Source organism: Eulemur rufifrons, chromosome 28 (assembly GCF_041146395.1).
Source record: "Eulemur rufifrons isolate Redbay chromosome 28, OSU_ERuf_1, whole genome shotgun sequence".
NCBI lineage: Eukaryota > Metazoa > Chordata > Mammalia > Primates > Lemuridae > Eulemur > Eulemur rufifrons.
The window spans coordinates 13405506-13549684 of NC_091010.1; the positions used below are offsets into that span (position 1 = coordinate 13405506).

Here is a 144179-nt window from a genome sequence, read left to right on the forward strand (position 1 = left end):
TTGGTCATGTCCAATAGGTCTTTTAGGTGCTGTTCATTTTTCTGCTCCTCAGACTGGGGAATTTCAATTGCTATGTCTTCAAGCTCATCGATTCTTTCTTTTCTGCCTGCTCAAATCTGCTGCTGAACCCATCTAGTGAGATTTCTATTTCAGCTATTGTACTTTTTAGCTCAAAAATTTCTATTTGATCCTTTAAAAAAATAGTTCCTATCTCTTTATTGATATTTCCTACTTGTTCATAGATTATTCTGATTTCCTCTGGTTTTTGTCAATGGTTTCCTTCAGCTTTTTGAGAATATTTAAGACAGTTAAAATATTTGTTTAGGGAGTCATTGAACTTTCTCAGGGATGGTTTCTGTTAATTTCTTCTCCCCCTCCCCACTTGTGATTCTTGTCTAATAGTTGTTTCAGTGGAGGACTAATTCCTGAAGTGTGTTACTTTGCCATCTTTCACACCACCACCTGAAATTGGGTGCTTTTGTGAGTACTGTGTTTACAGAATTAGAAAGCAGTTTCTAGAGAGAACTTCAAGTATCAGGTTTTCCAAAGACATAGCTCAGCTCTGGCTTCTGCACAAAGTGGTACAGTTGGAGAAGATTTTGAGAGGCTTCCAGACTCAGGTTAACTTTGAACCCTTACCAGTTCCCCTCCCCCTGGGCTCTCTGTGAGGATCTCACCACCAGTGTAAGATTTTTCTAATCATACCCAAGATAATGGCCAAAATATTATATGTCCTAAGAAGGAAAGACTGTAAGGCCTTAACAGGCATTATCTTTCTAGCATTTAAGAGAGGGAATCAGTACATTCTATGCCAGTTCTTTGGCTCTCAGAGAGTCATGAAGCCCATAATGACCAGGGTAGACTCTGATGCCTGAGAACTCGAACATTCTTGGCTTCTGCAAAGGTCTGCTTAACTCCAGCCTAAGAACGTCCCAGGAGCGTTATTACTATCAACACAGCCATCTGTTTAGATAACACTAGGAATGTCTTACAGCCCTGCAGTTGGTCCTGCAGACAAAAACTAAAGCTGGTGTGTTGGAAACTAAGAACATCTCTGGCACTTCCAGAGAGTGGGAAGTAGTCAACTGACAGTCACCTCTCTTTCTCCTTCAGCACTTACGGATCAAACTCACTTTGGTCATCTAACTCCTTAGCACTTAATGTTAAAGAAAGGTTTTATAAATGCAAGCCAGTAACTACCCACGGGTAAAGTTTTAGTGTATCAGCTTCCAGAGCCTTCATGTTTCCTGCTTTGCCATCTTGGCTTGATATCATGTTCTCTATCTGGAAATCTTACGATTAAACTAACTCTGTGCTTAATGTTCTCACAGTAAAGCATCAAGTTAAGAAAGTGCTCCCAAGTTCAGATCCAGCTCAGTGGGACTCTGAATTGCTTAAGTTCTTTTGTGTCATGAAACTTTTAATTTTAATGCCATTTTATTGTGGTGGGTCCACACCTATTATCTAAGGTAGACCTCTGATATCTGTGAAAACTAATTATAAAACTTAAAAAAAAAGACACCTGCATAAAAAAATTATTAAAGGGCTTTGTTGATTGGTATACAATACACAAAGATGTAATTTGTATGACAATGACAATAGCAGAAAAGTGGGGGTAGGTAACAGGGCTACTACATAGCAGCTTTTGTAGACTAGTGAAATTAGGTTGGTATTCATATAAACTGGATTGTCTAAGATGTTAATTGTAATCCCCAGGGAAACCACTAAGAAAATAACCTCAAAAAGTAGAATAAAAAAAATTGTCAAGGGAATTAAAATGGTGATAATTGTCATGAATCTCCTTTAATCTGGAATAATTCATGAGATTGTTTTTTGACATTAGTATAAGCACATTGTAGAATATCCATCAACTTGTGGTTTGCTTCATGCTTTCTCATATTAATGTTGTTACTTAGCAGGAATAGAACGAGTGGATGTTTTATCCTTCTCAGTGCATATCTAGAATCACGATTCCAGATTTCCCAATATTAGTGATATTAATTTTGATTAATAGTGTTCAATAGGTTTCTCAATTGCAAAATTACTGTTTTTCCCTTTTGTAATAAATAATTTGTGGAGAGATACTTTGAGACTATATAAATATCATTTTCCCCATTAAACATTCATTCTAGTATCAGTGGAGATTTTATAACTTTATTCCTCCCTTATTTATTAATTTATGAGACAGAGTCTTGCTCTGTTGCCTGAGCTAGAGTGCCGTGACGTCAGCCTAGCTCACAGCAACCTCAAACTCCTGGGCTCAAGTGATCCTCCTGCTTCAGCCACCTGAGTAGCTGGCAATGCAGGCCCATGCCACCACACCTGGCTAATTTTTAAAATTTTGGTATAGACAGGATCTCGCTATATTGTTTGAGACAGGCTGGTCTCGAACTCCTGGCCTTAGCTGATCCTCCTACCTCAGACTCCCAAAATTCTGGGGTTACAGGTGTGAGCCACTGCGCCCAGCCTAACATCATTCTTAATAATGAAAGACTAAAAGTCTTCCCCCTAAGATCAGGAACAAGACAAGATGCCCACTATTGCTATTTCTATTCATCATTATAGTAGAGGTTCAAGCATGGGTAATTAGGTGAGAAAATAAAAGACAACCCTATTGGAAAGGAAGTAAAAGTATATCTCTATTTACAGATGACATGACCTTATATACAGGAAGCCCAGAAGAATCTACATGCACAAGAAATGCCTATTGGAGCTAACAAATGAGTTCAGCAAGGTTGCAGGATACACAATATAAAAACAGTTGTATTTTTTTTCTTTTGATCCACTATATTTATGTACGCTAGGAAAGAATTAAAAAAAAAATCCCTGCCTCCCATCACATATAAAAATTAACTCAAAGTGGATCAAATATCTTTCCTAACATAAGAGCTAAACTATAAAACTCTTAGAAGAAAACACAGGGATATATCTGCTTGACTCTGGATTAGGCAACGGTTCTTACATATAACATCTAAACTAAAGCACAGCAACCAAAGGAAAAATAAGATGGATTTAATCAAAATTGAAAAGGACACTAAGCTGGGCATGGTGTCGTGTGCCTGTAATTCCAGCACTTGGGAGGCTGAGGCAGGAGGATCACTTGAGCCTGGGAGTTGGAGGTTGCAGTGAGCTGTGATCACACCACTGCACTCCACTCTGGGCGACAGAGTGGGACCCTGTCTCCCTCCCCAACACCCCCAAAAAAGTTTTGTGAAAAAAATCATTAAAAAAATCTTTTGCACAATATCCACAGATGGAGTTTTCTCCATGTGCCATGCTTTGATGATCTTAACGATTAGCAGGGTTTAAGAAAGCCTGTCAGGGATGTTTGGGAATATGGAATTTACTTGGTTGTGGGTTCAGATATCAGGCTTTTTTGTAAAAAGAAGTAAATCACCAATCCTAGTAGCTGAGCTGCCAAAAACACTGCAAAAGACCAAAAACCACCACAAAAAAACATGCTTCTCCTTTTCCCCTCCTCAAACCCAATCAGGATAATTAGAATACACTGCAGTGTAAGAGCTCATAAGGCAACAGTTTCAATAACCCAATATTTAGCCAAAGGCCACGACTAAGACTTTATATCCTACCTTCCACGTGATCTGAATCCATTGTTCTACCCACTATTATTCCAAACATTCTGAAACTTGATTTTGTATTGGCCCCACCCCCCAAACACTTTTTAGTACTCCACCCAGAGTGCAGACAGACACCCCCATGCTCAGGAAGGGCTCACTGTGTCCCCGGGCCAGGGGGTTTGTTTGTCTGACTGACTGGATGCTCAAAAGCATAGAGAGGCAGAGCTGTGACAAAACACACAAACAGATCAAATGAAAGTTAGGCTTCAAATTTGGCAGGTAAGTAACTTGTGGCATCAGCTGTAGAATCCGGTTGTGATTACAGTTAGTATTCTGTCTTAAATAGCTGTTACATTTTGTGGCTAAATTATTCCAAACAAAACTTCCTTTCATTAAAAAGGGCACTAAAAATTACTTCAGTGTATCAGCTTTAAGCATTAGAGCCTCTTCCCCCCAAACAGCCATTGATATTGTTTAATAAAATAAAATGCAAAAGAATTCAGGAATAAAATTTAGGCAGTTTACAACACAGTGGAAGGAAATGGTACATAGGTGGTTGTTACAAAAATTTCAGAAACCCAATGTCACTTACTAAAAGACAAACCGCCAAATATAAAAACACAGAAAAGAAACATTAGTTTTGGAAAAGGTAGGCTTTTAATAACTGCTTTTATCACCAGGTTAAGTCATGCAGTTACAAAGTAGTTAGAAATTTCTGAAAGGGTACTATAGTTAAAAAAAAAAAACAAAAAAACAAGCTCATTCTTACGTGTATATATAATCTAGCACTTCATTGGGACACTACTGTTCAAAAGGCCTTGGCCAAAAAGCCCCCAAACAGAACATTCAACCCAAGGTTGTGTTCAGCCCCATGTTAATACAGCTGGGCGCAGAATGCAAAGCCTCTAGAAGGAGGGATGCAAGGTCAGGTGAGAAGGGGCCACTGGCAACACTCAGAGCCAGCCAGACTCCAAACTGGGAGCCCAAGTGTTTTTTTTTTTTTCCCTAGGACATTCTACTTAAATTATTGTTCAATTAGTCAACACAATAGATCTTCAAAAGAGAACAATCAATTAACATGATAAGGAGGTTACTGCATTCTTTGGACTATGTGTCATAATTATAAGTTAGCAAATTCTGACAGTCTTAACAAAAATAGCCTCCATCACTTGCAGGTATGAAGATAACTTAATTCTTCATAGGGCTTTTTGTTTTTGTTGGATGACAATACATGACTGACAACTATAAATGATAGTGTTTTATGATATAAAAATACTAGTTTTTTCATTTATTATGTTTATAGGCATTCACTGCTTGAGTCAAGGTTAGACTTGTTAAGTGATTAAAGGCAATCTTATTACAGCAGCATGTACTTATTTTATTCTAGAAGAATAAAATGCATAAACAGAAACAGCTTTTATTTTTGTTTGCAATCTATAAAAATGAGTTATTTTGCTGATGTAAAATACCAATAACTCACTCGAGGACCATGCCAAATTCTGAAAATGCCTCACACCTACTTCTTAAATGTGTTACAGTTACAGCATGTCCCAGACTTGTCCAGAGCAAAAGAATCGACTGCTCTTGACCATGCCTTCCCTGGCGACAGCACTGCATTGGGAAAAGCCAGAGTGAAAATTTTTAAAGGCAAAACACCTAAAATGGCTCCCTGTAGGTGCTATCTACTTTCACACTTATCAGATCGTACATGATCCCCTACCCTTAATTTCTTTCTTCTAAGGGACTGATTTGGTTTGACCTGTTGAGAATGGTGTCCATTATCTAATGAGTCAGGAGAGAAAGGGATTTTTGTGGTTACATGTAAACTTGTGATAGGTCTGCAGAAGTTACAGGGGAAGAGGGAAGTGAGAAGTCAGCCACCATCCACCTATGTGAAGGTCACACCAGCTTCATTGTACACTCTGAAGACTTTCTCAATGGCATTGACATAGGCAGCTGTTCTCAGGTCCAATCCCAGATTATACTTCATGGCTGTGCGCATAATTTGCTGAAACGAAAGATAAAGTGTAGTGAAGACCACCCCAACTCAAGTAGCTGGGCCATGACCACAAAAGGCCCAGACTGGCCTGGTACAAATTACCCTGTCATCATTTCAGGGCAGGACATAGGCAGCCAAAGCCAAACTACTTTGGCAGTAGAACAATCTCTAGGCAGGAAGGACTAATTCTCTGGAATTAACAAAAATAATTATAGTCTAGGTGGCAGTAAGAAATCACCCTTTAGACATCCTGTTATCTGGAACAAGTTCATTTGATATACTTTATGATTGTTTAAAAGAACTAACAATGGGCCAGGCACTGTAGCTCATGCCTGTAATCCTAGCACTTTGGGAGGCTGAAGCAGGATTGCTTGAGGCTAAGAATTTGAGACCAGCCTGAGCAAGAGTGAGACCCCCTTTCTATTAAAAATAGAAAAAATTAGCCAGGTGTGATGGCAAGTGCTTGTAGTCCCAGCTACTAGGGAGGCCGAGGCAGGAGGATCGCCTGAGCCAGGAGTTTGAGGTTGCAGTGAGCTACAATGATGCCACTGCACTGTAGCCCAGGGAAGAGTGAGACCTTATGTCCAAAAAACAAAAAAACAAAAAAAAAAAAAAAAAAAAAAAAGAAAGAAAGAAAAAAGGACTAACAATGGGATGAGGAAACTAGAATTACACAGCAGTGATGGCTACACAGTATACAGCCTAGTGATCACTGAAGGCTGCGGAACTGTATACTTTAAAAGGATGAATTTATAGCATATCAATTATCTCAATAAAAAATTAACAAAACCATCACTAAGAAGCATCACCTTCTTTATCAATATCTGTTTTATGCTATTTCAACTTAAATCCAAGTGGACAAAATCTGAACTCAAGAAGAAATTGGGAAAAATGGTCTGAAACTGTGTTTAAGACTTTAAACTAGCGGCTGGGCATGGTGGCTCACGCCTGTAATCCTAGCACTCTGGGAGGCCAAGGTGGGAGGATCGTTTGAGCTCAGGCGTTCGAGACCAGCCTGAGCAAAAGGGAGATCCTGTCTCTACTAAAAAAAATAGAAAGGAATTAGCTGGACATCTAAAATATGTAGAGAAAAAATTAGCCGGGCATGGTGGCACATGCCTGTAGTCCCAGCTACTCGGGAGGCTGAGGCAGGAGGATCGCTTGAGCCCAGGAGTTTGAGGTTGCTGTGAGCTAGGCTGATGCCACGGCACTGTAGCCCGGGCAACAGAGTGAGACTCTGTCTAAAAAAAAACCAAACAAACAAACAAAAAAAACAAACCAAAAAAGACTTTAAACTAGGGATTGGGAGTCAAAATAACTTTGACTTATAGCCTCCTACAGCTATACTCTAGTGGGGCACTGAGCTGTAATACAGTTCCGCTGACTACTCCATACCTGGCTAACTGCCAAACATCATTCCCTCCTAACTTGGCATTATTATTTATTTCCAAAACCTGATAAACATATTTGAAGACTCTGAGAAAACTGCTGATCATTTGCGACTGACAAGGCATGTGTTTTGCTACACACAAATGACCATTTCACAGATTCCTATTTTCTATCAGCACACAGAGTTTGGCAGCTGAGATAACACAGGTGAGTTGTATTTCATGTGACTTCCAGAAACAAACAGCATCTGCACACGTACCCTGGCAGAACGCTCCATTGTGTACGCCAAGCCAGAGTGGACGATGTCTTTCTCAGAGGCACCCTATTAGGAAAAAGAACACGAGTTTAACAAAACCACACAAAGACATGCTGTGTCACTGCGTAAGATTACAAAGGGTTCTTAAGTCAATAAACAACCAGACAGAAGTGTTTTATCTTTCGGTAAAGATATATGTAATTTCTGAACAGTATCAAGATACAGCATGTTCATATTTATTGAAATAGCTGCACTTTAACCACAATTTAATTTTATTTGACAAAAAACAAATACTCACAAAATAATACTATGGTAAAACAATGAACATAGAAAAGTACGGACCAAGAAACACGAGGGCAAGTAGTGAGATTAGCACCCTTCACTGGTCTGAGATACAGACGTGCTGAAGCAACATGGTACCTTGTCCACATCATAGTTCAGTCCCTGTGAACAGGGACACCAGCCAGGGGAATCTAGTTAAATACAATAGTGGCTCTCGGGCAGAATCTTGCCTGCATGTTCGGTAGTACCACTAACTTTTAAAGCTACATGATCTTAGCAGCTCTTTGATTCTATTGATGAGGAAACTGAGGATGAGAGGCTGGCCAAGGTTACAGACAGCTACTCTTAGAGATGGGATATAACCCAGGGCTTGGCTTCCAACACCAAGTAAGCTTATCTCTTTCCTACGCTAATTACCTTCATCTAATTTGTTTCTTGGAATGCTTTCTAAAATGTGAAGGACGGTTAACTATCACTAGCACTCCTAATAATGTGACATACAGAGCTACAAAACACATATCCTGAAATGTCAAATAAAAACTTAAAGTGAGTCGCCAATAAAAGTTATCTGCAGTGAACATTATTCAATTCATACTGTGTTCATTTAAGAAAGTCTATTTCTATAACATTTATACTAATCAAGAAACATTTGAAAGCCGGGCGTGGTGGCATGTGTCTGTAACCCTAGCTACCCTGGAGGCTGAGGTGGGGGGATTAGGAAGAGGAAACAAACTTGTTTTGCAGGCAGAATACTGAGGTTTCTTTCATTTATTCATTTACCAAATATTTATTGAGTACATACTACACTCTTCCAGGTACTGGGGACACTGCAGAAAGCAAAATTAAAACTCTGTTCTCATAGCGTTTATACTCTAGTATGAGGAGAGCGCACATACATGGACTTAAACCATGAGGCTATGTAGATCACCGAAGTTTTGAATCAGGACAGAGAGTGGTTCAGAGACCGAGGCCTTCCAGTGGTAAGAGGATGGACAGTTGAAAAGGTACCAGCAAAGCAACGAGAAGAAATGGCCAGTGAGGTAGGAAGAAAACCAGGATAATGTGGTATCCTGGAAGCTAAGAAGAAAAATATTTTAAGAGGGGAGTGACCAATTGTGATAAGAGCTGCTGACAGGTCAAATAAGAGGAGGACTGAAAAATGACCCTTGGATGTGGCATGCTGATGTCACTGGCTATCTTGACAAGAATGGTTTTGGTGGAGCAGGTTCAAGTAGAGAAAAACTGGAGACAGAGTATAATATACAACAACTCTTTCAAGGTGGTTTGCTGCAAGGGAAACAGAAATGGCAATAACCGGAAGGGGAAGTGGGATTAAGATTTGTATTTAAAAAAAACGGTATCTGGTACACTGAGAGGAATGACTCAGTAGAGGGACAACTGATGGTGCAGGAGAGAGGGGAAGACTTGCTAGCAGTGTATGAGCAAAGGTGAGGACCAGCCAGCCCATGCTCAGAGCTGGGCTTAGATGCAAGCACAAGGAGCCTATCTACAACAAGAGCACAGATAACACAGGCCAGGGTGTGGATACCAGGGGCTGGGGAGAGGTGAAAGTTCTCCGACTGCTTCAATTTTCTCTGTGAATAAATACCAGGGTTGTGAGCTGGTGTGCAGGGGAGGAGAAAATATCACCCAGGATGGGGAGAGAACGAATGGAACATGGAAAAGCAGTATGACTGTTGGGCAGTGGGAGCCCACTTGAGGCTAATGGTCAGAATGTGAGCTGTCAGCAGGGCCTCTGGCTACAGGGGCACAGGCATGGAGGAGGCAGAGAGCTGGGATCTACTCAGGGTTTAGGTGTGAACAAGGGGTCTGATGAAGCACAACAAGACCAGGGAATGGCTGTCATGATGGCGCATGGAAATTAAGTTACATAAGGAGAGAAGTGAGGGCATTAGGGGGGATGGGGACAGGGTCAATCATGTAGGGCCAAAGCAGGGCAGGATAGGCGGGAACTAGAGGGAGAGAGCTGGAAAACACTGGTTTTTCAGTTAACACTTATAAGACTCCTTGTAATAAGTAACTCTGTAAGAGGTGAGGAATAGCACGGAAGCCTAAAATTAGAAGCACTGAAAGCATTTAAAAGTTGAGAGACCTTATCTTTTAAAAAGGATAAAAAGTTATTCACAGCTATCTTCCTCACTAGCTGCCTGTCCTGTTTCTGTGCTCCCTCGAGGCTCCCTGAGTGAGGGCCATGTTCCCAGCACACGCTGGGCAGGGGGGCGACCCCAGGGAGGGCAAGCGGCCCTCTCTCTACTGGTGGCAGCGGCAAGCCCTTCCAGTGCACTGCACACCACCTGTGACAGAAGGGAAGTACATACACAACTCTGGCACACAGATGGGACTTTCAGAGAAAGCCACATGGCAGCAGTGACACCTGCGCAGGTAGGAGGCCAGAGCATTCCAGAAAGAAGGACCAGAACTAACAGAGAGGCTCTGGGAAAGAGGAAAGTTTACTGAGGGCAACAGTTAACATCCAGACTGGCTTAGACCACGTTTTCTCCTTCAAACCAAAACATTTAACTTTTTACCATGTTACAATAATATAAAATTATTTTCATGGCTGAATATTTCATAAGAAGATCTAACTTAGCCATTTCTCTGTCATCGGACTATTAAATCAAACCTAACATAAAACTGACTGCAAATAGTTCCAATGACATCATCAGGCATGGAGTCATTCCTCTGCTTTTGAATTATTTTCTTAGGACAAATTCCCAGAGGGAAGATTATCATAGCACCAAAGGGCAGGAACACTTTAATAACTTCAAATATTTCAAAGAGCTATGCCAATCTGCATTGTCATCAAAACAAAGGTACACTGTTTTACCACATACCATATTTACCCATTAATTGTTTTTGTTAGTTCAATACATAAAATGCCCTTTCTAATCTGTTTTCTTTAACTCTCTTGTGTCCATATAATAATTTCAAATTTTCATACAGTAATTTCATAATGCTTACTTTTCAATTATTTCCATTTCTTTGAAGCTTACAAGAATTCAAATACATAATAATCCTTCATGATTACATCAGAATCACTGTTAAAACATTTGTATTGCAAAAAGTACCAAAAGCAGAACTATTATTTATTTTGTATTTGTTATCAGTCACTAGGATTCTTACCACATTTAAAAAAAACGCAATGACACGGGAAGGTACGAAACACACAAGCATCACACAATTATGGTCACGCTGATCACCATTCCTCAACTCAACTCAATCTACCTGGCTCTGTTTGCAGGAAAGAACAGGAAGCTTGTGTAGGGCACAACTCTGGGGTCACCACACTCACCGATATCCTGTCTTGGAACTCTGCTGTGGGTACAATGGGAATAGTTCCACCGTGCTTTCCAAATTTTCTTTCCAAACTCTCTTGAACGGACACTATAAAAAAAAGTAGAACCAAAAGTAGTCTCAAACTATATCCACAACGCAAAAACACGGAGTTTGGGAAATCTTCAACACTAATGATATAAAAGAGTTAATCATTTAAAACTCAGTTAAAAAGGAATAAAACACTTTGCCAATTTTCTATATAAATGTGAATTTAGGTCATTGCTCTGTTTCCATAACACCCATTACCAGGGTTTTTCCTTGGCTCCATTAAAAAGAAAACGCTGAGAGAAAAAGAAATGGAAATAGATGGAACATTTCACCCAGATTTCCAGAGCTGGCTGAGTACGGACGCTCAGCTGGAGGTCTTGGTTTTATTTCAGCTTGATGAGAGATTCTACTATGAACTGTGGAGCTTACTCTAGTCACAGAAAAATAAGTATTCTCATCAGCAGACTCAAAAAATTCTTGACACTAGATAGGCCTTTGCCAAGGGCAACCAGAGACAGGAATGGATGAGTATCACATTGGAATTCATGTTTTAAAATCACACTTTTTACAATAGTACTATCTTGTAGATTATGTTCTGGGAACATTACATCACAGAATAAAAATCCAAATATATTTGAGAGTTAATACACTGAGTATCTGCAAAGAAACTGTATATTTCTGGTCTAAGCCTCATGAGACAATATAATAAATTTTCTGTTCTGAGACTCAATTCTCTAGGATTACCAAAGGGACAAGTTCTCTTAAGTATAGCTTTTTCCAGCCTTTTAGCTGGCCCAAAATATTAGTTTTACAGAATAAAATTATTGGCACTCACTCAGCAAGTGGTAATTAGAATCCCTTTCATATTTGAAGGTCAAACGGCCATAGCTGACATGATTTAGATTCTTCAGCCACTCAAAGTAAGATACTGTCACTCCTCCGGCATTCAAGTAGAGATCCTACACACAAAAATGTCACAAGAAGATACCAAAGAAATTAGAAGATGACGGTTTTGGTAAAACCTTAAAATGAACCTAAGTACTCAATTTCAATATCAAGGTATTGAAATTATACTTTAAACTTCCCAAATACAGAATTTCACACTTAATTTAACAGAACCCCTACCCAATCCACCTAAGGATTTTTCCATTTAGGAAAAAATAAATCATTTATTTGGCTTATTAATCAAGTATATGATCAACTTTGGTTAGAGCCTCTTCTTCACCAAAAGTTCTCAGACTAAATTGCTTGCCCACCAGCCACTGGACTGGACTGACTATAGGGCATCTAACCAGGTTAGCATTCCCTCTCCCTCTATCCTAGGGCAGCCTATTTTAGTTACATTAAACATCTTAAGGGCTTTTGGCAAAGTACGGCGGGTGGGGGCGGGGTCTTCAAAATGCATTCTGAGCCCACACTAACTTCCAATAACCTTCTGATGTAGACTCACGCGTACTTGCTGAAAAACCTGAGAACACGTTCCTCATATTAGCTTTCTGAGTGAAACAGGAAGGGACACTTGAAGTGCACAAGGTTAGGAACCATAAAGAAAATCTTACGAGCTTAAGTTAGAATAGTATTTCTAAGCATAATATATATACTTATATAACCAAGCTCTTAAGACTAAAATACATACTTAAGAAAGAGCCTGAAGTTGGAATAAATGCTCATGTCAAAGTGAAAAGTGACAGGTTTATTACACTAACCATGCTTCTACTATATTTTCTTAAAAGCAAAAAGCAAAATAAAGATGAAGAATTCACTACAGCTTGGGAGACTAATTTCTCTCTTCTCTCAATTCTTTGCAAAACACAATCATGATTCCAAGTACATGTAAAACCCGACAAATGTAGATGACTTACTGGAATAACCATGATGTTCCTCTCCAGGAAGATCTTATCAGCTTCTGGAGTTGTTGGCCCATTGGCACCTTCAGCAATGATCTGCAAGAGAGTCAGAAACACAGAAATGCCAACAACACTGTCAAATTCCCTACTGAGGGCAAGAGACATGTGCATATGAACAGGGGGCTGTGGGGAGAGGCATAATTTCAGTTAAAATGAAATTAATAAAAGTTATTTTGCTCTACAAAGTATATAAAACTACCTTTCACCTTTCTATTTCCCTAGTTTTCTTAACTACTTTTTGGAAGTTTGGTTTAAGAGGAAACCCATGGTAATAGTTGCACAACTTTGTGACTATACTAAAAGCCATGATACTGTACTCACTGTAAATGAACGAACTATATGGTATGTAAATTATATGGCAATAAAACTATTAAAAAAAAAAAAAGAAAGAAACTCAATCAGACTTTCCTATGACCCTCTTAATGTCATTCCACATTGACAATGTTGATTTCAATTTCTAAAATGCTTTCACCTTGGCTTTCACTCTGGGTGCATTGGATCTGGTCAACTGCTTCTCGCTGGCAGCAGGGATGAGTATGTCGCAGTCAGCTTCCAAGATGCTTCCTTCATAGGGCTTTGCCTTGGGGAAGCCCATAATGGATCCATGTTGCTGTAATTGATTTTTCAATCAGAATTAATGGCTACACCAGAATCTAAATGTTTACATTTATTGCCTATGACACAAAAATTTATTAAGAGCTCTATGAGTTACACTTAAAAAAAAAAAAAGCAATGAAAATAGATTTAAATAAAACTTATTTCAACTTTATAAGACAACGGTGGTCAAACTGTTCAGATATTAGATTAACATACCAATTTGAAGTCTTCCAGTTCCTTTGGGTCAATACCATCTGGATTCCATATACTCCCCTCAGATTCACCAACAGCAATACATTTAGCACCAAAACGATGTAAATATCTCATAGAGTGCAGGCCCACGTTACCAAATCCCTGTGAAGAACAATTACCCATGACACAAAAGTTAAAATCCTGGTACAAATTTTAAGAGTCATACTTTGACCAGTGTAAATCCACATTCTGTTAGTTTAGAAGCAATTATCAAAATCTTTTTGCCAAAAGAAAATGTACTTATTGGCTTCTCTTCAACAATAAAATTCTATGTTTAAGAATGTGGGCTGGGCACGGTGGCTCATGCCTATAATCTAGCACTCTGGGAGGCCAAGATGGGAGGATCAGTTGAGGCCAGGAGTTCGACGCCAGCCTGGGCAACAGAGAGACCCCATCTCTACAAAAAATTAGCCAGGTGAAGTGGTGCATGCTTGTAGTCCTAGCTATTTGGGAGGCTGAGGTGGGAGGATCCCTTGAGCCCAGGAGTTCAAGGCTACAGTGAGGTATGACCGCGCCACTGCACTCCAGCCTGGGTGACAGAGCGAGACCTTGTTGTCTCAAAATACAGAAAGAAAGAAACGGGTCAACTTAATTTCAATCCCCTTAAGTAAAATACATGTTAGCACATCAAACAACTTTGGGTCAATGTGCAAACCTTTCATCCACAATAGTTTTAGAAAATTACGTTAAGAGACCTCCTCTTTTGGATACAATTTCAAGTTTAAATATTGATCAAAAGAAGTTAGTTGGTGATTGTTTTGTGTGTACTTGAGAGATATTTATTTCAGTTCTAGTCACGTGAATCATACCAATGTTCAAAAAACAGAGGATGTATTACTTGGAAAACAACCACTCTAAAATGAAAGAGATTCAAAATAATTGAATTTTAAAATTGCAGATCTAAAAACATTTAAAAACTTACTTAATATGTATCAGTTATTAAGAAAATAATTTTTTTCTTACCTGAACAACAAATGTTTTATCTCCAAACCCTGGCGTCATTCCTAAAATGCTCATGTAAGAAGCTTCATTGATGAAGTTTTCAATCCCATGGAAAACACCACGGCCAGTAGCAGAGATGCGTCCATGGATACCTCCTTGACTGATAGGTTTACCAGTAACACAGGCATGTGCATTAATGTCCTGTAAGAGGAAGTTATAATTTAAAGAATGAAAAGTCACGTCCATTCTATGATTAACCAATGTAATGAATTAAAGTCAAAGCACATTCTCATTTAACTAAAAATATGCTCATTAGGAGGATGTGTGTGTGAATGTGTGTGAGTGTGTGTGTTCAAGGTATACTTTCACCAATAGAGATAAGACTCACCTTTTCAACTTTCTGTTCCTAGATAATATACAATAAAGTAGACTATATTCTCCAATGGCAGAAACAGAGTTTAGGAATTTAGCATTAAGTAAATAAAAATAACAATATCACATAAGTAGAGACAGTTCATCTTAAAGCTATTATTCTTTCAACAAATATTTAAGCCCTACTAAGTCAGAGTACACATCCCCCTTATAAAGTATCTTGAAATCTATCAAAAGATGTCACCAAAACAGAGCCCGAAGACCGGAGAAAGCATTACAATTTTCTTGGATGAGAGGACTCAATGATGTATTCTTCCGCCAGACAAATCTAGAAATTCAATAAAATGCCACTTTTTAAAAGGAGCTTTTAAAGATGATATTCATGTTCATGTAAATGAGTAGATTAACAAAAGTATTTAAGAAATTAAAAAAGAAAGGTACGTGTGGGCAAGACAAGAGTTCCATGCTTGTGTGTGAGCAGAGCACCTTCAGCGGCAGCAGTCGGCTCTGCAAAGTGGAGATGGGAGTTAACAGTCCTCACCACCTGGCCTTCTGTCCTCTTTGAATTGAGGATATGCACATATTCTTGTTCAGAAACAAGTATAATTAGAAAAACAAAGAACAGTGCTTGGGAGGGCTTCCCTTCCAGGGCACCAGATATGCTATAAACATGGCAACCAGAACACTGCAGAATAGACAATCCACCCATGGAACAGGAGAAACTAGATAGTCTTATTATATAGAGTGAATCAGTATAATATGATTAATATAAAATGAAAATCAATACAAAATTTTAAATCAGTGGCAAAAGAATGAACTATTCAATAAATGCACTGGAGCCATTTGCTACCTGTGTGATCGAGATCCAGTGCCTTACCTCATGCCACAGCCCTAACCCCCAGCATACCCCTATGTTCCTGCTAGGCGAGTTAAAAAGTCCCCTAGTCTTTATCTGCATTGTTTACACATTTTTACAGAGAGAAGTAAAAGTATATTACTTGTATAATTACCAACAGAAAAAAATGAAAGCAAGTAAAAAAAAAAAAAACAGTCTAGTAAAGTGATTTACCGAATTAGTAGTTTTCCCACAGTTTGCTTTCATGAATAATTAACACTTATAAATACAGAATTGCAAATCTAGTGCCAAATGCTTTTAGACAACGAGAATGCAAATGCTGGAGCTGAAGGAAATACTGTCTGAGGTCAGGCCTGGTGCCAACTGCCAGGCGCCCCAGCAGACCTAATGGTTCTGGAAGCCCAGGGGAAAACACTCTCCCACGGACACCACACTTCTAGGTGGGGCCAAAGGCAGCCACATGGTTTCAGTTCACATCTAGATAGGAGTAACAAAAACTACAGCCTCCTTACCTTAGGCCTTGATTTTGGATTTTCCTGTGACTTAAAGAAGGAAAACCTTTTACTAGTCCAAGGTTTTAGCTGGCAGTGCCTCACAAAACTTTCTTTTGCTGCCACCATTGAGAATGAACTATGAATACTAATATACTGCCTACTAATTTGCACTATTTAATCTAGTGTCTTGCTTAAAACGAACAAGAGACCATACCCAGAGCTTATTTAACATGAAAAAGCAACAGATTCTAAAAGTGTCCTTTCTGGGAATGGCAGTCAAAACCACAATTCTTTGAAGTGTTGATGCTCCCATTTTATTTCAGGGGAGTTGTATAATTTACCTGTGTAACACTTACAAATGTTTATTTTTTGGTGCTTACTAAGTACAGGTTGTATATTGCTCTAAGTGCATTAGATTATTATCCATCTAATCCTCACAACAGTCTCACAGAGTACGTACTATCATCATCATTATTTTACATAAGAGGAGCTCAAGGCACAGAGAGGCCGAGGGCCCAGGGCTGGAATCCATGGCTGCCCAGGCTCCCACCACAGCCAGACCTCACCTCTGGAGACAGCTCACCTCTACCTTCCTCCTCTTTCCCAAGGCCGTCTTTCCACCAGGGCCCTTAAGAGAAAAAGTCCCCCAGCCTTTATTCCCTCTGGGGACTTTGCTAAATCTACCATCCTGCATCTCTTTTGCATTGTCTATCCCTTGCACCAATGAATCTGCCACCCACAGCCAATAAACACTTTAAAGGACAACAAAAACCTTTTTCTTCAGGCAATGGCCACCTCTCAAGCTGTCTTCTTTGTTTGTCTTGAGTGCCATTTTTCTTAGTTAGAGGCCCCACTTCCCTCTTCACAACCCTCTTCCCTCTGGGCCCCTGGAATAGTTTCCTGCCCTCAACAATCCCATTTTCTGCCACACACAGAGCAAGGCTTAAAACACACACTCAGCTATGTCACACACCTGCTTATAACAAGCTCTTTATTGTTTTCCCTCTGTTTTCAGGACAAAAACCTTATGGTCACTTACCAGGCAGTAACTTGGCCTGGTCCTCCTTCTACTGGCCTTTCTTACCCCCTCTCCTGCCTGAATTCCGACTCTGGCCACAACAGGTGTCCCTTAGCCTCCTGAGGTCACGTTACTTCAGAACTTTCACCCAGGTGCTTCCTTCTGACCCAAATATCTGCCACTACTCCTTCCCCTAGTCCATGTCCACTCATCCCTCAGAGCACAGACCTGAAGTTTTACTTTGCCTAGGAGGCCTTTTCTGATCTTCACCTTGAAAGGCTTGGATGGACCCATTATTCTTTTTCATAGCTTCAAAACAACTTCTAGCATTTATCCCAATTGTAGCAAACACCTTGCTTACACTTGGCCTTGAATGTTGTTTCCAACTCCATTTCTCTTCCTACTCCTTAAATGTTTCTGTTCTTCAAGGTCCATCTCTCTCAGGGATGGGAGTTATTTTTTCCTCCTATGTTCTGTTTGGTGGCACTATCTCTGCTCATTCCCCAGACTCAGTTCTTCCTGGTTCTCTCGGACTCAACCTGGTACCTTTCCTTGATCCCACACATCCCACCCAATCTTGCCAAGTCTTTCTTTGTCCTGTCCCTCACAGGTGCCAATGCCCTGCCCCAGTCCTCTGGCTTCTGGGCACTGACACTATAGAAGGGATTCTCTCCCAGAGCCAGTACAGCTGGACACTGCTACCAGCCTATTCTTCCTGAGCAAAGGCAGCAAAGGCTCTCCACTGACTACCAGGTAAAACACAAACACTTACCTCTTCACTCTCATCTTCTGTCACCTTTATGAATATGCTTTACCTTTGGACAATCCGAACTCTGCTGTTTCTCTTCCTCTTATCCCTCGAATCTCCAGATGTTTGAATTCTACCCATTTTCAAGGTCTAGCCCAAATATCTCTTCTAGCAAGCCTTCTTTCAGAAACCACACTATCCACACTGTTTCCATAACCTAATTTGCATATATGTTTTAGCTCCTCTTTAAATGAAAGTTCTTTGTGGGAAAGGTCATAACTGAAGGCTTCTTGATCTACCTTCTAGCATCTCAGCAGAGTGTGCTTCCCTGGCTACTGAGGGTCCCACCCCAGTGCCCAGTATAGAACAGCATATAAGTAAAATCTCCATCTACTTACATCATTGTTCATTACATTTACAATTTAAGAATAGAGAAATCTATGTAAAATAATATGCACAACAAGATTACGATTAAAAGGGAGAAGGAGGCCGGGCGCGGTGGCTCACGCCTGTAATCCTAGCACTCTGGGAGGCCGAGGTGGGCGGATCGTTTGAGCTCAGAAGTTCGAGACCAGCCTGAGCAAGAGCGAGACCCCATCTCTACTAAAAATAGAAAGAAATTATATGGACAGCTAAAAATATATATAGAAAAAAAATTAGCCGGGCATGGTGGTGCATGCCTGTAGTCCCAGCTACTCGGGAGGCTGAGACAGGAGGATCCCTTGAGCTCAGGAGTTTGAGGTTGCTGTGAGCTAGGCTAACGCCACGGCACTCACTCTAGCCTGGGCAACAGAGTAAGACTCTGTCTCAAAAAAAAAAAAAAAAAAAAAAAAAAAAAAAAGGGAGAAGGAAAAAAACCCAGTGATTCTCAACTTCTCATATAATCAGCTGAATTACTATTTTTCACAGACAGCAAATGCAGTAGCTTGGAGCACCCAGTGGATACTCACATAGTGCCCTATGGTGCTGGCATAGGTGTCAGCGATCCAGGACATCTCCCGCTCGCCTGTGCTCATGTCCGGGGCAGGCACGTCAATGCCAGGACCTGGGGACACAGAGAAAGAGTAGTGCAGTGGTTTTTTTTTTTGTTTGTTTGTTTTCTATAAGTACTTCTTTATTCAAACCATGATAAAACTACAATATACTTTTTGCCTATCAGTTGAAACACTAGTATTATCATCTTTCTACCTAATTTAATAACAGCCAGTTTGTATTAAGTGTTTACAATGCACTGGACACTCCGCTAAAAACTTAACACGTATTACCTTGTTTAACTACTACAACAACTGTGAAAGACAGGGGTTATTATCATTACTGTCATGTTTCAGGTGAGGAAACTGAGGCTTCAGAAAGATTCCTTAAGAGCAATGAGGACATTTTTGTTTCTTTGTGTCTCTAGCATCTTTCCTAGTGCTTCTCACAGCCTGAAACTTAATAAAGATTCGTTGAATGGATAAAAGGAATAATTAAACCTTACCAGTTGTTATTTTGGCCCTGGACCTTACATCCAAAATAGGTTTTCAAAATCCAGTATGAAAACAGACACCATACTTTAGGAACAAACCAATTTTCCCAGACCATTTTAGGAGAGAAATAGATGATGAAAAGGTAAAACGACACAAGCATCTTGGGAGAAAACTGTAAGACGATCAACTCTTCTCAAACACAAAAATCCTAGTAATTCTTTATAATAACAAAGTCACCATGGCTAGAAAACTTTAGATCTCATTTAGGCAACTAATCAAAGTCATAAAAATACTCATTAAATGTTTCACTACTGAACTTAGAAACACACGTTACATGGTCATCTCTCCCAGTGGCATTTACTTGCTCTATGTGTGGAAGTTAGCTATGCACAACAAGCATAAGCCATCCCCATAGGACTTCTCAGTGTGTTACCAGAGGATAATCAGGTGAACCTCTCTTGACCTTCGTTCCCTGAACTATAATCAGAGATAACAGTGCCATCTTGCCCCACATAAGCAGGATTATCACGGTTAGGGATATACATCTATGAGATAGTACGGTAACACACTGCTTACTGGGTGTAAGCCTTCCTCACCAAGTAGAAAGAGATGGGAGAACATTGCTGAAGCCATTGTGTTAAGCACCATAGTTTTGTTTGTGGAAGAATGATGGTTTGACCTATTATTCAACATTTAGCATATATAAAGTTTTAGGCCTTGGCTTTCATTTCCTCAGATCACAGCAAATTAAAAAGTTTAAGGATAACAAGAAGTTAGCTCACAGGCAGCTACAGATACCACTGATGACACTAATACTGATGGCCACTGTGAGATCTCTGATAAAAATGTGTTAAATGATGCTCTCTCATATCTGTAAAGGCACAAAAATACCATTCTAAAAAACAGTAAAAATAAAAACCATCTAAGTATCTAGTATGTCAATTAAATGAAATGTAGTACGCCTACACAAAGAAGTACTAAACAACCATTAAAAAGGATGATTTATATCTATGTAAGTGACCTGGAATCATCACCAAAGCATACATGTGGAAAAAGGCAGGTTTCATACAGCATGTATAATACATTCCTATTTCCATAAAATTCTTTTTCTTTCTTCTCCTATTTCCTTCCCCTCTCTACTTTCGTGTGTGTGAGTGTGTGTGTGTGTGTGTGTGTGTGTGTATGTAGTATGCAAAGGTTTGGAAAGTTATGTACAAAAACTTACTCATTGTGTTCTCTTTGAATTTCAGCCTCATTTATAATTTTCTATGTTATCTCAATTGTATAATACAAACTTATTATCTTCATAAAAAGAAAAACATAACTTTATAAATAGTTAAAATATTAAGTACCCACAGAAAATAATTAAAGTCCTTTCTAAGAGCTATTCCCATTCCCAAGTTCTTCCTATAATTTTTACTTTTCAGCCAACTGAATAGGTACATTTTTACATTTTTCTACAAGTCAGGGGCCTGGGTCCTAGCAAATGTACTTCTTTGAACAAGTAGTGTTGTCACAGGGCTGGCATAAGGCAACTTTGAGATGCTCAAGGGTCATTTTTTACACCCACATCCTGGCCCAATCTGTAACTTTCCTACGCCTTAGCACTCTTTCCCCTGGCCACCTTGTAAATCTCATGAGGTCCAACCTACCCACAGCTACCCTCACCCCGCACAGCACCTACTTGGAAGGGTTAAGGCCATAATCTATCCTCCTCCACTGGCAAAGGGCTCTGCGGCTCCTGTTTGCTCCCTCTCTCTGCCTTCAGAGAGACATACCTCGGCCAGAGCCAGTGCAACTCTGTTTAACCACATTCCTTCTCTCCCACGGTACAAATGACAACTTGAGCCTGAATCCTTCTAGAGGTATCTACAAAAGTACTGGTTGTTTTTAACCACATTAACAGTTAAATAAGTTGGTGCCTCAAAGAACAATTTCAGCTGGAGAAGGGCTTTGGCAAGTGGCAAGTCTGAGGGACAGAGCTGGTAAATCAGACATGTAGAAGAATGATCAGCTGCTTCACAAACATCAGTCTAGACACGCTAAAGACGAGACAGTTTCCTTACCCAAAACAAAGCACAAAGTATTAAGTTTAGGCTTATGAGTTTTCTACTCCATATAAAACCAATGTACAGGGATGCACAGATAACAAGTAATTCCTGAATAACAGATAATTTCTCAAACATACAGAGAACAGGTCTGGGACAGAAGTCCATCCGTTTAAAACAAGCAACTGCTCTAACAGAGCATGAGCACAGGGAGAGAGCTGAAAGGGTAACTGTGTGCCTGGAGACACAGCGGATGAGGAGTAGAGACATCAGGGACCTGCTGGAGCACTTCACAATTTACAAAGGTGGTACCTAAACTCACACAAGGGAATTAACACCAACCTTTCACAAGCTTTTCCAAAAAAGAGATGAGGAAGGAACACCTCCTACCTCGTTCTATGACGTCAGTATTACCGTGACAGTGAGACTGGACAGATTCAACACAATCCCTATAGAACTAACCTGACTTCTGCACCACAAAGCTTTGCACCTAGCAGGTAGGCAAAGGGAGTTTTTCTTCACTCCTGGGCAAGCCTTGAATTGTTTATCTGTTACCCATTGACTTCCGTTTCCACAGAGAGTTTCAGATTGAGGCTCAGACCTGAGTCTGAGCCCCGGCCATGTCACATTGTGAGTTTACGATCATTTTCTCCATTTCTGCAGAAAAAGGAGCTGAGATTTTGATAGAAATTGTGTTGAGTCTGTAGATCAATTTGTGGAGTACTGACATCTTAATCATATTAAGTCTTTCAATCCTGAATATGGGCTGTCTTTCCATTTATTTAGGTCTCTTTGATTTCTTTCAATGTGTTTTGTAGCAGTCAGTGTAAAAAGCCCTAACAATAAAGTATTTTATTCCTTCTGATGCTATTGTAAGGGATATTGGTCTATAGTTTTCTTGTGATGCCTCTGTCCAGTCTTGGTATCAAGGGTAATAATTACCTCATAGAATGAGTTGGGAGGTATAATTTAGGTGAAATTCAGTGTGTTTGGGAAAAGATCCTATAAGAAATAGTAGGAGTCTCAGGAATTCTCCAGAAAAGATCACATTAACCTCCCTGCCTGTCCCACTGCTTTAAAGAGACAGCTATGACCATTTAAACCTCCAGCTCCAAAAGGCATCAGATTTCTTACTGCTTTAGGAACTATAGAACTGCTATTTTAAAAACTGCTTTCACATATTTAAAAAATGTTTTAAATTCAGATACTATTTAATTCTAAAAGTATGGCCTTGGTCTTTCTAGATGTCTCAGTAGATAATGTAAATGCTGCTATACTGACTAAAACTCTCACAATGTCTATACAAGGAGAAGGGGGAGAAGAGATCTCTCCCTGGTGGCCACACTACACACTGAGAATCTGAACCTTTCTATTAGAAATGTGTCATACACAGGCCCCAGTATGCTCACCAGGTCTATCACAGAACCTAATTTCTCAAAGTAAAGGGGCAACTCTGTTCAGGCACATATAGATAAAAGCAGGAATTTAAGCTAATCACTTTTTAGGTGTTCCCACTTCATACAAAAATCTATTCATACATGACAATACATACCAATAAAACCCTTCTTTGCTAGCTCCATGGTGAACCTCCTTGTGATCCTCTCTAATTCACTGTCCTATAAAGAAAAACAAAAACAAAAACAAAAGCAACAATGAAAAAAATTTTGATATAAAAATTACTTGGAGATTACAGTTGGCATTATATTTTCTATTTACAGGACATTTTCATATATCTTCTCATGTAATCTTTAGAACGACTCACATAAATTAGGCATTTCCTTATTATAAAGATGTGAAAACAAGGAATCAGAAATTAGGTAAAAAAAAAAACAAGATAGTAAAATGAGGGCTTAAATCCCAGTTCCTCTTTGTATTAATTCCCCACTTAAAAAAATTGAATCTTGGCTGGGTGCGGTGGGTCTCGCCTGTAATCCTAGCACTCTGGAAGGCCAAGGTGGGTGGATCGTTTGAGTTCAGGAGTTCGAGACTAGCCTGAACAAGAGTGATACTCCCTCTCTACTAAGAATAGAAAGAAATTATCTGGACAACTAAAATTATATATAGAAAAAATTAGGGGGTGTGATGCCATTTCTGAAGGAGTATGATGGTGTTTCTGTCCTCGGGCTGATCCTAGACACCTCCAAATAAAATCAATTCAAATTAAAAAAAAAAAAAAAGAAAAAATTAGCTGGGCGTGGTGGCGCATGCCTGTAGTCCCAGCTACTTGGGAGGCTGAAGCAGGAGGATCACTTGAGCCCAGGTGTTTGAGGTTGCTGTGAGCTAGGCTGACGCTATGGCACTGTCTCAAAAATAAATAAATAAAAATAAATTGAATTTTAATTAACACTAACTGGAAAACGATGTAATTGTATTAATATGGACCCTATCAGCCTCCCCTATGATATTTCCATTTAAATGGTAAAAAAAAATTTTTTCTGAGACAGTCTCATTCTGTTGCCCTGGGTAGAGCACAATGGTGTCATCATGGCTCACAGCAACCTCAAACTCCTGGGCCCAACTCATCCTCCTGTCTCAGCCTCCCAAGTAGCTGGGACCATAGGCTTACACCACGACACCCAGCTAATGTTTCTATTTTTAGTAGAGAAGGGGTCTCATTCTTGTTCAGGCTGGTCTTGAATGCCTGAGCTCAAGTGATCCTCCCTCCTTGGCCTCCCAGAGTGCTAGGATTACAGGTGTGAGCCACCACACCCGGCTTTAATCACCTTTTGACCAAGTAAAAAAATGAAAAAAAACATTGACATTAAGTAGGTGACCTTTTATATGGCAAAACACTCAATGAGTTAATTATTTACTTGTATTCCATTCCAGCTGAAAAGTAACTGGGACCATTAATCTCACTGGTATGGGGGATACACAGAAGTCTAGCAATTTCAAGTCCTTTGTAAACGCACAAATAGCACTGTGATACTTACAGTATAGTTCTTGGGATTGATCTTAACACCAGCTTTAGCGCCCCCAAATGGCACATCTGAAAGGAAAGTTGTTATTCCACATAAAAGTAAAAAAAAAAAAAAAAGCAGCAGAAAGTATCACGCAATATTAAGAAAATGTGTGATGCTTGAAGCTTGAATTTCAGAAAATTCAGAAATAAACCCACACTGATCTCTTCTAAAATGTACTTTAAATAAAACTTTCTTCAACAGAAATTATAAGGCTAGCAAGTTATAATGTATATTTAATCAGTGCTCTTAAAAAAAATCAGTGCTCTTTACTACTCTAAAAGATAATGCCCCATTTACTTTCCTTCTATTATGTTTTGGTATTATTTATAGAATATGGAAAATGATTTAGAATAAAGATCTACACTCAAAAGAAAATCCAGTTAGCTCCTATAAAAAAATACCCCACTTAAGAAAAGACCAAATCTTAATTAAGACTAATTGAAAAACGATGTAAAGTCTTCAAGAGCACAACTTTTAAAAAATTCAGTCTGATGAGGTCTATTTCTAAAGCATCTTAAAAAGTAACCTTGTGTGTAAACATATTTCCCCAAAGAGTTATTAGGTAGCAAAAAAAGGTGATCACTTACCAACCACTGCACACTTATATGTCATCAGGGAAGCCAAAGCTTTTACTTCATCTACACTCACATCATTGCTGTAACGGATACCTGGGAGTTTTTTTAAAAAAGGGAGTCAAGGGAGAAAGAAGAGGATATTAGTTAGAACAAACTTCAGTAGGTTTCAAAACTAAACAAAACTGTAAATTGAAAATGTCCACTTTTTACATTTTACACCCAGGCTATTTCCAAGAACACTAGAAGTTAACGTGTCAGAACACTATAAAAAGTCAATATAAAAAGCTAAAAGGAAAAGCTGCTAATAACAGCAACTATGATTTCACAAGACAAAAATTACACAGGAATGAATGTTTTTTATGCTTTCCAGAAGGCAACTCACTCCTTTTCCTTTTTGGTTTGGGTGACTTGGTAGCAGGGAGTTCAAGAATTCTGTGTTCTGATAATAGATAAACACGGGCAATGCATAGTCACCAAGTTTGAAATGCCAGATGTCTAAATAGAGGTTTTGGCTCCAAATGTGCACACCCAAAGAGATCCTTACCTGATACTCTCCTCACCTACTGCCAGCCTTTTTCAACCGGAAGATGACAAAGCCATTTCCCCGTCCTGGGGATAAGCAATTCCCTTCACCATTTCTGAAAGGAAGGGAGGTGGCCAAGCAGACAGGCAACTCTGAGTCCTAATGACCCTGTATCTAGAAGCCATTAGGTGTTTGGTGGAAGGGACACAGGAAGTGAGGATACCCACTGCTTTGGCTTTGGGGGTCATGGTCAATCACCCTTCCAAGTGTTGCAGGATTAAGCCACCTTTCTCCACTGCTTTTCAGTCTGAAGAAGGAAGGTCTGAGTGGGGTGACGTCTGACTGCACGCTGCGTGGGCTCTCTGGGTTTGTGTGTGACGGACACCCACATGAAGTTGCAGCTTTTTTTCTGCTCCCCATCCTTCAACAGATTCAGCTCCCCTAGAGGGGCTGGGTACAATCTTCACTGAGAGTCACAGCTTAAATAATGAGAGCCCCAAAGACATCTCTTCTAAACAAGAATTCTGGGAATAAAAGATTTTCCAGATAGAAAATATATAACATCTCATGAACATGCAGTTTGAGAAAACTTCCCTAGTCAATTTTATTTTATTTGAGACAGGGTCTCGCTTTGTCATCAGAGCTGGAGTGCAGTGGTGCAACCATAGTTCACTGCAACCTCCAACTCCTGGGTTCAAGTGATCCTCCTGCCTCAGCCTCCCGAGTAAGTGGGACTATAGGTGTGCACCACCACGCGTGCCTAATAATTTTATTTTGTAGAGACAGGGTCTCGCTATGTTGCTCAGGCTGGTCTCAAACTCCTGGCCTTAAGTGTTTCTCCTGCCTTGGCCTACCAAAGTGCTGAGATTACAGGTATGAGCCCCATGCCCAGACCCTAGTCAATTTTAAAAGCTGTCTTTTTATACGTTTCAGAAAACATCAACTGTTAATGATATGTTTTAAGAGAATTTTATTTGTATATATGATGCAAATTCTGAGCTGGGCACGGTGGCGTACACCTATAGTCCCAGTTACTCAGGAGGCTGAGGTAGGAGGATCACTTGAGCCCAGAAGTTCTGAGGCCAGTTTGGGCAATATAGCAAGACACTTATCTTTAAAAAGATAAATAAAAATGAATTTTAAAAAGCCAATTCTGAAGCTGAACATATTTCTTTGGTCTATTTGAAAAATAAAATGATTAGATTTAGAAGAACGAGCTCTTAGAATTGTATTGTGCATATAACTAGTTCTCAAATTATTTGTGAAATAAATGTACTCATTATTAAAATTTTAGAATGTGAAATGACAGGTAATTTTTCTAGCATATAGCAGATATCTCTATAGCTTACTCCCCCATTTTGTTCAGGTCTCTGCTAAAAACTTACTTCATTCTGAGGAGCTCTCTCCAACTTCTCTTTCTCTCTCTCTCTATTTAATCTATTTATTTATTTAGAGACAGGGTCTCACTCTGTCACCCAGGCTGGAGTGCGGTGGTGCAATCACAGCTCACTACAGCCTCAAGAGATTCTCCTGCCTCAGCCTCCCAAAGTGCTGGGATTACAGGCTGACCACCCTATTTAAAAGAGCACCTATTCCTTACCACCACTCTCTAGCCCCTCTTACCCTATTTGTTTCTTTGTAACATTTATTATTACCTTACACATGTGTTTACTAACTTGGTTTCCCCACCTGGCAAGTTAGCACTATGACAGATCTGTTTTATTCACTGCTTTAATTCCTGGTTCCTAACACAGAAAATGGCATGTATTATACACTCAAATACATGCTGAATGAATATACGAACATTCTTAACTCTTTTTTTTTTTTTTTTGAAGACAGAGTCTCGCTTTGTTGCCCAGGCTAGAGTGAGTGCCGTGGCGTCAGCCTAGCTCACAGCAACCTCAGACTCCTCGGCTTAAGCGATCCTACTGCCTCAGCCTCCCGAGTAGCTGGGACTACAGGCATGCGCCACTATGCCCGGCTAATTTTTTCTATATAGATTTTTAGTTGTCCATATAATGTCTTTCTATTTTTAGTAGAGACGGGGTCTCACTCTTGCTCAGGCTGGTCTCGAACTCCTGACCTCGAGCGATCCACCCGCCTCGGCCTCCCAGAGTGTTAGGATTACAGGCGTGAGCCACCGCGCCCGGCCCATTCTTAACTCTTAAAATTTAATGGAAAAAAAAAAAAAAAGACAAAAAAGCCAAGGCCACAAAAATTTTGACATACATTTAAGTTTTAAGCTATTTACCATAAGCATCTACAAATACCATGAAAACACTAAAAAGTACTAAAAAGTTAAAGTATCAGGTCTTAAAAAGTACCCCAGAAAAAAAAAATCAAAATAAAATTTGTGGGGGGTGGAAATAATGGGGAGATGATGGTCAAAGCGTACAAAGCCTCAAGTGGACAGGAGGAATAAGGTATTTTTTTTGATACAAAGTACAGCATGGTGAATATAGTAAATGATAATGTATTGTACATTTCAGAATTCTAGGAGTAAATTTTAAACATTCTTACCACAAAAAATGGTAAGTCTTTGAAGCGATAGGCATGTTAATTAGCTTGATCTAAAAAAAAAAAAATAGCTTGATTTAATTATGCCACATTGTACTAATAGGTCATAAAATTATTCTGTACCCCATAAACATACACAACTATAATTTGTCAATTTACAATTAAAAAAATGAAAATTAAAAAGAAATAAAATTTGTAAGTACTATTAATAGGAAACATTCATGTCTTTAAAGCAAAAATTTGTTTAAAAACTAAAATGTGATTTTCAAATTATTAAAAACACTACTGAGGGCCGGGCGTGGTGCCTCATGCCTGTAATCCTAGCACTCTGGGAGGCCGAGGTGGGCGGATCGTTTGAGCTCAGAAGTTCGAGACCAGCCTGAGCAAGAGCGAGACCTCGTCTCTACTAAAAATACAAAGAAATTATTATGGACAGCTAAAAATATATATAGAAAAAATTAGCCAGGCATGGTGGTGCATGCCTGTAGTCCCAGCTACTCGGGAGGCTGAGGCAGGAGGATCGCTTGAGCTTAGGAGTTTGAGGTTGCTGTGAGCTAGGCTGACGCCACGGCACTCTAGCCCGGGCAACAGAGCAAGACTCTGTTTCAAAAAAAAAAACCACTACTAAGTAATACAGCAGGTGGGGCGCCGTGTCCAGGTGACCCAGCCTTCAGCATCTGCTTACCTGGAGGGGCGCTAACACTGCTCTCTGAGGCTTGGTGTCAGGACTTGCGCGAGACATGGCATGTGGGGCATCTGACACAGTGCCCTGCAAGCGGTCAATACTCACGTCTCAACTATTACCACTGCTGTAACATGTATTACACTGTAGCAGCACATAACAAAGCAATTTATTCAACAAAAAAGTCTAAACTGACAGGCATTTGAACAAATTTTAACAAACCTTGGTTTCATTACTTCTCAAGATAAATTCATAGGAGATATAAAACAATGTATTAATTAAGAATTAGTTTTTCTCCTTCTATACATTAATAGCTTTTTCATTGACAATTTTAGGAACCTGTGGAAGTAGTCACTATGTTATTTTAATTTTCCTTGCTTTCTTAAATGGGGGGAAAAGTTACTTTCCCTTATCTCAGAAACTTAAAAAATATTTATAATGTAATGTATTTCGTAGGAAACTAAAAACTGGACCAGTAATATTCATAAATCAAATAGTAAAAGCATTGAAATGGCAAGCCTAATAATCTAGACACAGATGCTAATTAGAAACCAGACCCCTCCTTCTACAAAACAGTATAAACAATATGTCCACTTTATTACAAAAGTCCTGGAATGATATGAGTCAGAAACTTTGCATGTATGATAAAAAACAACTTTCCACTGGATGGAACCCAGGAATTCTTGTTTGTAAAGTGAAATTTTCTTTCTCAGCCACACCCGTTTAGAGAGCACAACTGCCAGACACTGAAGAGTAGTTCTACTGATTACTTTTCATACCACAGGCATTATGTGCAGGTTATGGACCAATGAAGAACTTTCAGAGAACCGAGGCAAAGGAGGAGCTATAAGGAAAGGAGCAGAGCCTTAGCGGAATAGGCCCTGGAACAGATGAAGGTAGGCAGGAGACAGAAGTTAATGCAGGTGGTATTGCCTGGGCTAAAGAAGAAACATGTTTTTATTTTAACTTTCTAATTAATCAATGACACATACATGTTTTTAATTCTGGAAATTGGCAGGTATACTATTACAGGGATACTTAAACTGTTAATCTGAAAAACAAAAATCTCAAAAGTGCACCCATAAACAAACTACTCTGTAGCAATGTTTAAGACACAACAAACTCCAGTAAGACAAGAGATACCTACACTTACGGAAAACCAGTTGCTCTTTCTCCACTGGGAATGGGAACCAAAGATAACTACTAAAAATAAACTGTCACCTAAAAATTTTTAACCACATGGATATAAGAGATCTCAGTAAGAATATGACTAGAAAGAAAGAACGAACGAACGAACGAACTTCTTCATTCAGTGGATTTGGAGAAATTAGCACAATTGGAATATGTGAAGGACCAAATAACGCAACATATAGATCAAAGTTCTGAAAGAAGGGGAAAACCTAGCATTTCTGAATGCCTACTATATTTCAAACATACTCAATTCAAAGTTGTTCAATAAGGCAAAATATTAGGTAATATACACATACATACAAGAAAATCAGAAAATCTTAGAATATTTTAAACCAAAATGAAGCAAGAAAGATCTTATTTACAGTCTGAATATTGTCACTTTTTATAAAACCAAGCCTTTCTTCCTTTTCTATGGGATAGAACATGTGGCTGAGAACACTAAAGGTGAGCAGGACCAACAGGGATAGAATGGGGTGGGGGTGAGACACAAGACAAACTAGAAGGATTAACATTTTATTCTGGAAATGGAAGAAAGTACATTATGATATTTTTGTATCTTAAAGTCTTAAAGCACTATGTTTTAGCCTCTAATGATACTGACATTACTAGTGCTTGAAAAGAGATCATCTGCGTCTGTGGTTGACAGTGCTAGCAGATTATCACTCCAACAAGAATGGAGGTGATGCTTTTAAGAAAGAGCAGGAGTCCAGGGCCGGCTAAGCTACAAAGCAAACGGGTTGGTTACACAGGCGTGGACCACAGAACTGAGGCCACTGGAAACAGGGCCTAAAAAACCAAGGACCACATTCTGACCTGCTGACAAAGTAATCTATGCATCCAGTTCACCAGAGGAAACTAAAGAAACACCACCTGTGACAATGTTTATTATTTATCAATCTCAGTAAAGTTGGGGGAAGGGCTAGGGATAGAATGAAGCACATACTATAATGGGAACTTTGAAATCATGCCTTCAATTCTCAACAGAAACTGGCTATATAGTTACTTTGAGTTAAACAGTATCTAGATGTTTCCAAAGAACATTCATGAAATGCATACATCTGCAAACCATACACAGCAAAACACTGCTCTGCTTTTAACTCAATTACCAGATATTCCTTAGCACATTCAAGAGTCTGAACGGAAGAAGTTTTTCTAGAAATAAAAACCCAAAGCAAAAACTAGCTGAAGTTGCTATAGTGATGGAGAAAACAAACCAGCTCATTACTTTAAATAAGATTCAGTGAAAACCACAACTGACTAGCTTGAATTTTTCTTCCTTTGGCTAGCTGACTCAAAACCAAACATACACACAAACGCCTCAGCCACTGAGTCATCACTGTTTTTTATAATTAATCATTAACTAAACATTTATAAAAATCCAAATGGTTTTTAAAATTACTTGAATCTGGATCTCTTAATAGGGTTTGATTTATTCATCAGAAATCCAATGTCCAGCTGTATTCTCCTACTTTTCCGTAACTATTTATTCAATAACCAAGAGTTCTAACACAAGCACAGAACCCCCAGAAAAGCAAGAAGGCCTTAGAACAACTCTTAAAATTCATGCACTAACACTCTTGTCACCTACTCACCAGAACCTATTTTCTCATTTAATATACTTTCCTAACTCACAATAATGTACTGTAACTTAACTCACAATGAGGAGAGGAAGGAAAGAAGCAGGGAGGAGTTAGTCATGACTACCAATCAGCAAGTAAAGACCATGTGAAACACTGTAAGTCTCAGCTACAAACTCAGACCTTTACCATGGGGACGGAGCATTGTATATAGGAGCTAAGAAAAACCATACTCTTTAATTGCTTTAGATAACATCAATGTACTGTTCTGTGTAAGAAGGCAGGGAAATATCACTTTTAGATTTTTGAGTCAAGAGTCTTGCTGTCTCCCAGGCTAGAGTGCAGCGCTGTCATCATAGCTTACAGCAACCCCAAACTCCTGGGCTTAAGCGATCCTCCCGCCTCAGCCTCCCACAGTGCTAGGATTATGGGCATGAGCCTCGTCAGGCTCACTTCAGATTTTTAACCCATTATCTAAATCTTTTATTTTAACCATTTTGAAGGGACAAACTTAAGCTTTCTGGGAAGCAAATGTTTAGCTGATATTGGAAAAATATTTCATTCCTTCTTTTCATTAAAATTTTAAAATTATATAACATATATATATTTACATCAGTATTTACTTATTCATTGATTGACTGATTGACAGGGTCTTGCTCTGTCACCCAGGCTGGAGTGTAGTGCTCACTGCAGCCTCAAATTCCTGAGCTCAAGCCATCCTCCTGCCTCAGCCTAGATAGCTGGGACTACACTACAGGTGCATGCCATGCCCAGCTAATTGAAAAAAATTTTTTTGTAGAGAATGGGTCTTGCTTATGTTGCCCAGGCTGGTCTCAAACTCCTGTCCTCAAGCTATCCTCCTGCCTTGGCCTCCCAAAGTGCTGGGACTACACTATGCCTAGCCTGTTTTCATTAAAATTTAAATATAGAAAAAGCTGAAGACTCCCTTTGACTACCACTTGTGACCCTAGCCTTCTCTTCAGGGGTGCCCATTCTTAGCAATTTAAATGTATATCCCTCAAAAATCATTTTCCCTGCATTTATATCCATACATATCTAGAAAACATATAGCTTTGTTTTCTGAAATATTTAACTTACTGCCCAATGGAGGGAAGATTATACATTAAAAGAGGAATCTTGCTAATTTTTTAATAGATTCCTTATGCTGATCATGATTAACAGCAAACTTAGCCACAACTTCATAATAAAAAGGTCTTAGATTGATGGTAGTTAAACCGGTGAATATAAAGTTGCATAACATTTAGCAAAAGTGGTAATGTTATAAAAAGGTTCAAGGGAGTAAAGGCTTGAAACCTCAGATATATGGTTTCATATAAATCATTTACAAGTCTAGGTGACATTTGAGATGGGTCTTAGAGAGGAAGAGGAGTTACAGGGAGGCAGGAGGAAAGCCATGGGCAGGCACCACAGGCCCAGGGACCATACTAGGTAAGGGCATGATGGAGAAAAACACATGCCTGTATTTCCATCTTCCTAAGGATCATTCTTAAACCAGATTTTTATTTTCAAAATCCAATGCTTTTTCCTATTTACCCTTTTCTACCAGTCTCTCAGGCTATAAATTCTGTAGTTATCTCTGACTCAACTCTCCTTCATCCTATATATCTTACCTGTTGGGGAATACCGTACTGTCCTTTCCTCTTCATTTTCTCTGCTATTACCTGTCACTTCATTCTCAGTTCTACTGCTGCCTAGCTTTCTGTGTCCTCCCACGTTTATCAGGATATCCAATAAACCTAAAAGGAAAACTTTCTTCTTATACACTTGACACCAAATGTGTGGGTTTTCCGCACTAAGCAATTCTCCAATCCTCTTGGACATCAGCTGTGTGTCCTACAATATAACTCAATTCTGACACTAACTACCCAGAATTAGCACAGACCCCACAGCTTAAGGTTGCAGTCTCACAAGACTGTTCCCCACTTCAGATGCCAGTTGCCAAGTATTGGATGCCCAGGGCACCTATACTTCTGTTCAACTTGGCTATAAACCAGGGGTTCCCCCAACCCCCTCCTCATATTCAATAATCTGCTATAACGGCTCACAGAAGTCAGGGAAACACTTTACTTATGTAAAGGATACAAATGAACAGCCAGACTAAGAGGTCCACAGGGTGGTGTCTGCAAGGTCCCCAGTGCAGGAGCTTCTGTCCCTGAGGAGTTGGGAGAACACCACCCTCCCCACATATAGATGCATTCACCAACCTGGAAGCTCTCTGAACCCCTCTTCCTCCAACCAACATTTAGGGTTTTTATGGAGGTTCCTTTAAAAAGTCATGACTGTTTGTTGACTGAACTCAATCTTTAGTCCCTTTCCAACCCCCAGAGGTTGGAGAGTAGGGCTGAAAATTCCAAATTTCTAACCATGGCTATCTTTCTGGCGACCAGTCCCCATCTTGAAGCTATCCAGGAGCCCACCAAGAGTAGCCTAGTTAGAACAAAAGATACTCCTATTACCCAGGAAATTCCAAGGAACTTAGGAGCTCTTTGTTGGGAACGAGGCACAGAGACCAAATATTAATATATTTATTATGTCACAAATCTTTATTTCTCATTATTTACAAACACACGGTCTGTCCTGACCCCTCACATATAGTTCCACCTCCTGCCTCCGGCTGAAATCACGCCCTCTTCTCTTTATCTAAAATGGCCTCTCCTTGATCCAACACCTATCCAGCTTCCCCTACTTTCAGATGAAGACTGTTTCTCCCTAGTTGAACTCTATTGCAGTAACACATGGTTTAGTGTTTTTTCAATTGTCATTTATTGACTAGTTCCCAGAAAGGAAAATGTAGAAATAGAATACTGAGCTAAAACCAAAATGAGAAAAACAGAAAGACAGCACAGAAAAGATTTTGAAATTTGCTCTATTTGGGGGAAATCAATGAAAACATATTCCAAGGGTGGGGGGAAGAACAGGCTAACTATCAGAAATCTCTATGAACTAAGGAGTGTTCCTTAATTAAGCATAAAGTTCAGAGATCTTGCCTGCAGGGAAAAAAAGCCCCACATAATGGAAAATTTGATTTATTTAGAATGTAGGCTACAATTTATAACGAACACAGTCCTTATTCAGTAAATCCCCAATATGGGTACTATCACCCTTGATTATTCCTTTGCTCTTTCTCTCTTGGCAAAAGAAATTTAAAAAAAAAAAAAAAAAAAAAAGAGTTCACGTAAATCCTACTAAGGCCCAATAGGTAGAAAATGCTTTTTGAAAGTCCTATGTTGACATATTTATGACAATGATGAATGAAAAAAAGGAGCCATACTGTTGACAACCTTTATAATTTTCAGTTGTGTCATCTTTCACATTTTCCTCTAGCCTATAAGCAATTCCGAAAAATTAGGTCTGACTTTCTTTAAGAATAATCAAGAGAAATAATAGCAACTCATGGTAAACAAAGAATTTTCCTAGTTTTTAATGAAGAGACATTTAGAAGAAAGCCATTTCAAAATTATTCAGTTGAAAACCCTTAAAGATAAATGACACCTTGGTAGAAAAATGAGTTGTTCTGGCTAGTGCATTAATATGTTAAACACCAAAGGTCTTTAAGCCTCTTTTAATGGAAAACTGTCTTCAAAATGTTATTTCAGGCCGGGCGCGGTGGCTCACGCCTGTAATCCTAGCACTCTGGGAGGCCGAGGTGGGCGGATCGTTTGAGCTCAGGAGTTCGAGACCAGCCTGAGCAAGAGCGAGACCCCACCTCTACTAAAAATAGAAAGAAATTATATGGACAGCTAAAAATATATATAGAAAAAATTAGCCGGGCATGGTGGCGCATGCCTGTAGTCCCAGCTACTCGGGAGGCTGAGACAGGAGGATCGCTTGAGCTCAGGAGTTTGAGGTTGCTGTGAGCTAGGCTGACGCCACGGCACTCACTCTAGCCTGGGCAACAGAGTGAGACTCTGTCTCAAAAAAAAAAAAAAAAAAAAAAATGTTATTTCATTTCCTTAGCAATTAGAATACACCTCTAAAGATATCATCTATGATGAGTTTTATATGCAAAGTGATTTGAATGCATTATTTCCCAGGAAGAAGGTAGGTCTTCCAATAGCTTTTAGCAAATTTCAAAGGTATCACTATCCAAAGTACTAGGAATCATTGTGCTGATGGCATGGCATGGTTCTCAATCAGCACTTACCCCAAGATCCAATTTGTAACATTTTATGTGAATAAATTCCAGACAATACTGATTAAAGTGAGTGCTGGAATCAGATGATCGCAGTCTGAACCCCAACTCCACTATGTACTAGTCCTGTCACCACGCTAAAGGACACTTCACTCTTCAGCCTTAGTAGCCACATTTGGAAACTAGGGACAAGAGTGTATTTTATGACACATATAAGCAATGATATATGAAAAGTTCTTAGCAAAACATCTGGCACACACATAGAGCTCAATAAATGTTAGCTATTGGCCAGGCTTGGTGGCTCACGCCTGCGATCCTAGCACTCTGGGAGGCCAAGGCACAAGGATCACTTGAGGCCAGGAGTTTGAGACAAGCCTGACCAACATAGTGAGATCCCATCTCTACAAAAAATAGAAAAATTAGCTGGGGTGTGCTTGTAGTCCCAGCTGTCTTCCTGCACATGGGGTTTTACTGCCAAAGCAAACGTGCTAAATGGATTCACCCACACAACTGAAAGACGGAATAACAATCTGATGTATAGATCTCCATTATCATAGGTCTTCATTCTATAGCAAACTTGGTGGGGGAAAAATAGGCATTTGGCCTGGGGCAGCTGAGGCAGGAAGATGGCTTGTATCCAGGAGTTTGAGGTTGCAGTGAACTATGATGAAGCAACTGTACTCTAGCCTGGGCAACAGAGCGAGACTCTGTCTCCTAAAAAAAGAGGACAACTGGGTGGGGGGCAGGCTGGAAGAGAAAGTAAATTGACTCCTACATCAATGGATTGCTATCATCAATCCGTACTTCCCCCCACCAAACTGACTTTTAAAACTTCCTTCTAAAAAGGTAGGCTGGTCTCAATCAGAACCATGGCCAGTAAAATAATGAGAATTTACTCAGAGATAGTTAATAGGAACAACCTCTGATAATATTTTCCAACACACCAGAACCTTTGGACAAGTCTTCTCAAATAAGTTGCTTATTCAGACTATTCCCCTTTGCTAGAAATATTTTTAAGGCCTCACTTAAACTTCCCTTCAGACCCTCCACGTGCTCTTCCAAACCCTTAACAAAGGCAAATCTAACGGTCTTGGTTAAATACGGTATTTAGGAAAAGCGAAGCACAAAAACAGTATGTATTATTAAATATTTACTCTGAATAAAGTACGTATCAGCCACCTGCAGGTCTTAAAACCACCTGTTTCCCTTACAGAGATTGTAACAAGATAGTTGCTTTGCCTCAATCTTGAGAATTTTATTTTAGAAAATTCAGGTATAAGGTCACTTTTGTGGAAAGATTAAAATATAGAAAGCTGAGGGTGGGGAAAAGGATGGAGAAGGGCAGATGAGGTTTCTTTTGTGAAGAAAACTATGAGAGGCGACAGTTTAGTGGGGTAGGGGGAGAAGAGTGTACTAAAACATATTTAAGAGATTAAAAGAAAAGACCTCAAAAGTTCATAGAGATTACTCAAGGCATATTTTATCCCAGTCATCTAATATATTCTGTATTTCTAAGACCAGAGCGGGACCAAGAAGGTTAACAATTTCCTTGTAAGTTAAAAAAGCTTTAAATGTTTAAGTAGAGAAAAAAACCCACTGAAAATAAGTCCCTCTAGGGTGCACATTCTCTGCAATCAGACAAGGGTGATAAATGGGTAGGAAGATCTTGGGGTGTCTTGCAAGCAGAGCATGGATGTCTACAGTAGCCAAATTCTGCTGATCGTCTGTTTAGTATGCTGTTTATTATCTTAAACACACTTAAAATATTTTTAAGGGCTTTCACAGCTACATAATCCTCCCCAATCTACAAAGCCTTTCAAATTCCTAAGGATAATACATTTATCACTTCACAGAGGCCAATTTTCTTTCTTGTTTTTTTTTTTTTTTTTTTGAGACAGAGTCTCATTTTGTTGCCCAGGCTAGAGTGAGTGCCGTGACGTCAGCTTAGCTCACAGCAACCTCAAACTCCTGGGCTTAAGCGATCCTACTGCCTCAGCCTCCCGAGTAGCTGGGACTACAGGCATTCGCCACTATGCCCGGCTAATTTTTCTATATATATTTTTAGTTGTCCATATAATTTCTTTCTATTTTTAGTAGAGACGGGGTCTCGCTCTTGCTCAGGCTGGTCACGAACTCCTGACCTTGAGCGATCCACCCGCCTCAGCCTCCCAGAGTGCTAGGATTACAGGTGTGAGCCACCGCGCCCGGCCTCTTTCTTGTTTTATCATCTCACAATGCTTGCTACAGTTTACTAGTTACAATTCAGTTTCTCTGTGTTTATATGCTGGGAGTTAATGCTTTCAGTAGCATGCCTTCTGGTAAATGGGATAAACAGAAGAGAAAATTGTATCTTACACTCCAGTACAAGCAAGTGCTACAGTAACAGTGCTTTGGTATGGCTGATGCTATTTGTTGCTAGGTTCGATATTTTGGCACTAAAACTGCGGTGGCAACAACAGAAAGAGGACTGACAAACTATGGTAAACTTGAGTTGCTGTAGTGAGTCTGCGGAGCTGTGACTTACAAAGATAGGAAAGAGCTGAGCATCTGAAGAACAGAAGAATATGAAGAACTTTAAAGAGACCATATCAGATCCTGCAGAAAACCAAATAGATAGGTTTATTTATACATCTTTTAAGGGACTGGAAACGCTGCCAACAAGACAGTAAAATAAACTTGATGTCCATTTTAAGTAAACAATGCAACATCCTTGTTTGCTTATCTTGGGAGTCTGAACTTGTATTCCTGGTTTAAAGAACAAGGCAGCGCAGGAGATTGACAGTGTGTATATTTTATATGATTTCGGGGCTGGAAAGGAAATTAGAGGTCAAAGCGGTTCAAACATTGGTTTTAGCAGAGGAAACCAGAGAGCTAGAGGATAATTAAGCTCCAAAGGTAAGTCCTAGAAATAGGTGGGGTCAATGCAAATTTAGTAAATCATTAAACCCTTGGAAGCAACCTTTGTTCCTCTGCCGGGAACACCAGCAGAGCTCAAGTTTTTCTGGTCTAGAGAGAATTCTAAAAATTATCCTTTGAAGTCAGCTGGCATACTAGAAAGAGATCAGGACCGGGTTTAGGGAGACAAAGGGTCTAGCCCAACATCCTCTGTGCTTATCAGCCAATCCACCTCCAGCAAGATTCCTCACCTCCCTCGGTCCTTTATTCTACATTTTTTTGTTTGTTTTACAGTAGGAAAAAATGGTTTTGTCCTTTCTATTTTAGATTGCTTTTAAGTACCTTTAAAGAGGTGCTGTGAGATGCATTGGGGGGAAAAATTAAAAGCTTTTCTTTGCTTGAAGAAAGCAATCTGACTACAGAAGCCAAATTTACAGACATTCAAAAATTTAAACTACAGGATAACTCGGTGACTACCAAACTATCTGATTCAACTCCTTTCTTAAGTACTTTGTGTTTCCCGAAGCTCAAATCTGGTGCTAGCCAGGACCAGTACACACCCCCGGGGCTATTTCATTCCATTGGCTGGCAGGCCCTTCGGCAGCCTACACCCTTAGGATTTACTGTCAGGACGCCGGGTGTTTGTCAGATGTTACACTGCTCGTGTTTTTTTGTTTTTTGCACAAAACAGAATGCAAAAATAACTTAATTTAAAAGATTAACGTGTAATTAGTAAATTCCTTTGGTTAATAAAACTGCCTAAATTTCAATCCCAGAAGGCAAGTCATTTTCTCTATTCCTATATCATCTGTCACTGTTGTAACACAAGTAAAAAAAACCAGAAAATCTATTTCATACTTTGCATTCGGGGGAGAATCACAGAAGCCCACGAAAACTCGCAAAGCAGAATCAGACGGGCCGGTCATTCCCTTTCCTCGAAGTGCATTTCGGAAGGACACAGACACTGGCACCGAAAAAGGAGACCCGTGCAGTGTCCACTCTGCACACAATATCAACACATGCAGAGGCCCGGGATGATGCTCGCGGGGGAAGGGGGTAGGCCAACTGCAGGGCGGTTTTAAGGCGGAAAAAATCACTGTTCACAGAGCCTGCCACACCCGAGGCGGGGTGACCCGGCGGGGAGCGTGGGAGGGGGACACAGCCAGCCGCTGGGCCGGGCTAGAGCAGCGGCCCCGCACCGAAGGCGGCGGAGGGGCAGGGCGGACAGGACGCACAGCTGGTGCTCACCTCCTTTGCAGGGCGTGCGGTGCTGGCTGTGCTGGGCCCGGTAGCCCTCGATGACCTCCCAGGAGCCGTCGTCGCGCCGGATGGGGAAGGAGAGGCTCAGCACATGGTTGCAGGGCTTGATGATCCGCAGGATGCCGCGCACCCGGTTCCGCTTCTGTTCCTCGCTCTCTCGGGTCCTCAGGTCCTCCACCAGCTTGTCCTCCACGATGCTGGCGCCGCGGTCGAAGAAGCCCTCCACCATCTTGAAGAAGTTAGGGTCGTCCTCGCGGTCGCCCACCGCATCGCTGTAGTGGCGCCGGGAGGCCGGCGCGAGCCCCGGCTGCGGGGCGGCGGCGGGCTGCCCGCGGGCCCGGCCCAGCAGAGCGGCCGAGTCGGCGGCCGCCAAGCCCAGGACGGCCGGGCCGGCCCGGGACAGCAGCAGCGCTTCGCCCAGGTAGCGGTACATGGCGGCGGGCGGAGGCGAGGTGCGTGCGGGCCGCAGAAGACGCGCGCTCGGAGTCCCCGCGACGGAGGGAGGAAGGGCCCAGCGCGGGCTGCCCTTTTAAGCCGCAGCTTCCTGCCTGCCTGGCTATCCCCTCCCCTCGGGCGCTCGTCGCCTAACGGGGAGGGCGGACTTTGGGGGCCGCGCGCCGCCCAGGGCGCCGGGCCTCCGCCTCCGCCGCGGCCTCGCCCGGCCTCCCTGGCTGCGGCGCGTGCCGGCGGGTCGTCGGGGGCGCGCAGGCGCGGGCCTGCCCAGCGCGCATGCTCGCGCGGCCGTGGGGGGTGGGGAGGGGCGGGCTGCGGGGCTCAGGGTCTGCGGGAAGCCCGCCCTCTGCCTTCTGCTGGGCTCTCAGGTCTGTGAGCGACCCAGGTCGCCCAGGGCCCGGGGCGGGGGGCCTGGGCCTCTGGGGGGCGCTGAGAGGCCGAGTCTTGGGGAGCTGGGCGAGGGTGAGGCCGGGCGGTCTGGCCGAGGGCCCGGGCGAGTGAGTCACGGGCGCCCCTCCTTTCCGGCCGCGCGCGCGCGGTAGGGGCGGCCCACCAGGGCCTGGCCTCCGGCCGGGGCCGGGCTGCTCGGGGCCGGTCGCGGGGCGCCGGGACGTGGGCAGGAAGGCGAGACCAGGCGGCAGAGGTCGAAGGCCGGGCTAAGGGTTTGGCTTCATCCGCTGAGATTGAGGAGAGATTAGTGACATCCGGCGTGGGACTTTTGAGTGGCCTGCAGAAACTGGAAAGGACAAAGCCAGGGGGCTGGGGAATCTACTGTTGGGGAAAACTCGGCACTTGTCTTCGAGGCTGCATCAGAATAACGTTACCCACTCGCTTTTACCACTCAAGTTTTAAGTTTGTCCCAGTCAGCTAGTCAGCAATGTTGAGATAAAATAGTTGTGCAGATCATTGTTATATCACTCTACAGTTTACTGACTGTGGTTCTTTTTCGGAAATAGATACCAAAGTGGTCTAAAAATAAGACAAGGAAACTATAGAAATGCAATAATGCCCCAGGAAATTCCTTCTCAGGAATATTTGTATTCGTTAAATGACCCAGTATATGACTTACAAACTTTATGCTCTACGAGGGTCAAATTAGGTACTTATACATACTTGATGGCAAATGCTAGAGTTACACACTCCTGTGGATAAATTAGGTACTTGTAAAAGTCTAGTGACTGTCATTAAGTCAAGCCACTAGATGCCACCAGCGTTTGAGATCCCAGTGTACTTTGGTGGTTTTAAAACGACACGTTTTTGACCTGTAAAACTGTACTTCACTTTATCTATATTAGAATATGGAAGAGAAAGTTCTTAATTCTCAAAGTATTCTGTGAAGTATAAGGTGACTAACTACCTGGGTCAATTAAATTACATTCACATAAATGTACTCTCAGAGCAAAAATGATCTTTCCTTACAGATGGAACTTATATTTTACCTTATTTGCTAAATAAACCGTAGTCATTAATTATATTTGTATTGTGTTTTTCAGTGGAAAATATTCTCTGACCCGAATCCAGAATTTGTCTTGATGGTCAAAAGATGAAGGTATCAAATTTCCTTTTCGCTTGGTAGTATTATCATTTAACCTTTTTACATTGCAACCCTCACCCTCCTCAAAACCTGAAGTTTCAGAATGTGATTTAGCATTAGGAAACATATGGAAATTTTTTTCTTTTCAGATTTAATTCTTTGGTATGTTTTGAGGAAAGTGGTTTAAAAGCTCAGTACTACTGTCCTTGTTTGTCTCTTTCTTGATAACCCTGGCCTTCAGAACAATAAATGTTTAACTTTACCTCTTCTATGCTTTGTTCACCTGAATTCAAGAAGGTGGAATTCCAGAAGCTTTGGAAGGAGTGAGGAATAGAGCTGTGGAAATTATTTTTTACTGATTCTCCTGTGTCTAGATGTCTTACAAATTGGCTTCACGAGAACCCTATAAAATAGATGTTTTTATTTTTAAAATCTTCATTGTTTTTTAATTACATACAAATTGTAAAAAAAATTTGAACAGTACATACCATTTTTAAAAAAACAGTGAGTTATCCATGCCCTCTCCCCATTTAATAAATAGTTGAAATAGTTCTTTTAAGACTAAAGTATGTATTGTAATTCCTCATTTAATAGAAGGGAAGACTGAGGCCCACAGAGACCAAGTAAGTTGCTGATGATCACCTAGCTGGTAAATAGGCTAAGATTCAAAACCGTGTATCTGACTCCAAAGTTATACTATTTCTACTATCCCAAGAAATATTTTTAGTATTTGTTCCATTTAAGTTAAAAGTACTTACTGTGATGTAAAGTCTAATGAGTTTCCGCTTTATGTTTATGATTGTTTTTATAAAATATACATATAATTTTCAAATGTAAGTTTATTCGTAGTAATTTCCAGTTCAAAAGAAGACCAAAATTTAGTTTGAAGGTAATTTTGGTCATTGGTAGCATTCAACAGTGACAAATTAGTTTTCTGCCTTTGAGGTTTATATGAGTTTTCCTTCTTTAGCTGTTTTAAAATTCCAGGTCTGCTCTTTACCCATAGCATGCTTTTGTGCTTTCAGGCGCTTTTAAAAATATTTTAGAAGAAGAATGTTATTTAAAAAGACATAGCATATAAATACATGAACAACAGTCATTTAAAAAATAATTTGAAGAAGTTATACATACTTTCTACTTTCTGTCTTGCTAGATTTGTCTATTCTGGACATTTCATATAAATGAATCATACAATACGTGGTCCTTTGTGACTGCCTTCTTTCACTTAGCATAATGTTTTAAAGGTTTATCCACGTGGCATGTATCAATACTTCATTTATTTTTATGGCTGAATAATATTCCATTGTATGTATTTATCACATTTTGTTTATCCACTCATCATTGCTGGATATTTGGGTTATTTCCACTTTTTCGCCATTTTGAAGAATGCTGTTATGGACATTCTTGTATAAGTTTTATGTGAATATGTTTTCAGTTCTCTCAGGAATTGTAACTCCATGTTTAACCTTTCGAGAAACTGCCAAACTGTTTTTCACAACGGCTGCACCTTTTTAATTCCTACCAGCAGTGTATAAAGGTTCCAATTTCTCTACTTCCTCAGCAACGTTTGTTATGTGTCTTTTTGATTACAGGCATCCCAGTAGGTATGAAGTGGTATTTATTTGGAATTCCTTGATGGCTACTGATGTTGAACATCTTTTCATGTGCTTATTGGTCATTTGTTTATCTTCTTTGGAGTATCTGTTCAGGTCTTTAGTCCATTTTCAAGTTGGGTTATTTGTCTTTTTATTGTTGCGTTGTAAGAGTTCTTTATATGTTCTAGATATATATATGTCCCTTATCAGATAAATGATTTTCAAGTGTTTTCTTCCATGCTTTTGAGTTGTCTTTTTGAATTTTTTTTTTTTTTTTTTTTTTGAGACAGTGTCTCACTCTATTGCTTAGGTGAGTGCCTTGGCAACCTCAGACTCCTGGGCTCAAGTGATCCTCCTGCCTCAGCCTCCTGAGTAGCTGGGACTACAGGCGCGTGCCACCATGCCCAGCTAATTTTTTCTATTTTTAGTAGAGACAGGGTCTCGCTCTTGCTCAGGCTGATCTTGAACTTTTGAGCTCAAGCTATCCTCCTGCCTCGGCCTCCCAGAGTGCTAGGATTATAGGCGTGAGCCATCTCACCCGGTGTCTTTTTACATTTTTGATGGCATCTTTGAAGCACAAAAGTTTTTAATTTTGGTGAAGTCTAATTTATAAACATTTTCTTTCATTGCTTATGCTTTTGGTATCATATGTAAGAAATCATTGCCTAGAGATCATGAGGATTTACACCTATGTTTTCTTCTAAGAGTTTTATAGTTTTAGCTTTTACATTCAGGTCTTTGACCTATTTTTGAGTTAATTTTTGTATATAGCGTGAGAAGGGGGTCCAACTTCATTTTTGTGCATATGGATATCCAGTTGTCCCAGCACCATTTGTTCAAAAAACTATTTCTTCCTGATTGAATTGTCTTCACACTCTATGAAAAATAAATTGACCTAAATGTGAGGGTTTGTATCTGGACTTTCAGTTCTTTTCCATTCATCCATATGTTTATCCTTATGCCAGTACCACACTGTTTTGATTACTGTAGTTTTGTAGTAAGATTTGAAATTGGGAAATATGAGTCTTCCAACTTTGTTCTTTTTCCAGATTGGTTATTCCATGTCCCTTGAATTTCCATATGAATTTTAGGATCATGTTGTCAATTTCTGCAAAGAAATTAGCTGGAATTTTGATGGGGATTATGTTGAATCTGTAGATCAATTTGGGAATTAGTGCCATTGTAACAATATTACATCTTCTGATTCATTAACATGGGATGTTTTTCTATTTATTTAGTTCTTTTAAAACTTCTCTCAGCAGTGTGTTGTCATTTTTAGAGTGTAAGTTTTGTACTTCTTAAGAGCCCAGCAAGCTGTGATGGCAATTCTCCAAAGTTGTATGAGAAGTGAATCCCCAGAATTCTGTAGAATAAGATTGTTTCCTTAGTGGCCAGCATATTTCAACCCCAGGACGATTTAGAAGTAAGCATGGGATGCAAGAGAATCAAGGCCGTAGCGGTAATATTTTGGGTTTATAAACTTGTGTATATTTGTCTTAAGTATTTTAGGAGAATTGGCTTTTAAAATTTAAGGGATCAGTATGTGATTCCAAAATAAAATGTGTAATCAACTAATAAAAATATGTTTTGCACTTTTGTTAAGTTTATTAATAAGTATTTTATTCTTTTTGATGCTATTTTAAGTAGAATTAAAAAAAAAATTTTTTTTCTTCTCTGTTACCCAGGCTGACCTCGAACTCCTGGGCTCAAGCAATCCTCCAACTTCAGCCTGCAGAGTAACTGGGAGTACAGGTGAGTGCCAATATGCCTGGCTTGGAATTGTTTTCTTTCTTTCTTTTTTGTTTTTGAGTCAGAGTCTGGCTCTGTTGCCTGGGCTAGAGTGCTGTGGCGTCAGCCTAGCTCACAGCAACCTCAAACTCCTGGGCTCAAGCGATCCTTCTGCCTCAGCCTCCCGAGTAGCTGGGACTACAAACATGTGCCACCATGCCCGGCTAATTTTTTCTATATATTTTTAGTTGTTCAGCTAATTTCTTTCTATTTTTAGTAGAGACGGGGGTCTCGCTCTTGCTCAGGCTGGTCTCGAACTCCTGAGCTCAAACGATCCACCCTCCTCGGCCTCCCAGAGTGCTAGGATTACAGGCGTGAGCCACTGTGCCTGGCCGGAATTGTTTTCTTAACTTCATTTTCAGATTGTTCATTGCAAGTGTATAGTAATGCAATCATTTATTGTATATTGATCTTGTATGCTTCAGCCTTACCGAACTCATTTATTAGTTCTGATAGTTATTTTAGTGGATTCCTTAAGATTTTCTATATGTAAGATACTGTCATCTGCAAATAGAGATAGTTTTACTTCTTTCTTTCCAATCTGAATGTGTTTTGTTTCATTTTCTTACCTAATGCTTCTCATTCATTTTTGCTGTTGCATGGTATTTCTTTGTATGGATACATCATAATTATTTTTACCAGTCTCATTGACGGTAAAAAAATGAGTAGGTTGTTTCCAAATTCTTGCAGTTATAATAATGCTGCAGTAAATAATCTATTACATAGAACAACAATTCTCAAAGTTTAGTCTCAGGATTACTTTACTCTCTTATGTATAAGTTGTGAATTTGGGCTTAGAAAGAATTTAATAATTACGAGAATTTTGCTTTTCTATAAAGTTGCTTAGTTCATATTTGACATTGATACCCTATCTAGATAAAAAACATACAATAAAACAAATGATATCACAAATCAAACATTTAACGTTTAAAACAAAGACTTTTTTTTTAGAGATTGCTTTTTTAGTGTAAACAAGGAACTAAAAATCTTGAAATTTTTATCAGGTCTCAAGATTTTTAATTTTAATTGGTTTTAGTTCACTAGTGCTAGTTAATACTTCATTCATCAGCCAGATGAAAATGGGGCTAGAAGGGAACCCTCCACTAAGGAGGCAGCATATGTAAAGCTTGAAGATAAGTAAGACCATGGTTTCAAAATATAGGGTAGCATACACTTTGGTAAAATACAATTTCATCATTACAATAATTTGACTGAAATAACAAATTGGTTGAAAACAAATAACCCCTGGTTATAGATTTTTCAAGTATTGCTAATTTTTGTACATCATGGGTTGTTTTTCAAAGTTTTGTGCCAAAGTTTTCAGGAAAACTTTTTCTAATTGCTTTTGTGTTTCTAATTGATTTTCAGAAAAGTTTTTAAATTTGACTTTCTTCCCCTTTAGTGGGGCATGCTTTTGTAATAGACAAAAAACAACAAAAGAAAGTATATCGAAGAAAAAGATCTGAACTCTTCAGGGTTTGTAGTCTTTCTTCCTTTTAAAAAACTCATTTCTTAATGAATACCAATTATATCTGTTTGGCTGGTTTGGTTAAGTTTTCATTTTGCTGCATTGCTGAGTAACCGTCAACAAAGGTTTTATCACCTCTTGCTTAAGGGTTCCTTCCATGTTGTAAGTAAACATGGAAATCATGGTCAGATCTTTATCTCTTTAAGCATATTATGCAAGAAACCTGAGGTCTCTTAAAAATTAACTGTACTAAGGTAGGAGTCTGATTTCACCTATATGTTGTTATGTCTCTTTTTCTTTGTTTTTTAATTGAGGTTAGATTTTTTGTTTTCCTTATATAAAAAGGATAGCACATTCAGTTATTCAAGATGCCTTACCATTCAGCACTTTCTTTCTTTCTTTCTTTTTTTTTTTTTTTTTGAGACAGAGTCTTGCTCTGTCACCCAGTCTGGGGTGTCATCAGCTCACTGTAGCCTCAAACTCTGGGTTCAAGTGATCCTCCCACCACAGCTTCCTGAGTAGCTGAGACTACAGGTGCATGCTAATTTTTAAAATTTTTTGTAGAGATGAGGTCTTGCTGTGTTGCCCAGGCTGGTTTTGAACTCTTGGCCTCAAGTGATCCTCCTGCCTTGGCCTCCAAAAGTGCTGGGATTGCAGGCATTCAGAGGCCTGGGATTGGCCTCCCAATCCAAGCTGGGATTGGCCAACTCTGTTTATTAATCTATATGGAGGACCCTTTATAAAAACAAATCTTTATTCTATCTTCAACATTTTATCTTTGAAAATTTTCGATTTCGAAATTGTGATTTCAATACGGTGTTGGAGTTTGGATAGTAAGAAAGGAAATGTAATGTCAAAATTAGGGTATATCTGTAATGCTGTTAAAAGCAGACATAACTGAAAAATACACCAGAGTAGCAAAAACTACCTTCCCCTTGACCATTAGGGAAAAGTAGCAGAAGAAACAGTCTTTACTGTGAAGCATAGATGTGAGCATAATTACACAGAGCTTGCTTCTTAGTGAAAACATGTCAGTGAAGCATTAGGGAGCAAGTTAGGAACACTGGCAAATGTTGAATCAGCTAGTTAGCAGTGGTCTAACTTCCTGAACCAGATAGCTTAAAGTAAACAGATATTTGCTATCTGGATTAGTTAGGATGCTTTGACCCTCTTATAGCAATACCCAAATAAAAATGGCTTAAGCTAAAACTGTAAGCTAAGATAACATTATCTAACTTGAAGCCCAGAGACAGGGTTTTTCCATTGTTGGATACAGGGGCTCAATGGTACCATCAGATACCCAAATGCTTTTCTGTTCAGCAAGTTTGTGTTATCTTTCCTGATGATTGCAAGATGGCTTTAGCAGTTCCAGGAGTCGCATGCAGACACAACTAAGTACTACAGAGAAATAGCAGTTTCCTCTGTGAATACCCCATTTATTAGTGAAGAAAATCTCCAAAGGCCTACCAGCCAGCTTCAGCTCTCTTAGGCCCCAGTAGCTAGGACTGGGTTACATGCCATGTGCTGGCTGTAGGGGAGGCAAGGAACAAACAGGACTTCCTGGTGCATTAAGCCTTTGAAGTATAGGCAGTCTCTGCCAGCAAGGAAGGAGTATAAAAGGTGTTTTCCATATTTGCCACAGAAAATAGCCAACCTACTCTCTGCTATTTTATTGTGATAATATAATTTTTGGAATACAAGTGTAGTTTAAGAGGGGGCAGGAATATTCTTTCTTTCTTTCTTTTTTTTTTTTTTTTGAGACAGTCTCGCTCTGTTGCCCAGGCTAGAGTGAGTGCCGTGGCGTCAGCCTAGCTCACAGCAACCTCAAACTCCTGGGCTTAAGCGATCCTACTGCCTCAGCCTCCCGAGTAGCTGGGACTACAGGCATGCGCCACCATGCCCGGCTAATTTTTTCTATATATTTTAGTTGGCCAGATAATTTCTTTGTATTTTTAGTAGAGACGGAGTCTCGCTCTTGCTCAGGCTGGTCTCGAACTCCTGACCTCGAGCTTTCCACCCGCCTCGGCCTCCCAGAGTGCTAGGATTACAGGCGTGAGCCACTGCGCCCGGCCAGGAATATTCTTAAATATGACACTGGAAATTATGATGCTCATAGTTTCATGTTCCCTACATTAAGAAATCTATTCTGCTTCAATAGGAGCTGAAAGAAAAAAATAAAAAAAAGAAATCTACAAATTCTAGTTCTCTTTGAGATCTTATATAAGGATGATAAAGATTATGCCATCTGTTTTTGAACAGCTTTTTACCATTTGACAGCTTGTAAGGCAATAGCTTCATGTGGTGGTTAGTCTGCTGCCAGAGAGGAGGACAGAAGAGCAACGCATCCTCAACTTCTGGGGAGAATCATTCTAATGAAATATCAAGTGCTCAAATAATTTTAACGCACTTTCAGAGAAAGTTTCCATTAGCAACTTGCTGTTGTCAGTGTAGCATATAGGCAAGTGTCTTAAAATAATAAGGGGGCTAAACTGGCCTTTATGTTGAAATTAGAAGTTCTTCTTGCCTTTATTTGTCATACAGACAGAAATAATAGTCTTATTGGATTCTCTTGTGCTATAGTAGTATATTATCAGAAGCATAGCTTCAGTAAGACTGTTTTGAAGATACATAGGGTAGATATTCAAAGTGCCCTTTACATAGTTATTATCCTCCACAGTTTCCCCCTTACATGTGGAATCTTTATGACTGCATTCTTGGAGAGCCATCAAAAACCAACGAAGCACGGACACTATAAAACTATGCAGACCATAACCAGCCTCTTTTTACGCCCTTCCTTCTGCTTTCCCTTTGTTGCAACAATGGGTCCAGTTGTCATCTGTGGCGTATGTATCGCACTCTGTAAACCTATGTCTGGCTCTTGTCCTATAACCTATAATCCCACATTTCTCTCCTCAATAAGCCTCATTTTTGTGCTTGCCTAAAAAAAACAAAACAAAACAAAAAAAACCAATGAAGCACAAAGAGACTACATCTTAGATTCTAGAAATTGATATCTGCCAGCCATCCATAATGAAAGTTCAGGTCAGCTATTAAAGAAAAAAAAAAAAAAAGGAAGAAATGGGGTTTCAGTGAATAGTACATACATATCAGTATGTCAGTGGGAAGGTACTGATACTGGGATAGGTGAAGTAACTGTACTCTTCACAGACAAGAGAAGTTTGTGATGAAAGGCTCACGTTAAAGCAAGTATTTATCCCTGCCTTCATGTGTTTTTTTCTAGATTGGGTATTATCAATAGTCTGTAGCTGGAAATGGAATTAGTTTGAATAATATTATTTGGTATATTCTTGTAAATTGGCTCTAGTGAGTTATAGGTGTTGACAGTCTTCTGTAATTTCATATTCTTTCCTCTCTTCTTTATGTGATACAAACAACAAAAAAAGTGAACCAAGCCACATTAAAGGAAGAATCATAATTGGCTTTTTTTTTTTTTTTTTAAGTCTTGCCCTGTTGCCCAGGCTAGAGTGCTGTGGCATCAGCCTAGCTCACAGCAACCTCAAACTCCTGGGCTCAAGTGATCCTCCTGCCTCAGCCTCCCGAGGTGCTCACCACTACACCCTGCTAATTTTTTGTTTCTATTTTTAGTTGACTGGCTAATTTTTTTCTATTTTTATTAGAGATAGGTCTTGGTCTTGCTCCGGCCAGTCTTGAACTCTTGATCTCAAGTGATTTTCTGGCCTCGGCCTCCCAGAGTACCAGGATTATAGGTGTGAACCACCACAGCCAGCCACAATTGGCTTTAAATTAATTAGAAAAATTTAAGGGAACAAACTAAAAAACTCAAGCCCTGAGAAATTATAGTTCTTTGCCCTTTATGGTTTTCATTTATTTTAATATTTTCTTAGGGAACAATTAAAAAGTGTGCAAATGAAAATAACGGAAAGACTATCCTTTAAGTCCATGGTATCTGCATTTTCAACTACAGATATTCTTCCTTGACTTAACTCTGTCTGAAGTGAGAAACAATATAGATGGGGACAGCAAGGGATATGTAGATTTCGTTCATAACTTATTTTTATAGATTCATAAATTTTCTAATCTTTATCACTAATTTTTCATTGGTTCTCAATATGGACTTTTTCTTAGCCAAAAGGCCAAGAAATGATACTGGTTCTCAATATGGAAGGCTTAAGTTTTTATAATTTTTCTCTGTAATTATCAGTCTGAAGAAATAACAATTGGCAAAAATATTAGAATTTTAAAAGTATGATAAAACCTAAACTTTCTGAAAAATGAAAGAAAAATGCTTAAACAGAAGCATCAAGTATCATAAAAGAACTCGGATGTAATTAAGGTACTAACAGTTGAGAAAAAAATTAGTTTTTTTAGGTATATTCAGTTTTTCTACTTATTAAAATTATTTTTTTATTTTGAAATAATTTTATTCATAATAATTTGTTTTGAAATAATTTTTTCTTTGGAAATAATTTTAGATTTACAGAAGAGTTGCAAAGATACCAGAGAGTTCCTATATACCCTTCACCAAGCTTTCCCTAATGTTAACATCTTACATAGCCATGGTATTAATAAATTTATCAAAGCTAGACAATTAATATTGGTACAGCTTGTATCCATTTTTTTCCTTTTTTAAAAAGATTTCAGTACATTAGGGGGTACAAGTGTTTTTTGTTACATGGAGAAATTGTATAATGCTGAAGTCAGGTCTTTTAGTATACCTGTGACAGAAGTAGTGTACATTGTATCCAACAGCTGGATTTTTATTCCTCACCCCTTCCCATGCTTGTTAGTTTTCAATGTCCATTACATCACTTTATGACCATATACACCCCTCTTTTAGCTTCCATTTATAAGTGAGAACATGTGGGTATTTGTTTTCCGATTCCTGAAATACTTCACTTAGGATAATGGTCTCCAGTTTCATCCAAGTTACTGCAAAAGACATTATTTCATTCCTTTTTAGAGCTGAGTAGTACCCCATGGTATATCCACACCACATTTTCTTTATTCACTCATCACCTGGTAGGCTCTCAGGTTGATTTCATATCTTGGCAATTGTGAATTGTGCTGCAATAAACTTTCAGGTGCAAATATCTTTTAAATTTAATATAAAATGACTTCTTTTCCTTTGGGTAAAGGAGTAGTGGGATTGCTGGATGGAATGGTAGGTCTACTTTTAGTTCTTTGAGGAATCTCCGTACTGTTTTCCATAGAGGTTATAGTAGTTTACATTCTTGCCAATAGTGTATAGGTGTTCCCTTCTTACCACATCTACACTAACATCTGTCGTTTTTTTACTTTAATAATGGTACTTCAGAGAGGGATAAGGTGGTATCTCATTGTGGTTTTAATTTGCATTTACTTGATGATTAGTGACATTGAGCATATTTTCATGTTTGTTAGCCTTTTTATATCTCCTTTTTAAAAAAAATCTGTTCCTGGCTTTTGCCTACTTTTTGGTGGGGTTCTTTTCTTGCTCATTTGTTTGAGTTTTTTTGTAGATTCTGGCTATTAGCATTTTGTTGGATGTATAGTTTACAAATATTTTCTCCCATTTTTATAGGTTGTCTATTTACTCTGTTGATTCTTTCTTTTGCTGTGCAGAAACTTTTTGAGTTTAAGTCTCATTTATTTAGTTTTGTTGTTGTGGTATTTGCTTTTGGGGTCTGAGTCATAAATTCTTTGCCTAGGCCAATGTCCAGAAGAGTTTAGCATTTTCTTCTAGAATTATTATGGTTTCAAGTCTTACATTTAAGTCTTTTGTCCATCTTGAGTTACTTTTTGTATATGGTGAGAGATAGGGGTCCAGTTTGATTCTTCTGCGTATGGCTATGTCAGCCCATTTATTGAATAGGATGCCCTTTGCCCAGCGTGTGTTTCTGTCTGCCTTGTCAAAGATCAGTTGTTTGTAGGTATTTGCTTTTATTCCTGGGTTCTCTATTCTGTTCCATTGATCAGTCTGTCTACTTTTATACCAGTACCATGCTGTTTGGGTTATTGTAGCCTTGTAGTATAATTTGAAGGCAGGTAATGTGATGTCTCTAGATTTGTTCTTTTTGCTTAGAATTGTTTTGGCTATATGAACTCTTTTTTGGTTCCATATGAAGTTTAGAATTGTTTTTTTAAATCTGTGAAAAATAACATTAGTATTTTGATGGGAATTGTGTTGAATCTGTAAATCACGTGGGTAGTATGGACATTTTAACAATGTTGGTTCTTCCAATCCATGAACATGAGATGCTTTTCTGTTTGTTTGTATCATATATGATTTCCTTGATTATTGTTTGGTAGTTCTCTTTGTAGAGATCTTTCACCTCCTTGGTTAAATGTATTCATAGGTATTTTATTTTCTTTACAGCTATTGTAAATGGTATTGAGTTCTTGATTTGAGAGTCAGCTTGACTGTTACTAGTATATCAAAATGGTAGTTATTTGTATGAGACACTGTTCTGGTTTGACTGCTACCTAGTTGCTTTGTTTTCTCCCTTGTGTTACTGTTTTATAAGAGCTGTGAGTTTTCACTTTTTGTTGTTTTTACACTGGTGGGTAGGTATCGATTGTTCTTTTCATGTGTAGAGAACTTGTAAGCATTTCTTGTAGGGCAGGTCTAGTGGATAGCTAGTGTGATCCTTTGGGGCTGTCAAAACAGGCTGTTTTTTCATGTTGCCAGAGTTCTTATGTTGGTTGCTTCTCATCTGGAACCTCTTCTCTCAGCTCAAAACAGATAGCTTTACAGGACACCCATTCTCCCCTGCTAGGAACTCTGTTGCTCAGTGAAGAGAAGGAGCGGTCTCTGGATGGCATGTTTGAGTCCTGCTTGGGAAGACTGACTAGGCAAGATAGGGATGGGTGCGCTGTGAGCTTTTAACATTGCTGCTCTTCTGCGTCTCCCCTTTCTCCTGTGGTTGTCACAGTCCAAGCAGGTGCTGGGAGATATTTGTGTAGAAGAGTGGGCAGGTCCCCAGGTCACTGCTGAAAGCTCTGGTGGGGGCAGGGCATGTAGGTGGCACAGGGCTGGGTCCCCACCCAGGTCTGGCTGTGGCAGAGCCACCTAGTCTGGGGTGCCTGGGGCTATGGAGATGTGCTCTTCTCTCCTCTGGCAGCAGTGGTAGCTGGGTGAGGCTATCTAGGCAGTGGTAGTAGGCACCCATTTCATGTGTGCTTGCTATGCCCAGGTCTTCTGGAGGTGATTGGGGTGTGGCACATGCTAACAGGGTATGTGAGTGTGCTTGGCCACCCTGGCCCAGCAGGGACAGACCTGCCCCCTGGATAGACTCAGTGTTCTGGGACTGGGACTTCAGAATGGCACCAGCTGCAGCACCCAGGGTTCTGAAGGACCCTGCTTTACCTTCTCTCCGGAGCAGTGCTGCTACACAGTCTCCGAGTGCTTCCTGTGTCAGTCTGGAGGCCTGCTGCCATGGAGGAGCCTTCCTGCAGCTCAGATTGCAATGTTCTATGGGAAAGTGTGGAGCCCAAAGGGTCTCTCCTCTGTTCCTTCCCCCACCCTGTGCAGGTGCTTTCCCCACGTACCTTTGATCCTGCCGAGTGGTTCACCCAATTTCCTTCTCCTTCACTTTGGATGCCTCCCATTGCCTCTCTGTTGACTCCCAATGCTCTCTTTTAGATGATTGATCTGAAAGTGAATGTCTTCTTGCCATTTCCGATCCTTTCTGCAAGAATGTTGTATGCAGGCTGCTTCTAGTCTGCCATCTTGGCCCCTCCTCTGTATCAATTTTTGATGGTCATTTCAGCCATATTGTCATGTTGACCAGCATTTTTTTTTGGCCAAATTACCTGGAGTTGTATTTAATACAGTTGATATTAATTACAGTCATTACTATGCCCTCAGCTCTTTTAGGTGATCATGTTTGGAACCCTGTGACCATAATCTTCTGTTCCTCTTCCTCAGGCTACAGATGACTAATTGCCCTTTGGGCAGGTGCCCAGCCATGTTCAGTCTAAATGCTGGCTAGACACCTATGATGTTACTTTGTCAGAAAAATGGCTTCCCAATTTGAATTTTTTTTTTTTTGAGACAGAGTTTTGCTCTGTCGCCCAGGCTAGAGTACAGTGGCATCATCATAGCTCACTGCAACCTCCAGCTCCTGGGCTCAAGCGATCCTACTGTCTCAGCCTCCCAAGTAGCTGAGACTACAGGCATACATCACTACGCTGGCTAATTTTTCTATTTTTTGTAGAGATAGGGTCTCACTCTTGCCAGTCTGGTCTCAAACTCCTGACCTCAAGTGATCCTCCTGCCTCAGCCTCCCAGAGTGGTAGGATTACAGGCACAAGCCACCGAGCCTGGCCCCAATTGGAATTTCATTTCTAATGTAAGTGTATCTTTGTAATACCTCCAGCCCCTTTAAGAAGTGATCCAAGCATCTCTCTTTCAAAAAGCCTGATCAACATAGTCTTTGTTAGGTAACTGTGTCATAGTTTGCTGTGGCTGGAGTGTATGTATGTGTGTCTGTGAGGGAAGAGGGCCAGGCAGAGAAAGACTGGTGGGAGATCTGGTGGAGCATCTCACCAGATGGGGTGTCTCCTCATAGGGCCAGTTTATTGGCTTTTCTAGTGCCTCTATTACATGCTCGTTCTGTGTGATTTTTGAATCTGTAGATGGGGATCTGTCATAGGTTCCAGAACATTTTCAACTGTTAACCTCTTCAAATACTGTCTCTACCCCATTCTATCCTTTTTCACTTTATCTTCAACATTTCTTATCTACTCTTATGTATTTTCCAACTTTTTCGGTGCTTCATTCTGTAGGTGCCTGTGGGAAGGCAAAGTGCCACTTTTAATGCAAAGTTTGCAATTCCCTGGACCATCAGACAATGCAGACCTTGGTTACAAGACTGCAGGGACTTTTGGATGAGTGTTACCCTGAGGGTGTTGCCCTTTGCGGTTACAGGTTATTGTGGGAGTACTCTCTTATTAGTCCCATCATTTTATGTGCGTCCTATGCTTTGAATTATGTTCCCTTCCCCAGGAGGCCATCAAACAAAAATTTGTATTTTCACTGATGATCAAATACCCTCAAATCAAAAGCAGCTCCATTGATAATTTACTGTAGATTCTATTGGTTTTTCTCTTACAGTTTTGGTTGGGCAATTCCTTACCATCTTGTTATCTCTTGATGACTTTTAAGAATTTGTTGTTTGTACTTCATCTAGTAATTTTAGGTGTTTTCATAGGAAGAATTGATTTGAATCTAGCTCATCATTTTGGAAAACCAGAATTTACATTGTTATTTATATATCTAAGTATGTCTAATATTGATCATGATTTAAATTAAAAACCACATTCTACTTGAAGTTTTATTAGATTTACAGATTCATTTGGGGCGAACTGATATCTTACATTATGGTTTAACCTTTAAAGAGTATGGAGGATATTTCATTGTAGTCAAACAGTCTGTTTTTTTCAGTGAAATTTTTATGGGATAAATTTCATTCCTTTGCATTGTGTGTATGTATATGTCTATATTAATATATATATGTGTGTGTGTGTGTGTGTGTATTCACTTATTTTAATTTTAAAGAAACTTCTCTTGATGGTTTGTTGGATTTGTTTGTTTTTATTGCATGTTTCTGTTTTAAATGGCTTTAACCTGGAGAAGGCACTCTCTGATTTTACATACCACCTTTTTAGAACTCTATAATTGTATTTTTCTTAAAACAGAAATAGAAACTTATTTTTGGTCTTGTATATGACTTTTATATCTAAATTAAAAAATAGTGGTGTGTACTAATTTTTTTCAACTCTTTATTTTTTATTTTGTTTTGGGACAGAGGCTTGCTCTGGCTAGAGTGCAGTGGTGTCATCATCGCTCACTGCAGCCTCAAACTCCTGGGCTCAAGTGATCCTCTTGCTTAAGCCTCCCGGAGTAGCTGGGACTACAGTCTGACTAATTTTTTCTATTTTTAATAGAGATGGGGTCTTGCTCTTGTTCAGTCTTGTCTCAAACTCCTGACCTCAAGTGATCCTTGTGCCTTGGCCCCCCAGAGTGCTAGGATTACAGGCGTGAGCCACTGTGCTTGGCCTAATTTTTTTTTAACTTTTTAATATTTGGATTAATCAGAAGATTTTAAAGTTTATTTTGTCTATCACACTTTATTCTGATTCATTCATTCATTCATATAGGAAGTATATATTGAGACCTGTTATTGACCAGACAATGGGGTAGGACTTAGAAATTTTAAGATAGATAGTGTGGTCAGCAATGTGAAATGTAGCAAACAGTTCAGCTAATGTAAGTACAGAGACGTGTTCCTTGATTTTGGCATTAAGTAGCTGATTGGTCTTCTGTAGAATTTCAGTGGAGTCTCCATGGTGGAGATCAATGCCAAATTGCTGAGGATTGAGTGTGAATAATTGTTGAGAGAGTGGAGACAGTAAGTGCATTCTTTTCAAAAAGCTTCACTATGAAAAAATGTAGAAATAAAGAATAGTAAGCAGAGAGACATATTGTATCAAGATAAGAGAGACTTTGGCATGTTTATATGCTAAATGGAAAAAGTCAGTAGAAAGAAAGAAGTTGAAGATGTAGGAAAAAGGATGTGTGTGTGATGGATTGGACTCTTGGAGTGAAGGTACTGGTTTCCAGTAGAAAAAGGAGTAGAATTTCCACTGGAGTAGGAAGGAATAAAGGGGGAAGGGATGGTGCATAAAGGGAAGTATTTGGGTGGTAGGTGAGGAATTTGGGAGATCAACACTTGATGAATTCTTTTCAGTGAAGTGAATGTCATCAGCTGAGATTATGGATTAGGGGAGGAGATAATGACTGTAGAGGAGAGTTTGAGGAGAAAGCAAGAATTTCAAGAAGCCCTTTGAGGGAAATGAGAGAGTGAACTAAGTGGGAGTACTTAGAAGAGTGGGAATAATGGATTTTTTCATAATGGTATATATAGTTGTAAATATATAGAATGATTTTTCCCCCTTTTGGAGGGCTCAGCAGCCTAAATGTCTGAGCAGACAAGTTGAACAATTGGGTTGAACTTGGTCTGGGTCTTATGTGCCAGTGTGACAGGAAGGGTAAGGAGGCAAGAGATGCGGGTAGTGAGAGTGTTGGAAGTGACGAGTCATCAAGTCTAGGCTGGAGGGAACAAATGAAAGGAAAGGTGGCTGCTGAGATATGAAGTGGTTGGTGGTGGAGACTGGATAGTGGAATTTAAGATGGAGAACGAGGAACAGTTGCTGGTTATGACAGCGTACAGGATCCGGCTATGGGGTGGGTTTCTGAAGTAGAGACAAAGTGAAGGTTATGGGAGTTGAGGATGTAAGTGAACTGTAAAGCTAGATTGTTAGAGGAGTCAGCTGCACAGGAAGTGAGTTTTTCAGAAGAGTTGCAGAACAGGGGGTGGGGAGATTCTGAACAAGGTTCCTAAGTCTTCGGTGAATGTGAAAGAGTGACCAGAAAGTCAGCAGATGGCAGGAACAAGGAGTGAGAGGTGGGAGCAGAAGACTTGTGCCTCGGAAGAGGTACTTTTATGTGAGATAAAGAAGCTGTAGTGGTGAACAAAGAATGACTTTGTGTGTGGCATTTGCTGAATGGGAGAAAGAGTAGCTTGTGCTCAGATTTTGGTTTAGACAAGAAGATCGCCAGAGTGTTACTGAAATTGGGATTTAGGATATTTGTTTACAGTGGAACGGTGTTAAGAGTTATCAGGGAGTGTAGCTATTAGAGGATGTGTGAAGGTAGAGCAGAGGGAGAGTAGGGAGCAGGAATGAGATGAGAGTACGGCACAGAAGGGGACTTAGTTGTTGGGCTTAAATTTTGGATGATTGTGATGACGATGAAGAACACGGTGGTCTTAGCTTATCTCACAGTTTTTATTAATTTTGTAGAAGAGTGTGTTTATGCTGACATGCTGAGGTACTGGGTTAAACACAAAGCTAGATGCCTTCATTGTTTTCAGGACTGCTTAGCAGTGTTTAGCGATCCACTGTGGCCTTTGCTCAGCATATCATAAAGCATCCGAGTATGGAGCTGTTTTATTCTTAGGCAAAGCTCAGCCCTGAGTGAGGAGGAAGGCCTGGATGGAAGCAGTTGGTGCTTCTTTGATCTTTTTGTCTTGGCAATCTTGTCTCCAAGGGGTAGATGGGTGGGTAGAGATAACCCTGAGTCCAGGTTGGGGTGAGAAATAATTAGGTCTTTAGGTCTTTGCAAAGCTTTTTTTTTTTTTTTTTTTTTTTAATTGCAGAATTTTATGAGGGTACAACTGTTTTGGTTATGTTTTATGTCTTTGCCTCGCCAAAGTGAGGTTTTAAGAGAGGCTTGCCCTTCCTCTCTACGATGCACACCATGTCCATTAGTTGTGAGTTTACCCCCCTCAACCCCTTAATCCCTGGAGAATATTACTACTGTGTGAGCACCATAGTGTTGATCAGTTAGTGCCAATTTGATGGTGAGTACATGTGGAGGCTATTCCTCCGATCCTGTGATACCTCACTGCGGATAATGGGCTCAAGCTCAATTCAGGAAAATATAAGAGGTGCTAGATCACTGTCGTGTCTTATAATTGAGTAATATTCCATTGTGTACATATACCAAATTTTAATAATCCACTCATGGATTGGCAGGCACTTGGGTTGTTTCCACATCCTTACTATAGTGAATTGTGCTTCTATAAACATTCAAATGTAAGTGTCTTTTTTATAACGTGTCTTTTTTTCCTTTGGGTAAATGCCTGATAGTGGGATTGCTGGATCAAATGGTGGGTCTACTTTTAGTTCTTTGTGGTATTTCCATATTACTTTCCATAGAGGTTGAACTAGTTTGCAGTCCCACCAACAGTGTGTAAATGTTTCTTTCTCTCCACATTCATGCCAGCATCTGTTATTTTGGGACTTTTTGATAAAAGCTATTCTCCCTGGAGTTAGGTGATCTCTCATTGTGATTTTGATTTGCATTTCCCTGATGATTAGAGACGTTAGTCATTTTTTCATGTTTATTGGCCATTTGTGTATCTTCTTTTGAAAAGCTTCTGTTCATGTCTTTTGCCTACTTTTTAATGGAGTTGTTTGATATTTTCTTGCCTGTCAATTTTGTTTACCTTTTCAAAGATCCAACTTTTTTTTTTTTTTTGAGACAGAGTCTCATTCTGTTGCCCTGGCTAGAGTGCCGTGATGTCAGCCTAGCTCACAGCAACCTCAAACTCCTGCGTTTAAACAATCCTTCTGCCTCAGCCTCCCGAGTAGCTGGGACTACAGGCATGTGCCACCATGCCCAGCTAATTTTTTTTTCTATGTATATTTTTAGCTGTTCAGATCATTTCTTTCTATTTTTAGTAGAGACGGGGTCTCGCTCTTGCTCAGGCTGGTCTCGAACTCCTGACCTTGAGCGATCTTCCCGCCTTGGCCTCCCAGAGTGCTAGGATTACAGGCGTGAACCACCGCGCCTGGCCAAGATCCAACTTTTTATTTCATTAATCTACGGTATAATTCTTTTGTTATCAATTTCATTTAGTTCTGCTCTGACCTTATTTATTTCTTATCTTCCACTGGATTTAGGATTGATTGGCTTTTCCTTTTCCAATTCCTTGAGATGATTCATTAGATTGTTGATTTGTGATCTTTCTGTCTTTTGCATGTAGGCATTTATGGCTATGAATTTTCCTCTTATTACTGCTTTTGCTGAATCCCATAGATTTTGATAACTTGTGTCCCCTTTGTCATTTAGTTTGAAGAATCTTTTGATTTCCATCTTAATTTCCTCCTTGATCCAATAACTATTCAGCAGTAAGTTGTTTAATTTCCATGACTTTGTGTAGAGTTGAGTGTTTCTGTTGGAATTGATTTCTAATTTTATTCCACTGTGGTCTGAGAAGATACATGGTATAATTTCTATATTTTAAATTTGTTGAGACATGTTTTGTGGCCTAGTATGTGATCAGTCTTAAAGAATGTTCCATGAGCTGATGAGAAGAACGTATATTCAGTGATTTTGGGGTAGAATATCCTATAAATGTCTGTTAGGCCCATTTGTTCTAGAGTTCCATTTAAGTCCATTGTTTCTTTGCTTATTTTCAGTTTGAAGGGTCTGTCACATTCTGTCAGTAGAGGGAAGTCCCCAGCTATTATGATGCTGCTATTTATCATTTTGTTTCGATCAAGTAGGGTTTGCTTTATGAATCTGGGCACGCCTATGTTAGGTGCATAGATATTTAGGATTGTTATGTCTTTCTTGTTGAGTTGTTCCCTTCACCATTATATAATGACCATCTTTGTCTTTCTTTACTTTTGCTGATTTAAAGTCTGTGTTATCTTATAAGGGAACTGCTACACCAGCTTTCTTTTGGTTTCCACTTGCATGGAATATTATTTTCTATCCCTTCACCTTGAGTCTGAATGAGTGGGTTAGATGTGGGTTAGATGTGTTTCCTGGAGACAGCAGATACTTGGCTTATATTTTTTATCGATTCAGCCAGCCTATATCTCTTCAGTGGGGAGTTCAAGCCATTCACATTTATTGAAAGAATAGATAAGTGGGGTAGATTTCTCTTCATCCTGTTGAGTAGAACTTTATTCTTTGTTTTACCTCTTGAGCCATTGTGCTATCCAAGCTCTGACCAATAGCTTTTGGGTGATTTTACACTGGTAAGTGTCTATTGTGCTGATCCGTGTATAATATAATGCAGTTCTGAGTACTTCATGCAGGGTAAGTCTGGTCTTGACAAATTCCCTCAATGTTTGCTTCTCTGGGAAAGTCTTCATTTCTCCCTCATATAAGAAACTTAGTTTTGTGGAATACAAAATTCTAGGCTGGCCATTATTCTGTCTGAGAAGACTGAGAATGGGGCCCCAGTCCCTGCTGGGTTGTAAGGTCTCAGTTGAGAACTCTCCAACTAGTCTGATGGGTTTTCCTTTGTAGGTTACCTGCTGTATTTAGCTTATAGCTTGTAGGAGTGTCTTTTTCATGTTTACTTTGGCCAGTTTGATGACTATGTGTCATGGTGATTGCCTCTTTGCAATAAATCTCCCAGGGGTTCTTTGAGCTTCTTGTATATGGATATCTAGATTTCTAGCAAGGCCAGGGAAATTTTTCTCAAATATTCCCTCAAGTAGATTTTCTAACCCTTGTGTGTTTTCTTCTTCACCCTCAGGGATGCCTATGATTCTTACGTTAGGCCTCTACACATAATCCCACATTTCTTGTAGGTTTTGTTTGTTCCTCTTTTTTTTCATATGTTTCTCTTTGACTGACTTGTTTAACTCAAAGTTGTTGTCTTCAAGCTCTGAGAATCTTTCTTCTGCCTGATCTAGCCTATTTTTAAGGGTTTACACTGTGTTTTATATTTCCTTGAATGAATCTTTCATTTCCAGAAGTTCTGTTTGATTTTTTAAAACTAATTTGATTTCCTTAGTACATTTTTCATTCATTTCCTGCATTGTTTTTATGTTTTTTTGTGTTGGATTTCTATTTTCTCTTGTATTTCACTGAGCTTGCTTTCAATCCATATTCAGAATTCCTCATCTGTCATTTCAATCTTTTCATTTTGGTTGGTATCCATTGGTAAGGGGTTATTATTTTCTTTTGGGGGTGTCCTTTCGCTCTGATTTTTCATGTTTCCAGAGTTCTTTTGCTGATTCCTTCTCATCTGGTGTCTTGGTCGAGAGCTGACGGTGCTAGGCCTGGTTTATGGGCCTGTCTCCAGGGCCCTGAAGTTTGATCCCTGAGCATGCCAGGGAGTGGATTGCTGGTCCTGAGTTGGCTATAGGATGTTCTAGCAGGTTTGGTGTAACTCTTGGGTTACCTCTCCCCTGCTGTCTTCACCTCTTCCCAACAGTGTGTAGTGAATTATGTCCCCCAGCTTACTCTCATTGATGGTGGGTGGTACTTGTGAATGTGAATTAGCCACATCCTGTTTGCTTCAGTTGGAAGATGCTGTGGATGAGCTATATCATTGTTCTCTCTGTCATTGGTTGATGCTTGTGTGAGAGAGCCAGCTGCCAAGATGTTCTTTTGTGTCCATGGTAGACTCTGATCCCCGAGGTGGAGTGCTTGAGTGCCCCAAGCTTTAGGAGAGACATGGTAGCTCTTAAGGGGTTTCTTGATCTCTACCACCACTGAGATTGGAGGAGGAGCTAGGTTGGATTGTGGGCCTAAAAGGCTTTGCAAAGCCTTGGCAGGGCTCAGAAGTTGCTTTTTTGAAAAATTTAATTTTTTAAAAACATTTTATTTCAGTGATGGAATTCTCTATAGTTTCTAAGAGATTTTTATTTGTTTATTTGTTTTAAAGACATTAGCCAGTTTTCTTAAGGGATGTTCTGTGAAAAAGTGAGTTCCATCATTAAATAAGTTTGGGAAACTACAAACTATATGCCTGTCCCCCTTGGTGATTCACAATGAACATCAGTTTATATCAGATTAATAAATACTCTGGACAATGATGTTACTACACAGGAAGACTGGCTCTATAAGGGCTCTCAAGCCTGGAACCAGTAAAGAAACAGGTTTAACATTAAATCCAGCATTTCTCAAACTTGTTTGACTATGGAACCTCATTATCTTTCGAAATTTACGAAGGGATTAGTCAGTTGTCTGTGGCATGGACCCTGGGAAATGCTACCTGAGCCAGCCTACACTGGTGATTGCATTGTTTTAGAATAGAGCTGGTTTCTTCTAACTTGGTTCTCTGTTGATAACACTAAATGTTATATGTATTTATTTGCTACTTTTTCTACTTGAAAGCCTAGTATTTTGACTTCAAGGCATTTTATATTCTTTTTTACAATGACCTTCCCAGGAATTTTTAAAAGATTGACATCACTGCATATTACATTTGAGGTACTAAAACAGTTTACAATCCGAATTGTTATTTTATTTTCTCTGTTCTAATATTGTATTGTCATAAATTTCTTTTTTTTAGAGATGAGATCTCACTATGTTGTTCAGGCTGGTCTTAAACTCTTAGGCTCAAGCACTCCTGCCCTCAGCCTCCCAAGTATAGGCATGTACCACTGCTCCTGACTTTTCATAAAATTTTAATGTTTGGAGATCTTAGAGATCAGCCAGTTCATCTCTTTCATTAGTAGTAGTATTTATTTAATTTTTTTTGCAGGTTATGAAAATGACAGCTATTTAGTGCTATAGAATATTATAATAATTTATATCTAGTTTGAGTATTGGCTCGAGCTCTTTAATAGCTGTGACCTTTGAAAAGTTACTTCATTACTTCTGTTTCTTCCTCTAAAAGATAAGGAAATGCATCTCCATTGTCCCTATAGAAACAAAGACAAAAGAAAAGAAAAGAAATAAAAAAAAAAAAGATAAGGAAAATATCTTGCAGTATGACTATGAGAATTAAATAAGACAATTCATGTAGTATCTGGCACATTGAAGGTTCTCAATCTTAATTACCTTTTTTTTTTTCCCCTTAAGGAGATAGTCTCAATTCTGTACCATGAATGACTTATGGAAATAACTGAAAATTAAATAACAATTTTAGATGTGAATCGTCTCAGTCTTATGCTGACATCAGCTACATTTCTGATGGAGTGGTGTTGTCATGGTACAGGTCGCATGGGAGTTAAAACCAGTTTCCTTCCGGCTTTCCAACTGACATAATAAGCAAAACCTTACTGGGCAAACACAAACCTATTTATTGGCTCACTTATTATTAATGTTAAACTAGCTTTGGTGCTGACTTCTCCTGTTCTTTTTTTAAAATTTCACTGCTGTCATTTAAAATCTGACAGACTTTCAAAAGCTTCCTAGACTGCTTAATGGTTTAAATCATCCTGCAGAACATGTAAATTATCTTTTCCAAAGTGGTCTTCGTCTGGCAATATGTTCAATATCATGTATATAGGATAGAATTGCTTATATTCTCATATTTACCACTGGATGTTTGTTCAGTTTTCATGGCAATCAGCTTTTGAAGTTTATGGACAGTACTTTACATGTATGACCTAAGCATGGACAGCCATGTAAAACAAAGACATTAAAAGAAAAATCTATAGGGATTTTTCAGTTTTGCAGCAATTTACTCCCTAAACAAAGAGAAAATGGGTTTGGTGTGATCTGTACGTAGGGGGAGTTTTAATATTCTATTTTATAGTAAGTGCCTCTCACAACACCGGTACATATTAAACACTCAGTAAATATTTCATAATGAACTGAATTTGATTTCTAATCCCAACTCTGTCCCTTGTAACTTCTGTAACCTTGAAATGTTTCTCTAAGCTTCTGTTTCCTCATATGTAAAAAAGGCGGTACCAATATTTTCCTCTCAAGGGAAAATTTTTCCCTCCCAATACTTCCCTCCAATTGTTTTGTAACAATTAAGTATTCAGGCAATAGCCAGCATGGCATATGGTGTATAGTAGGCATACGCTGTTTCTTCCAGACACTTCACTGCATTCTGCAGTAATGTTCTTTTCAAGCACCTTTTTCTTCCTCATTCCCTAAAAATTTAGAAGCCATATTCAAGAGGGAATATGCATGTTTATCAATTATACCAAAACTATGTTGTTTTGCAGCCACACTTTTAGAATATTTTAGTAAAAATGATTTTATGTCTAACATACCTTGGTTTGAATCCTGGCTTTGCAACGTGTACTAGTGTTGTGACGGTAGGCAGGTTACTTATCTGTAAAGTATAGAGAGACTAAAATGAGTAAAATGTACAAAGGGTCTAGTTTATTGTCTGATTTGTGTAGGCCCAAAGTAAATGTTATTATTTTAAATTGAAACTGCTGTTTAATCTGATAATGTACATAATGAATTCATGGCTTTTGAGGGCCTACTCTGCTTAAACCCTGTTAAGAGGAGACAGGAACATTGTGAATGAACACTGGGCGTATTAATACGTAGGTGACTGGATTTGCCATACCTAGAATGAGATTCTGCAAAAGTGGTATTTTCTATTGTGTTTGAGGTAAAAGAAATTGGATGGGCTTATTATTGCATTTGGCATGGCTTTTTTTTAATGTTGCCTTTCTCAATTTAATATCAAATAATAAAAGAGGAGAATGTCCAAGAGAGGTTCATAAGTGCTACAGCAGACCCGGTAAATTTTATCTAAAAAGTTTTTCGTCTTTTAATGATCTTGTTCATAAGAGAAAAACATGTTCCTCTCCTGTATTAAAATTCAACACAGTATTGGCAAGCCAAATTTAATCAAATATTCTCTTCATTTTAAAATTAACTTGTTTAGGCTTATATAAAATTGATTCCTGCCCTGGAAAACTGAGCATTACAAAGCTGGTGCTAAAAGTTTTATGAGGATTCCTGATAAATAGAAAAGCTTAAGGATTGAGCATCATAGAAAAAGGTTTCATTTTGAAAATGTTTATCATGTACTTATCAAATTAATGATAAGATTAGTAAAGGGGTACCAAAATAATCAACATTTATTTCAGAAGTTGACTGTCTCTGATGAGATGTCAGCATCTATATTCCGTTATATAGGGTTTCTTTTATTAATTGAGATATATATTCACATACCATAAAAGTCTCAGTGGCATGAAGTACAGTCGTATTGCTATGTATCCATTACCATTATCTAGTTCCAGAGCTTTTTTGTCACCTCATATCCATTAAAAAGTCACTCCCCATTCCTACCTTCCTGCAGCTCCTGGCAGCTACTCATCTGCTTTATGTCTCTATGGTTTGCCTATTCTGAATGTTTCATGGAAATGGAATCATACAATATGTTTCCTTATGTATCTGGCTTCTTTTACTCAGCATAAGGTTTTCAAGGTTTATCCATGTTGTAGCATGTACCAGTACTTCATTCCTTTTCATGTCTGAATAATGTTCCATTGCATGCATATATCACATTTTGTTTATCCTTTCATCACTTGATGGGCATTTGAGTTGTTTCTACTTTTGGGCTATTGTGAATAATGCTGCTATGAACACTCATACACAAGTTTTTCACTGGATATATGTTTTCAGTTCTCCTCAGTAGATGCCTAGGATGGAATTACCAGGTCATGTGATAATACTATGTTTAACTTTTTGAGGAACTGCCAGAACTATTTTTCCAAAGCAGCTGTATCATGTTATGTAGTTTTTAATGATAAGATATTTGGAAGAAGTGAAAGAAAAGTCTATTAAAATGTTGACCTCAGAATATTCATGCTCGGGACAGCCCTCTGGAAAGCCAGATAAATGGTAAGAAAAGTCTCAATTTGCCTCATTTACTTTTCAGAATGAAAACATTAAAATATAAACCTACACCATAGGAATAGTGTCAAATTTTTTATGCCACTCTTGTTACCCCACCCACCTGTTTCTCCTAAAAGTTTGAAGTATGCTTGGAATTGATGGTGTTTACTTTCATATGAGGATAGTTATCTAAAAGTGACATATCTGGGGTTCCTGGTTTGTTTTTCTTTAGTAAGTTTCATATTTTATTACATAGTTTACTAATGCAGATGACTTGACTGTTGCACTTTCTACAGAGAACATTCTTGAATCAAAATTTAACTGGAGATTTGTAGTTGAGGGATAGAGGGATGGTTTTATAATATGAATATTGGATTTGAAAATGGACTTAAAGCAAATGAATAAAAATTGTTCTCTTAATTATGATATAATGTCAGAGATAATGCTTGAATTTTTTGAGAGTAAAAATTAATATAAAATTTAAAGCCTCAGGAGTAGATTTAACTAATTATAACTAAATTTTCTTGGATGTAAAATAATATTTTTCAAAAATATACAAAGACCTCACTTAAATGTTTTCATGTGAAAGACCCTGGGTTAATGTCCTAGGTTGTTTGGAGATGTTTCTGTCTCTAAAAAAAAAAAAAGCAGAATGGATGCTCAAGAGAAATAATACATATGGAGTAATTTCTAATGCTAGATTGGAGTTTAGGTGCTTTTCATGTCTTATTTAAGGTGTCAATTCATATGAATTTTATGTTTGGAAGAAGAAATGTTATTATAAATTATTCCTTAAAGCTTGAAGTGAACTCTGACTCTCTAGGATAAATTAATCTTTATTCCTTTAAGAATATAGTATAGAGACTGAATTGTAGAGTAATATAAAATTAAGGGACTTCTTTCTTAGGTGAATTTCTCAGGTTTTAAAATACAAAGGTCATTATCATATGGACATTGAATACATTGTCTACTAAATTCCATAATTATAACTTACAATTTTCAGTAATTTTGGTACCTAAAATAATTCATGTTATTGTGTTGGATAACTTTATCTACTTCATTTTGGGAATGTCTAAGTATAGATAGTTGCAAAAGAAATAATTGGGTTTTAATCAAGGTTTTTCTCTGAATATTGAGTCTTTTAATACTTTTTTTTTTTTTTTTATCTTTTTTTGGCCATAGTATTAAGTGCACAGTTGATAATTTTCTGTACTAATTAGAAGTAGTATAGAAACTACAAATAAAAAATCAACCCAGGCTGGGCACAGTGGCTCATGCCTATAATCCCAGCACTATTTAAGAGATTGGTAAAAGGAAAGAAGTCAGGGAAGTTTTGGAGGTCAAACTTTTTATTATGAAAACCCAACTTAATAATTTATACATACTTAGAAACAGTATGAGTGTTGTGTGACCAAAATGTGATTTCTAGGAGGAATAATTGTTAGATAGATGAAATATCTGCACATACTTCATTGTTCTTAGGCCTAAAACTCTAGTCTTGCTGCCACAATAAAGGAAGATGTTCCTTCATTTGGAAATCGTAATACGTTTTCCCATAGAAACAGTATGGTTCAAATAGTGCTATAAATTTTTTTTTTTTTTTTTTTTGAGACAGAGTATTGCTCTGTTGACCCTGGTAGAATGCAGTGGTGTCATGATAGCTCACTGCAACCTCAAACTCCTGGGTTCAGGCAATTCTTTTGCCTCAACCTCCTGAGTAGCTGGGACTACCGGTGGGTGACATGATGCCTGGCTAATTTTTCTATTTTTAGTAGAGTTGGGGTCTCACTCTTGCTCGGGCTAGAGTACTATAAATTCTTATTCATTATTCATTAACTGAATATTTTAAGTTCCTGATAGAAGGCAAGAAATGTATCATATACTGTTGTGTTTACCAGTATACAAAGGTGAATAAAACAAAGTTCTATACAATTTCTAATCTCAAATACATGCTGATTTTGTTGTTTTTGTTTTTTTGCTTGCTGTGGGGAGCACAAAAAAAGTGGTTGAAAGTTACCTAACATGGTTATGTTTATTCTTTCCATTTCATAGTTCTTAGGTACTTCATGGATTAAATTAGCCTTTATTTATTGCCCTGGATCTCAACTTTATTTCACAATTTTGTCTCTTTGGAAAAATGTTTCACAAGTTTTATAAAAAGTATAACTTAACTTGGAGAACACAGTCTGTGCATTTACCTATTGTGAAATGGAAAAATGCTTGCCTCAGCATTACTAAGTTAATGTATAGCTCGTATGTAGTTTCCACTTTTAATTACTAACCTGCTTAGTGAGAGTGAATGATTGATTATGGAACTAAAAAATGTAAGATAAAGCATGGTGACATGGTGACCTGAACAGTTTTTTAGGTACAGTCAGTTAGGTATGATAGGAATTTTGTAAATAACTTTCATTAATTTTTTTTAATTTCTCTTGGATATGGATCATAGATTGTTTTTGTCCCTCCCCACTCCCTATTTTTTTCTTTTAAAGGAGGGTTAGAAGCCTTGAATGTTTGGGTAGACAAAATAAGTGCTCAAATAAGCTATTCAAGATCATTGTGGCAATCGAATGATTTGATATAAAAAACAGTTTTAGTTATTTAAAAAGTCACAATAAAGTATGAAGTGTGTTATACTATTCATAGCCAGCATTGCTGTAAGTGCTTTCGTAGATTATCTCGTTTAATTACAGTCCTACGAGAAAGATGCTATTGTTATTATACCCACTTCACAGACAAGAAAACAGAAGCACAGAAACTCAAGGATTTCGGCTTGTTATGCACTTGGCAAGAGTTAGAATGCCATGAAAATAATGTTGCTTCTTTCCCTCTCTTCTTTTTCCCTCAAGCTAATTCATTTTTGTTGTTTTTTATTTAGCAGGACAATTTTGTTAGACTTAGTTTCCAGAGGTCAGGTCTAGTTGCCAAGTTGGGTTTTATGTCCTTGGGAAATTTTCTGTACCTTATTTTCCATCTTTCACATTTTTTATCTTTATTTTTTCCCCCGAAGTAGTACAATTTAATGAGTCAAGTGGTTGTCAGGGATTGTTAAAACAAACAGTAATTCTCAGCCCCCACCATCGTTTCCTCTTCTGATAGGTAACCACTCTCAACGCACAGTGTTTGGGATTTACCTGTGGTTTTTCAAGTAACATGTTTGAATTGATATTACTTGAATTTTCAGTTTAGGACATAATTTGTGTAGTTTTCTGTGTCCTTTTCACTAACTCAACCCAAAACTTTCTACCATTTGTCCAAATCTCCAATTTTGTTTCACATCACTTATTCTGTCAGTTTTAATATCTTGAAGAAGTCCCTTCCAGAGCAAAGTACTCCAATCTGGAGTAGCTTCTCTTTTCTCATAGTGCCCAGCTGTCATTCTGGGAATTGTTTCTTCTTTTCTCCTGTGCTGGCTCTTCTATTTGTTTCCTCCGTCCTATGTATTCCTCTTTCATGGGAGGCAAATACTTGATACCTTGCATATTTTGATCCACTTTTATTTTCCTCTTACCCTTAATTAGTAATTTTGCTGTATATAACATTCTGAGTGGGACTCATTTTTCTTCATAATCTTGATGATTTTGCTTCATTATCTTCTAGCTTACACTGTGGCTGTTGAAAGTTCAATATTGTTCTGATGCTTCACCTGCTACAACCTATTTCCTGTTTCCTCTAGAAGCTTGAAGGATCTTCTCTTCATTTACACAGTTTTGAAATTTCAAAATGATATGCTTTAATATGGATGTACTACATTTTAATCCATTATGCTGTGCACTGTGTTTTCAATGGGAAACTTACATCATTTAGTTCTGGGACATATTCTTGAATTATTTCATGAATTTTCTGCTCTGTTTTCTCCTCTAGAGCCCCCATTGTACAGATGCTGAATTATCTTGACTGAATCTCCAATTTTTCGTATTGCCACCACCTATTTGATTCTTTGGTCTTTCTGATAAATTTTCTTAAGGGCCTTGGAATTTCTTAATTTCCAAGTGCTCTTTGAAAAAGTCTCCTATCTACTCCCATCTCTCCATGGACACTAATGCTAAGATGTAAGACTCCTTTTAAATTTTAAGTTTTCTTCTTCCCACATTGTCTGTGTTTCCTGCAGGTTCCTTCCCCGCCTCCCTTTTCTGTTTTTTTCTTTTGTTTTCTGTTTTTTTTGTGGTAGAGGCTTTCCTCAGATAAGTGGTTATCCTTGGCTGTCTGCAGGTATAGCTCTAAAAGTTGATTGGAAGCTCTTGGTACATCACTGGTACTTGTTGACTTTGAGTTTACTATAGGGTGATCTGGCTGTGCCATTTACTGGGGAGCCCTTCATGTCAGCTTCTGATTTCTTTTCCCTTTTATGAAAAGAGGAGAAGGATCTTTTAATTTCCTTTCTGGTGGAAGAAAGCCTATATGTGAGTCCTCTGGGAGTTGAGTGAGGGAGGCAGGAAAGTGAGGATTTCAGCGTGTATGTGTTTACTTAATCCCTCTGTTTTCATTAAGCCTCCCCCACTGACGTGCTTTTTGTCCCTCTGTTCTGAAATCCTCTTCAGAGAATAATTCTCTAGAATTTTGCCTTTGTGGGAGAGACATAGTAGCCTAACCACATGGAATTTAGGAAGGTATTGAAAGATTGAACAGTTTCTTAAAGAACTTTAAATCTATCTTTTTATTTAGTGCTCCCTTCACCCCTGTTTCTAGAGCTACCATATGTTACCAATTCCTGAGTCTTTTGAGAATTCTATGGACTAAGTCAGGTTAGTTTTGGCTTTCCACATTGCTAGTTTCTTGGATCTACTAAGTCAGTTACCATTCGTCCACTTGCTTTCCAGCTTTCAAACTTTTGTTTATGCCCTAAAAATACCTCATTATCATTTTAACACAGTTTTGTTGGGAAGAAATGAAATTAAATATATGTGTTCAATCTTTCATCTTTATCCAGAACCTATATCTAGTTTGTTTTTGTTTGTTTAAGCATTTGTCTGCTTTTTAAAATTGTGATAAAATATGTATAAAATTTACCATTTTACAGGATACAGTTTAGTGGCATTAAGTACATTCACAGTGTTGGGTGACCACCTCCACTTTCTAGTTTCAGAAGTTTTTCATCACACCAGAAAGAAATCCCATACCCATTAAGCAATCACTGCCCAATACTCTCTTCCAACCCCTGGCAACCACACATCTGCTTTCTTGTTTCTGTGCATTTGCCCATTGTGGCTATGTCACATAAATGGAATCATGCAATATGTGGCCTTTTGTCACATATTTTCACTTACCATAATTGTTTTTTCTATAGCTGCTGGAATAGGAACCATGTTGTTTTTGTGGGTCATCTATGGTGTAGAATGAGTCAGTATTTCATTCTTTTTTTATGTCTGAATTGTATGGATATACCACATTTTGTTCATTCATCAGTTGAACTTTTGGGTTGTTTCCACATTTTGGGCTGTTGTAAGTAGTGCTGTTGTGAACATTGTGTACAAATTTTTGTTTGAACATTTCCTTTTTCAATTCTTTTGAGTATTTACCTAGTAGTGGAATTTCTGGGTCATGTGGGTCTGTGTTTAACTTGTTGAGAAACTGCCAAAATGTTTTCCACAGTGACTGTAACATTTTATGTTTCTTTTTTTCTTTTGTTTTCTTTTCTCTTTTTTCTTCTGTTTTCTTTTCTTTTCTTCTTCTCTTTCTTTCTTTCTTTCTTTCTTTTTTTTTTGAGACAGGGTCTCACTCTGTTGCCTGGGCTAGAGTGCAATGGTGTCATGATAATTCACTGCAACCTCAAATTCCTGGGCTCACTTGATCCTCCTGCCTCAGCCTCCCAGGTAGCTGGGAATATAGGTGCATGCCACTGCACCTGGCTAATCTTTCTATTTTTAGTAGAGAAGACAGGGTTTGTTCTTGCGCAGGTTGGTCTCAAACTCCAGGCCTTAAGCAATCCTCCTGCCTCACCTCCCAAAGTGCTAGAATTACAGGTGTGAGCCACAGTGCCTGACCCCATTTTATATTTCTGTCAGTAATGTACTAGTTTCTAGTTTTCTGTTCTACCTTTTCCACATTTTTGCCCACACTTGTGATTTTCCATTTAAAAATTTTTATTATAGCTTTTCCATTTAAAAATTTTTATTATAGCCATTCTAGTGGGTGTAAAGTAGTATGTCACTTTGATTTACATTTCCCCAATGACTAATGACATTGAGCCTCTTTTCATGTACCTGTTGGCCATTTTTATATCTTCTTTGGAGAAATATCTATTCAAATCCTTTGTCCATTTACAGTTTGTTGCTTGTCTTTTTGTTGTGGAATTGTAAGAGTTCTTTATATAGTCTGGATACTAGATTCTATTTAGATACATGAGTTGCAAATCTTTTTTTCCCCTCTAGGTGTTTACTTGTTTTGTTTCTTCTTTTTCCTTGAACTCATCAGTACTTTATAGTTGTGATATAATGATGACAGAAATGATGTCATTTGTGTTTGTTTGCCTGGTTATTTGGAAGGATTGTATTTTAGGTGCTTTCCCTCCCCCCCAATAAATGGTATTATGACACAAGGGCTTAATGAAGACTGATAAGAAATTATTAAAGAGAGAAAGTGAAGATGGCCTACTTACAAAATGTGGTCCTTAGCAAAAGTGAAGTAAGTTAACCTAACTACAATCAAAAATCTATTCTTATCCATAATAAAGTATTTGTTGTTATTAAAGACTATATTTCTGTATTAAGTGGACACATAGAATTCTAGCATCTAATATCTGAGAGAATACTTTCACTCTTACTGGGTGACAGATATAAGTTTTTTCCATGATTTATCTTCATTAATCTCATTCATTGTTCTATCCTGAATAATGAGCACTCATGTATTTGTGGATCAATGGTCCCCAAATCCTATGAAATAGATGCTGTTTTTGTAGAGGTTAACTGGCCCAGGGTGACATAGTTGGTAATGGTGGAGCCAATATTAGCACTGAGTTCTGATCCCAGAGTTGTCTTTCTTAACTACATTGCTTTATATAGAGTTTGTCACTGATCTCTAGACAGAATATTAGGAGGTGGGACCTTTGGGAGGTGATTAGGTCATGAGAGTAGAGCCTTCATGAATGGTATTAGTGCCCTTATAAAAGAGTCCCCAGAAAGCTTTCTTGTACTCGTTCTACCAGGTGAGGTTACAAGGAGAAGTCTACAGCCTGGGAGAAGGCTCTGATCAGAATCTGACCATGTAGGCATCCTGATCTCAGACTTCCAGCCTCTGAAACTGTGAGAAACAAGTTTCTGTTGTGTATACGCCACCCAGTCTGTGGTATTTTGTTAGAGCCGCCCTAACTGACCGAGACATTAAGATTACAAACTATGCCATCCAGAAGATAATGGAGTAATTTCTTCAAAGTACTGAAAGAAAAATAAAAACTGTCAATCTTGAATACTCAGTAAAAATATCTTTAAAAAATAAAGAATTTTTGCAGACTAATGAAGATTAGAGAGTTTTTTGCCAACAGATCTGAACTGTAAAAAATATTACAGAAAGTTCTTCAGACAAAAGGAAAATTATACCAGAAGGAAAGTTGAATATATACATAGAGCCAGAAATGGTAATTATGTAGGTTCCTCATTTTTGATCTCTTTAAAGGATAATTAATTATATAAAACAAAATAGTTAAACAGTATATTTGTGATTTATAACATATAAAAGTAAAATACATGATAAAAAAATAGCAAAAAGAATGGTAGGAGGTAAATGGAAGAATGCTGTTGTAAGGTTCTTAGACTAGGTATAGTATTATACCACTAGGAAGTGATATGGTACTATTTGAAGATAAGTTAAAGATGAAAATTGAAAATGCTATAGCAATGGGTAAAAAATAGTACAGAGCAGAAATGATACAAATAATGCAGTTCAAATAGTGTTTAGAGGGATACTTGTACATTAAATGCTGATGTTAGAAAAGAAGAAGTGTCAGTCATATCAATGATCTAAAACAGTAAGCAAACTTCTGCCTGTAGGTCAAATCCAGCCCATCATCTGTTCCTACATGGCATGATCTTTGCATTGTTAAGTCACAGTGGTTCAAAAAGAATCAAAAGAAGACTAATAGTTTGTAGCATGTGAAAATAATAGGAAATTCATATTTTGGTGGTTACAAGTAAAGTTTTATTGGAATATGCCTGTGCTCATTGTTTCTATATTGCCTGTGGCTTTCCTGCTATATCAGCCGCAAAGGGTAGTTGTGACAGATCGTATGGCCTGCAAAGCCTAAAATACTTACAGTCTTGCCCTTTAGGGAAAGTATTTGTCAACTCTGGCTGTGGATCCTACAGATATTTAAAAAAATAATAGGAGTATATGCTTCAATTTCACCACTTCTATTCAACATTGAAACAGTGGTCCTAGAGAGTATGGTAAGTCAAGAAAAAGGCATAAAAACAGGAAAAGAAAGAAGTACAATTGTTATTTGCATATGACATGATTGTGTACATAGAAAACTCTACAGAATTTACAAAAATAAATTCTAATAAGTGAATTTATCAGTCAATATATAAAAATCATTTGTAGTTCTGTGTACTAGCAATGAAAAATTTGAAAACTGAAATAAAAACTATCATTTCTAATAGCATAAAGAGTACCAAATGCCTGTGAATAAATCTAAGGATATGCTCTCAACACTGAAAATTGTAAAACATTGCTAATGTAACTTTAAAAAAAACCTAGAGAAATGGTGATATACCATATTCAAGGATCAGAAAACTCAGCACTATTAAGTTGGAATTCTCTCTAGCTTTATCTGTAGAGTCAGTACAGTCTTCATTAACATACTAGTAGGCTTTGAAGAAATGGACAAGTTGATTCTATAAGCTTATTGAAATGCAAAAGACTAGCAAAAATAATGCAAAAGAATAGCAAAAATAATTTTGAAAAAGGACGAAGTTGGAGACCTTTTATTTCCTCCGTAAAGGTATGCTATAGTTATCAAGATAGTATAGTCTTGGCATAATTATGAATATATATATATATGTATGTATAGATCAGTGAAACACAATATAGAGCTCAAAAATAGACTTTACACATTTTTCCACCCAAGCGCCAATTCAATCCAGCAGGAGAAAGAAAGGGAAAAGTGTCTCTAACTCAGTATCTCTGTGGAAAACAACAAATGACCACCCCAACTCACTCCGTACACAGGAACTAATTTGCAATGGATCATCTACCTAAAATGTAAAAGCAAAAACTATAAAACTTCTGTATCACCTTTTGCTGCATAACAAATTCCCTGATACTTAGTGGCTTAAATTGACACATATTTATTACTTTATTGTTACTGTGTGATGAACTCAGGAGGAGCTTAGCTGGTAATTCTGGTTCAGGGTCTCCCATGAGGTTGCAGTCAAGATTAGCCAGAGTTCAGTCATCTGAAAGCTTGGCTGGACTTGAGAATTGCTTTTTAAAGCAATTCTCTGTTGGCCAGAGGCTTCTGTTGGCCAGAGGCTTCAGCTCTTTCCTGGCTATTGGCAGGAGAACTCAGTGAACCCGTCCGTAGGGCTGCTTGAGTGCCTTATGACGTGGTACCTGGCCTCCCTCAGAGCGAACGATTTAAGAGTAAGAGCAAAGAAGAAGGTCCAGTGGCTTTTATGACAAAGTCTTGGAAGTCAAACACTGCCACTTTTATCATATTCTATTCATTACTCTAGCCCACATTTAAGGGTAGAGGAATTGAGTCCTACCTCTTGAAAGGAGAAATATCAAAGAATTTGTGGACATATTTAAAAACTGACTGGACACGGTGGCTCATGCCTATTATTCCAGCACTTTGGGAGGACAAGGTGGGAGGATTGCTTAGGCCAGGAGTTCAATACCAGCCTGGGCAACATAGCAAGATCCCTGTTTCTACCAAAAAAAAAAAAAATTGTTTTAAATTAGTCAGGTATGGTGGCTTGCATCTGTAGTCCTAGCTACTTGGGAGACTGAGGCAGGAGGATTGCTTGAGCCCAGGAGTTTGAGGTTACAGTGAGCTGTGATCAGGCTTCTGCACTCCAACCTGGAAAACAGAGAGAGAGACCTTGTCTCTCAAAAAGAAAAGGAAAAAAAGAAAAAAAGGGGGGTAATGAACCACATGTAACTATCACCTAGCTTCAACAATTTCAGGTTTGCATTTCTTGTAAGTTGTAGAGTAGGGATTTGAACCCACATCTGTCTTGTTCCCAAACACATGATTTCATGCTGCCTCTTTGTTTTGTCCTTTAATGCTATTGAGAAACTTTATGATTTCCTAGTGTTTTTGGTAAAATAGACATGAAAAGGTAATATAGCAGTGAGTTTTTTCGGTTGATGGAGTAAGATGGAGAAAGCACTCTCTTTTAATGACTTATATTTTGTAATAAGCATTTTTTGGTTGCAGTGTTCTGCAAAGACAAAACCTGCTGATACAGTTCATCCTGTTTTACAAATCTTTGACCCATTCATCAGACTCTGACCACTCTAAAGATAAAGCATTACGGTTGTATTGGTCTTTCTGACTGAAGTGGCCTTCTGCAGATTGAGAAATTGTGTAATTATTAACTGTGGTAATGGATAGGTACTTGCAGGTTTCATCTGGTATCTTAATGAGCTTTAACCCTCTGAGTTCATCTAAAACATATCCTAGAATCATTGAAATTCATCTGTTGTCCGTAACTTAACTCTTCTATGTAATTTTGCTATAAGAAATATTTTGTCTCCTCCTGCCCTCACCACTCAACATTCCTCCACTCACCACTCACAAATTGGAGTATTTAGTAGCAGCAGCCTTTGGTATAAAGACTTTTTTTTTTAAAAAAAAAAATTACTCTTTGTTGAATTAACAGTGTTATTTTCTAGTTGATGTTTTTTAGCGGGAGAGTCCCACACTTATAGGGGTATTTATTTCGACAAATTAAGTGAAGGCATAATGAAACAACTGTTATGTATAATAACTTTGTGCTTTATAGAACTTTAATTCATTGCAGACATCTCTTGTCCTGGGAGATCCTCCAAACTCTCAAGATGGCTTGTATCTCCCCTTTATGTTTCACCATCTTCTCCTGCCTAAAGGGGAAGGAGGGCTTTGAATCTTGCCTTTGATTCTACTGTGATGCTAGAAATACAGGTTGGATGTTCAGGAGAGAGGTTGGTTCAGACAGATTTGTAAAACCCAATTGGGTATACGGTAGTTAAATGAATGGGATTAGATGAAACTCTCTAGAGATGTGTGGAATGAAAAGACCTCAAGAAAAGAGGTAGAAGAACCAGTTAGGAAAGAGTAGCATTCTAGAAACTAAGGAAAGAGTTTCACAATTAGAGGGGTGAAGTACTTACTGTGAGTTCTTGTTTGGCAATTTGGACTTCATTATTGTTTTAATAGAGATAGGAAATGAAAGTCAGATTGCAGGACATTTAGGATAAAATGTTAGGACACAGAAGCAGTGAGTATCTTTCATGCTTTGTAAGCATTTTGAAGACTACCTATAGCAGGCCTGTTTCTTGGGTAAGGCAGCTAGGGCAGCTTTCATGGGCTCTCTGTTGGGATGGGGAGTGGGATTGACTTGGGGGCTGTATTGTACTACTTTTTTCTTTAACATTATTAAAATTTGGTTTCAAAATTTTGTGATTCACTATAGTCCTAAAAAAAAGCCTATGAAAAATGCAGATAACGGCAGTCCCACATTCATTGAGTTGTCCCCGACTTCTTCCCTCTAGGGACACCTCTGCTTTGAATTCTGCAATAGCTCATATCACTTTTTATAATTGTCCCTTTGTTTCTCCTTTCAGACTATAAGCTCCTTATTATTGTTTTGAATTCTCAGTACCTAGCATAATGCCTCGTGTTGAGTATTTGTTATATGAGTGATTGAACAAATAAATTAATAAACATGTCTTTTAAGCACAAAAGAATTGCAATTTGATGATCCCACAGAGTTAAAAAAGTAGAATTTTTCAGGAAAGAGGGATTGATAAACAGTTTCAAATGGCAGTAAAACAAGAACTGAAAACTAACTTTTGGATTTGGCTATTAGAAAGTCATTGGTTTCCATAGTGAAAACTTTTATTGCAAAATGGTTGGAGTAGAAGCCATAGGAGGTAAAAGTGGGTTGAAGGATAAATGGGAAGCAGCCAAGTGCAGTGGCTCATCCCTGTAATCCCAGCACTTTGGGAAGCCAAGGCAGGAGGATTGTTTGAGGCCAGGAGTTCAAGACCAGCCTGGACAACATAGCGAGATTCCATCTCTACAATAAATAATAAAAATTAGTCAGGCATGGTGGTGTGCACCTATAGTCCCAGCTACTTGGGAGGCTGATGCAGGAGGATTGCTTGAGCCAAGATTTAGATGCTGCACTGAGCTATATGATCACACCACCGCATTTGAAAAAAAAAAAAGACCAAGAAATGACGAAAGTAAGACCAAAGAAACAACATAGGAGAGTTTTGGGTTGTTGTTTGTTTGTTTGTTTGTTTGTTTGTTTTGAGACAGAGTGTGACTTTGTTGCCCTGGCTAGAGTGAGTGCCATGGCATCAGCCTCGCTCACAGCAACCTCAAACTCCTGGGCTTAAGCGATCCTACTGCCTCAGCCTCCCGAGTAGCTGGGACTACAGGCATGCGCCACCATGCCCGGCTAATTTTTATATTTTTAGTTGGCCAGATAATTTCTTTCTATTTTTAGTAGAGACGGGGTCTCGCTCTTGCTCAGGCTGGTCTCGACCTCCTGACCTTGAGCAATCCACCCGCCTCGGCCTCCCATAGTGCTAGGATTACAGGCATGAGCCACCGCGCCCGGCCTGTTTGTTTGTTTTTAAAGATTTGAAGCTAAAGGGAAGAAACCACTGGAGAAGAAGGCCAAAGACCCGAGAGAAGAGAGATTATCATGGTAGTTTTATACATTTGATTTGCATGTATCTAAGTATTCTCACCAACACATCAGGAAAATATATTTCTCCTACTTAGGTTTGATATCTGTATTTTGAACTTGAAGGTTTTCCTGTGCTATTTGGGCCCCCCTAGTGGTAAACAGATTAATGGCATATAGTAAAACAATGAGACCTGCTATACCAGCTATTCCTTATGCAGGTTATTCTTTCTGTGAAGACTAAATGAACGTGGGATATGTGGTTACAGCAGTTATAGTGATGCTTACTCATTTTTTGATTTGCAGTGGGTCAAAACTTGACACCTACAATTACTGTAATTTTGTTTTCTTATTGATACTGTGATTCACGGTTATAAACTGCTTGAAAATTACAGTATATCTTTATTTTAGCTGCCAGTACATTAACAGCTGCCATCATTATTGTCAACTCTTATATGAAGGGTTAGATTTAGGTCCATTGTTATATAATTATTGGAACATTATTTTCAATTTGAAGATTCTGAAGGAAAAATCTGAATTACCAAACAAAAAATATTTGATTATTATGAAAATAAAAAGCATTCATTATTCACAATAATAAACTTATATAATATAGAAAAAAATTTAAAAGTCATCCATAATCTTGTTTCTCAATGTTTTTCTTTCTAGGATTTTAAAAAATATTATAAAATATTTCTGAACAGTATAAGGAACACTTCTATAACCACACCCAGTTAAAAAAATAAACATGTTTAGAAGCCCTCTGTGTACCTTTACCTGTCACATCCTCATCCCTCCCTCCCAAAGGTAACCACAATCCTGCATTTGGTGTTTTGTTCTCAGGCATACTTTAAAACTCAATATATTGATGTCATAAATTATATATTCTTCAGATTGCTTTTTTCATTTAAAATTGTGTTTGTGAGGTGTATCCATGTTGACATGTAGCTCTTGCTCATTTACTTTTGCTGCCATATAGTAGTCCTTCTTGGAATATTCCATGATTTATCCATCTTTTTCTTCATGAACTCATAGGTTGTTTTAAATTTTTTACTTATAAAGTCTTCCATAGTCATTCTTGTACATGTTTTCTTGTGTGTATATATGTACAAGAATTCTCCGGGGAAGGAACTTGAAAGTGCAATTGTTTGTATGGTATGTGCATCCTCAGCTTTACTGTTTTGCCAAATCATTCTTAAAAGTGATAATGCTGGTTTACTCTTCCACCAACAGGGTAAGAGTTCTCCAATCTTGGGTGTTGACACACTGTTTAAAAGTTTCCCCAGTCCTGTGAGTATGAAACAGTGTTTCTTAAGAACAAACAAAAGACTTATATTGTAGGGTGTTTCAAACATATACAAAAGTAGACTGATAAGTGCAGTGAACCCCGTGTGTCCCATCACCCCGCCTCAATGGTTATCAGCAAACGGCCAATCTTGTTTCATCTACACCCTCACTTCCTCTCCCCTCTGAGATGTTGTACTGTTCTACCTGCAGACACTCGTTATGTATCTCCAGCATATAACTCTTTCAAACCTCAGTAACATTATCCAACTAAAAAATAACAATCCCTTAATGTTATTGAATATCAGTCAAGGTTTCAGTTTCTCTGATTGTCTTATAATATTTTTACATTTATTTGTTCAAATCAGTATTTAAATTAGGTCCATACATTATAATTGGCCTCAATCTACAGGTTCCCTCTGCTGTCCCTTATAACATCTGTCTTTGTAATGTTAGCAGCCATTAATGATCATTGCCTAAAAGATCTCGTGATTTGTTAGAAGTTGCAAAATGGTGATAGTTTGTCATTCTTTTTTGTTTATTAGCAGAATGCCTCTATAAAGAGATATTTCTTCTCATTAAATAGTTGGTCATCTTGTTATGTTATTAGTATAGAAAAGATAGGATAAATTTTCCTTCCTGTCATTCATTAGCTTTTAAAACAATTACTGTATTTAGTCCCTCCATTACCTCCAAAGGTGGCCATTGAGTGAGTTTGCTTTAGTTTTCTTTATAAACTTGTGGATTTAAACATGTTTGATGTATTCCAATTTATTGCAGTTTTTACACTTATTGATGCCCAAATTGCTCAACTTTGGCCAGTGGGAGCCTCTTCAAGGTAGTTCCTGAGTTCTTTTGACATAGTCCTAGTAGTTTTTTGACAGTTTTCTTGCTTTCTGGTGTGATGACATGCTTCTGGCTCATCTGATGTACTTTCTGCCCCAGACCTGTAATCAGCCATTTCTCTAAGGAGTCCTGGTCACATGGCCACCCTCTGCCTAGCACATACCAAAATTCCATATTTCTAGAAGTAAAGCCGGTATACAGTATTAACTGCATTGTTTATATAAACACTTTAGGCACAGTGAACCATTCTTATCAAGGAATGGTTGGAATCTTCCTGAAATCTAAATTCACAGACATCAGCCAAGGGGCCCACCTTACAAGCAGGACTTTTTAAGGATATTAGTTTCAGACCTGCTATGTTAACTCTTTTCTACATGGATGCCTACTAGACATCTTGTAGCGATTAGGAATACATAGAAAGTTGGCTGAGGAGTCAGGAGTTCAGATGAGAGACTGGGATGGAGATAGACATGTGGTAGTCATTGGTGTACAGAGATATTCAGAGCCCTGATACTGAATGAAGTTGAGTACAGGGAGAGAACCAAGTACTGGGCCCTTGAGTGAGAAGCTGAGGAGATGGGGAGAAGCTAGCAAAGAAGACTGAGAAGGAGCAACTGGTGAGGTAGTTTGAGGGAGGACGAGAATCAAGAGGATCTGATATCCCTAAAGCCAAACGAAGAGAGTATTTCAAGAAGGAATCCGTGGTGTCGAATGCTCCTGATGGGCCAAGTAAGCTGAAAATGGAGAGTTGACTGATGACAATGTGCAGGTACTTGGGGACCTGGAAATAAGCTGTTTCTGTGGAGTGGTTTGGACAAAAGCTTGATGGAGTGGGTTTATGAGAGAACAAGAGCAGAGGGAGTATGGATAATTTTGTCAAGGAATCTTGCTATATAGAGAGAAGCAGAAAAATGGTGCAATAGGTGGAGAGGGATAAGGAGATGAATAACAGCATAGGAAATGTAATGGCATGTTTGTATGTTGATGAATGTGCTCCATTACAGAGAGAAACCCATGATGTGGGCGAGAAGGGGAGAATTACTAGAGCCTGAGTAGGGAAGCAGGAATGAACTCTGATTCCTAAGTGAGGAGGAGATGGCCTTGTACAGAAGCACAGACAGCTCATCCATAGTAACAGGAATGCAGGTAGAGTATATGGGTCCCATAGAGGTGGGTTGGCAGGTGTGTTGTTGAGAGCTTGCAAATGGAAATAGGTAGCGTGGTCACCTCCATGCTGAGGATAGGGAAAGACAAGCTGGAGATTTAAAGAGTGAGAAGGCATAAAAGAGTTATCTTGGAGAGTGAATGGGAAGAGTGATGGAGAGGGATAGGATTCCTTGGCTTCACCTTGAGGTTAATGGTAATGAATTTAAATTGAGAATAGTTTTTAGATAACTGTGTGTTTTTTCTCTAGTTATTTCCAGCCATTGGGATACAGGTGCACGGTAGGTGATTACTAAACCCGTGTTTGAAGTTAACTGCATATTACGTTGGAGGGCAGAGCAGTAGAGTTAGAGATGTGTGATAGGGAGTGATTATAATAATGGACCATAGCACCTAAGCTGGTTAAGGAGGAAAGTGAAGAACGAGGCTATTAAAATGTGGTATGATCAATGCATTCATTGTAGGTCCCATGTGTCAAAGGGTTGTTGGAGTTGTGGGTCTAGAGGGAGTACATTGGAAGGTAGGAGAAAATAAGAGAGTTGAAAGCTTAATATTGAAATGAGGGGAAAGTGTATAGTTATTGATAATGGTATGATTATGGGAATGGATGACTGAGGTAAGATGGAAGATAAAATCCATGGAGGAGGAGAGGTCAAGGAACCAAGAGGCCAGGTCAAGGAATGATAAGAGTAGCTGGGGATCATAGTTTACCTTCTTATCTTTTTACACAGGACCCTGTATTCTAACCAAAAGCCCTTAATCATACCATAGTCTTTCATTACTCTGCCCTCTTACCATTTCTTTTGTCTGAAATTCTGTTGGCCACAGTGCCTGTCTTCTGTAGTAGTATTCTTCCCTAATAGATCATTATTGTTTCCTGTTTATAGCTTATAGTGTTGATTACATTATTTTGAAACTATTAGTCTATATCTACTATTTTTTTCTTCTTTTTGGTTTTTTGAAAAACCAGATGAACAGTTCCCTTAGCCAAGAACCTTATCTTTTTGCCCCTGTAAAAAAGTTTTTAATGAATTCTAGGAATAGATCTATTTGGTAAATACTTATTGAAAGTTAGTTATTGTTGGCTGGGCGCAGTGGCTCACGCCTATAATCCTAGCACTTAGTGAGTATGATGCTTACTTAGGGGATTTGCTTATATCAAGCACCACAATTAATGAAAAAAGTTTAAATTGTAATGAGTTTCTCTTTTATCCATGTATTACAAAATGACTATTATTAATCTATTTGTATTTTAGAGAAGATTAACAAATATAGAAGCAGTTACTAATTGTCCTAACAGATTGGAGTGAAGACGGGTAATACATTGTCACTTGTGCATTTTGAAGAGAGACTTAGTTTTCAATTTTCTCTGTCTTCTGGTTTGGTCTTGGGAAGCAAGTTCATAGTTGAAGAAAAAAGGCCCTAAATTTATTGAGATAATCTATGGTGTAAGGAAAATGGTTAATTTAAAGGTAACTACAATACAATTAAACAAATGCCTCTTTTTTCCTTCTTTACTAATTTGTTATTTACATGGAGCAAGTTTTTACAACATAAGAAATGAACATACTAAGAATTTATTTACTTGTTGATGTTAGTATGCTTTACTTTATTTCCCTTAAAGAGAATCTTTAGGTAAAATTTTTTTGTGAATATTTTGGTTACTCCTTAACAATTTCTTGCGCATTTATGAATTTTATAATTAAATGGAATACCAAAGAAATCTTTATATTAATTATAATATGTTTTGGTTCATAGTTTATATTATATTTTCTTTTCGCATGTTATTAATATCAATATATAGAAATCTGACAAAATATTAATTTTGGATTTTTCATTTTAATCAGAAATCATGAATGGAGGATCTCAAGTCCACATTTTTTGGGGTGCTCCAGTTAGTCCTCTGAAAATGACGGTATCACAGGACACAACTTCTTTAATGGCCACTGCTGACCCCTGGAAGGAAATTCAGCTTTTGCACAATCAGCATTCTTTATGTCTGAAGGATGAAAAACATGAGCACAAAAATGTTGAAAACTATCAAGCCCCAGAATCTATTGGCCCTCCAGATCTTCTTAGTGGTCATTTTTTAGCAAACTCTATGAATAGATCTGTTCATGCGAAAGATGACTTTATACGTTCTATTTCTGAAACACAGAATATAAAATCCCAGAAGACTCACCTCTTAAGACTGAGTGATGTAACTGACTCTAATGTGCAAATATGTGGATTTAAAGGCAGAGTTCAGCATTTAACTGAAGAAGAAAAACATCAAAAGCTTCTCAGTGAAAATAAAAGGGTCACGGACAAACAGCCTAAAGAGCAGCCCAGTGTACATGGTCAGAACTTTCAAACAGATTCCTTTCAGTTAGATCACAGGTGTGCAGCTCTACTGGATTTGGTCTGCAGTACTGAACAAATTAACATAGGGCCTGGAGCAGTACAAACAAAGTGTGTGTCAACAGAACATCATGAAATGCAAAACCAGTGCCCCGAATTCTTTTCCTCTAATGCTGTAGATAAACCAAGGTCTGAAGGAGTGGTTAAGAATGTCTCAAACCTTAAAATATCTACTGATACTGAATTTCTCAGTATAATGACTTCCAGCCAGGTGGCTTTTTTAGCTCAAAGGAAGGATAAAGGGCAGAATTCTGTAAATAAAGGGAATGTCAACATGGGGATTGAACCAAAGGCAAGTTGTGGGGAAATTAGAACAGTTGAAAATAACTTAATTGAGCCTAATGATGATTTTGCAGCAGGATATGAAAATGGAGAAAACCAAGCATATTCCCTTGAACTTTTTAGTCCTGTTTGTCCTGAAACAAAAAGTAGCCATATTTACAGAAACTCTAATAAAGGTCTTGAAGAAAATGCAGGATCTCAAGAACCTTTCATTTCTGAAGATAAACTGCCACCAAATGAGATACATGTTGAGTTGTGTAGCTCAGGAATACTGTGTTCCCAACTAAGTACCTTCCACAAAAGGGCTGCTAGAAGAAGCTCAGTCTCTGAAGATAAACTGGGCCATTCTAAAGCTCTCTCTGAAGTCCTCCAAGTATCTAAGAAAGTGAAGTTGATGTCTAATCCAAGAAATTCTGCTGTAGCAATGGACCAGAAGAATTTGTCTGGATTTAAGCATATTAAAAAAACATCATTAATAAAAAATTGTGATTCTAAAAGTCAGAAGTATAATTGTTTAGTCATGGTGCTATCTCCATGTCATGTAAAAGAAATCAGCATAAAATCTGGACCAAATTCTGGCTCTAAAGTACCTTTAGCAACAATTACAGTAATTGATCAATCAGAAGTTAAGAAGAAGGTTTTTCTGTGGAGGGCCACAGCATTTTGGGCACTTACAGTGTTTCTCGGAGATATAATTTTACTCACAGGTAAGGACATCATGGTATAGTGGTAGCTTCTTTTATAAAGCTGTGTTTTGTTTTTGTTTTGTTTTCCTCCCACTTTAAGTTTTTGAGGACTCTCGCTACCATTTGCCTCTTCTGGGCCCAGCATAATTGATCCCTTCGTAGCATCCGTGCTGGTCCCCTTCCATTGGCCACTATCCTGCGCGTTGCCACTTCTGGGCCTCTGTTGTGCTTTTCTTAGTTCTGCCCCTCCTTTCCACACATCTCCTTGAAGAAGCCTCACCTGATTGCTCCTGCTATTCATTCACCATGTGAGTGTTCAGGTCATATCGCTAGGCTCCTTTTGATTTTCTTACAGTTTTGTCTATGTATGTCTTATTTTTAACCCTTTTCTTTAAACTATAGTAGCAGTGTTATAATGAAAGAACAGCACTTAGGCTTCTTTACCCAATCCCTAATAATGCTGTGCACATTACATTTTTACTAAGGGAACAGATAGATTTCTATTGGTTTATTATATTATTAACATTATATGAATCACAGTTGGAAATATGGTAAGGAAAAAACTGGTATTATACCAACTTCATGTAACCACCAGTAGAGTTTTAGAGTGTTACCCTCCATTTATTTTCTCTGTGCTCCTTAAAATGTGATGATTGTGTTTATATAGACATATTCATATACCTTTATAAGCTGATATTTATTGGGAGCTTACCTTGCGTCAGACTCCATTTTAGACTTTATATATCTCATTACAACTATGTGAAAAAGGTACTGATTTTATTCCCATTTTTCAGTTGAGGAAACTGAGGCCAGAGAAGAAAAGTAACTTGCCCAATGTCACACATCTAGGAAGTGGCAAAGCTATGATTTCACCTAGACTCCAGAATCCATAGTCTTACTATACAGTTGTAATCAAAAAGAACATTTAATTTTTATCTCACCTAATATAAGAAACCTAATATTTTGTTACATGTTTTTCTTAATTTAAAATCAGTAGACAGGGTATTAGAGCCAGGAGGAAGTTGATTAAGCTTAATAAAATATCTGAAGAAAGAATGTGATACAGAAGATGTATAGGTTAGCCTTAGAAAAAGAAAACTTTAAGGCGATGTTGGTAGTTTTACCAAATGGTTTGCAGGGAGAATGAGAACCTTAGCTAATGTATTCTGGTGTTCCTGTAGAATTGTCAGGTACAATCTCTAATAAAGAGGTAAACACAGGATTGTAACGAACAGGCTTAGCATAGCCTCATTCCACTATTTGTTGTTATATTGTTGTTGGAGAGTCAATTCATCTGACTCCCTCTGTTCTGATTCAGTGCACATTGAATACCTCTTTGCTTGGGATTTGGCTTCCCAGTTGTAGAACAGCCTACAAGGTGCAAATATTGTTTCCGTGGCAATTAGTACCTCATTGTAAATGAAAAAAATTGTGTTCCACTTTTTTTTTATTTGTCTCATTAACTGTTTAATGAGCTTATGTTGCAGAGCTGAAATCTAGTTTTGGAATGTTGACGAAATTAGGTTTCCCAGATTGTAAAGCGAGGGCCATGCCCTGGACCATGCCCATTTTACCAAGGCAATTGCTGTCACTGTGAGCCTTCCAGGAAGCCTTTTCCTGTGCAGATGGAAATTCAACCCTGCTATTTCTGTATTTTTCCCTGACATTTGTATGTTTGTTAACAACTAGGTAACATTCTATCAGTTGACTTTAGTACAATTTACTTGACCATTTTCCTGTTATAAGACCTTTAGGTTATTTCTGTGACCACCTTTTTAAAAAATTCAGTCTTTTTCTGTTTTGTATTTTTTAAGGAAAAAACAGTCTAGTTCACTGATTTCTGAATAAGTTTCTTTTGTGTGGAACAGATGAAAACTTTGGAGAAAAAAAGAAATCTGTACTTTCCATTGTCCTAATTTTTTTTTTTTTTTTGAGACAGAGTCTCACTCTGTTGCCCAGGCTAGAGTGAGTGCCGTGGCATCAGCCTAGCTCACAGCAACCTCAAACTCCTGAGCTCAAGCGATCCTCCTGTCTCAGCCTCCCGAGTAGCTGGGACGACAGGCATGCGCCACCATGCCCAGCTAATTTTTTCTATATATATTTTTAGCTGTCCATATAATTTCTTTCTATTTTTAGTAGAGGTGGGGTCTCGCTCTTGCTCAGGCTGGTCTCGAACTCCTGAGCTCAAACGATCCGCCCACCTCGGCCTCCCAGAGTGCTAGGATTACAGGCGTGAGCCACCGCGCCCGGCCCATTGTCCTAATTAAGTAGTGAAATTACTTGTATAGCTCAGGTAGCTCATACTACCTACTGATTGACACACACCCCAGAACTGAAAAATTCTATGGAACAGATGCATTCCAGACCATGTTCCATTTAGTAACACAGTACACATTTTGCTCTTACACTTTTAGCAATAGAATGAAGAGATGCCATAAGTAAAGACTGTCTAAAGGAGACTGCTGACTAGAGTTAAAAGAGAAGAGGACCTGGGACTTAACATTGGGACACTAGAGTTTGTGGAACAAACAGAAGAAGGGGAGCTAGGAGATGGGGCATGTCAGTGAATGGCTAAAGGGAGCCAAGAGGCAAGGGCCGGCTACCACTGTGTACCACTACCAGTAGTGATTAACATGTCACTAATAGTTTTCAGAAGTCTCTCCTTGCAATTTCTCACTTGTTCCTTTTTTTTTGTCTGAAGAGCATGCATTCTGAACTTCAGATCATGAAAAGTCTTGAGTGCTGTGGTAGTCCCTCCTGGCTAGGCAGTGGGGAGCCACTGAGTGTTTTTTAAGCAATTCACCCTATCTCATTAATGTTTTTGATAAATCACTCATTGGCATTGTGGATATGGATTGGAGGTGGGAAGATCACGCGCTGGGAGAGAGGAATGTGGGATGTAAAACAGTAGCAGTGGAGGCAGTGGATGGGGGCTGGGGACAAAGGGTGGGAAGGGAGAGGCAGGATGCCTTCAGATTTTAGTTTACCTGACTAGCAGCAGAGTGCCAACGATGAGATGGGTACTGTGAGAGAAAAGCAGGTTCGGACAGTGCTGAGTTTGGGAAGCCAATAGAACATCCAGGCAAGAGTTTCTATTAGCCAGTTGTAGATAAAAGGGCTTTGAAGCTGAGGAGAGGGTCTAGAATATAAATCTGGAAGTAATCACTTAGAGTTTATGCATCTTTGTTTTTATTTCCCATTGTCTCCTGATTATTTTGCTATTATTAATATATCTTTATACCTCTAGCACTCTATACACTCATTATATCTTGCCTGGGAAATAGCTCCCTTTCTCTCTCTCTTTAAAACTTACAGTTTTTGCTCTACCTAGATTTCTCTGTGTTGATATGTTTAGTTCCACTACACGATTCTTCTCTATCCCTCTTAGATCATGCAGCTCTCTCTTTCCCAGTGGGCCACTGGAAAATGTTCCCTGCCTCCAAAGTCGTTTACTTTTAACTTCTATGGAAGATGATTACTATGCTATTTAGGGAAAAATAATTAAGTCCTTTAAGAGTGCCTTAAGAAGGGACCAGTGCATACTGAATATTATTACTCTTTTAGGCACTACTGCTTTAGAGCCACTACTTTGCTTCCTGGTTCTGAAAAATTTATTTTTCATTTATCAGAAATATACATTATATTGTAACATTTTTCTTACGTAAACAAAAACTACTAAACCTTTCTTTGTAGACCAATGAGCTTCCATATTGGTATCATTTGAATATATGGAAGCAATTTTGTTATTTCATCTGTATGCAGACATACCTAAATTCAGACTTTGGATTTGCTGTTTTATCATTTTGTGCCTTTAGGCAGGTCATTTAACCTATTTGAACTTTAGTTGCCTGGCATTTGGTAGGTATGCATAATATTTTGCAACGATTGGTATGTTAACCACAGTGTGAAGGAATTTATGGCATAATCAGAACTTTTTTTTTTATCTCTCTCTAGATGTTGTTATTCATGAGGATCAATGGGTTGGTGAGACAGTACTACAATCAACATTTACCAGTCAGTTATTAAACCTTGGGAGTTACTCATCTGTTCAGCCAGAAGAATGTAAGACACATTTTGAATGTAATCATTTCTTAGTATTTAAAGAATATAAACATACTAGGAAAGATTAGAGTTAAAATGGTTCTTTTATAAAATGTTTTCTTAACCATTAGTTAGTATTGGTTTATTTAGTAAGAATGAAAATAGAATATTTTTAAAATGAACTTGTACATTGTAAATCACATTTACATTAAGAGGTATTGGTGCTCACGTTTCACTTTCTTATTTTTCTTAGGGAGTCAGTATAGTGGTGGTTCTTAACCTTTTAGGGAGTCATAGACCTCTTTGAGAAGCTATGGGCCATTTCTCTAGGAAAAACGGACTTACGTAGGCAGACACAAAATTTTGCTTGTAGTTTTAAACCATTCCATGTATCTCTGAGGTTCTTCTGTGGAATTTCCAAGCCTCTAATGAGAATCCTTGAGGTAATAAAAAATGTATTGGCCTTGTAGTCCTACAGCTGTGGTTGAAATCCTTGTTCTATCTCCCACTGTTAGGAAAAACTACCTTCCTTCTCTGATGTCCATTTTTTCTTCTTTACAATAAGCCGTTAAATGAATAAACTAGCAGAATCTTTTTCTCAAGGAAATTAAAAAAAGAAAACAAAGTAAGGGAAGCAGTATAAACTACTGTTAATAGTTATGGTCTCTGGAGTCAAATAGACCAGTTGAACCTTGACCATCCCCCACCCCCACAGAGTCTTCGTCTTTGGGCAAGTTATTGAACCTCATTATACCCCATCTCCTCAGCTATGAGATGGAAATAAAAATACATGCATACCTTACAGGGTTGTTGTGAAGATTAAATGAGATAATGAATATAAGGTGTTCAAACTGCATGTAATATAATAACAATATAGTAAGATTAGTGGGAGAAATTATAAGTTAGCAAAACATTTGATAAAATATTGAGAGAGCATAATGGAAATATTAGGGAATGTTAGAGCTAGGGAAATATGCTGATTATACAGGAAGTTAACTAGAATAACAGGAAGGTTATAGGATATATATGGAAAATAGAACATGGACTTCCCACCTTTGAATTCTCAAAGAAAGGCAGAGTAAGCAGGAGGGAAAAACAACAACTATAACAACAATAACTTTTGTGCTCGGAGAGGGAAGCTTTCACTGTGTCCTAGGGTAGCTCATCAGCAGAAAATCAACACTGGCATTTCTGTTAAAATAATCAAAATAGAGTTCTTCATCTGTCCAATAGATATTTATTAAGTGTCGACATTGTTTCAGGCACTGTGCTTTACTATACACCAGCAGCGCAATGGTGCCTTGCCCTCATGGAGCTTACGTTCTTGTGTGGAGGGCAAACCAAAAAAAAAAAGAGAATGAAACAGACATATAAATATTTCCAGGTGTTAGTGAATGCTGTGAAGAAAGCTAACAAAGGGCTGAGATATAGAATGCCATGGTTCTAGTTGGAAGGGTTGGTCACGGAGTGGAGTCAGAGAGTTAGGAAGTTGTTACAATAGCTGAGGTTGAGAGATGATGGGAAGCCTATGGAGATAAAGAGTTAAGATATATTTGTAAATAGAGTTGACAGGATTTTCTGATGGTGTGGATTTGGGGATGAGGGAAGAGGATCAGTCTCCTGCTACTGGATTTCTGGTTTAGATAACTAGGTCGCCTTTTTGCAAAAAACTGGCAGGGAACAGGTTTATGAGGGAAAATAAAGTGCTATGTTTTAGGCATATTAAGTTTTAGATATTTTTGAGGTATCCAAGTGGAGACGTAGTAATTAGAAACAAAGTCCAGGACTCAGGGGACAGGTTTAAAATTAAGATACAAATTTTAGAGTTAACATATAGATAATACTTGTTTATTTTATTATTTTAAAAACTTTTAATTTTGAAATATTATCTATGAAATTATAAACTCACAGGGAATTGCAAAAGTTCTACATAAAGTCCCATGAACTCTTCACTTAACTTCCCCCAGTGGTGACACCTTGCATAACTTTAGTGTAATATCAATACCAGGAAATCAACATTGGGACAATACTATTACCTAGTATTATACTAGGATACTTTCTCCTTCAGTATCAATACAGCATTATAACTACAATATAGTTAATACTATAATATAGCAGTAAAATAGATACACTTAGTCCTAATGTCAGTGTTTTACTTAATGGAGAAACACTAGAGGCATTTTCAATAAAATCAGGAAAAAGATAAGGATGCCCACTGTCTCTGCAACTATTCATCTTAAACTCGAGTTATTAGCCAATACAATTAGACAAGAAGGGTAAAGAAAAGTGAAAATTATCTTTATTTACAAATGCTCTGATAATATACCTGACAACACCAGGGAATCAAAGATAAAATAAATTCAAATAATAAAGGAATTCAGTGATGTAATAGGTTGCAAAGTTAATATTAAAAAAATCTGGCCGGGCGCGGTGGCTCACGCCTGTAATCCTAGCACTCTGGGAGGCCGAGGCGGGTGGATCGCTCAAGGTCAGGAGTTCGAGACCAGCCTGAGCAAGAGCGAGACCCCGTCTCTACTAAAAATAGAAAAAAATTATATGGACAACTAAAAAAAATATATATATAAAAAAATTAGCCGGGCATAGTGGCGCATGCCTGTAGTCCCAGCTACTCGGGAGGCTGAGGCAGGAGGATTGCTTGAGCCCAGGAGTTTGAGGTTGCTGTGAGCTAGGCTGACGCCACGGCACTCACTCTAGCCTGGGCAACAAAGTGAGACTCTGTCTCAAAAAAAAAAAAAAAAAAAAAAAAATCAATAGACTTCATATACACAAACAATAAACAGAATGCATGATAGGGAAAAACTCATTTATAGTAGTAATAAGATATTTCAAAATAAATTTAATAAGAAATGCATAAAACTTATATGAGGAAAAATTTTAAACACTCCAGAAAGAAATAAAGATATAAATAAATGGAAAGATATTAATAGTTTTACCAGACATTAAAACATACTATAGATCCTCTATAATTAAAGTGGTGAAGTATTGATGCCTAAATAGACAAATGACCAGTGGAATAGAATAGGAAGATCAGAATGAGACCAACATACTTATGGCAGTTTAATATATGACAAAGGTAGTGTCTGAAATCACTGAGATAAAGGCTGACTTCTTCTGCCTCTTCTTCTTTTTTTCTACTCCTCGTCTTCCTCCCTCTCCCCCTCCTCCTCCTTTTTAGAAACCCGGACTTGCTCTATTACCCAAGCTGGAGTACGGTGGGACGATCATAGCTCACTGCAACCTCAGACTCCTGGGCTTAAGTGATGCTCCTACTCAGCCTCCTCAGTAGCTGGGATTACAGGTGCACACCACCATGCCTGGCTGGGAAAGTCTTTTTTAGTCTTACTCAGAATCCAGAGGCTGTAAAAGGCAAGACTGATAAATTTGACTACAGAAAAATAAAATTTTGCATAACTAAAACAGCATAAACAAAGTCAAAAGGCAACTGACAAACTTGGAGAAAATATTTACAACATACACCAAAAAGCTAATATCCCTAATATATGAAGAACTTTTAAAAATTGAGTGGCAAAGGATCTGATTGGAAAATGGAAAAAATAATATAAAAATGGCCCTCAAATATAACTCATAATTAGAGAAATTCAAATTAAAACTACATGGAGATATCATTTCTCATCTATCAGATTGTCGAAATTAAAAGAATACGGCAATATGTTCTTTGGCGAGGCTGTGGGGAAACAGGCCTTCTTACACATTGGTGGTAGGAATGCAGATTACCATAACCCTTCTACAGGGGTATTCGGTAATACCTAACAAAATTACGTATGTACTTAGCTTTCGATCCAGCAGTCACACATCTAGGAATCCGCCTTGAAGATACACCATCAACAATGAAAATACATATCACAGGGTTATTTATTGCAGTATTGTTTGTAAGTGCAAAATGTTGGAACAAATCTAAGTACCCATACACAGGAGAATGATTGTCTGAATTATGGTACATTCACATAGTGGAATACTAAGCAGCTGTAAAAAGAGAATGAAAAAGGCTGGGCGCCATGGCTATCGCCTGTAATCCTAGCACTCTGGGAGGCCGAGGCAGGTGGATCGTTTGAGCTCAGGAGTTCGAGACCAGTCTGAGCCAGAGCGAGACCCTGTCTCTACTAAAAATAGAAAGAAGTTAGCTGGACAACTAAAAATACATAGAAAAAAATCAGCTGGGCATGGTGGCGCATGCCTGTAGTCCCAACTACTTGGGAGACTGAGGCAGAAGGATTGCTTTAGCCCAAGGGTTTGAGGATGCTGTGAGCTAGGCTGACGCCATGGCACTCTAGCCCCGGCAACAGAGCGAGACTTTGTCTCAAAAAAAAAAAAAATAATAATAATAATGACTGAAGAATTAAATAACTGATGCAATATCAAGGGAAATGTTACAAAGTAGCACGTGCTCAAATGCCAAATGAGTGTTAGGATAAAAAGGTCTCTGCATTCCCAGGAGAAGGAAGCACTGTGAGCCTAGTGGTTGTCATTCCGTGTGGTATTTGGATGGGAAGAAAGGAGGATGACAGTATTGCAGTGGGCCAGCAGTGAGGACACAGGCCTCCCACTGTGTAGAGTAAGGTGTGCCCAGGGAGAGAGCCAGTGAGGCGGCTCCTGGCCTGTACCAGACTCGAAGTGCTGAGGAAGAGTGTCAAAGGCAGGATCAAATCAGACTTCAGGGATTGGGGAACCAACTGGCTATATCAGGGTGGTAGAGTAAACAATAACAAATGCTTGGTTATTTGATAGGAAAATGATATTATTTGCAAAATAGAGCAGTAAGAGGGGACAGAGCAAATTTATTGGAGATGATAAATCTGCTTCCATTGGTTAAAAATACCAGGTTTTATTTTTTGCATCTAAACTGATTAAAGAATAAGGTCCATGTTTTGTGGAAAGGAAATCATATTTTACATCTGACCACACTTTACAACATGAAATACAATTCTAAGAAAATATTGTGTTGTCAAGAAAAATATAATGTTGCCATTCTTTGTGTGTGTTTTTCTCCCTTAGATTCCAGTATCGTTAGTGATGTTGTACTTCAGAACTTACTGGCATATGTGTCTTCAAAACACTCCTACCTCGGAGATCTTCCTCGGAGGCAGCCTCAGAGAATGAACAGTATAGAGTTTGTAGAATTGGAGCAACTTCAGCCTGACATATTAGTCCATGCACTACTAAAAGTTATTGATATCACTATATTGACGGGTAAATATTTTGAGTGCCTCCTTAATTTTAAATTATAAAAAATTAAGATACAAGACCATTTTAGTGTACCATTTGGTTATCACTATGTATTTGTCATCAGATATTAAAGTATGGTATCACATGTGATAGAGTATACCAATGAAGATGTTCCTTTTCCAGAGGCCTTATACAGCTATAGAGGACAGAAGCAAAGGAAAGTTGTGTTAACAGTGGAACAGGCCCAAGGTCAACATTACGTGCTTGTATTATGGGGTCCTGGAGCTGCCTGGTACCCTCAACTTCAAAGCAAAAAAGGTAAATAAACCAAAAAGCATTTAATCTATTTATAGTTTGGTAAATGATTAATGCTTATGAGTCTAAGAGAAAGAAAATCTTAAGAGATTAGACAGCAAGATTAGACAACATTTGCAATATAAGAAATCGTAATTGAATAATCTGCAAATTTCTTGTTATAATTTTATACCTCTTATAGCAATTCAGTTATCTAAAAAGTCTTCTATAATTAATGGTGGCAAAATAAAGGCTTAAATTTATTCCCAGGTATACTACTTTACCTTTTTAGTGAAGATCTTATTTCCTTCGCATAGTGTTCTTTAAAAATTTAATTCTGGAGAAGCTTCTACAATTTTTTTCAGCCAAAGTACTCTGATGAATAAACTTCTCTCTGGTCATAGGGCAGATGTTAGGGGAGTTACCTTAACTCTTTGAAGTCATAATTACTGTTCAATAAATTCTGTGTTCCAGGTTTTTATTCCAGTTGTTTTAAAGTGTGGGCTATTAGCTAGCCAGAGAATGTTCATGTTTAAAATATGAAACATGAGGCTGGGCATGGTGGCTCACGCCTGGAATCCTAGCACTCTGGGAGGCTGAAGCGGAAGGATTGCTTGAGGTCAGGAGTTCGAGACCAGCCTGAGCAAGAGCGAGACCCTTTCTCTACTGAAAATAGAAAAAATGAGCCAGGCTACTAACAATAGAAAGGAAAAAAAATTAGCTGGGCATGGTGGTTCGCGCCTGTAGTCCCAGCTACTTTGGAGGCTGAGGCAGGAAGATCACTTGAACTCAGGAGTTTGAGGTTGCTGTGAGCTAGGCTGATGCCACGGCACTCTAGCCCAGGCAACAGAGTGAGACTCTGTCTCAAAATAAATAAATAAATAAATAAAAGTAAAAAAATGACCCATAATTACATTTTCTTTAAAGCATAAATCAGTTATTTATGGTGTATTGAGTTAAATGAAATAGATGTTTCATTAAAATAATATAATATCTTCCCTTTGCTATTGTGAGATCCTTTAGTTACAGCAATCGAAGATAGTTTCATTAGTGACTTAGGAGTTATTTTACCCTGCTAAATTAATTTAAAGATTGATTTAGTGTATGACCCGTTATTTTTTTACCTGAAGGAGTTAATGTTTCTTTCCAAACTTCTGCCTACCAAAGAGTTATCTGTAGGTAGGATCTGTCATATTGTCTCTCTTAATCATTAATAGCCTGTAACTAGGATTTGAGATAAGTCTGATTTTTGACTTTTAAGTTAGGATCAAACAGGGCAGATGTTTGTTCGGTTGAGAAATCTGACAAACGTATCGATGATCACTGACCACCGTATCCTAGCCAGGAACATGAGTCTAGTGCATGCTAGACAAAAATGTAGGTCAAAGGTGTAATGGAGCTGTAGCAAAGCAGATTGCTCCGTGCTTAATGCGACTATTATTTTAAAATTAATAGTTATTTTGTTATAGAAGAGAAATTATAGTTGTCTCAAGATAGTCTATGGTATTTAGGTTATTATTGAAAACTTATAAATACAGGAATTAGCATATAGTTGTTCTTGTTCATTTATTCATTCATTCAGCATACCTTTATTCATAACCATTATTTTAAAATTTGAACATCTACTTCAATACCTCAAAGTCATTCTTTTTAAGGGAAAATAACAATTTTGAAGGGTCACTTAAGTGATTCTGTTTTTCTGATTTTACTTTGCTTTCGAGAGACCAGTCCCATTTCCAAATTCCCAGAAAAGAGAATCTGGTTGCCCATACTGAATTTGATTCCAAAAGCTGTGACCAGGAAGACATTGTCACAAAGTACATATATGAGGGCTTGAGCTTATTTCAGTGGGTGAAAAAACAGTTAAGGGAGTCATTTGTGATCTGGGTGGACAGATAAAGATATTCACTACCAAAAACATGTATATTCACTAGCTTAGAAAGATGTATGTGATATATTATTTAGTTTAAAATGTAGATTATAAACTTTATGTATAATAGGATCCCATTTTACTAAAAGTATATCTATAAGTATGTATATACATTTAAAAATGTGGAAATATATACACCTACCAAAATGCTACCAGTGGTTATTTCTGTATGGTAGTATTATGTGGTTTTTGTTTTTTCTTTATACCTTTAGTTTGAATTTTTTTGTGTGGGAGCATCTGCATTTACTTTTAAACTTTTTATTATAAAATCCTTTAAGCATATACAGAAGTAGAGAGAATACTAAGTATAATGAACTTGTGTACCCTTTAGCCAGCTTATTAAAACATGGCCAATCTTTTTCATCTATTACCTCCCCTTTCTCTTACTGTCTAAATATTTTATAATAAATATATTTTATAATTAGAAACTAAACTAAAACTTTTTCCTTTTTTTTAAAAAAGAAGAGTTAATGTTTGGAACATCTAGCTAATAATTTGAGAAAAAAGTAAAATTAAATCTCTATTTCATGTTTGTGCCAAAGTAAATTCCAAATGCATTGGAGATTCAAATGTGAAAACAATGAAACATCCTTCTCCATCTGTCAGGGTTAAAAATAAGATAAAATAAAAAATAACAATGAAACAATGAATAGTAGAAGAGAATATAGGCAAACTTATTTGGAATCAAAAGATTGGTAGGTTAAATAAAATGCAGCAGCAAAAACTACTATACATTAAAACCACCATGTACAAAATTAAAAGGTAAGTGACAAACCAGAGAAAAATATTGCATTGTGTCAGGAAATAATACAATAAGCAAAAGACAAATATCTGTAAAGATAAATTAGCAAAGGATATGAATAGGCAAGTCCCCAGAGAAGAATAAAAATGGCCACTAAATATATGAAAAAATTTACTAGTAATTGAAAACACAGAAAATGATAACGAGAGATGATTTTTCTCAAAAGAAATAGAGAAGATACGGGAAAACAGATACTCCCACAAACTACTGGAAATGTAAATTGGCAGAACTTTTATTGACAGTTCACAATACATATGAAAAAACGTAGGATACCTTTGTTCCAATAATTGTAGCTCTAGGAATTTATCGCTGCTGTGCATAAAGATGTAGCTAAAAATGTATTTATCATGGCATTGTTTATAATAGTAAAAAAGAAATAAAAACAAAGTTTCCCAAAATAAAGATTGCTATAATAATTTTTAAGATTTTGGTATACCTGTGCACTGGCATATTATACCATATTTAATAGTAATGTAGAATAATAATGACATGTAAAAGTAAATTTGGACATACTAAGTAAAAATCAAATCAATCCAAAACAGCTGGTTGTCCATTAAAATGTTAACTATTGGTGGGCACAGTGGCTTGAGCCTATAATCCTAATACTCTGGGAGGCTGAGGTGGGAGGATCACTTGAAGTCAAGAGTTCAAGACCAGCCTGGGCAAGAGTTAGACGCTGGCTCTACTAAAAAATAGAAAAAATTAGCAGGGCGTGGTGGCACATGCCTATAGTCCCAGCTATTTGGGAGGCTGAGGCAGGAGGATCACTTGAACCCAGCAGTTTGAGGCGGCAGTGAACTATGATGACGACACTGCACTCTACCCAGGTGACGGAGAGGGACTCTGTCCCAAAAAAAAAAAAAAAAAAATTAACTGTGTTTATTTTAGGGTGTTGAGATTCTGGCTGCAGTTTATTTATTTGCTAATCTCTGTGATTTCTAAGCATGAGTTTTGTAATAAGAAAGCTGTTTTAAAAATAATGATTGCTTTAAGCAGCAACGTGGAATACATATGCATTAGTTCTTTCTAATGATGCTCTCTCTGTACAGATTGACGTATTAATTTGATGATTCTCCAACAACAAAAAATGTCTAGGGAAAGAAACTAAGGAAGTGGGTGGGTGGAGTGAATTAGATTTATGGCCTGAAGTAAGTGAGAAACTAAAAAGACAACTGTTATTATCAGAAAAGTTAGTGCTAAGAAACTTCCTTTTGTTTTTTTATAGTTTTAAAGCTGAATTTACTAATATAGAATATGATTATTTGGCAAGGTTTGTGTCACTGTGATTTTAAGAATTAGAATTATTACTGAGAGAATTAAAAATAGATGCTACTATGTCTAAGTGCTTTTGTTGTTCTGGAAAAGTTAGCTAAATAAGATAAATAAGGTGTAAAATATGTGTAAAATATTGGTTATGGTAGATCTGTGTTCATTTCAATGTCCTTTTTTGAATAAAAAATCTTTGCCTGTAGATGTCAAAATGAGAATTTGTTACTCTGTATAGCAGTTGATTATGACAAATTTGACTACTTTAGGAGGCCAGAAAATCTTTAGAAAAGATTTTGTTAAAATTATCTCTAGCATCTTTATCCTATTGCCGTAATGCAACATTGATATTTTGTTTCTTTATACCCAAATTCTTTAGCGATAAAAGTTATATTTAACTGATTTAATCAGATCAATCTATTTAATATGATTCTGAGCCTGGACTTTTTCCTTCTTGGTAACTTTTTGTTTTTATTTATTTTTGTTTAAGATTATATTTGGGAATTTAAATATCTTTTTGTTAAGTGGAATTGCATACTAGAAAACCTGGAATTGCATACAACACCTTGGTCATCCTGTGAGTGCTTGTTTGATGATGATATAAGGGCAATTACATTTAAAGCAAAATTTCAAAAAAGTGCACCCTCCTTTGTGAAGATGTCAAACTTAGCAACCCACTTCGAGGATAAGCGTTCAGGTAAGATCTTTAAGTATTGCTAGTTTCAATGTAAGCAAAAAGGCTACCATTGGTGGTGAAAATGTGTAATTCAATATAAAAAAGAAATATAGATCTTTGCAAATAGCTGAACCAGATATTGGCAACTTCTTAGCTTTTTGCCTCCAATCCTTTGAGGTTAATTTATAATTATTAGAGATCACTTAAAATATTAAAATAAAATATAATTATTAGAGATCACTTAAAATACACCAGCTGATGGTGTATAGTTACCATCAGCTTATCATCTGATAAGCCAGAAATAGAAAATTGACCTGATGACCTTAACCAGAGTTACTGTTGAGGTAAACATCTTAAGAAGTCCCTCAGCTGTCACCTAGACATGGTCGTTAAGATTTAACATTGATATAGAGTCTGTGAAATTTACTTACTGCTTTGTAAAATGTAATAACTTACATCCTGAACTCAAATATGCGTGTGCGTATGTGTGTGTATAAAATTCCTCCTCAAAAGCATACTACATAGAATACCTTTGATTTTGAATTTTATAGACATACACACTTTCCATTAATTAAATATAATTAAGGTGATTTGAGTGAAGTAGCAAAAGGAATACATTTTAGGTTCAAAATGCTATAGACTCGGAATGAAGAGAGATTTCAATAGTGAAAATAAGTAAATCAGTCTCTACAATTCGAGTGGGAAATACGTTTCACTAGATTGCATTAGCTTCCTAACTACAGAGATAGTGTTAAAAAGATGCTAACTTCTAGTTGAAGATACAACAAATTAAACAGTGTTTGAAGCTATATTTAGGATTGCTAAATGCCAGTAGTTAATAAATGACAGTGATTATCAGTTTTGGAAACTAACAGAAAGTTTTCCACTGGCTATAATGGTAAATGCATTTTTGAGGGGAAATAAGGGTTGAAGAAAGTGGAATGTATCTATAGGTTTATTTTGTTACATAATTTGAATTTTTTAATGAAAAAGAAAATAGTTGGTCAAAAACTTTCTGAGCACTTGAATAAGTTTAACATTTTTGGTACTTTTATAGGTTATTGAGAATAACTCAGAGACTGTGGATCTTGATACTGAATTAACTTTATTATTCCATTTGCATGAATAATTTTATGATTATATGTGGTTTTAGATTTTATGAAATGCTACATGTAGTTTAAATGAAATAAGGTTACTTTATAATTCTTTTAGTAAAAAGAATCTAGTCCAAAATGAATTAAATTGAAACTCCTAAGATATCAATTGCTAAGATTCTCAAGTATGTTTCTGAAGCCTTTTGGCTAACATGCTATGCTCCTATTTGATATTTCCAACAAAATTTAAAAGTTGTGGTTCAGAGTGTTACATTAAAAAAATTTTTAACAAGATTTTTGAGGTATAATTTTCATACGATAAGCTGCACTTATTTGAAGTGAGCTTTGAAATGAAACCCATGAAACCATCACCACAGTAAAAATAGCATCCCTTCTGCCCTTTGTAATCATCTCCTTCCACATGTCCCTGCTCCTTGACCCTTCTAGGTAACCACTAATCTACTTTCTGTCACTAGATAATAGTTTGAATTTTCTATGATTTTATACAAATGGAATCATATAGTACATACACTGTTTTGTCTGGCATCTTTTCACTTAGCAGATTCTTTTGAGTTGTATCTATGCTGTTGTGCATATCAATATTTCATCTCTTTTTATTGTATGGATATGCCATAATTTATCTCCTCATATGTTGGTGGACATTGTGTTGTTTCCAGTTTTGGCTATTATAAATAAAGCTTCTATAAACATACATGTACAAAGCTTTAAATGGGCATAGTCTTTCTTTTCTCTTGAGTAAATACCTCAGAGTGGAATAAATAGTTGAATTATGTAGTAGGTGGATGTTTAACTTTTTAAGAAACTGCCAAACTGATTTCCAAAGTGGTTGTGCCATTTTATATTCCCACCAGCAACGTTTTCTCCACATCCTCATCAACACATGGCATGGACATTCTTTTTAATTTTAGCCATTCTAATAGGTATGTAGTGAGAGCTCATTTTGGCTTTAATTTGCATTTCCCTACTGGCTAATGATGTTGAGTATCTTTTCATATACTTAATTGCCATCTATATGTCATCTTTGGTGAAGTGTCAGTTGAAATCTTTTGCCAATTAAAAAAAATTGAGTTGATTGTGTTTTCTTTCTTCCTTTCTTTCTTTAGAGACAGGGTCTTGCTCTGTTGCCCAGGTTGGAGTGTAATCATAGCTCACTGCAACCTCAAACTCCTGGATTCAAGTGATTCCCCTGCCTCAGCCTGCTGAGTAGCTGGGACTATAGGCATGTGCCACTACCTGGCTAATTTTAATTTTTTTGTAGAGACAAGGTCTCACTATGTTGCCCAGACTTGTTTCAAACTCCTGGCCTTAGGTGATCCTCCTGCCTTCGCCTCCCAAAGTGCTGGGGTTACAGGTGTGAGCCACTGCACCTGGCCAATTATTTTGTTATTACTAAATTTTGAGAGTTCTTTATATATCCTGAGTATAAATTCTTTATCAGATACCTGCTTTGCACATATGTTCTCGTAGTCTATTGCTTATCTTTTCATTTTTTAAATTGGGTCTTCTGAAGAGCACAGGTTTAATGAAGACCAATTTATCCATTTGTTCTTATATGAACTATACTTTTGATGTTATATCTAAAAAAATATTTGCATAACTCAAGGTCAGAAAGATTATTCTCCTGTGTTTTCTTTAGGAGTTTCAGAGTTTTAGGTTTTATATTTAGATCTATGATCCAGTTTGAGTTAATTATTTTTGTGTATGGTGTGAGATAATGGCTTTGAAGCATGAGCATGTTCTCTCTCTTTAGATGAATGTTCAATTGTGCAAGCACCATTTGTTGAAAATATTATTATTTTTCCAGTAGATTGCCTTTACGCTTTTGTAAAATATCAGTTGTCCACATATGTGTGGGCTTTCTTTTCTGTTCTATTAATCTGTTTCTCTGTCTTTATACCGATACTACCTTGTTTTGATTACTGTAGCTTTGCAATAAGTCTTGAAGTCAGGTACTGTTGGCTTTCCAACTTTGTTCTTTTTCATGGTTGTTTTGGCCCTTTGCATTTCCATATGATTTATAGAACCAGTTTGTCAATTTCTGTATATTGATCTTGTATTTTGTAAACTTGCTGAACTCACTATTAAATAGTAACTTATGTATATTTGGATTTTCTATGTAGATGATCACGTTTTCTGTGAGTAAAGACAGTTTTACTTCTTCCTTTCTAGTCTGGATGTGTTTTATTTATTTTTCTTGCCTCACTGCTGTTGGTAGCTCCTCCAGTGTAATATTGAAAAGAAGTTGTGAGAGCAGACATTTTTATCTTGTTTCTGATGTTAGGGAGAAAACATTCATTCTTTCATTATTAAATATGGTGTTAGCTATAGTTTTCCATAGACTCCTTTTATCAGATTGGTAAAGTTCTCTTGTAGTCCTGGTTTGTTGAAAATTTTTATCAGAAATGGGTTTTAGAATTTGTCAAAGGCTTTCTGTACATCTATTGTGATTATCATACAATTAAAAAAAATCTTTTAGTATAGTTATTATAATTACTTTGATTGGTTTTTGAATGTTAAACCAATTTTGCATTCATGGGATAAACCCAACTTGGTCATGAGATACATAAATGTGTGTGTCTGTATCCTTTTTATATATTTTTGGATTCAATTTGCTAACATTTGTTAAGAATTTTTTTTTTTGTCTATGTTCATAAGGGAAATTTTTCTGTAATTTTCTGTTCTTGTAATGTGTTTTTCTGCTTTTGGTATTAGAGTAATGCTTGTAGAATGAGTTGGAATGTAGTTCCTCCTCTTCAATTTTCTGGAAGAGTTTGTTTAGAATTAGAATGATTTTTTTTCTTTAAATTTTTAGTAGAATTGCTCAGTGAAGCCATTTGGGCCTGAAGTTTTTTTTATTGGAAGGTTTTAACTACAAATTCAATTTCTTTAATAAATATTGGGATATTCAGCTTATCTACTTCTTCTTGAGTGAGCTTTGGTGATTTGAAGAAATTTCTTCATTTCATCCAAATTGTTGGTGTAACAACAACAAAAATTTATTGGCATGAAGTTATAATATTCTCTAATCATTTTTAACATCTGTGGAATCTGTAGTGATACTCGTATTACATGACATTGATAATTTGTATCTTCTGTTTCTGATCGATTTGACTAGAGGTTTATCAAATTTATTGATCTTCCCAAATAACCACCATTTGGTTTCACTAATTTTTCTTTATTTTTCTGTTTTCTTTTTTTCTTTTCCTTTTTTGGTTTCTTGTCTGATCTTTATTATTTACTTTGTTCTACTTGGCATTTACTTTTTCTCAGTTCTTAAGGTAGAAATTGAAGTTATTGATACGAGACTTTTCTTTCTTCTAGTATAGGTATTTAGTGCCATAAACTTCCCTCCAAGTGAAGCTTCTGAGTTCTCTGTCCAGTGCCCTGTGCATTATGAGATTTTCCCCTCCAGCTGGTGGGAAAGGCACCATTTCCGGCTCTGTAAAAGCTCAAAGGTTGTTCCCAGTAATCCTTTTGGGACATTCTTTCCTTGACCTCTGGTCACGTGTGCTGGTCAGTACTCAGCTGAATTCTCCAAGGGGATTGTCTGCACTGCAGTTTTCCAGAGTTGTCTCTCTTTGCAGCTCTCATCTGCCTAGTGCTCTGCCCGAGAACTCTAGCCACCTTCGCCTTCCAGACTCAAAGCTTCACCTCTCTCAACTCAGGGAAACCACCAGGCTCTGCCTGGGGTCCCCTTCCCTGTGCCACAGCCAGGAAACTCTCATCTGTAAGCTGAGGCAGTCACAGGGCTCATATCTTTTGTTTCTCACCTGTTAGGGATCACTATTTTTTTGTTGCTTGTTTTTCAATGTCTTGAGAATTGTTGTTTTGTACATTTTGTTTGGTTTTTTGGTTATTTTCAAGGTCTCTGAACTGTTTTCACTCACAACACTTCTGACACAAAATGTGTGGGGTTCTTTCCCATACCAACAGCCAGTTCTCCAACTCTTCAGACACCAGCTGGGTGTCCTAAAATTCAGTTTAATTCAATTCTTATACTACCTACCTGAGTTAGAGTCAGACTACTCAGGCTTAAGGACTCAGTCCCACAATACTGCCTTCACTTCAGATACCAGTCACAAATATTGGGTGCCTAGAGCATCCACACCTTTCTCTGACTCAGCTACAACTACCCCCTTTCAGGATCAATAATTTGCTGGAATGGCTCACAGAATTCAAGAACATTCTCATATTTACAACTCAGGAAGAGTTAAATGGAAGAGAAATGTAGGGCAGGGTAGGGAGGAAGGGCTGCAAAGCTTTCATGCCTTCTCTGGGCACACCATGCTCCCAGCACTTTGTTGTTTTTTTTTTTTTGTTTTTTTTTTTTTGTTGTTGTTGAGACAGAGTCTCACTTTGTTGCCCAGGCTAGAGTGAGTGCCGTGGCGTCAGCTTAGCTCACAGCAACCTCAAACTCCTCGGCTTAAGCAATCCAACTGCTTCAGCCTCCCGAGTAGGTGGGACTACAGGCATGCGCCACTATGCCCGGCTAATTTTTTCTATATAGATTTTTAGTTGTCCACATAATGTCTTTCTATTTTTAGTAGAGACGGGGTCTCGCTCAGGCTGGTCTCGAACTCCTGACCTTGAGCAATCCACCCGCCTCGGCCTCCCAGAGTGCTAGGATTACAGGCGTGAGCCACCGCGCCCGGCCAGCTCCCAGCACTTTGATATGTTCACCAGCCTGGATGCTCTCTGAACTTTGTTGTTTAGGGTTTTTATCAAGGCCTCATTACATGGGCATGATTAATTAAATCATTGGCTATTGGTGATTGACTCAATCTCTAGCCTGTCTCCCTGGACAGGTTGAGGGTAGGACTGAAAGTTCCAAACCTCTAATCATGCATTTGTCTTTCTGGCCCCCCACCCCAAGCTATCTATGGGCCCCCAAACACCAGTCATCTCATTAACATAAAAAAGATACTCTTATCACTCCAGAGATTCCAAGAGTTTTAGGAATTGTGTGCCAGGAACCAGGGACAAAAAACAAATACTTATTTTTTATTATATCACAAGATGGGAGCATGAATCTAGTCTCTTACTCCCTTCATCAAATACCGGATTGAAATTTTACTAATTGTGTTAATTCACATATGTATGTATATATATTTTTCAAGATAAGAATATAGGTTAGCATTGTTACATCATAAAATTAAGCTAAGGAGAATGCAAGTAGAAAATAAAAACACCTCTCCAAAAACTCAACTTTTAATTGAATACAGAGATTTTATTCTCAGAACTCCATATATCTAGTTTTACTTTGAAACATTTATTAATACTAACAGTTAATATTTCTGAGAGATAAGTACAGATGATAGAAAATTTATAAGCTTTTATACTGTAAAATTTTTATGCCACTTTAACAAATGGAGTTGCTTATGACCACAAAAGACTAGATTTATACCAACTAGTGAAATCTTGAGTAATGTTGAGGCATCATATAGGTTCCTAAGCCAGTTTCATATTTACGTGCCCCTCCAGCCCCCTGCCTCTCAAAGTCCACAGGCACATAAAGCTGGTCACCAGCAGAATGAATGCCATGGGCATTAGAGGGGCTACCTCACGTCACACAGATGTTTAGTTTGGTACATTGGCAAACTGTTGTCTACTGCTTATACAAAGCTGTTACCTGCTGGGATTGAAGTCCTAGAATTAAATTTAAAAATAAAGATAACATAATGGACAATGACAAAATAGGTGGTCATAGTGTTGATGGTTAATGGTTTCAAGGATATAACCCTACCAGCTTAGGAATGAGGCTGGGAATTAGGAGTGTTGTGGGAACTCCTGGTGGTGTATTACTCATTGGGAAACCATGCTGAGACTTAGTGCTGTTACAGTCAGTCCTTAATAGGCTGTGTGCAGAGAGGCCCTTTTAAACTTTTTCATTTTCTTTATGTTCAGTTATGAGGGGTGAATTCATAATTTCTATCATTGTTTATGTATTTTTAAGATAAAAATGAAAAGAGAACATGGAAATATTAATATAAGCAATTTTTTTTTCTAATGTATTTCCTAGTTAAATAAAAGGAAGGAGAAAGGGAGATCACAACATGGAAGAATTTTCTTGGAGGGTCTGCTTGCTTAGCAAAAGCAGAGGGGGATGAGGCTACAACTGACTCCTTGTAAAGAAATGAAGATGCTCACTCAGTATCTCACCCTACCATCAGCAGAATTTTCAGTTCTTAGCAGGCTGTAAGCTCCTTGAAAGCAAAGTCTACATTCAGAATGACCTTTTAATTCTTTTAAGGAGGTGTATAAATTTACAAAATGATAGGATCATGTTAATATTCTTCTAAAATTCTTGATTTTCTTTTTCTGAGACAGGGTCTCACTATGTTGCCCAGACTGGCCTCCACCTCCAGGACTGAAGCAATCCTTTTGCCTTGGCCTCCTGAGTAGTGAGGATTATAGGAGCATGCCACCATGTCTGGCTTGAATTCTTTTATTAAACAGTTTTTTAGTGATTTAACATGTCTGGAAAGGTGTGATGTGGAATCTGCTGTAATTTGTTAGCTATGCCATCACTACCCACTCCTGCTAACTAGTGTAGAGATGTATGACATGATTGGAAAAGATGATGAAACCATCTTTGGACACTGAAAGACGAAAACAAATGGAAGAACTTAAGAACAGGAGAGTCACCTTTACTTGGACTCTGAAAGATAACCAGAAAAAGGACTTGGAGACCAGAGTGACACTCTTGGCCTGGAGTGTTCTAACTTCTAAAAGGATAAAAACGAACCAATTGGAAGGCTTAAAGAAGCCTTTAAACTGAAGATGGAGAGGAAGGGAGAATAGTGCTCAGATCATCTCATAGACCTCAGTAGTACACAATAAGACAAAGATAAATTAGGAAAAAAGAATGTCTGGCAGATAGTAAATATTTAGTATTTGTTTACCAGGTGAATGAATGAGCCATTAGTAGTGAATGGGTATGTTTGAGGTTTCTCGTGATTCATCTGAGAAATATTTAATAAATGAGGACTTTCGGCTGGGTGCGGTGGCTCATGCCTGTAATCCTAGCACTCTGGGAGGCCAAGGTGGGAGGATCACTTGAGGTCAGGAGTTTGAGACCAGCCTGAGCAAGAGCGAGACCGCATCTCTAGCAAAAATAGAAAAATAAGCCGGGTGTGGTGGTGCACACCTGTAGTCCCAGCTACTTGGGCAGCTGAGGCAGGAGGATCACTTGAGCCCAGGAATTTGAGGTAGCTGTGAGCTATGATCACACCACTACACTCTAGCCTGAGGGACAGAGTGAGACTCTGTCTCAAAAAAAAAAAAAAAGAGGACTTTGAGTCCCCATGTGGCTGTATAACCCACACCCAGAGTATGGATGATGATGGGCAAAAAGTTGGAGAAAAGAAGCTTAAGAAAGAAGATAAGTTATTGGTATATTCGACAAAGTAGAGAGTAGAAGAAAAACTCTCCTCTTATTTGGCTTTTGACAATTAAAAAGACAGAAGATAGGGCAGGGAGAGAGGGCATTGTTATCTAGTTTCAAGTATTTGAAGGGATTTGTTTTAAAAGAGATATTAAATTTATTTTTCATGATTCCAGAGAATGGGGAAGAAGAAAACATCCACCTGTTCAATCAGATTAGCCAAGTAAGTCCTGAGTGAGTTGCAGGCAGATGCCCCCTTAGATTCTAGAGTAAATACTGAAGGTACAAGTGAGTGAGATTGCCTAGGAAAAGAGTGAAGGAGAGAAGACTTGGTGTATCCTTTGTCATCAGTGACTGTAAATTAACTATATAATTAGCTGTGTTTATAAAGTTATAATTTTGGTTCAGTAATTTATAATATTTCTGTTTGTCTTTTATAGCAGTGGTTCTAATTAAAGCCCGGATTTTAGAGCTGGCATTTTCTATTCCAGCAGCTCAGAAGATAGCTCTAAATGCTCATAGTTCTCTGAAGAGTATTTTCTCTTCTCTTCCCCACATCATATACACTGGCTGTGCAAAGTGTGCATTGGAACTAGAAACGGATGAGAACAGGATCTACAAACAATGCTTTAGCTGCTTGCCGTTTACTATGAAGAGACTATACTATAGGTAAGGCAACTAAGCAAGCCAATTTGATGGAAAACATTTATTGTCATAGGACTGGAAATGACTAAGAAATTAGATCTATCAACTCTTACTTTCTAACAGGAACTAACTAGAGCTAATCCAAGAGAATAAAATTTCCCCCCAAGTGACACATAGCTATTTATGAAAGCAAAAATTGCCCAACAATCATAACAGGAACTTTTAAAAGCAGTAATTGGGAGATTTTATTGTCTTCAGACAGCTGTACCGAAGAAAATTTTTGCTTGATTTACACTTTAACCAAGATCTAAATGGCTCATAAATAACTCATTTCCCCACAATATCATATAATTAGAATTTAAAGGTTAAAAGTATATGATCTTTCCTCTGAGTTGTTGTAGAAGGTAGTAAGATGCTTATCCTTTCTATACCTGTCTTCCCACCCTTACCTTAGAAATTAAAGATAGCAAATACATGTTCTGTGGTAAAATTGCTAAGCTGCTCAGTGAAAAGCACATTGTTGTCCAAATAATATTAATAAATGTTCAGTGTCATGGATAATCTTTTTATTTTTACCTTATAAATTATATGCCTTTACAAAATAGCACTCAGTGTTTTATGCTCTTTGTGATTATTTCTAAATACTGCAGTATCTAAAAACCAAATGCAGATCTATTCGGCATGTTATCATGCCATACTTCAAGAAAATTTACATAAACCGTATCTCCCTTTACAGATAATTTATGTTTGTTACTAAATAAGTGAATCAACTTTCCTATTACTTTGAAAGTTGTTTTTGTGGAAAAGATTAAATGCATGGTAAATAACAAATAATTAAAATTGATTTATCAGGCTGGGCGCGGTGGTTCACACCTGTAATCCTAGCACTCTGGGAGGCCGAGGCGAGTGGATCGCTCAAGGTCAGGAGTTCGAGACCAGCCTGAGCAAGAGCAAGACCCCGTCTCTACTAAAAATAGAAAGAAATTATCTGGAAAATAAATTAAAAAAAATTGATTTATCAATAGTTAAGACCCCTCAAAAGTGACATTGACATTTTATATCATTCCATATCATTTTTATATCATAGGTGACATTTTATATCATTCCAAATGTTTCGTTCAATATGATTATTTATTAGACAAAAATGTTGCTCAGTAATATCCCTTATGGAGAGGAGGGCCTTTGAGTCTTCAGTCTAAAAAATGGCTGTTCAGGGGAAGGACTTCACAGTTCAATCTCACCTGATCATGGTGTGGCTAGTATGAGGTACGTGACATCTAGTTCTAAACTATACCACATTAAAGATGTAATGCTAGTTTGTTGTCTTACTAGAATGTTGAATAGACTTGCTAAGGCAAGAGTTGTTTTTGTTTATTTAAAAGCCTTTAAGTTGTTTTTAGGTTTAAAGTCTTGATTATTTGGTTTTCTTGAGAAGAGAATTTTGAAATTAAATAACAGACTCCCTTCAAATTATCAAATATGTTATTTCTAAATCATCTACATAAATCAGTCAGCAAACTGAGTAAGAGAAAGCTCTTATTGCTTATTTTTACAATCAAATATTTATTAGATATCCACATATGTTTACCTGATATTTGGTACTGTGGATGTTATAGTGATTGATGTAAGTATACTTCTTGTACTCACAAAGCTTGTAAGTCCATTTAAGAAACACTTAAGGAACTCTTGTATGGCATAACAGCCCCAAACTCTGAGTGGATTGATCACATTTTACATTTGTTGTTTGTAGCTGGTTTTCCAATGGAAGCAACATTAGATATTGTATTGAAGTCTCATACCAGGCCACAAATGTTTATTAAATGAACATTTATTAAATGAACATTTAATAAACATATATTAATAAATAGCGTAGTTATTGTTCTTAAAGCTATTACAGAACTTGAACACCATCTTTCACAATGTTTGTAAGGATATGTATTCAGAATTACATTTTTGGAACACAAGAAATACATTGTTTTTTTTTCTGTATTAGAAGCAAAGAAACCAATAGATCAAACCACTTGTTAAAGCTGCTATGCAGACAGCACTAGAGGGTGCCTTTGTCTCTCAAGAGATTTCAGTCAAGCTGGCGGCTGGGACTGCAGTCATCTGAAGGCTTGGCTGGGGTTAGAGGATCCATTTCCAGGGTGGTGCACACATATGGCTGACACGTTGAGCTCCTCCACACCTGGGTGTCTATGCAGGCTGCCTGAACGTTCTCCCAAAGTGGCAGCTCGTTTCCCCAGAGCAGGCAGGCCAAAAAGAGAGTGCCAGATGGAGGCCACCCTTTTTATGATATAGCCTCATAAGTCACATGGCATCACTTCTGCCAAATTCTGTTCATTAGAAGTAAGTTTAGCTGTATAATGAGGGGTAGATTAGAATGAGGCTAGTGCAGAGAAAAGTCAAGAGGCTATTTCCTTATGTTTAGGGGAGAGATGGTGGTAGCTTGACTAGCAGGTAAGTGGGTGGGAATGGGAAGAAGTGGACAGGTTTGTGAGTAGTTGGACAGTAGAATTGGCAAGATTTAGTGAATGAGTGGCAAGTAAAGGGAAGTCATGGACATGTGACAGATTATGGACAATTGGATGAATAATAAGGTTATTTATTAAAACAAGTAACAGTGGGAAAAGTACTGATTCATACGGAGTTTGAATTGCCGAGAGGCAAAAACGTGGAAAGTAGTTAGATATACAGGAATGCCATTCAGAAAAGAAGTCTGGGCTGGGTTTACAAGAATGAGAGTTATTTGTGGTGACTGAACCCTTCATTCATTTCTGCCTCCTGTTTTGTTTTTCTTTCTAATCTTCAGTTATTACCTCTCCCAATGGATCATCCGTACCCTCCTGTAAACACATTCCAGTATCTCTCATATTAAAAAACACATAAAATCATCTGCCAATATTATAGATCCTTCTTATCACCCATTTTTTCTGTGCTGTTTGTACCTAGCCAAACTTTGTTCAAGAGTTGCAAATATATTCTCTCTCTACATCTCCAAATTCGCCTCAGCTTACTCCATTCTACTTCCACCATGCCTCAGAAACGGCTTTTGCCAAGGTTGCCAACGATTTTGGTGTTTCCTAATCCATGGACACTTCTTTTCTTCCCCCTCTAATTTGCTCCGAGTTACATTCAACATCTTAGACCACCGCCTCCTTCCGGAAACAGCCTCCTCACTTAGGTGCAGTGACATTTCTCCTGGTTTTCCAACCTGCCTCTCAGGCCGTTCCTTCTCAGCCTCTTCTGTCCGCCCTTAAAATATCGGGGTCAATCCTGAGTCCTCTTCTTTGTCCTTTCTCTGCATTTGTTCTTTCTGTGTATTCTGCCTGGATGGTCCCAACTGTTTCCACACACTGGCGACTTGCGCTTACGTCTCACCCTGGCTTTGTCCTCCAAGCTCCAGCGTGAAGGAATCAGATTCCGTGCTTGACAGTGCTGCGTGGATGTCCCACAGGCATCTCACACTGAAGCACACCCAGAGTGGACTCTTGTTTTTCCTCACCACTCTCAAATCTGGTTCTCCCATTTTTATACTTCTTGACAAGTGGCACCACCAGCTACCCAATTATTTAAGCTAGAAACTTGGACATAATCCTTGAATTATTCCTTTTTCTAACCTCCCCTGTCTAATCTATCGGCAAGTCCTAAGAATTTTCATCCAGAACTATATTACAGATTCATCCACTGTTTTCCATCTCCACTGCTGACATCTAGTCAGGTGTTTCTCAGCAGGGGCACTGCTGACACTTTATGCCGGACAGTTTCTCATTATGTACAGCATCCCACACATCGCAGGGCAAGTGGCTTCCCTGCTTACCTTCCCCTCGCTGAACCCTCAGTTACTGGGAAGCCAAAGTGGGAAGTTAGTACCTACTGGTCAGAATCACCTGGGCCTTGTCCAAGCCACTGCTGCCTCCTGCTCAGCCCATCACAGTCGTAGTCTCCTTCTGCCCTTGCCTCCTCCAGGCCATTCTCCTCCCAGCTGACAGAGGGATCCCCCCCTTGCTTAAAACCGTCAGCAGTCCCCTTTCACCTGTTGCCTCTGTGGTCTCATCTGCTGCCACTCTCCCCTTGCTGCCTGGCCTCCAGCTGCCCAGCCTTCTTTCAGTTCTTCAGACACTCTGATTTTTCTCCTTAGATTTTTTTTTTTTTTGTATATCCTTCCAACAATTTATTATGCATATACCAGCACATATATATCCCTTTCTTTAAAAGTACATAAGGCTGGGTGCAGTGGCTCACACCCGTACTCCTAGCACTTTGGGAAGCCAAAGTGGGAGGATCGTTGAGCTTAGAAGTTCAAGACCAGCCTGAGCAAGAGCAAGACCCCCGTCTCTACTAAAAATAGAAATATTAGCCAGGCGTGGTAGCCTGCACTTGTAGTCCCAGCTACTCGGGAGGCTGAGGCAGAAGGATGGCTCGAGCCTAGGAATTTGAGGTTGCAGTATGCTATGATGACACCACTGCATTCTAGCCTGGGTGATAGAGCATGACCCTGTCTCAAAACACACAAAAAAAGAGTGCATAGAATAATTACTGTTCATACTGTTTGTTCCTTAGAGTCTATCATGGTACTCCTTCCCTAATAACACCTATAAATGTTCTTCATTCTTTTTAACAGCCACATAGTATTGCAATGCAGGAAGTACTAAAAATTATTAATCCAGTTCCCTATTTACTGACATGATAAACAGTTTATTTCTGATAGGAAAAAATCCACTGGGGGAAAAAAACTTGTGATTGTGAAATATGTGATTCTCATTTTAGATTTCTAAAACTAATTTATGCAACAGTTTAAAATAATATATTTTTCTTATATTAGTATCTGAAATTTAAAAGTGAATATGGAATAAATAAAATGTATTAATTTATCATTTCAAACTCTTGGGAACAAAACCCTTCTCTCTTTCTAGGATGTCTCAGAACATCTAGAATTGTTTTTAGCAATTAAAATTAATCCTGCATAAAAACCTAGTGCTTTTGGAAATCACATTGCATATAAACATTTTTCATTTGAAAATCTTTTGGAAGGTCATGTGTTGTTTCCTCTTTTGCAGGCCAGCTTTAATGACCGTAGGTAATGGGGAACATAATGTTTGCATTCGTGTAGGATCAAAGCTGATAGAGAAGATTCTTCTCAACATTTCTCCGGACTTCCTCAACAGAGTGATAGGTAATATACTCATGCGCCATCAAGAGGTTGTTTTTGGTGAAAGCATTCATTCAGGAGTGTAGACGGTATGCTGAAACAGAAAGAACACTGTACTGTAAATTGAGGATTTTTCCATCCATATAAAAGCAGAAGGATAATTTAGCTTTAGTGAAACATAAGACTATGTAAGTTAGAAGGTCAGACTTGCTCTACACCTGTCTTAGTACATGAATAGTGGGAGGTAGCTAATCTCTTCTTAACCTAAATTTCCAATTGGTAGGCAAAAACACTAGGACCCTAGTTAGAGTTAAGTAAAGGAATGTGTGACACTGTATATATGAAGATAGTCTATTGTTAGTGGAATGGATTTGCAGGATCTTCATCTGTGATGCTAAGGATAGTCAGTGGCTAAGAACAAAGCAAAGATAACCCTCTTGTTAGATGTTCAGACTCTGTACCTGTCCTCATTAGCCTCAGATTCTCTAAGCAGATGAGCTAATTTAGTTCTATTGATTGCTTTGTTTTTTAATAATGGGTTGCTTTTCTTGTTTTTTGGGTGTCTGGTAATTTTTGCTTGAATGATGAACATTGCGTACAGAACAATACAGATTAAGGTAAACAGTATTTGTGCCTGGAAAAGGGCTCGCCTCTTCTAGACCTTTACTAAGGGTGAGCCATGACCGGGAAAGAGTCAGCCTTGTCAGACAACAAGTTGGATTCAGGTTTTATTGCTGTGGTTACCCTCAGGTCACCAATGGTTTCAGATTTTTCTAGTATTGTCTTGTTCTTATAGTGGGGAGTGGTTCCCCAGATATTCCTGCCCCATTATCGCTTAGCACTTGACTCTGCACCTGCCACAGAGATAGCTTCTCTGCATGTTCTTGCACTTCCCCAAGTTGTACAGACTTCTGTTGGTTGTTATTTGGGGCATCCCAGCCTGGTGGGAAGGAGCAGGACTGATGCTCTTTGATTCTGGTCCAGCCTCATTCTTACACAGGGTCTTGGGTGTGGCACTTTCTCCGTGGATGCTCTTCTGCCGTGGCAGCCAAATTCTGCCTTGTGTCTTTGGTAGGTCTTGCGTGGTCCTGCCCTCCCTGAGCACTAGGGGGCCACTAATGGTCCTGATCCAGGGTGGTTCTCTGCCCTTCCAGGCATAGAGGATTTTTTCTTTTTCCTTTCCTGTATCTGCACTGGGTCCCCACTTCTACCCTGGGCAACAGGATTTGCTGCCCTTCCTCCAGCTGTTGAAGATTTTATTTCTTTAAAGGGGAGGCCCAGGTGGTGTTTTGTGCTTTTCCTGTTGGCAGCTTCCCCCCTCCTCCAGGCCTTCACCATAGTTGGAAGCTTTCTCTGGTGTCTGGCCCTGCCTCCTGTCCCGTGAGCACCTGGTGGAGGAGCCGCAAGCATGCAAACCTGCCTTATGTCCCTGGCACTGGCAGTTCATTTGGCTTTTAGCAATTCATTAAATATTTAAGCACATGCTGCTTTCCTGCTTGTTTGGTGGACCTGTCTTCTTCTCAAGCCCTGCCCCAAGTGAACCTGTGCTCTCTTCCGTCTCTTGGAGGCACCTGTCTTTCCTTACATTACAGTCTCGTTGGCTGTTGTACAACCTTGGTTCTTTTATGCGTTCAAGAAAATGATGATTTTGTAGTTTATTCAGCTTTTTCTAGTAACTGTCAGAGTGGGAGCCACACTTTTTCCAGCTTTCTACATCCTAATTAGAAGCCTCTGTTCTTTGTTTTTCACTTTCTTTTTTTTTTTTTTTGAGACAGAGTCTCACTCTGTTGCCCAGGCTAGAGTGCCGTGGCGTCAGCCTAGCTCACAGCAACCTCAAACTCCTGGGCTCAAGCGATCCTCCTGTCTCAGCCTCCCGAGTAGCTGGGACTACAGGCATGCGCCACCATGCCCGGCTAATTTTTTCTATATATATTTTTAGCTGTCCATATAATTTCTTTCTATTTTTAGTAGAGGTGAGGTCTCGCTCTTGCTCAGGCTGGTCTCGAACTCCTGAGCTCAAACGATCCGCCCACCTCGGCCTCCCAGAGTGCTAGGATTACAGGCGTGAGCCACCGCGCCCGGCCTGTTTTTCACTTTCTTTACTTCATTTTCATTCATTTGGCTATTTTCCTTCCTTTTCTTAATGTTCTTTATATATTTTCAGTCTTATCTCTTCATTTTTTACACAGTGTTAATTAGTCTTTATTTTTCAGAGAAGCATCATTCTCATTTCAAGTATACTCCTGTGCTTTGTCTGTTCTTGAGACAGTTAAAGTCTTACCTTAGCATTGATTAGATTATAACCACAAGTGCAAATGTCATTGGTTATAAAGAGGTCACCAGACTATCCAGGTTATCACTAATGTTGATTTACCAAAGTGTAAATACAAAATTTCAAAATTATTGTGGAGAATTCTCATATGTCTAAAAATATGTCACTGGCTCTCCAGAGTCTGTAGCCCTAATCCAAGAAAGACTGGTGTATTGGTCACCAGTCATAGTGGTGTAGTCGATGGTGCTTGTCAGTCTGGTATTGAACAACCTGCTAAATAAGTTGATTAGATGTCCTAAAAAATATGAGAGTAAGAATATATGACAAATACAAAATAAAATTACATATGTAACTATAATTTTTGTATTTTTATTATCAAGACTTGATATTAAATAACTGATTCAAAGGTTTTTTTTATATAAAATGTATATATAACTGTGAACTGAACCATAGATTGGATAAGAGTGCTTTTCTGATATCAACACGCCCTTTTTGTTTCAGTCTTAACTCAGGAAAACATTAATCTCAGTTCTTTCCTTTATAGTTTTAAGAAGCTAATAGCTGTGCTGTGGCAGGACCCGCTGTCCGTCTGAATGGTGTGTGGTCCAGGCCTGCTTTTCATGTCCAGCAGGAATCTCATGCCGTCACTCTAGAGTACCTTTAGCAACTTGTAACTAGAAAGAGAAAGTACAGAAAGAGAAATACGAAATGGGTTTGAGACTTGAGGAATCTAGGGAAACAATGATCTTCCTTGTGTGTTTCTGGCAAGCAAGAAGGGATACTCAGAGCTCTGTGTGTGTTTTCATCTTCCTCAGTTCCTTCCTCAGACGTCACCTATGGGATGGTTGCAGCAGACCTGGTGCATTCCTTGTTGGCAGTCAGCGCGGAACCTTGGCTGTTGAAGATTCAGAGCCTGTTCGTGTTAGATGAGAACAGCTACCCCTTACAACAAGACTTCTCTCTACTGGATTTTTACCCTGATGTAGTAAAGCACGGAGCCTATGCCCTTCTCTGAGGCCAGATGGAGAAATTGTAGGCATCTCAAGGAAGAAGTATTGAAATGATTTGTCTTTTGAAATAAATGAATGACAGAGCTTTTGCTTTGGGTTTTTTAAATAAATGTATTTTACAAAGAGAAATGTGTTAACTGTATAAATTAAGGCTTTTTTCCCCTAAGAAAATCCTATGAGGTTTTTGAAAAATTTGTTTTGTTTTTGTTTTTTTGGTTTTTTCCTTTCTTCATTCTGGAGAAGCGATCTAACAGTAAAGGCAGTATGTGGCCGATTCCTTGGAATTTAAGGCTCACCCGTCTGTTCACTGTGTTTGGCCCCTGCTACGTTCCAGGCATCATGCTATGCCCTGGGGATCCACACAAGACATTCGCTCAGAAACTGCCTTCGTGCTATACTCAGAAACCCTGAGTGCTTGTCCTGTTCCTATTTGGGGTGGGAAACCTGTGACCTTCTGGATCCTTGACTGAAGCCTTTTGACTGAACCCACATCTTACAGAACAAATCCTTTTAATAAAGGATTTGTTCTGTGAAGTTTGGATGTGATCGAGGGTCAGCACTTGGGGATCTGGAAGACAATTTTTCCACAGATGGGAGTTAGGGGGTGGGAGATGTTGAGGGGGTGGGGAGGCAGAGCTCAGGTGGGCAATGCCTCTACCTGTTTTCCTAACAAGCCACTGACGGGTTCCAGGTGCGGCTGGGGGTCCGGGACCACAGTGTTAACCCATGAAATACATACCGAGGACTGTGAAGACATGTTGGTGTGATCTGGTGTTCTTTGTCTCGCTTGAAATGGTTTAAAGATTTCTTCCCAATAGGATGTGAAGAGACATCCGTTCCAGGGAATTATGTTTTTTTGGTTCATACAGGGACAAGTCCGCATCTTGAGGACAAAGCAGGGAAGGGCACACTTAAGAGAACAGCTTTCTTGGTGGGCTTATACTGATTGGGCCGATTTTATATCAGAACTGCAAATTTCCTCCTAGTGTGATTATAGTTGAAAGAGCAAGGATTAGAAGACATCAACTCCATGTCCAAGTTTCGTCATCCATTAGATGAATTATTTAGGAGAATCAACTATTTTGTTTGAATTTCAGTCTCTCTAGATACAAAATGGGGACAGTTCTTTTTCTACGCACCGTAGTAGTTGGTAGACAAAACCTTAGCAACCATTTGCTTTAACTTCTTCATCTTCCCCATGAAGAAATTCATCAATTAAGCCTTGTTCTTACCCTTTTTTCTCTCACAGATCCCTCTGAGGAATTGTTGAAAGCTATGGACCCTTCTCCACAGAAAAATGTATCTGTGTGTGTGTGTGTGTGTGTGTGTGTGTATACACTCCCACATGTGCATTTTTGCATAATATGTTTGAAAGAATCACAAAACTCCTGAGGTTCATTCTTAGGGAAGCCAAGTTGAAAAAACAAAACAAAACTCTGAATCAAAGAAAGCAATTTCAATGAACCAAAAGAATTTAAAAAAAATACAGTAAAAATGAATCTGTTCATTTTGTCATGAATTTAGTTATTTTCAGGCAATATTATTAATCTATTAACACTGAGCCTACTCCAAACTTACAGTTAAGTATTGCTCCACATCTCCCCATTAGTGACTACCATTTTATATGAGTTTCTTCTATTAATGTAGTAATAATGACAGAACAAAAGGCTAAACATTTGTTAGTAAATAAGTAAGGCACTCAAATCCTAGATTTGAACTAACAACAAGACTCTTCCTCCCTTCAAGTGTTGAAACATGATCTTGTTTCCTTCATTTTCAATACTTTTTAGAGAAAGACATTGGGATGGGGTGGGGAACCTGGTGCCAAAAAGGTTGGGGACTGCTGGCACATACAGGAACCCTAATTTGGGGTGGAAAGTTATTTCTTCCTGTCCTGAGAAATCTGACCTATCCCCAGAAGTTATCATCTATTTAACTGGAATCAAGGGAGCCATAGCTTCTGCTGTGGTCTGAATGTGCACCCCCAAACTTTGTATGTTGACACTAATACCCAATGTGATGGTATTCAGAGGTGGGGCATCTGGGAGGTGAATGGGATTTGTGTTCTTACAAAAGAATCTGGGCGGAGCTTGTTTGTTCCCTTCTGCCCATAAAGACAGCCATAATCCACCATTTTTGACACAGAGAACAAATCCTCACCAGACACCAAATTTGTTGGTGCCTTGATCTTGGACTTCCCAGCCTCCAGAACTGTGAACAATACGTTTCTGTTACTTATTCATTACCCAATCTTAAGTTATTTTGTTATGGCAGCCAGAATGAACTAAGCTAGCTCCCATCCTATCCTGAGATGACAGGTAAGTGTAATTAATCTACTCCATGTGTTTTCATAAAACTCAATTGGGTAACAGAAGAGTGTCAGCCAATCCAGCAGTCCCGTATCTGGCAGTGCTATGGTGGGCATTTTAGGGAAACCTCATTCTTCATCTCCTGACAGTTCAGCTGGCAGGGATAGCTCTCCTATTTTTAGAGAACCGGTTGTACTTGATATTAACTTAGTGTCCCCAAAAGCATTGTTTCCCTAATAGCATTAGAGGCACTCACCTTTCTCCCCACTGGCAAGATCTGTGCTAAATCTCCATTTACATCTTGGTTATTTTGGGGATGGAAGTGATGTGGGAAGGGGTTCTGATGGTCAAGTGAGTTGACAAAATTGGGTACGTGATCCACTCTGCAGACATTTGCTGAGAGTCTACCATGTGCTAAGCACTGGGAATACAAAGACAAGAAGGTGAGCTCATAGGCAGGCTGGTACATTTTAAACAAAATTACATCAGTGCTAGGATTAAATGTGTGTGGAATACAGAGCAAAGGCAAAAGAGGTAACAGCAGGATGGGCTTATTAGTCATGACTCTTGGTTGCAAGTGATAAAAACCCAACTCACCCTGGCTTGAGCAAAAAAGGGGGAATTTATTGTCTTAGTACCAGCTTACAGCACAGTTGAATTCCTTGGCCTAAATTATGTCATCTGGTCACCCCCAACTCCCTCATTCTTTTCCTTCCCTTCTCTATTTCTCCCGTCTCTCTCTCTGTCCTGTTCTCCACACCCCCCCACCCCAACTTCTGTTTTTCCTTTTCTGTCCTCCTTCCCCTCCATTCTCTCCCCTTTCATTCTCTCTCTCCTCCCCATCTTTCCCACCTATCCACATGGAGGAATATAGGAAACCCCAAACTTGCTTCTTCACAGAAAGAGGCTCTCTTTGCTGATGTCTACACAGCAAATTCCTTGAAGCACTGTGTTTGAATCTGCTTAGGTTGTGTTACCCTGTGGCCAGAGGAGGGTGGGACCTCACAGGATGAAAGAGGAGCCCTTCCTCAATGGAAGGAGGGTTCTAGACAGAACAGAACATGGCCGTTGCAATGGAAAATGCGGGAAGACATCATGGAGGAAATATTTAACCTGTATCTTTAAATATGAGAGGTGGTAACAAAAACAGGGTGGTGGGAACTAAATAGCATAGCCTATTTGGAAAACTAGAACATCCCAACGGGGGCTGCAAAAAACCAAAAGCTGCAGAATGCATAGGAGAGACATAAGACACTGCCACAAGGACAACACATCTCTGAAGAAATTGTCTTAACTCACAAAGCAATGGAGTTTTTATCTATACATTCAGTTCAGTAGGGGGCAAATATTGATTTATGCATAGCACTGAAGAACATACTTTAGTGGGTACCAATGACATGACTGAGGTGTCAAACCAACTGTTCAGCCACAGAGCAGGATAACACCAGCATGCTGGGAACCCACAGACAGGTTCTATCATAGTCCAAAGCGTTGGAGTTACCATTATAATTCAGGCTTTGAAGCATGGTTTGTTATGATTTAAAATCAGTGCAGAAATTGAATCTAAATATATCAATGATAAATTTACTATGGCACTTCGTTTTCTAAAATTCACATTCATGGGATTTGAAGCACCTCAAAAGAGGCCTTTTATTCCATATGATGTTGTACAAAAGAGTAGACATTTCTACAAAGTTTTGATAGGATAACTTTTTCACAGTGACTATAAATTTTCATCATCTGAAGAATTCTCCTAAATTACTGTCATCCAAGGCTGCAAGTTGTTTAAGACTATTCTTCCATTACTTTAGGTTCAGCAAAACTTGAATAGTTGACCATGCCTTTCTTAAAAGAAAGTATCTGTTGTTTCTCAGGACAATATAGAATGAAACAGAAGAAGTAGCCATCTTTGTTTTCTATTTTAAATGATACATTTGTATCCTGGTGGGCTTCCAAATGATGCAACACAGGTCCTGAATCATAGAGCAATTAGAATAAAGTGTTCATATTTCCTGGCAGTTTAATGCTGGCTGCTGTTTTAATGTCAATGTGGGGAGATTGCAGTACCTCGCTTACGGGGTAGGTCTGTGTTACCAAGAAAGTATAAGTCAAGAAATTGAAGCGTGGCTACCAGAATTCCTTGATTATTTCACTAAATCCCAAGGTAGAATCTTTCCTGTACTATTAGGATATAAATAAATTCTTTTGCTATATCATTTAAGAATATTTGTGAGTAGGCATAATTAAACACAATGTTAAGAAACTATAAACTTTAAAATAATAGAACATTTTTCTTTAAACAAAATTAGAAAGCATAGAGGAAAAAAGTAACCCTTCTGTTACTTTACCAACCAGAGCTAATTGCTTGTCAACATTTTGGTAGATATTCCTCCAGTTGTTTTACGGGAGGAAAGAAGGAAAGGGGACATAGTCTCTCTACAAACTGGCTACCACTGTGGTCCTCTCATGTGATGGTCTCTGCTTGTCCAGTCAATACCGACTGCTGACGTCATCTGTGGAGCAGGCGTTCAGTACCCCTGTTTCTGGAATGCATGTGAGAGTTCTTAAGAAGCTCATCCTTCCTGCACAGTATGTGCCCAGTTCTTGTCATAGGCAGTGAAGCTCCTGCCTGGTCTCTCCTGCCCGCTCAGCTCCCTCCACTGCTACCTCCTCTCTCCATCTTTCCGTCTCCCTCTGATTCGCCTCACTCATGCTCGGATAAGCGCAGGGTTGCAGGTCAACAATGCCTCTGCACACTCACGTATTGCTCAAGGCCAGGAATTGTCCTTCTATGCCTGATAGAAGGTGTGTAGTATTATACCATTCAATTTATGTAACATCGTAGTCATACTGTCTGGAAGAATCTTACCAAAATGATATAGTTATTCCCTTAGATGGGGCAATTAGGACCTGATTTTACCTTCTTACTTGTTATTCTTTTTATCTGATGGAATTCCTAGGAAATTTCCCTCACTTCTAAAGAATTTCCCTACATTAAAAAAAATCACTAGGAACACTCATATGCTGTTGGTGGGACCGCAAACTAGTACAGCCTCTATGGAAAGTAATATGGAAATAACTCAAAGAACTAAAAGTAGAACTACCATTTGATCCAGCAAACCCACTACTGGATATTTACTCAAAGGAAAAAAAGACTTTTTGTATAAAAGACACCTGCACTTCACTGTTTATAGCAGCACAATTCACAATTGCAAAGATGTGGAAACAACCCAAGTGCCCATCAATACTTGAGTGGATTAATAAAATGTGGTATATGTATACCATAAAAAAATGGTGAACTGATACCTCTTGTATTAATCTGGATGGAACTGGAGACCATTATTCTAAGTGAAGTATCACAAGAATGGAAAAAAACCACCACATGTACTCACCATTAAGTTGGAACCAATTGATCAACACTTATGTGCATATATGAAAATAACACTCATGGGAAATCAAGCAGGTGGGAGGGGGGAAATTCACACCTAACGGGTACAATCCACACTATCTGGGTGGTGGGCACACTTATTACTTTGACTCAAATGCTACAAAAGCAATTTATGTAACCAAAACATTTGTACCCCTATACTATTCTGAAATAAAATTTTAAAAAATCACTTCCCAAATATAGAAAAAGATGGCATGGTTTTGATCACAGAAACTAGCACTATATAGTAGATACTGATACTTCATGGGTGGCAGCCAGGCACACACTGATGTCCCTCCTCTGAGCCACGTTTATACTATTTGTTTTGAACCCTGGGCAAAAACTGATTATGCAAAGAGAGAAGGATGCCTGACTCAAGCTGGGCCAATGAGATGCTTTTCCACGGAATTAAAAAGAAATTATGTACAGTAAAATGCACAAGGTCTTAAATGTACAATTCGCTGAGTTTTGGCAAATATATACATTCATGTAACCGATACCCCAGTCAAGATTGGGAACATTTCATCTCCCTGGGACTTTCCCTCAGCTCTACATCCAGTCCGTCCCCACCATGATGCCCAAGCGTCGTTCTCATTTCTGTCACCATAGATGAGTTTTATCTGTTTTTGAACTTGATATAAATGAAATCATACAGTATATATTCCTTTATGACTGGCTTTTTTAACATGGCAATGTTTTTGAGATTCATCCATATTTATATGGAAATCAGTTCATTCTTTTTTATTGCTGAGTAACATACCAATATATGAATATATTATCCATTCTCCTGTGGAATGCCATTTGAGTTGTTTCCAGTTTTTGGCTATTATGAATAAAGCTGCTAAAAACATTTTTTTTTACAATCTTGTTACAGACATACGCTTTCATGGGGGAGGTGTGTGGGTAAATACCTAGGATCAAGATTGCTGGTTTATAGGATAGGTGTATCTATAACTTTATAAGAAACTGCCAAACAGTGCTCCAGAGTTGTGCAATTTTATACTCTCACCACCCATACCTGGGGGTTCTAGCTGTTCTACATCCTTGCCAGCATTTGGGGTGTCAATCATTTTCATTGTTGTTTTTCTTATGGGTGTGAAGTGGTATCTCCTGGTTTTGGTTTGCATTTCCCTGATGACTAATGAGGCTGTGCAACTTGCCATGTGCTCATTGGCCATCTGTACATCTTCACTTGCTGAAATATCTATTCATTTATTTTATTGGGTTGTTTGTTTTTTTACAAATCACATATATGTTCTAGGTAAAAGTCAGATATGTGTATTAACATTTTGAATTATCTGCTCAGCATTAGGCATCCTGGCTATATGGTTTGAGAAAAAAAAAGATATGTAGTTGTATTGAAAAGTATTAAATAAATTAAAATGTCACTATTTTGAATGACTAGAATAGATACTCAGAAAAATAATCCCCAGAATTCAATCAAAAATATATCAATAGTACATTAATTACATATAAGTTTACAAAATTCTGTTATATTACTATATACCAATAACATATAGTTCTAAATAAAAATGATTATGCTCACAGATAAAACTAAAACCATTAAAAGCTTTATTTATTCCAAGGTAATGATGCAAAAACCATGAGGGAAATAAAAAGAGATAGGAATTAGTGGAACACTATACTGTGCTCCTGCTGTTTGGAAAGATTTAACACACAGAGTTGATTCTGTAATAACCAAAATCCCTGAAGGATTGCATATAGAAGTTGGTAAGCTGATTTAAAAATTGAGAAGAATGAACAGGAATTTGAAGATTCTAATAACCATTGACTTACACACTTTAAATAGGTGAATTGTATGGTATGTGAATTATGTCAATAAAGCCATTTAAAAATAAACAGGGAAGTGTTTTTTAAGTTAAAATGAAAAAAATAAGGTAAGCAAAGCAATAAAAAAAATATGAGTTTGGTGTTTACACACCTTGGGTGAAAATCTTATTAGGAAACAGTATGTAAAATATTTCATTTTTGAAAAAAATTAGTGGAGAGTACTCAAAAATTTCTAACAATGTTTATCCTTAAGGAGCTAATAACTATAGCGAATATTTTACTTAATGATGAAATGTGGAAAAATTTCTGAGAACAGAAATAAGACAAGGATATTTACTAACATCATTTATATTCGATACTTTTGTGGTGTTTCTAGCCAGAGAAATAAAGCAAAAAATCGAAATAAACAATATAAGAATTAGAGCTAAGATATAAAACTATAATTATGTATATTTAAAATTTAAAAGGATCCAGAGATAAATTATTAGTGAGTTTAGCATGATTGCTGGATAAATAGGTCAAAATAGGAAAAGTGACTTCATTTCTGCATAGCAGCAGGAGTTAGAAGATAAAAATTTAAGAACAAACCATTGATAATAGCATAAAAAATCAAATGTCTAGGGAAAAATTTAATCAAAGATGTACAAGACCTCTACACATAACTTGATAAACATTATTCAGAGAAATTAGAGAAGTGCTAAATAAATGGAAGTATATACCACGTTGATGGATTAGACAGCTCAGTATTTCAAAGATATCAGTTCTCCTCTGAATTGACGTATAAACTCAGAGCAATCCCAATCAAAATCATAATGGGCTCCTTTTTTGAGGGAGTGGTAGGGACTTAGCAAGCTGATTCCAAAATTTGTATGGAAATGCAAAGTGCCCAAAAACCTAAAACGCTCTTGAAGAAGAAGAATCAGACTGATTATTCAACAGATAGTGACTTATAAATCAGTAATTAAGACAGTGGTATTAGTATAAAGATAGGCAAATTGACCAATATAACAGAGGGAACCCAGAAACAGACCCAAGGATATATGGACATTTGATTTATCACCTAGATGGTGTAGCAGAGCAGTAGGGAAAGGATAGTATTTTCAATAAATGGTGTTGGGATAATTGAATATCTTTATGGAATGAAAGAAACTTGAAGTCTACGTCATAATTTACATAAACACTGATATCAAGTAGATTCTAGATCAAATTGTGAAAGGCATAATAATAAAGCTTCTAGAAAATAGCCTAGGAGAATATTTTCATGATTTCAAGGTGTGGAAAAACTTGACAAGTATGACACAAAAAGCACTAATATAAAAGAAAGATTGCTTCATTTGACAACATTAAAATTAAAAACTTCTATTCACCAAAAGAAAGCCATAAAGTGGGAGTAGATTATCCAAAAATATATTAGTAATTTAAAGAGATAGAGTGGGAGAAAACATTTGCAATACATATATTAATAATTGAAATGAGCCTCTATAAATCAATAAGAAAACCACAAATAATCCAGTAGGAAAAAAGCGGGAGCAAGACCCATGAACAGGCGCTTCACAAGGAAGAAACCCAAATGACCAACTTACCCAAAAAAAGGTGTTCAATCTCATTAGTCATCAGAGAAATACAAATTAAATCTAAACATGCTCAAGAGGATGGGTAAAATTTAAAAGACTAAAGACCAAGTGTGACAAGGGCATGGAGCAAAGGGAACTCTCATACACTGAACTGCTGGTGAGAATGTAAACTGGGGCATTTACTTTGGAGAACAGGATAGCTTTATCTATGAAATTTGAAGATATGCAAACACTATAACCCATTAGCTCCACTCTAATGTCATACTCCTCCCAAAATGGATGCAGATTTGCACCAAGATATATATGCAAGAATGTTCATAGCAGCATTACTTGTAATAGCCCCAAACTAGAAACAACCTCAAAGTTCATAAACAGTAGAATGGGTAAACAGCAGAAAAGTATGCAAAATTACACAGCGATGAACGTGAGTGACCTAGGCCTACACACAAGAAGAGGAGAATGAATCTCGAAACATAACGTGAAGGGAGCCAGACATAAAAGACTACTTCCTTTTTGATTCCTTATGTAACTCTCTATATGGTTATATGGTGTTGAAAGCTGCCTGGTTAGGTGGTAAAAGCAAAGAAGCGAATGCCACGGCAATCAGGTCATTGGCTATTTTTGGTGGGGACAGAAGAGGTAGTGTTTGCGCGGGGGCACAGGGGAAGATTCTGGGAAGGCTGGTGCGCACCCTCTGCGGCTGCAAATCCACCCTTGGCGCCTGCGCTGCGGCTATAGCCGCGGCCCCTACGCGGCTCTCCTTGGCTGCGAGCGCGGTGCGAAGCAGCAGAGGGCGCCGGAGACACACGGCGCGATGCGGGCCTGAGGCCACTGCCTGGCCCCTCGGCCACCTCTCGGCCCGGCCTGACCTGCCAGTCATGCCCCCACCGCCCTCTTGATGGAGACACCACGGTGTTCGGGCTCGGTCCCCACAGTGCCCAACTCCCGCCGCTCATCCCCTCCCCAATCCCACCCCCACCCCGGGAAGTTTGTCAATCAGCAGACATGCAAGGTTTGTCAGATTATTAAAAACAGAGCCAACAGGGATCAAAGCCGATCATTTGCCAGATTTTTTACTTCGCCAGTGGAGATGAACGATTTACACTGAAGCACGGAAGAAAGGGAGAGCGGTAAGGAAGGAGGGAGAGACGGAGGGAGGAGGCAGAGAAAGGAGGGAATGTCGAGAAGGCGCAGCCTCCCCAGCACTAAATTCGCACAAACAAGGGCTCTAACAGGCACGCAAAAACCCTCACAGACCCCTCCGCAGGCTGCGGGACTGTTGCAGCCCTACAGGTTGTCTCTGTCTTTTTTGAGGTCTCTCTGACAATATGTAATAACAGTAACATTTTTGGACATCTGGAATCTGATCCAGAATTCCAGCTCCACCACTTTCTAGCTGTGGGGCCCTGAGGAATGGCATCTCCTCTCCGATGGTCACTTTCCTCCTGTCCGCGGTTGGGGAAGGCTCCTCCTGGGCTGCGCTGCCAGTCAGCAAGCTGGTGTGTAAAGACTACTGCGGTTCCCAGGCCTGCTTCTTCTCTCCTCACTTTGATACTCATTCCACTTCGAGAAACGTGCATTTTGAAATAAAGCTAAAAGTAGGGGGAGGGGTGGGGTGATTTGAGCTAATAATTCTGTACTAACCACTAGGACAAAAAAAAAAAAACACGGGAGGCAAGTATCACAATCCATTTTCATAATGGTGTGCTGAATTCAATTAAGAAATACAGCCATTATGTCGAAAGAGCAAGGCTTAGGGAGTGTGACTAGCAAACTGCTTTACTCTTTTTTCCTAGTCACCTATTCAAACCTGCTCTGCAAGTAGCTTCTCTCTGCCCCTTGGATAAAATCTTGGGGCTGCTACATGACTTTTTTGATCATTCTTAGTTAACAAAAAATGTCTCCTGTAACTTCTACTTACAAAACTAGGCTCTGTTCAGCACTTAGAATGTCCAATCTCATGTAGTGAAATTCCAACTTCAAGTTTGGACTTTCTCTTCACTCCTCCCCTACCTGGCCTGTGCCTGCCACTGGCTCCACCAGGCAGTGGGCGTGTGGCATTGTTTCCTAGCTCCATTTTGTGCTTCTGCTCCTCCTTCTCACTGGGGTTTCTGATCATCCTAGCAGGGTTTGGGAGGGGCAAGGGAGAGAGGTCACCTGTGGGACAGGAGAGGCTCTGAATGGTGCTATTGTGAGCTGGAGTACCCAGCTCGAGGGCCTCTCCTTTACTGTGAATCTTACCTATGGTCCCTGTGGCCCACATTTGTCCCAGAGTGAGGTGGCACACAGCACTGTTCCTATCCCCTTTAAAGGGCTTTATTACATTTTTCTGGAAGTAGAGGTCTGGAAGTTATATTTCCTAGACACTCTTACAAACAGGGCTCCAGGTTGATTCTGCCAAATGTGAGGCACCCAGGTGAGACTAGAAAACAGAAAGATGGGGGGGAAATCATCCTTTTCTTCCTTTGACTCTGATACTCGTGACCGCAGGATGCTCGAGGCTCTTGCGGTCATTTGGGCAAAGAATTTCGCAATGAAAAATAAGAATAAACATAGTTGGCAAATGACTGTGCAAATTACAGCCCATCATCATTATGAGATGCCAGACTGGCAGCAGTGGCATGAGCCAAAACAGCAAGTGCACAGCTGGGGGTTCCTCCTTGGTGCCTGCACCTGCCCAGCCAAGCACGGGCTCCTGAAGTTCCCATTTCTAAGGAAGATCAGTATGGTACGGTGGGTTATTCACCCTAGTTCTTCACCCCTCCCTGTAGCCATGCCATTGTCCTGTAGCTTTGCACTTCCTCGCCAAAAAAGACATAGTTTACTTCCTGCCCCTAGAGTTGGAACTTGGCCACGTGACTTGCTTTGGCCAATGGGCAAATGAGCAGAGGGTAGAAATGTGTTTGCACATTGAGGCTTGCCCTTTTATGCTTCTGCCTTCACCATGAAAAGAACTTCACCTGGGTAGCTGCTGCCCCTTCAGCCTGTGCTCAGAATGAACAAACGTGGAGCTGGCCTGGGTGAGGAGCTGAGCCCAGAGACCCACGCCTTGAAACTGCCTACCTTAGGTCTGCCCACACCCAGCTGACCCACAGATGTATGAGAAATGAACACTCATTGCCCTGTGCCACTGAGACGCTATGGTTATTGTTATGCATCATTATTGCAAGCAATAGCTAACTGATAAAACAACTGTCCCCTCCTCTGGCTTCACCAGCCTTCCTAAGAATTGTATAATCTAATTCCCTGTATAAAAACATTCTTTGCTGGGAATTCTTTCTCTGGGATAAGAATTCTGAGAAAAGAAATCTTTTTCTGCTTTAGGCGGACCAATGCTCATGCCAAGAACAACTGGGAAAGCTGAATAAAATACAGAAAACCTCTTTTTTAAGTTGTTGGAAAGCTGCTAAGTTGACAAGCGTTTGAAGGGCTGTGATCTCAGAAGGAGGAAAACACAAAGAGGTGAGCTGGCACTGTGTGAGCCATTTTTCCCTTCAGGAAATTTGCTGATTCTAGTTAAGAGGCTGAGCATTTGAGCAGGGGACCACTGCCAAGAGGCAGAAAGAGCAGCAGAGTCTTTGGAGCTGTAGAGGCAAGAAACTAAGGACTGAGGTTGCAAAAGCAGCTGGAACTGAGGGCCCAAGACATTGGACAGAAAAGAGACCCAGAAAAGTGACTCTGACACTTATGGGAGGCATTTGCTGCATTATTAAGCTAAGCAGAAAGCTTATAAGAGACAGCAGTTTTGACAGTATCGTGATACTAGTGACATACAAATTGGGAGTTCAGGTTCCACCAAAGAAGAGAAGCCTAGTAATCACACCAGACTCTCAGCTGGAATCCTTGGAGGATTTCTATGTTCTAGAAATGGGGACAAACCAGAGGGAGAGATAGAGCCTTACAGAAACTGCAACCCAGACTCTAGCCAGTGCAATACCAATTGAGTTAAGGCAACCTCATCCCACTCTATCTACCTGAGAACACGGTGAACCCTCCCTGGAGGAAGACATTATCTCCATAGTGTCTTCTGGAGCCACTATAATTTATAATGGTCAGCATTCAATAAAAAATTATCAAGCACAACAAGAAACAGGAATGTGGGGGTGGGGGGACATACACATAGTAATACTGACCCACTAGTGACCCAGATATTGGTGTTATCAGATACAGACTTGACTGACAGAATAGAGACTTTCTGGAATCTATACGAATTAAACGGAAATTTAGAACTGAAAAATACAATAATTTAAATTAACAACTTAGCACATGGGTTAATTACGATTAGACTTAGAAGAAGAAAGATGTACTGAACTGTAATATAGGACTGTATAAAGACTCTAAGCTGAAGAACAGAGATAGAGTATGGAAAATACAGCAAAGAACATGAGAGACTTGCAGGAAGTGGTGGACAGACCTAACCTATGTGTAACTGGAGTCTCACGAGGGGAGGAGAGGAAGATCGGGGCTAAAACAATAGTCAACGAAATACAGGCTGAGAATTTTCCAAAACTGATAAAGCTTTATGATGCCCTCATGCAAGATAAATAAGAAAACTGCATCTAGGCACACAATACTCACGCTTCTGAAAACCAATGACAAAGAGAAAATATTAAAAGCAGCCAAAGAGAGGTGGGAGAGACACGTTACTTTCAAAGGAGAAGCAATAGCCTGACAATCGCTTGTCAGCAGAAATGACAGAAGTGAGAAGAAACTAAAATGCCATTTTGAAACTGCTGGGAAAAAAAAACTGTTAATCCAGAATTCTATATCCACAAAACATTCTTTACAAATGAGTTTGAAATAGATATTTCTCTTCAAAGATTGAGAAAATTTGCTGCCAGCAGATCTGCCCTAAAAGAAATATTACAGGGAGTTCTCAGGTAGAAGAAAACTGAGCTAAGATATAATCACAAAAATACAGTAAAGAATAAAAAGCAATGGAAAGAGTGAATATGTGGGTCAATATAAGGGCATATTGATGGAACATAGCAATAGTAGTAGTGTGTTCTTAGGTGTAAAATACATGTGGAATTAAAATGAATAATATGAACAACATACATGCAAGAGTAGAATGGAGAGGCTGGGTGTTGTGGCTCAGCCTGTAATCCTAGCACTTTGGGAGGCTGAGGTGGGAGGATCGCTTGAGGTCAGGAGTTTGAGACCAGCCTGAGCAAGAGTGAGACCCTGTCTCTACTAAATATAGAAAGAAATTAGCTGAACAACTAAAAATATATATAGAAAAAATTAGCTGGGCATGGTGGCACGTGCCTGTAGTCCCAGCTACTTGGGAGGCTGAGGCAGGAGGATCACTTGAGCCGAGGAGTTTGAGGTTGCTGTGAGCTAGGCTGACTCCATGGCACTCTAGCCCAGGCAACAGAGCGAGACTCTGTTCAAAAAAAAAAAAAAAAAAGAGTAGAATGGAGGTCAATAGAGACTGAGTGTTGTGAGATATAGCATTGTCTGGGAAATGATTAAAAAATAAAATTTGTATTAGACTATAATAAATAATGGACACAAGTTGTAATTTCTGGGGGAAACACTAAAGGAATAATAAAAGAATGTATAAGTAGCAACTAATGAGTGGAGGAGATGGAATTAAAAAACCAAATTAATCCAAAAGAAGGCAGCCAAGGAGAGAAAAAGAAACATAAATTAGGCAGGACAATGGAAACAAATGGTAAGATGGTATATGTGAACACAACTGTATCATTAGTTACATTAAATGTAAATGTGCTAAATACACAAAAGACAGAAGTTGGTAGACATGATATAAAGATTATATTCAAGAGACATTATACAATTCTATAATAAGAACATAAGAAAGTTGAAAAGTAAGGGAAACATGAAAAAAAAAACATTGTGAGTGGTAGAGAGAGCCATTTCATACTAACAAAGGGTTCAATCTACCAGAAAAATATCAATTTTAATTGAGTATGAGCCTAATAGCATAACCTCTAAATAAATAAAACAAAAATTGACAAAACTAAAGGAGAAATAAACAAATTTACAATCATAGTGGGAGGCTTTAACTTCTCTCAATAATGGATAGGAAAATAGACAAAAATATTAGTAAAGACGTAGATGACTTGACCAACCTGATTTACAAACTTGACCTAATTGAAATATATGGAACACCTGCACACAACAACTGCGGAATACACATTCTTTCCCACCACAAGAACATTACAATAAAAATATTATAGGAAAGTCTCTCATGAACATAACTGCAAAAATTCTTAAAATTATAATGGCAAATACATCTAAATTTGAACTAAGTAAGTCCTAGTATTATTGTGCGTGTGTATACACTTACACACACACAAACACATACACACCCTGCTGGTTTCTATTATGAGAATGTAAGTTTGGTTTGACATTCAAAAGTCAATCAGTGGCCGGGCGCGGTGGCTCACGCCTGTAATCCTAGCACTCTGGGAGGCCGAGGCGGGTGGATCGCTTGAGGTCAGGAGTTCAAGACCAGCCTGAGCAAGAGTGAGACCCCGTCTCTACTAAAAATAGAAAGAAATTATATGGACAACTAAAATATATATATACAAAAAATTAGCCGGGCGTGGTGGCGCATGCCTGTAGTCCCAGTTACTCGGGAGGCTGAGACAGGAGGATCGCTTGAGCCCAGGAGTTTGAGGTTGCTGTGAGCTAGGCTGACGCCACGGCACTCACTCTAGCCCGGGCAACAGAGTGAGACTCTGTCTCAAAAAAAAAAAAAAAAAAGTCAATCAGTATAAGTTATCACATTAAAAGACTAAAGGAGAAAAAAATTATTTCAAAAGATACAGAAAAAGTATTTGATAAAATTTAACACCATTTGTGATTTAAAAAAATAACTTTTTAACAGGTTGGGAATATACTATCATGAGTACAATATAAATCCTATAGCAAATATCATACTTAATGGTAAATATTGACAGCTCCTATGCCCCTGCCCGCCACCCCAGAGACTGAGAATGAGACAAGCATACCCATTATCACTACTTGGAGTCAGCATTCGCTGGAGGACCGAGCCAATGCAATTTATATATCAATTTGTATCTTGCAGCCATGCTGAATTTGTTTAACTCTAATAGGATTTGAGTGTGTGTGTATTCTTTAGGATTTTCTACATACAAGATCATGTCATCTGCAAATATAGTTTTACTTCCTCCTTTACAATCTGGATGTCTTTTATTTCTTTTTCTTGTCCAATTGTCCAGACACTGCAATTTGGCAATCAGTAAATAAGGCATAAAGTTGGGAAAGGAAGAAATGAAACTGTTATTCGCAGAGGACATGGTTATACATAAAGAATCTGGAAACTATTAAAATTTAAGTGAATTAGCAAGGCCACTCACTAGATACAAAGTCAACATACTTTTGTAGCAACAGAATCTCTATATACTACCAGTAAACAAATATAAAACACCTAAAAGTAAATCTAATGAAAGATGTGCAAGAACACTTTGCTAGAAACCACAAAACTGTTCTAAGAAACTTACAAAAGACCTAACACCATGTTAATGTATTAGAAGATTCAATATTGTAAGGTTGTCAAATGACCCCCAAATTGGTCTACATATTCAATGAAATATGATCAAGTTCTAGCACTTTATTTTTTGGAAATTGACCAGCTGATGCTTAAATGTTTTATGGAAATGCAAAGGGCTTCTTTCTGCTGGAGTCACCTTGTGGACAGGATTTGAGGCCAACTCTTTCTGGTTCATGGGAACATGCATGTATATTTTGCTCTATGTTTGTAGATGGAGAACAGCCCTATACAGAAACCCTCTTCCCCCCAAACAGAGCAGAGAGCCTGTTAGTCTCTGCCATTTAGATTTTTCAGGGGTGAGTCAGATATACCAGGTCACTCTGTCTTGCAAAGAGGACCCTTATCAACTTTTCCAAGTGGCTCTAGAAAGGCCATTTCTAGTCACAAATCTCACGTGGAATGTGGAGGTGGCTGACCCTCCTGGGATGTCAGGTGACACAGAAACAGTTCCATATTAGTCGCCTGCTCTGTTAACACACAGAGAACAATTCTGTGTGCTATGAAGCTATTAGAAACGACAGCTTTGTAGACTACTTTGAAAATGTGCAAGTGAAATTAGTGAGAAAAAGCAAACACCAGATATTCTGTCCACGTGGACCACTGCCAGGCAAGCTTGTATTTGTGCAGTGACAGAGACAGGAACACAAGTAAAAGGCATAAACTCGGTATAACATTCGATACTTTATTTTGCTGAAGTTGCTTCACTGCATAAGAAAAAGATACTAGTTCTAAGTTCTGTTCTAGTTGTACAAGTGCTTTGACTCTGCAAGCTCCACCGCACTGGGGCACAAGTACCCACTGCCTGTCTCGGTAACAGCAACAGGCACAACCGCTGCTCCTTAGCTTGAGTACAGCTTCTGGGGAGTTGACGGCTGGTGTTTGTGGGGGCTTCCGTCTTAATGAATTTTATACTGACACCACAGCACGACAATCACACTGGAATCCCTGGGTTTATAGGCAACGCTCTCAGCCCCGTGGGCTACACTATGGCCACACGGCTTCCACCATGTCCTGCTTGACGTGAACAGGAGCCGAGTGCTGTTGGATCAGGGAGACCATGGAAGCCGGCAGCAGAACACCTATAGCATTGAGGGTGTGAGGTTTTGGACTCTGGGGAGGGTGGGCCGTGGGCAAAAGCTGACATCATGTGGTGGGTGGAACTGGCCATTGCCCCGGGGAGGGACCTAACACACAGGTGAGGCCCTCTTCACCCGGCACAGTGGGCCACGCTGACGTGGCCCACCAGCGGGTACCTGAGCGGGCTGCTCACGGCATTCTCCCCACCACCGCCCCGAGCGGTGTGTCTCCTCTGCCAGGCGGAAGGCGGAGAAAGCCCAGTGGAAGAGCAGAGGGTCATCAACTGCATCAGCACACTGTTGGCCTTCCCAGATGGCGGAGCCCAGGTGTGCCCCTCGAGTCCACGCAGTACGCACTGCCATGCCATCACCACATGGAGTATTTCTTCAGAACCCCTGGGGTCCCACTCTGATTCAGGCCCAGGCCCAGGACTCCATGCCCGGGCAGCCCCACAGGTAGGGTTGTGTAGGGAGCACACTGCCCACAGCTGCTGACCAGGGAGACCTTGGATGAAACGTCCCTGATTGTGGCCATCCCGAGCGGCCGCGAGGAGGGCGGGTCCCGAAGCAGAGCCACGGTCCTGGGCGCCGGTCAGGGCTCGGAGGTGCCGCTGAGCGCGTGCCAGCGCTTCACCAGCTCCTTGGGCCTGCTGAGCATCTGGTCCCAGTGCTCCAGTTCCCTGCCTCGCGTGTACATGTAGGGGCCCACCACCACCCGGCCCAGCGGCTGGCTCTCTGCAGGGGGGAGAGGGCCGGTGTGCTCCTGAGCACAGAACACGTCCCCAGCAACATCCCCAGTGACGTCTCTCACCCACTCTCCCCTGCCCTGGAAGCAAGTGGCGACAAGCACCAGCTGACAGCCCCCAAACCGGCCTGCCTTTGCTCTGGGGCTGGAAGGGCTGCTTCTCCCCCACCCCCACCCCCAGAGGGGATCCCAGGTGGAGAGCCCACCCTTCAGGGCCACTCCCCCCCCACCCCGCCGTTCCCTGCTGCACAGCCACGTTAAGCCTACTTTGCCTCAAAGAGCTAAGGGAGGAAAGGGCCCCTCCAGAAAGAAGGCCTCTTCCATCAGCGAGAACATTCAATAGTACCGTTCACCACCAACCCCCACAGTGGGGAAGGGCCTTAAGTCCAGTCCATGGGACCAGCCACGGCCTACCGGCTCTGCTTCCCAGACAGTGGCAGTGGACACCAGGTACGGGGCAGTGCGGGAGAGCTGGCTGGGATAACTGGCCCAGGACCCTAAAGGCTTGTCTAGAAGGTGCGAGGAAATGCAGGGCACGCCATGGCCCACAGCACTAGGTCCCTTGGCTGGTGGCAGGCACTGTGCTGCCTCCTGTCCTCTCTGGAGAGCGGCCCCAGGAGGGGATGGGTAGCAGAGGCCATCGCTTAACCTCTTTCTAGGGTACCACACCGAGTCCGACTGGACTCAAGCTGGGCATGAATCCCAGCCCTGCTGCCCGAAAGCTGCATGTCCTTGGACAAGCGTCTCAGCCTCTCTGAGCACTAGCTTCCTGAACCCGGGCACAGAGCTCGTGCAGCTCCTCCCGAGGCCTGGGCAGGAGGCATTCGTTCTGCCTCAACATGCAGCAGCCCCTCCCTTGCCCGTCACCGCAAAAGCCTGGAGTCGGGGGAGCAGCCTTACTGTCCCCTTCCAGGTTCTGCATCACTGTCAGGCTGAGGCTGGCGGTGTCCAGCTCGGTGGCATCAGTCTTGAAGCTGAAGGTCTCGTTGTACACAGGGTTGACGGAGCCCAGCACAGCCGACGTCTTCTTGCACTTGACGAACTTGTTGTGGTTCATCAGAGACACTCTGACAAACACACCTAGGGGCGGCGCACACCAGTGGGCAGAGGAGGCGGGCAGGAGCCCCGCCCACCCAGGTGGTCCGGCCAGGAGGGCACGTGCCCAACCCCGGTGCTGGGTCACTCACACAGCCGCTGGGTCTCAGGGGCAGGAAGCGGGTGGCTGGGCGTGCTGCCTCACACCCGGGAGCACTCTGCTCCCTCCCTGCTCCTTCCTGTCTCAGGAACACGCCCACGGCTCAGGCTGGCCCTGTTTACCGGAGCCTGGCATGCCATGGGGACCACATTCGCACTGGGTTCTCAGGCCTGCTGGGGCCCCTTGTTCAGTGGGCTAAGATTTTGGGGGTGGGGGCAGAGGGCTTTGGATCCTCAGTGGAGAATCTGAATCCCAGCTGGCTTACAGTGACCCAGATGCAAAGACCAGCAGGTGGCCGATGACCACCACCTCGCTGGGGCGACCCGTGTAGGGGTGGGATGTGTGGGGTGAGCCACCCCTCCCCCAGCCCCTGTGTTCTGGGAGGCTGGGGACAGGTGTACCACCTGCCCTGCGTCAGTGCCCTAGTGAGTGGGCAGCTCTCCTCTGGGGGTAGGGGGAGCGGGCGGTGCCCTGGAGGAACGGGACCCCTCAGCTGACGGAAGGGTGGAGGTGAAAGTGGGCAGGGCAGTTCAAGGAGCTAAGACGCTGCCTTGGGGAACGGGAGGGCCAGGGCTTGGTCTTGGGGTCAGGTTAAACCCCTTGGAGCAGACTGAGGAGATGCAGCCTTGGGTTCAACATAGCAAGGGGCTTCTGGCACTGGAACTGTCCACAGTGGGAGGGCACGTCTCATGAGGTAATGAGCCCTCCATGATGGGGTATATGCAAGCAGAAATGAGATGGTCAGGGGTGAGAGTCGAACTCTAGCCCCAGGCCCCAAGCTCAGCGGGCAGGACCTTCCCGAGGAGCAAAAGGGAAGAACTTACTGACAATACCCCTGTCCTCCTGGAGCCGGAGGCCCTTGGCACGCAGCACGACCACTGTCAGGCGGCTCAGGTAGTCGTTGTAGCCGAGGCAGAACTGGAGGTCGCCAAACTCCGAGGGAGGCTGGGGAGGCCGAGATGGAAGCGCCCTAGCCCTGCCACTCTGACAGGTGCCCGGGGGCCACAGAAGCCCCATGGTGCCTCCCTCCCTCCTCCCAGCAGTGCACAGGACACAGCCACAGGGTCTCCTTTGAGCCCCACTGCCATTTACTAGATGGGGAAACAGGTCTGGAAAGCTGCGGGACTTGCGCAGTCGTGTGGACCAGACCTAAGGATCAGTACCCAGGTCTGCAGGATTCCAAAGCCTATTCTAAGCCACCTGTCCTTCCTGGGGCGTGGGGGAACATTTCCCTGGGCTGGTCCGTTTGTGGTGTCACCGTCACAGCTGTCTGACCTGGACGGGCATCCACACATGGATTTTTCAGGTCGCTCCAGTGTGAAAGGAACTCGGGCGACCCCTCCCTGCCCAGGGGCGGGGCATCCCCCTCAGCCAGCAGCAGGCCTGGGTCACTCTTGTAGGGTGGTGTGCAGTACTCGAGGGCTGATGCCGGCCGACAGGTGCTGGGCCCTGTGCACATCTGCTGGCTGCCACGGCAGTGCTGACACTCTGGTGACCTCGACCTTACCTCCAGGCTCTCGGCCTCCAGGTCTCTCCAGATGATGCGCCGGCAGTCACCTGCCAGGGTCTCGTGCTTCAGGGGGAACAGCACCTGGCCCAGGAGCTGGTGTTTCCTCTGCCTGTCCACGTGGTACACTGAGAACCTCAGTACCCTCTGGGTGACGCTCTTGCTGGACACCTGGGGGAGACGTGGGGGTGGGACATGAGAGGGTGTGACTCATTGTCCTGAACACTTCATGGGAAGGGGTGTCTCAACCAGGGACCTACACCCCCCAAACCCAGGCATTTTCAGGGGATCCTTCTCAGCAGCGGGGCCAAGTGGCCCCACGAAGTGGGAGCGTATACCAGGGCCTTGCTACCCAGAGTGTGGTCCTAGGAGCTATAGCTTCCACCACCACCTGGGGCCTTGTTAGAAATGCAGCGCCCATGAGTGGGCGTCTGCCAGTTAGCAGGAGCTGCAGGTGTGACATGCCTGCACAGGAAGTGTGAGGCCCCCCCGTGCTGTAGCACGGGCCTGGGGCCTGGGACACTGGCCTGCCCCTGCTCTCTGCATCGGGCACGCCAACTTGGCCCCTGAGACTTGGCCTCCTCACCTTCGAAACGGGGATACCACCCTGGTCACAGCGCCTGACCCATTAATACTGATTTCAATACTGATTTTCTCCTCTTCCCTTTTCTCCTTCTTCCCTTTCCCTTTTACAGCATGGAGGGGCAGGATCTAGTTGGGGCAGGATGGGATGGAGAAGTGGTGAGTCAAAAAAATAAGCAGGCGAGCATGACACGTGGCCATGCGGGGCAGCAAGGCGGCAGCCTTGGATCTTGTCCTGAGAAGAGTGGATTCACCTGTTAATTCTCACAGCCTTGGACGCAGCAGGGTGGCCCGGGACCAGGCCCCACAGCCCCCCTCTTCCCAGCTCTCTGCCTGGGAGGAAAGCGCGAATCGTGGTGCTGGCCTGGGCAGTCACACTCTTCCTGGAAGCTGGCCTCTCCTTACCTGTTCAGCCAGCCTGAGAAAATGTTTGTCCAAGGCCTCTAGGCAGATCTTGACTGCCGGCGTCCCCTAACGGGCCCCGGTCACCTGCTGAGGCTCCCAGGACCCTACTGGCTCAGTGCCCTGACAGCCTCGCTACCTCCAGACCCCGAGCCAGCCCAAGGTGCAGCAAAGGCTCCAGGATGGCTCTTGGACAGTTCCTGTCCCCACCTCCACCTTCCTTGGATCATCTGGCCAGAAACTCCACACTGCTCCAGGGCTTTGGGGTGCTTCCCCTGAACCCCACAGTCCAGGGCCTGGCATTCAGTCCGTGCTCCAAAAATGTGTTATCTCTTTCTCTCCTCCAGACAGTCAGGATAGGAGGAGCCCAGCCTTCTGGCCACCCCCTCTCCAAGTCTCTCCTCTGACCCCTCCATCAGCGGCCCTGACCCTGTGGGCTGGGTAAAGCAGAGCTGGTGGCATCGAGGGTCCCAGAGGGGCTGCAGGGCGCTGGCTGGTGCAGGAGGCTGGGGCTCTCCTGCACAATGCCCGCTCCTTCCCTGGAGGCCAGAAGACCCCAGACCCTGCCTGCTCCAGAGGCCGTACCTGGAAGATGAAGTGCTCATCAAACTGCGGGTTGGAGGTTTTGCGTTTGGTCTTGGACTGGAGGAAGCGCCGCTCATCGGGCAGCAGGTGGAGCTTCACCAGGGGGCTGCAGGTCTCTGAGGGGGCTTGTAGCTGCCGCGCCTTGATCAAGCCCACCAGCAGCCGCTCAGCCTCCTGCTGGTATTCCACGGAGAACCACAGCCGCCCTAGGCAGCCGGCAGGGAAGTCGGTCTCACTCTTGTCCTCCGAGAACTTGTAGAGCTCCGGGTTGATGGCCCCCACCACACATGTGTCTCCTACAATGGAGGGTGGGAGGGCTGGCAGGCCAGGGGAAGGTGAGGGTGTGGAGAGAGCAGCAAACCCTGTCCCGGCCCATCCCTCTCCACTGAGCCTCAGCTGGCCGACCAGATCCGCCCCACTCCCTTCTCCAGACTGAACACATCCCCTCTCCCCAGTGCGGCTCCTCCAGGAAGCCTCAGCACGAAGGTGTTGCACAGCCAGGCCTGGGCCCCAGCAGGGTGCAGAGTGCTCATTTGACACTGCGCCACACCCCTGCCCCTGTGATCTACCCCATCTCTGGAGGTCAGGGCTGCTTTCAGGGACACAGTGCCCAGCACCTGGCCTGGGCCCTTTCCATGGTGTCTAGAGAATGACTCAGTGAGAAAGTGCTGCCTTTTTTCTTCCTCTTCAAATTAGAAAGGCCAAGCTGATTACTAGGTGGTTGCTGGGCAGGTCTCTTGAGGGAACTTTAGAGCAAAGAGGTGGCAGAAATCTGTGTTCCCAGCTCCTGGCATCCTGCCCTCCCGGTCAGCCAGCCCATCCTTCTGGAGCAGGACCCAGCACAAGTTCTGCACCTGGGTACGCCTGGATTCCAAGGCTGGATCTGTCACTTACGGTCTCTAGGACCTTGGGCAAGGAACCGTTAACCTTCCTGAACCTCAGTTTATGACTGTGTAAAATGGGTGATAATTCCTCCCCCCCAGAGCTGTGCTGAGGTCTCACTGCAAAATGGCACATGAGACCATATCTTACCCTGCATGGGGCGCGGCAGACACTTGGTAAACGAAAGTACCCAGAAAGAGTGGCCACCAGGCAACCCTGGCATCCCTGGGCTGGTTCAGGCTGTGTCTGGAGCTAGGCCGGTGAAAGCAGATGGGTCCACCTGAGTGGACCCTGACCCCCTGGCACCCCTGGAGGGAGCACTCACCAAGGTTACTGCTGGGGGCGTGAGGCAGGAGCTCCGGGGCTAGGCAGGGGTCTTGTGGGGCCTGAGCCCACTCTCCACTGTGCAGGGGCACCCAGTCTCGGCCTCGGAGGGAAGGGGGCACCACAAATGGCACACCTGGAGGGCTGTCCAGAGGGAGGGGGACAGCAAGTAGGTGGCAAGTGAATGGTGCAGATTCAGAGCACCCAGCCAAGGGGGTTGAGCCCAGGGGCTGGAGGAAGAAAACCCAGTGGGAGGCAGGAGCAGGCAAGAGCACCATTTTCTGGGCCCACACTAACATCCCCCCAACCCCCGCCCCACTCACAGAGCCAGCACCTCTCTCTGCCCGAGGCAGCGGGACGTTGGAGAAAGAACACAGTCTCTGACACCAGCCTGTCTGGGTTTCCATTCCTGTTCTACCACTTACTAGTTGTTGCTATCTGGTTCTGACACTTGTGTCCCCTGAGCCTCAGTCTCCTCAGCTGGAAAATGGGTTTCCTAATGCCTACCACTAGCCCGTGGTGAAGTTTCCGGGGTTTCTTTGTGAACTCTCCCAGCATGGTCGCCGGCATAGAGGAGGCACTCTGTTAACAGGATTTTCCTTCCCACCCCACCCCAAGGGAAACTGCACAGGGAGGGACCTAGAACAAGGCCAGGAGCCCATGAGGCCCCACATCCTGCCTCACCTGCTGGGTGGGGTCCTTGTATGCATCTGGCAGAGCTTGTCCCCCTGTCCACTGGAGGTGGCTGTGGTGGCCATGGCTGGTGTCCCTGGCAGCTCCTCATAGGCAAGGATGGCACAGAGCCTCCTCCACAGACAGCAGCTCAGCCCGACCAACAGCAGCAGCAGCAGCCCCCCGACGATGCCCCCAATCACCAGGGCCAGCTGCTCTGGGGGCAGAGACCACCAGGACTGTGCTGCCTCAGGCAAAGCTGCTGCCCTCACTCACACCCCTGGCCTGCCGGGGGCACACTGGGACAGCAGCCCCTCCCCCTAGGTTGGATCTGGAGCGGCACAGAAGCCGGCTTCCCGCGTCTGCAGGGCAGGGGTCCTGCTGGCTGGGCTCTGCGGGGTCTCAGTGGAAAAGCCATTTCCCCTGGGGTCCCGGTGCCCTGGGCAGAGCATTCTGGTTTGCCTCAGAAAGCAACTGGCCCTGGCCTTGGGATTCTGGCCGGAGCATTTCCTTGTGCTTCTCGGTAGAAATCAGACCTCCCCTCACCAGGACCCCCTTCTTCCCCAGGCTCCTGTCGAGGCTTGTCCCGGAGCTTGGGTGGGCGCCATTGCTGAGGGAAAGCCCAGGAAGGAACCGCTGCCCTTGTTTGCATGCAGGGCTCCATCCTCTGGGGTCCTGGAACCTCCTGTGAGTCTGGACTCCGCTGGGGTTCTGTAACCTTCCCTGGCACCCACTCCCTTCCCTGGCCCGATATCAAGGGGAGCCCATACTTAGGGGAGTCGGTGGGAGACGGTGGAGGTGAGGAGAGGGCAGCCGATATGAGAAAAGGAGACTCAGGTGCTCTTTGCTGCTGGCACCCTGCGGGGACCTGGGAGGCTTCCAGACGCTTGGTCCCACTCACTGGCAGCCCAGGCTGGGCAAAGAAAGTGCGGGCTCCGGGGTCTGCATGGGGTGGGGTGGTGAGAAGGCGGGACCCCCACACTTCCTAAGCTGCAACCGACTTCCAGGAGCGAGGAGCGAGACACACGCTCTACTGCATCCCCGCACCCCTATAGGAGCGGGGCGAGGCCGGGCAGGGCGGGCGGGGAGCCACAGTGGGGGCCGGCGGGCGGAGGCAAGTGCTGGAACGCGCGGCAGAAGGGTCGCCGCGCTGGGGCCGGGCTGGGGGTGGGAGGCGGGGGCACTTACCCGCCATGGGGCTGCTCCGGCCGGCCCTAGGGGCGCTGGCCCGGGCTGGGTCTCGCGGGCTGGGTCTCCGGGGTCTCGGCGCCTCCAGCTGCGGCTTCGGCGCCAGCTCTTAAAGCGCGGCCGGGGCAGTCGGACGTGCTCGGGGGCGGTCCGTCGACTCGCCACTGCCCTGCCGCGATGCTGGGGGCCACGCGCTGGACGGCTGGGGCAGGGACTCAGCGCCCCGAGGCCAAAGCTCCGCCCAGTCCTGCCCTGGCCTCGGCCCAGGA

At 39.9% G+C, this 144179-nt stretch overlaps 3 protein-coding genes across 8 annotated transcripts; 1 reads left to right on the forward strand and 2 right to left on the reverse strand.

Annotated features, from left to right (window-relative positions):
- Positions 1–4198: 4198 nt before the first annotated feature.
- Positions 4199–40366, reverse strand: GLUD1 (glutamate dehydrogenase 1). The gene is made up of 13 exons (XM_069460861.1): positions 39874–40366; positions 25100–25180; positions 24483–24538; positions 23102–23165; positions 18986–19080; positions 14569–14748; positions 13570–13707; positions 13229–13366; positions 12712–12792; positions 11685–11808; positions 10818–10909; positions 7226–7288; positions 4199–5586 (listed from the first exon to the last, which is right to left on the reverse strand). Exons 1-13 carry the CDS (start codon positions 40316–40318, stop codon positions 5467–5469), a joined length of 1677 nt encoding a protein of 558 aa, XP_069316962.1. The 5' UTR covers positions 40319–40366; the 3' UTR covers positions 4199–5466.
- A 280-nt stretch (positions 40367–40646) lies between these two features.
- Positions 40647–118493, forward strand: SHLD2 (shieldin complex subunit 2). 5 transcript variants are annotated; one of them, XM_069461051.1, is made up of 11 exons: positions 40647–40706; positions 41832–41887; positions 45153–45219; positions 84796–86337; positions 90271–90378; positions 95392–95586; positions 95746–95880; positions 100345–100551; positions 109470–109698; positions 114735–114850; positions 117914–118205. In XM_069461051.1, the coding sequence occupies exons 2-11, from the start codon at positions 41882–41884 to the stop codon at positions 118111–118113; spliced, it is 2805 nt and encodes a 934-aa protein (XP_069317152.1). In that variant the 5' UTR covers positions 40647–40706; positions 41832–41881; the 3' UTR covers positions 118114–118205. The 5 variants fall into 5 exon arrangements, with proteins under 5 accessions (XP_069317152.1, XP_069317153.1, XP_069317155.1 ...); XM_069461052.1 differs by having other exon boundaries at positions 109473–109698; XM_069461054.1 differs by lacking the exons at positions 40647–40706; positions 41832–41887; positions 45153–45219 and adding an exon at positions 54742–54859 and having other exon boundaries at positions 84796–85287; positions 117914–118493.
- A 17927-nt stretch (positions 118494–136420) lies between these two features.
- On the reverse strand, positions 136421–142823 carry LOC138376385 (synaptotagmin-15). Of its 2 annotated transcripts, none has more exons than XM_069460666.1 (7): positions 142735–142823; positions 142052–142194; positions 140845–141140; positions 139276–139446; positions 138593–138713; positions 137474–137653; positions 136421–136563 (listed from the first exon to the last, which is right to left on the reverse strand). In XM_069460666.1, the coding sequence occupies exons 1-7, from the start codon at positions 142806–142808 to the stop codon at positions 136421–136423; spliced, it is 1128 nt and encodes a 375-aa protein (XP_069316767.1). In that variant the 5' UTR covers positions 142809–142823. The 2 variants fall into 2 exon arrangements, with proteins under 2 accessions (XP_069316767.1, XP_069316766.1); XM_069460665.1 differs by having other exon boundaries at positions 140845–141161.
- Positions 142824–144179: the final 1356 nt, after the last annotated feature.

What these genes read in the sequence shown, in the direction of transcription:
- GLUD1 (XM_069460861.1), bottom strand. Translation starts at nt 40,318, where the DNA reads ATGTACCGCTACCTGGGCGAAGCGCTGCTGCTGTCCCGGGCCGGCCCG. An exon ending in AGCAAAGAAGGGTTTTATTG is followed by an intron (nt 19,081 to 23,101) that starts GTATGTATTGTC and finishes CTGTGTCCCCAG; the next exon opens with GTCCTGGCATTGACGTGCCT. An exon ending in GGAACATCATGGTTATTCCA is followed by an intron (nt 11,809 to 12,711) that starts GTAAGTCATCTA and finishes TTTTGTGTGTAG; the next exon opens with GATCTCTACTTGAATGCCGG.
- SHLD2 (XM_069461051.1), top strand. An exon ending in CAGAGTAACTGGGAGTACAG is followed by an intron (nt 45,220 to 84,795) that starts GTGAGTGCCAAT and finishes CATTTTAATCAG; the next exon opens with AAATCATGAATGGAGGATCT. An exon ending in ATCTGTTCAGCCAGAAGAAT is followed by an intron (nt 90,379 to 95,391) that starts GTAAGACACATT and finishes TTTCTCCCTTAG; the next exon opens with ATTCCAGTATCGTTAGTGAT.
- LOC138376385 (XM_069460665.1), bottom strand. Translation starts at nt 142,808, where the DNA reads ATGGCCACCACAGCCACCTCCAGTGGACAGGGGGACAAGCTCTGCCAG. An exon ending in ACAAGGACCCCACCCAGCAG is followed by an intron (nt 142,195 to 142,734) that starts GTGAGGCAGGAT and finishes CCCTCTGGACAG; the next exon opens with CCCTCCAGGTGTGCCATTTG. An exon ending in TGGAGGCCGAGAGCCTGGAG is followed by an intron (nt 138,714 to 139,275) that starts GTAAGGTCGAGG and finishes CGGCCTCCCCAG; the next exon opens with CCTCCCTCGGAGTTTGGCGA.